The following is a 144,179-nucleotide window of genomic DNA, read 5'->3' on the forward strand; positions in this document are numbered from 1 at the left end:
CAGGGGGACATGAAAAATAATGACCAGGAGTATTCGGGTAGGTAACAGAAAAACAAGGATTCTGGGAGTTGTGGTTTTTGAGTGTAACGGTGTGGTTGGATTTTATTAAGGGAGCTTCTTTGGGTGGAAGGGAGGTGGATATGGAATGCCCAAAAAAAGCATAACCCTTGGCTCCCTTACCTAAGTAATCCACCCTTCACTCTTCTGCCCCCAGGTTTGGGTTCTGAGAGCGCCAGCCCTTCCCTGGCCACCTGAATAAGGGATTCTTGAGGCCTACTTGTAAGAATACCCTCTGTTTTCTTACAGTGCACAGGAGAGTGCTTGAGGGATAGAGGGAGAGAGCCAGTGGCGAAGGAATGGCTACAGAAGTCGGCAAGGGGAGAGGAGATGTGTTGTTAATGGTTCTAGAACATCTGGGGAGCACCTGTTTGGAAGAGACCTTAATAGAGCAGACAACTTTAGAGACCTCATCAGGTGTTAGGGGCAATGGGGAGGAGAGTGCAAGGGGTGGAGGGAGGGGAGCCAATGGAGTCAGGAGAGCAGGAGGGGGAGTGGAGGTGGGGCTGATAGAGAGTGAGGACAGGGTGTCCTGAGTTTTAGATGTGAAATGGGAGGCCAAAGGAGTGCAGGGAGCTCCAGAGAAAAGATGTTAAAATCCTTTCTTTGAACATGGTTAGAGACCGGAGAAGAAAACGTCTGGAGGAAATTGGAGAGAGATGATGAAGTGTGAAGGAGGAAATTGGAGAGTAGAGGGTGAGACAAATCCCAAGGTGATAGAAGGGAACCCTCAGGAGGTCTGAAGAGAGATTTGGAGGGAGCAATAGAAGACGATCAGGAGGAGAGAGAGATCCTAGCCATTTAGATAGGCAATGGTTGAGAGGACAAGGTTGGCACAAGGCAAGGAGTAAGGGTGAGACCTTGATATGAAAAGGTCAAGCACACAGAGGGAGGAAGAAGAGAATGGTGAGGATGAGGAGCAGTATACGAGTAGAAGTAGTGCAGTGGGCAAGAGTCAGGACCCTAAGAGAGGGAGTTGACCAATTCCAGCTTGAAGCTTGAAGAAGCCAGGGCAAGAGACCCCCCAAAACCAAGGCTAAGAGCCAAACCAGAACAAATGCCCAACAGGACCTTCAAAAGAAGGGGGCAGGAAACCTGTAAACCTGTGAATGGGGATCGTGGAGAAACTATAAGTACCGCCTGGAGTTGATTATAGAGATCCAATAACAACGGCTAGTGGGGACAGGCTTATGTTGAGGCTAAACGTTCAGGTAGAAACTGAACATGTACCCCTTCAAGACTCATTTTATAACTTCACCAGTCACGAATTTCCTATTGGGGATTCGGGGACTTATTACAAATTTGGCGGTATTCCGGCAGTAAATCCACTGGAATACCGCCAAATGGAATTACCGTTAAGGCTACTTGGTCCAGTGGATTTGCCCTGGGTGTAAATCCCCATTTTCTGGAGTCCATGATGCAGGAGGTGAATCCTCCACTTTCCCCCCAATGATTGGCGGAATTACCATTTAGTCATTTTGCCATTGGTAATTCGGCCAAAATGTTCAATTTGGCGATCTGGGAAAAATTGAGATAAAGGAATTACCTCTCCTTTTATACAGCACCACCAGACTCCTAATGAGTCTGTTTTTATTGTTGTGGTTCACAAGTATATGCACTGAGCCTTTTTTATAATGTGTGGTACACAGGGACTATCGGAGCACAATATAATGCTGGAACACACTGTTCTGCTATGGTATATGTCTATGGGCCTCATTACGACCCAGGCGGTAAGTTACCGCCTGGGCCGTGACTTTACCACCATGGCGTAAACTATGTTTACGCCATGGTGGTTGGCGGACTTACCGCCCCATTCCGACCTTGGCGGGGCGGTAAGTCCCCAATCCCCATTTACCCTTCCCCATTCCCATTTTTGCCCCATAGGGCATAATGGGAGTGGGGAAGGCGTTAATTACGCCACCGTAAATTACGGTGGCGTAATTAACTCCATGGTCCCTTAGCGCCATGGATTTTAACACCTGCTAAAAGCAGGTGTTAAGTCCGCCATGGCGCTAAGGGACCTCGTACTCAGGCGGTAAGGGTCGGCGCTGTTTACGCCGCCGTAAAACCCTTACCGCCTGGGTCGTAATGAGGCCCAATATGTCTTGTGCTTTACTGCAGAGCTGAGACAGGTTCAACAAAAGGGAAATGTTCTCTGTTCATTGGTAAATAGCATGCAAACAAAAACATCCTACAGGTGTAATTGAGTACAAACTGTTCATTGGTCAACATCAGTTGCGTGAGAAGGACCCACAGGGCACTAAATGCCATGTTATTTTGATGACTCAGTGTTGTCTCATTGACTAGAGATGTGTATCCTCCTCCTGATCACAGGGGCCTGGTCTATGGCAAGTAGGATTCCATAACATTGAAAGGGAATACTGTGGGTTACAGATGTAACTCCTTGCCTGATGCTGGGCTTCCACTCCTTCTGGAAAGCACAGCATCCCTGGTAAATGGTCCATCATCTGCCTTCATGGTCATGCTTTCCATGAGGCGCTGATTTGTTTTCTGGGTTGGTGCTTCTTGATCTTCAATTTTCACTTGACTTTTGGGGCCACAGGGTGAGCCCTGTTAGATGGGGGCCCCATGGATTCAGGCCCCAGAGCAGGCATGCACCAAATGATACGCGGGAGCCGCGTTACAATGCAAACCTGCTTTATTAACTTCAAGCGGCAACTGCCGCAACCCCGGAACCGCCCCTCCCTTCCCCCACGTCATGTCTGGCGCGTCTCGCACCTTGGCCGCAACGGCGGCCAACCCACATAACGATGTGGGCATGCTAACATCATCCCCCTTTTTAACATGCGAGTTCATTCTCACGAGTTCTTACCCCATTTCCTCTATGAGGCGAAGTGGTTTCATGCGGCTCCTCTGGGGGTGCCTTGACCTGCCCGGGGTAGCCCTCTCAGACAGTATCGGGATAGAGTTTTCCTCTCTTTCAGACTCTTCCCCATCTCCGTGGTATGACTCTTCGCGAGCTCTGTCATCTTCGCGGTCTCGGCTTACTTCCTTGCGGTCACCTTGGTGGGGTACCACTCGTTTGAATTATGAGCTGTTTCTGGTCACCGACGAACAGTCGTCCCTCTGAGCGGTGACCATTGTACCTTTGGTGTGTGTTATGATGAGGGGGGTGGGTGCGAAAGTGGCTTCCTCTTTCTTACTCTTGGGCTGCTTGAACCAGACTTCGTCGCCCGGTTGCATGATGTTTTCACAGGCACGCCTCTTTCTGTCCGTGGTTTCCTTCGTCTTGGCCTTGCTCACTTCATCGTTGACTCTGGCTTCATGCTCTAGAGCTGTGGGTTCCTTGGGCCGGGGATCTTCCGGTAGTCTTGCGGCAATTGGTCTTCTGAACAACAAGTCCGCGGGGCATATCCCTGTCGTGCTGTGTGGCGTGTGCCGGTAATCCCTGAGCAGTTGGTTGAGGGCTTGCTCAAACGACTTGTTTTGGATGTGAGCAATTTGTAGAGTCCTCTTGATGCTAGCCATGAACCTCTCGACCATCCCATTTGCCTGGGGCCAGCGAAGGGTTATCTTGCGATGTTGGAAGCCCATGTATCTGGCAAAACGTTGAAAGTCATGGCTGACGAATGTGGGACCGTTGTCTGATTTTATGATTTTGGGGATACCATATGCTGATAGCATCCTGTCGAGTGCTGAGATGACGCTTGAGGTTGCGCTGCTTTCAACGATCTGTGCATCTGGGAATCTTGAGTGTTCGTCCATGAGTACAACTACGTGGGCGCCATCGCTCAGCCAGGGCTTTAAGTGGGCCAGGGCCTGCCGGGGCTGGGCCCCGGCAGGCTCCGAAATTTCGTTTTGAGGCGGGGCCCTGCCGGGGCCCACTAATCTCCCCTGGCAGCCCCGGCCACTAAACGAAAAGGCATTTTTTTCTACAGCCTGAAGCTCTCGCTCGTGTGCGAGAGCTTCAGGCTTCAGAAAAAAATGCCTTTCAGCCGTAATGGTGGCGCCACACCTGCGAGGCATCCCTTTAATCAAGGGATGCACGTGGGCCAGCGCCACCATTATGGAGAAAACGTGAGGCCGCTGGAAGCAGAGGCCTTGCTTTCTAAATACTGAAATTCCCGCGGATTCGCAGGAGTTTCAGTCTTTAAGAAAAAGGCCTCTGCTTCCAGTGGCCTCACCCTTTTAGCCTTAATGGTGACGCTGACCCTCCCCAGCTGGCGAGGGGCAGCACCACCATTAAGGCTGAATAGGCGAGGCGCTGTCCCCTGCCAGGCAAGCCTATACAAAATAAATGCAGAGATTAGCACCCTCTCACATAGGGGAGAGGGTGCTAATCTGCAAAAGGCTGCCTGGCAGGGGTTCCAGTAGCCCATTGAGCCGAGGCTCGTCAAGGGGGCGTGGCCTAACGGGCCAGCAGGACCCCTGCTGCTAGGCCACGCCCCCTCGATGAGCCCCGGCTCGATTTGTAGTGCCACTTAAGGCACTGCGCTCAGCGGTCCAAATAAATCCACTGAAAGTTCTTCCCACACTTGTTTTGGGAGCGGTGAAGTCTGTAGTGGGTTTGGGTGTGGTGGTGGAGCCACCTGTGCACATGTACGGCAGCTTCCCACGATGGTTTCTACTATGTGGTCCAATTGTGGGAACCACACCTTCTGTCGCAGGAGACGCTTCGTTGCCACCACTCCCCGATGAGCCTCATGAGCCAGGTCTACTATCCGTTCCAGAGGTTTCGTGGGATGACCACCTTGCATCCCTTCAACAGTATGTGGTCTTCCACCACTGTTAGCTCATCTCGGACCTGGTCCAGCCATCTGACGTCTTCACGCGTCACGTCCATTTCCGTTCTGGCCTGCTGCCTCATGAGGTGTTTCCTGTCAGTCTGTAGGCAGTGTCTCACTTCCGACTGTGCCGTCAGTTCCATCCATTCTACCGGCAGAGGTTGGAGGTGATGGATCACATTGTTAATGTATGCGTCTGCGATGGACGGTCTGGATGTGGTTGAGGCTGTGGGGTGACGGGACAAGTAATCCGCCGGGTTCTCTTCCTTCCCGGGGCGGTGTTTTATCATGAACTTGTAGTCTTGGAGCCTCAGACCCCATCTGGCTATTCTTGGCAGCATTCTGGCTTTGGGGTCACCGAAGATGGTGAGCAGTGCCTGGTGGTCAGTGATTACGGTGAACTTCTTCCCAAACAAGAATAAATTAAAATACTTGCAAGCCCAGACCACCGCCAGACTTTCTTTTTCTGCCTGCGAGTACGCCTGTTCCCTGGCGGTCAGGCTTCTTCTGGCGTAGGCCACTATGTAGATGTTATGTGGCTCCATCGGGTCAATGTGTGTTAATATTGCGCCGAGGCCTACTGGACTAGCATCCACGATTATCTCCCCTTCGGGCATCGAAGTATGCCATGTCTTCTGCCTGGGATATGGCGTTGCGGATCGCCTCAAATGCCTTTTGGCAGTCTTGGGACCATGTGTCTTTACGTGTGAGTAGGCGTAGGGGATTGCTCACCATAGCATAGTCCTTCAGGTATCTCGAGCAGTAACTGGCCAAGCCCAGGAACGAGCGCAGGTCTGTTGTGTTCTCAGGTGGGGTGGCTGCGTTGAGAACTGCTACTTTTTCCGGATCCAGTCTCATCCCTTTGTCGGAAAAGATGTGTCCGAAGAACCTCAGGGATCCTTTTGAGAATTCACACTTGGATTTGTTTAGCATCAATCCCGCTTCCTCTAGTGCCTGACACACCCGGTGGAGTGCCATGTCATGCTCCTCTTGCATCTTGCCATACACTAGTACGTCATCAGAATAATTCAAGCAGTTTGGGACATGCCTGATTACCCTCCGAATTTCCTCTTGAAAGATTTCTGCGGCTGATGAAATGCCGAAGCTCAAGCGTTTATATTGGAACAGGCCAAGGTGGGTCACAAATGTGGTGATGTACCGGGATTCTGGTGCTATTTCAATCTGATGATAACCTTTTGTTAAGTCCAGCTTCCAGAAGATCCTCGTCCCGTGCAATAGATGAATCATGTCCGTGATCCTGGGTGCTTGATGCCGCTCGCTCTCGATGGCCATGTTGGCTCTGCGCATGTCGACACACAGCCGTATCGACCCGTCTGGTGACTTCTTGGGCACGGGGACAATGGGTGATACCCAGGGTGTGGGGCCTGATACTGGTTCGATGACATTCATCTTAATGAGTTTGTCGAACTCCTCCACCTGTCTTTGGATATTGATGGGAATGCCTCGATAGTGTTGGGCTACAGTCTGAACAGCTGGGTTTATATGTAGGTGCACCTTGCGATTTTTGAGTTTGCCGAGGCCAGCGAATAGTTTCGGGAAGGTTGATTCAAATGCCTCCGGTTTGGCAAAGTATTTATGGGCCATCAGCTGGTATAAAATGTGTACGAGACCTACGTCCACCGCGGTTCTGAAACTTAGAATGCACCCGCTGTTGGCCTCCGTTTTTAGAATATGCAGGGGTATTTTCGCTGCGTGCTCCTTGTGGGTGCACCATGCCGTGATTGTGCCTTTACACGGTAGAGGTGTAGTGGCGCCATAGGGATATATGTCCACAACAGCTTTTTTGACTTTAGGTGGGGGTGTGAGCAATTCGTAGGCTTGCTCGCTGATGATGTTGACTGTCGCTCTGGTATCTATCAAAAATTTTAGCGGGGTGTTGTTCACATGTAAAGTGAGTATGGGGCTGTGTTGAGTCGCCGTGGTGTTGCTGTTTAGAGCCCATACATAACCCTTTTTCCTTTGGTCTTCCCCTGACGATGGTGTGTCACTGCTGGTGAGGGAGCGCATTTCAATGTATCTCACAAATCACCTTCTTTGTGACCGTCTGGCCTCGTCCGATGGCCGCCTGTCTTCTCCGGTGTAGAGGTTTTTCCAGTCTCTGTCCTCCCTTCTCGTGCTTTGTCGGTCGCTCTCCCCTCTGAATCTCTGTGGGCTTTGACGGCTGTATCGGCTCCTCCCCTGCATGCGAGGTTTCCCTGGTGTGTGTGTGGGGGCATTTTTGCACATGGCCCTATAGTGGTCCATGCCACCACAGGCGGCGCATTGCTGTCCTATGGCTGGGCATTCCCCTGCATGAGGGTATTCGTACCCACACTTGTAGCACGTGGCCTCTGGGCGTTTGCCTCCTTGGATGGGGATGGCCTGCAACTTGTTGACAGTGTCCGGGTTTTCAGTGTGCTGTTGTATGGAGACCTTACCCAGGTTGTCGAGTTGGGAGTCGACTGCGGCCTCCATGCGGGCTAGCACCAGAATTTCCTCCAGGGACCTCTGCTTCTGCAACAGCTGCTTCCGGAACGGTTGTGAGAGGCAGCCGGCGATCACTTGGGATCTCAGAGCTTCTTCATTAGAATATCTGTGAAATTCACAGTGTTTTAGCTTGATGCAGAGACGCATGACAAAATTGTCTATGGCTTCCCCCTTCTCCTGTCTGGTCATGTGAAAGACATGCCTTTTATAATCCACGTTCGTGTGCGGCGCGAAATATTCAGATAGTTTGGCGTGGAGTTCTCCATATGTCACTGTTTCTACGTTAAGCAACTCACCCGCAATGTCTCTCACTGCCGGTCCCACGGCCATGAACAGCGTGTTTTTTTAGTCTTGCGTCGTCGTTAGACCTATGGCACCTGCATAGAACTTGAAGTCTCGGAGCCATATAGCCCAGCGAGGTCCCAGGTTCGAGGTATCCCTTATTTCAAATAGATTTGGCATGTGCATAACTTGTGACACACCACCTTCATTTTTGATGGGCTGGGTGTGTCCTTGAGAAGCATCTGCCCCTCTTGATGATGGTGCAGCGGTTCCTGCCCCTCCAGATGATGATGCTGTGGAGGCATCTTGGTCCGACATTTCGGCGTGTCCGTGATGGGTTGTGGTGTGGTCCTGGGGGTGCGGTTGTGGTGTGATCCTGGGGGTGGGCTTGGGTGGGTCTTTATGTTAGACTGGTATGTCCTCCTGCTCTTGGAAGTACGCCTGACCCCTCTTTTGTTGCAGGCTCTGCAGTCCCTTGGTCCTCTCAGGCGCGTGATGTGGGGTTTCTCGCAGCCTTCCTGTTAGCTAGCACTTATTTGCACTACCAGCCGAATTCGAGTCACTTGGACCACTGTAGTAGCCGCCGCGTGTGTACGCGCGTTCGGCGTTTAAGAATGTATTTATTTATTTATTGATGGCGCAGCCTGCCACTGCTCTGCGGGCGGCTGCGCGTGTGGCTCCTGACGAGCGCGAAAGCTCCTGCGAGCGTCCGTGCTCGGGTTCCTCCTCTGCTGTGCGGGCGAGCGTGCTGCTCGTTCGAGGCGCGCTGATGCGCTAAACTGCCCGACGGCATACATCGCCGCGGCACGGGTGGGCATCGCGGGCCCTCGTCGCCATTGTTAGATGGGGGCCCCGTGGATTCAGTCCCCAGAGCAGGCATGCATCAAATGATACGCGGGAGCCGGTTTACAACGCAAAAATGCTTTATTAACTTAAAGCGGCAACTGCCGCAACCCCGGACCCGCCCCTCCCTTCCCCCACGTCATGTCCGGCGCGTCTCGCACATAACGATGTGGGCATGCTAACAAGCCCTCTGCCTGCTACAGCACCAGCATCGCGCTGCATGGAAGAACGAGACAGTAGGCAGAAGTCAGTTGGTATCGACTGACGAGCCAGAAACGGCTCGTCCTTTTTATTCACGTGGTCACGTGTCCTAGCCTGGACATCAGCACGCGCCCTGGGAGAGACCATTCTCCCAAAAGGGGTGGCAACCACAGTGAAGACACATGGGTATAGCCATAGCTCTCAACTCACACGCTTTTGGCGGGTGTCACCAGCCTTCTAAACAGCTGACTCACCCGCCAAGCCTCCTGCATGCCCATTCATTTCAATGGGCCTCTCACCCGCCAAAAATAAAATCGGGTGTTTTCACCCGCCTTTGTGACACAAATGGTTGAGAGCTATGGTATAGCAGAGCGGGAGTTACAGAAATAAAGACGTGGGCACTGCATCACCCATAGCTCTCAACCATTTCTGTTGCAAAGGCGGGTGAAATCACCGGATTTTGTTTTTGGCGGGTGAGACGCCCATTGAAATGAATGGGCGTGCAGGAGGCTTGGCGGGTGAGTAAGCCCTTTACAAGGCGGGTGACACCCGCCAAAAGCGTGTGAGTTGAGAGCTATGATCACCAATGCATACATGGCAACCCTGCTGATTTAGGTGGGAGGCTCCTCAGTTTTCAACCAAAAATATTGCTATTTTTTACTTTCTCCCACCGAAAATAATTCTAACCCCAATTCATCCCGATTTTTGCAGGAGCTTCAGAATGTTGGCTTGTGTGCATGCTATTTGCAAGGCCTCTCTGACAGGGCAAGGCCTGGCAGGTGCGAGCCCTTGCACCAGACCCGACTCAGGTTTCCCGCGGGATGACACTTCTGATTACAATGCTGTGTAAAAAGAAGAGAACGGATTTCCGTTAGTAGCCTGAAGAGGGCGCCCTAGACCAGCCTATCACTCTCTAGGCTGAGCATGTTTTCTCTTCCGGGTCATGGGAGGCAGAGGCAGCACAGGCAGTACACCCTGCCAGCCTGTTATCTGTGTTCTGTAACTAGGACCCGTGTTTCCTCTTCCAGGTTACGGGAGGCAGAGGCAGCACATCCTGCCAGGCCGTTACCTGCGTTCTGTAACCGGCACCCGTGGTTCCTCCTCCTTTTCCGGGTCACGGGAGGCAGAGGGAGCACGAGCAGTATAGCCTGCCAGCCTGCAGCAGAGGAAGGGGGGAGCTGCATTTTCTGAACCCTTCCCCCTGAAGACCCAAAATCTGCACCTTTGCCAAACTCAGCGCACAAGAAACAAGAGCCTGGAAGTGCCTGGACTGGCTCAGGTAGGAAATGGTCAGGTTCCTTATTTTTTGATTGTTTTAATTTTATTTGACATTTGTATGTTTCAAGACACCACAATGCAACAGGGCAGGTGGGAGGGTGGGGGGACATGTGATACATAAGAATACAACAACGAAACGGTTCTATTGGCCTTGTCATAAACCTACCAGATTGTAAAAATACTTAGTTGCTAACATAGTGCATTCCAATCTGTATGTGCTTATGCATTCCTAGTTTTTTCTTTGATTTCTGGAACTTGTAGTCTGAGTTTTATAATGGGAATGCAAAGAAAAAAAACTTGATAAGCACCTAGAGAATGGAATGGATCATGTTGGTAACTATGTTTACTAAATGATCCTGGAGGAAATCCCCCCCCCCCAGGAGAGGGAGTGAGCTGGGCTCTTCTATACAGAACCCCCTGCAGGGCTTTCCTTCCAGATTTGGGGCTCTTCTCATCATTTGGGGTCAGGTAGGAAATGCCCAGGACCTTCTCCTGGGTTTATATGAATAGACTGAATAATCCTGGAGGAAATCTCCCCCAAGAGAGGGATCGAGCTGGGCTCTTCTATAAAGCGCCCCCTGCAGGGCTTTCCTCCCAGCTCTGGGGCTCTTATCATCATCTGGGGTCAGGTAGGAAATGCTCAGGACCTTCTCCTGGGTTTATAGGAATAGACTGAATAATCCTGGAGGAAATCTCTCCCAGGAGAGGGATTGAGCTGGGCGCTTCTATACAGCGCCCCCTGCAGGGCTTTCCTCCCAGCTCTGGGGCTCTTATCATCATCTGGGGTCAGGTAGGAAATGCTCAGGACCTTCTCCTGGGTTTATAGGAATAGACTGAATAATCCTGGAGGAAATCTCTCCCAGGAGAGGGATTGAGCTGGGCGCTTCTATACAGCGCCCCCTGCAGGGCTTTCCTCCCAGCTCTGGGGCTCTTATCATCATCTGGGGTCAGGTAGGAAATGCCCAGGACCTTCTCCTGGGTTTATATGAATAGACTGAATAATCCTGGAGGAAATCTCCCCCAAGAGAGGGATTGAGCTGGGCTCGTCTATACAGCGCCCCCTGCAGGGCTTTCCTCCCAGCTCTGGGGTTCTTATCATCATTTGGGGTCAGGTAGGAAATGCTCAGGACCTGCTCCTGGGTTTATAGGAATAGACTGAATAATCCTGGAGGAAATCTCTCCCAGGAGAGGGATTGAGCTGGGATCTTTTATACAGCGCCCCCTGCAGGGCTTTCCTCCTACCTCTGGGGCTCTTGTCATCATTTGGGGTCAGGTAGGAAATGGGCAGGACCTTCTCTTGGGTTTATAGGAATAGACTGAATAATCCTGGAGGAAATCTCTCCCAGAAGATGGATTGAGCTGGGCTCTTCCATACAGCGCCCCCTGCAGGGCTTTCCTTCCAGATGGGGTCTCTTATCATCATTTGGGGTCAGGTAGGAAATGCTCAGGACCTTCTCCTGGGTTCATAGAAATAGAGTGAATAATCCTGGAGGAAATCTCTCCCAGGAGAGGGATTGAGCTGAGCTCTTCTATACAGCGCCCCCTGCAGGGCTTTCCTCCATCTCTGGGGCTCTTATCATCATTTGGGGTCAGGTACGGAATGCTCAGGACCTTCTCCTGGGTTTATAGAAATAGATTGAATAATCCTGGAGAAAATCTCCCCCAGAAGAGGGATTGAGCTGGACTCTTCTATACAGCGCCCCCTGCAAGGCTTTCCTTCCAGCTCTGGGGCTTTGCTATCATCATTTGTAATGGAACTCCTCCATTACCCTTTCTTCATCTTATTATTATTTTTTATAGGGTAGTTATGGAGGGCAAACCTAGCTTCATGTAGCAGCGGTCCACTTTATCAAAGGGGAAAGAACACAGTGAGGAAAGCAGCTATACAAGGGAGCAGGGCGCTAACAACAGGTGATGCCAATTTGGTAGCAAGGGATCTACAATAGTGGCGTAGCACAACATTTGGGGGCCCTGTTTTGACCCATGATGAGCGCCTTCTCCCTCAAACACCCCCCTCTTCCCAGATCCTCAATGAAACACGGGCCATGCCACAAGGGCCACTCCCCACTTGATATCCTTTCAGGTGTTGCAGCCTGAGTGCCAAGACCAGGAAATTTAGCAGAGATGATATCCCTTACCATGCAGCTTGATTACAGACTACAAGAAAGACATTCAAAGAGGAGAAGAAGTCGCCCTTCTATCCAGCAAACATTCTCCCTCCAACGAAACCATGCAATTAGGGATAGCGCGAGGACCTTTGTCCCCAGAGGAACGCGCCCGTAGGAGGAACCTCAAGCTTTGCATGTATTGTGGTTCGAAGGACCATGTAGTACATTAATGCCCCATTGCTCCCCGTAGGAAATCGGTAAACGCCCCTGTCCGACCGTAAAGGGAACCACAGTTCGGAAATATCACAACAGTTCCCTAACTTCATGCATTGCTTCTCTTTTTTTTTTTGTTTTTAAGAGTAAACAACGTTTATTGAAAACTTATTTTGAACACTTTGCCAGTAAAAAGGAATCTTTGAACGTTGCATTTGTCTTATAACACTTTATGCTAGTTGTCAATTTGTCTGTGGTCCTTGGTATCATGGTGTCAGAATTGATGTGCAAAAAGAAACGGCAAACACCATAGTGTGTTGCCGATGACCGTGGCTCTGATCCTACAGACACTCCCAAATTGGTTCTCCAACTGAGTCTCTCCTGTGGCAATTCCCAGATCATCAACATTGCAGCACTGGTAGATAGTGGAGCCGCAGGCAAGTTCAATGAGGATACGTGGCCAGCTCAACATAACATTCCCTGCGCCTCCAAGGCCATTTTCATCCCAGTTGAGAGTGTGGATGGCAGCACTCTCACCTCAGGGCCCATCGTGGAACACACTGTTCCACTTCTCATGAACATCGTTTCCCATCAAGAAGAAATCATATTTGAGATCATTAAGACTGCTCACTATCCTGTAATCCTGGGTTTGCTGTGGTTAGGGGTCATTATCCCTTTGTGAATTGGGCTGCCGGAACATTCTTCTTAGGGTCAGAGTACTGTCTTGCTCATTGTTTATCTTGAGGTGCTCCGGGTCAACATACGCCTTTGGTTTCCCATTCTGGCACATCCATCCTACTATGCTCAACCATATCTAGGGGCTACCCCCAAATGTTCTCTTCAGTACCAAGAAGTCTTTACTAAGACCGAATATTCCACATTACCACCCCATCATAGAGACGACTGCGAGATCAAGCTCATCCCTGACCATCCCTTGCCATTTGGGCGCAAGTACATTGTGTCGGCACGGGAAAAGGAAGTGTTGAAGGACTATCTCTAAGTGGTCTGATTGGGGAGTCCACTTCCCCTGCAGGGGCGTCTCTTTTTTTTTTTTAACCTAAATAAGACTCTCAAGAACTACGGCCCTGTATTGATTTCTGCGGGTTAAACCGCATAACCGTGCCGTACTGGTACCCTGTGCCACTCATACCAGACATTTTGGAGGCTGTGTAGGGGTCCACTATTTACACCAACCTAGACTTAACAGGGGCCTACCATCTCATTAGAATAAAGCAAAATGACGAGTGGAAAACGGCCTTTCGGCACACCATTCGGCCACTATGAGTACGGAGTGATGCCCTTTGGGCTTTCTAAAACACCAGCTGTATTTCAGCGTTTTATGGACCATCTATTCTCAGATATTCTACTCCACTATGTAATTGTCTATCTGGACGATATCCTGGTGTTTTCCTCTTCCCCTTCTGATCATGAAGGCCATGTTCGGGAAGTGCTACGACGACTACAACAAAATCAACCTTCTTTGTAAGATTGAAAAATGTGAGTTACGTAGGTGCAAGGTGGACTATTCGGGTTACATCCTCTCCTCGGAAGGAATTGCTGTGGATCAGCGGAAAGTGGCTGCAATTATGAACTGGCCGTCCCCATCTTCAGTTAAGGAGATCCAGCGATTCATAGGGAATTTCTACAGGTGTTTTATCCCCACCTTTTCGGATTGTATCCGACCTTTGACATCCCTTCTGAAGAAAATCACCCCCTTTCAATGGACAACAGATGCCCAGCACGCCTTTGACGAGCTCAAAACCCGATTCTCCTCAGCTCCAATTCGGATGTCTCCAGACCAGAACAATAAATTCATATTGGAGTCTGACGCTTTCCATCATGCCATTGGATCAGTACAGTTACAGGTTGATGAGAAAGGAGAAGAAAGGCCTATTGCTTATCTGTCCAAGACCCTGACACCAGCTGAGATGAACTACACACTCTTGGAAAGAGAGCTTTTAGAGATCAAGTGATCGTTTGAGGAATGGAGACACCTATTTCTTGGAGCTCAACACCCTATCAAAGTCTGTACTGACCATCATAACCTTTGGGCCCTCCAATATGCTCAAACCCGCAACAGTAGGCAAGCCCGGTGGGCCCATTTCGTTTCCCCTTATCACATTGGTCCTCATTACGAGTCAGCCGGTCCAGAAAGAACGGTGGTGGTAAATCCGCCACCACCGTTCTTTCCGGACCGGCTGATGAAGAGTCCTGCAGGCGGGAGGTGTCACTCCCGCCAGGTCTGACCTGGTGGGTTTAACACCACCCGCCTGCAGGCAGACATGGAAACACCGGCACCATTACAGTATGGTGCCGGTGTATCCACTTCCCCATTCCCATGGAGTCCTACGCTGTCATGATCTCTGCTTCCAAAAGATCAGGACCTGCCCGACTCCCTTGGAAGCAGACCCATAACCCCGGTTCCGAGTGCCAGCCAGTCCCAATTGGGACCTTTTGGACCCTGTCCTGGCGCCAGTGGCACCAGGCTCAAAAAGATGCCCAGTCCCAGCGCTGGAAGCGCCGGGCTCATAATGCTTGGGTGGACTTACCTGCAGCAGACCATGCTGCTTACTTACCTGCCAGTTGAACCCCTGATCCTCTTCTGTTTGGGACTACTTTTCCTGTTGGGTGGGGCAGGAGCCACTCCCTAGGTTCAGAACACTGGAACTCTTCTGGAAAGCAGGAACTCTTTTCTTACCTAGGCGTGGCTGTGGAAGGAGACACCTAAGCACTACAGGAGGCTATTTAAACCACACCCGATGGATGAATCTTGCTTTGTGTTATTCTGCATTCTCTGCATCAGAACGCTCATCGTGTCTTCTGCTTCTGATCCTGGGCCTAAGGGAACAAAGGCTTACCATCCTGGAATCCAGTCTTCAGCAGCACCTGTAAAGACAAAGAAAGAACAGGTTAGCACTACGGTCTTCAGTGGCAGTGCATCTCTTACCTGGTCCATCGGCTGTCACCAACGCCTCGCGCTGCATTCCGGCATCTGAAGACAAAGGCTTACCTACTCTTCGCATGCTCCGGAGGTCTTCGCACTGCATTCCGGCATCTGAAAGACAAAAGCTTACCAGCTCTTCGCACGCTCCGGAGGCCTTCGGCGCTGCATCCCACATCTGAAAGACAAAAGAAGGTGCGTTTAAAGACATTGGGCAACTTTATTACTCACGTGCCATTACTCCTTCCCACGCCGAATCCAGTGGGTATTCCAGTACCCTTCAGCTTCTCTAAAGCTCTGAACTTGTACCTGCAAGATAAAAGGGAAAGTTAGTGGCATCGTGAAGCAGGCTACAAGCGCTTACTTACGTGCTTCCAGGCGCTTCTATTCCTCACGCGGGTTCGATCCTCAACTCTCATCAGCCCGCCATCCGCCATCGCCGGAAACCTGCAAAACAAGAGATATCATACAAAAGACTTTTAAGACATTTGAAGTGCCCAGAACTTACCGTTCGTGCAGTTAACGACGGACAGCAGTCCTCTGAGGTCAAGAGGCCTGCACCCTTATCCAGTGAAGAAACTGGTTACGGCACCCTGCCCCGAGGCAGATGGAGAGCTCGGCGTTCACTTACCTAAGGTGAGGGCGTTAACCTTTGGGGTTCTACAGGAGAAGAGAAAGGGAAGAGGAGAGAGGCACCCAATAACCCCAGTTCATTAATCCCATATTTTCTATCTGCAGACATCTTACTCTTCGAGTCAGACATACAGTGCACAGAGGTCCAGCCCAAAGAGCCAACCGTGTGTTACACATCACCTTTGAAGATACGGCATTCACCCAGTCAAGACCGGCGCCTCTGCGGGAATCAGGTGAGCGTTACATACAGGACTCCATGGGAATGGGGATTAACAGAATTCCGCCTCCGGAATTACCGGGTCACCGGGGTTGTAATGCCCTGGTGATTCCGGCAATCACGGAGGCGGAACGGTAATACGAGTCCGGCGGTAGCCTGCCGCAATTTCCGGCATGGATAACCGCCGGACTCGTAATGAGGCCCATTGAGTTGATGTTCATTCAAGGCTGTGTCAACCTTCGAGCAGATGCACTCTCCCGGAAGGACCCTGTGCGGAATTCTCAATTTCACTCTGAACCCATCTTTCCGAAAAAGTTCATTCATGTCATCATGGATTTCTTACAACAGATCGCAGTTAAGTCTCAAAACCTTGAAACACAAGAACCTCAAGTGATTGCATAATATCAGCTCACAAAGGACCCAGGGTGTTATGTTTTGGAGAACAAGACCTACTTACCCTCCGAGATGCTTCGTTGAGAGGCACTACGACTATGCCATGACTCAGTAGCAGCAGGTCACTGAGGAGCGACCAACACCCTGCAATACATCCAAAGACACTTTTGGTGGCCCTCTCTGCAGGTAGATGTTCAGGAAAATGTCTCTTCCTGTACTGTGTGTTTACAGAACAAGACACCCTGTACTCCCCCGGTCGGGAATCTGGTCTGCGTGCCCTTGCCAGACAGACCTTGGCAGAGAATATCAACAGATTTCATAGTAGAACTACCGCCATCTCATGGTTGTACCACTGTTATGGTCACTGTTGACTATTTTACTAAGTTGGCCCACTTTTTGCTGTTGGCTGGAATTCCTTGAGCTGCCCGAATGGCACGTCTTTTCATCGACCACGTCTATTCACTCCATGGTCTTCCCGAAACCATTGTGTCTGATCGTGGTTCACAGTACACCTTCAGGTATTGGAAGCAGATCTGTGCTACGTTGGGTATCAAACGAGCGTTAAGTTCAGGATACCACCCCAATCCAACGGCCAAACAGAGCGAGTGAACCAGACTCTCAAAGGATACCTATGGTGTTACATATCTGCAGCCGGGGATAACTGGAAGGAACTGCTCCCCTTGGCCGAATTTGCTTACAATAATTTGGTTCATTCTTCCATCATAACCAGCCCTTTCTTGTGCACCCACGGCTACCATCCCGCTACCTTTCCATCCCTGCTTCCTCCGGCTACGGTTTTTCCGGATATTGATGGTTTGATCGTACAAATTCAACAAGACCATAAAACAGCCCGTGCAGCCCTGCAGGCTGCTCAGGATCAGATAAAATACTTTGCAGATCGGCACAGGACCCCTGCTCCGTTGATTCAGATTGACAACAATGTGTGGTTGGCCTCTCGATTTCTCCCCCAGCATTTGGTGCCCTTGTATTGCTCTCCCCTGAAAAGTGCACAGAACAACCATAAATCATCAATGCAATTATAGAGCAAATACTTCAACCCATAAACAGACAGACACAATAACTCACAGGCACGCACTCTTTAGAAGATAATTAGCTCTTTACGGCTATTTATTCAAAGATTACAAGTACATAGAAATAACTCATAAAACTACTATGGACATAGATCACAGAAGAAGTAAAGAAGTCAAAAGAAATACATCACCGTGAGCGTAATCCAAGTCCTCATCTCATCCAGAAGCGGCTGGAAGACTCCGGGGGCAGCCAGGCCGAGAGTGCCACAGCTCACAGGAAGGCCAGACGGAGCGTCCTTCTCTGGCTGAAGTCTCACCTGACCCCCTCCGAGTTCCCGCATATATAGGAACTCCACAAAAGGGGAGTTAATTCTCGAACCTTCTGGAATTGCACCTGCGCAGTTGAGGAACAGCCGTCGGTTGCCAGCTGGGTCAATCGAGAGCTCCCCCGAAGGAACGCAGGGCCTCCCTGCTCTAAAAACATGCTCCACGGAGAACAGTAGCAAGTCATAACAACATTAGCTTTTCCCAGCAAAAATGGCCTTGACTGCATACCAAGTTTGAAAAAGCATGTTTGTCTCAGCACTGTGAATCTAACACTTCAGCAAAATGTGTGCAGCCTTTCACTGCGGAGTGAAGTAAATATCCAACATGGATCCGAGCGCTCCCAGAATGCATTGCGTGCCCGCGCCATTTTGAACCAAGCATAAATCAAGGAGAACAGCCCTCCAAATTATCTCCCAGATATTTTGGTCGCTTCGTAGTGCTTGGTCTGTGGGGCCCTGATGCCTTCCATCTTCATCTGCCTCCTTCATGTCACAGGATCCACACAGTGTTCCATGTCTCTCAACTCAAAAAGGATGTCTCTAACCGTTACCAGCAGTCTCGACCGCCTCCTCCTCCTCCGATAGCTACCTCTTCTGGCCCTGAGTACGCAGTGGCTGGTATTTGTGACTCCAGATATCGATGCGGCACCCTCCAGTATCTTGTCGATTGGAAGGGGTATTCACCGGCTGAGCGCACTTGGGAACCTGCATCGGGGGTGCACAGCCCTTGCCTGGTCCGCAATTTTCATCGCTGGCATCTGGGTAAGCCGGGTGGCGTCTCTCTTCGGAGGGGGCATATTGTCATGCCTCGTGCTATCGGATGGTCTCTGTGGGACAGAAGGAAGTGCTTGGCAGTGCGCTGTTGCCTTTCCCCTAACATGGTGGCGCGATCTCCGAGTACCGTTTCTGTCTTCCCTGCAAGCACTGTGGGTTCGGCTCCTCCCCCGCACGTGGGCGGAAGTTTATCAGCCGTCGGTCAGAACCGCCTCGCATTGCTGCTCCGTATGAAGCCACGCTCCATAAGTTTGCATACGTTTTCCTAAACCGCATGTTCTATTCTACTGACAGCAATTACTACTTTTTCATTCTCCTTCCTGCTCTTTCCAGACTCCTTTTTCCATGTTCCGTTGTTCTCTCAGCGGTTTTTCAAGAACCGAACCTCGCATCAGAACTTCGGAGACTCTGCCCAGCATTGGTACGCTACTTCCCATTCTTTCCTGATTCCTAATTTAGGCTCTTATCTTCTTCCCATTCCTTGACTTACTGTGTATACTTTCCCCTCTGTTAATACAGAACATCTTCCCGTTCTTCCGGTGCATCTCCGTCCCTCCAGGCATACTCGCGGTGAGCCCGTATCCAGGCAACAGCTGCCATTCCCGGTAGGTGTAGATCCTCCTGTCTCATTCCACGGTACTCGTCTGTGCTCTCTCTCTCTCTCTGTCTCACTCTTACCTTATACATACAGAGAGACAAGACTACATACTGGAACCCTGCAACCGACCCAGTGCTGTTCTTATTGAATCAAGGAGTCTCAGGTACACCCTCGCCCTCCATAGGGAACCACTTGTACCTGCCTTTTCAATTCCCTAATACCTCTCCTTGCCTTCACAGCTCCAGCAATCCACTACTGAGCATCTCATCAGGATCACTTCCATTCACCTCATCAGGAAATGTGCATCCATCCACGGCGCTACACAGGGTTTTCTCCCCCAGAGGGTTTCCCAGGAAACTCACCCTTCCCCTGACTTAGTCTCAGACAAAGGGAGAGTGACCAAGTGGATTCTCACTACAGCTTCCTGGCGACATCTTATACAGGTTGGTGATTCTTTTTGTACAACAAGTGTTTACCAAAGGGACGCTTTGTTCAAGGCTTGTCACAATTGTCACACCCAGGCCCACAAAGCCTGCGACAAAGGAAATACAAAACCAGGAATCGCAGCTGGCGTAATGTTGCGAAAGATGTCAGCTGTTCATGGAACCCTCCCACACTGATGGCCAGGGCAGGGTGATGCGGTTGCCATTGTGGTACCTAACTCCAGCGGAAAAAGAAACGCCAACGAGTTCAGCACCACCGGTGAGTCGGAAGAACCTGATAGGGGACCGTACTGTGTTAGGCTCACGGTTGCACTGTCAACATTAAAAGATTAACAGACAGAGGTCTTTGTTATGAACGAACGTGGTACCAGTGATAGAGTGGTCCGGTGCCACGTGGGCGCTCATCTGACAGTCTCTAGCTGCCACCCATCTTTTGAACAAAGAGAATATGGAATTAGTATGGAAACAACAACTAAGAAGCCCGAGGGAAGGCTGGTGCGAAGTGTCAAGGTGGTCTTACAAGGGTCCATCCAAAACCCCTTGGACAATCGACAGTCCTTGACACGTTACAGATGTTTTGACGATTGTAAAATTGTGAAACAGGCTATTGCGTCCGGCTGAGGGGGACGCTGTGCGAACTGTGTTTTTGTGAAGCCAGCACTTACCATAGGCTAACAGAGTGACCAAGCGAGAGGTGATCACCCTTCGGAAGTTGGTAAGTGCTTTGGGAAGTCTGAGCCCAGAGGAGGGGGACCTAACTTAAAAATTGTGAGGCTGTGTAAAAGGACATTGAGACTTTTTGAATATTACAAATGAGATTGTAATTGAAAGGCGATAGTGAACCCGACCGAGGGACGCCAAGAGAAAAGCAAAGGGAAGTGAGTCCCAGTCTATGAAGAAGCTAAGTGAACTAAATTGTGACGACAAGTATGAACCCGACTAGGGATGTCCACAGTGAGTGGCCAGTCTAAGCCCGACTGAGGGAGGCTGACGACTGAGAGAAAGATCGGAGCCCGGCTGAGGGGGATCCGAGGGTGAAAGGTAATCACCCAACGTGAAGATTAACAGGAGGAACGTTTATTTTGTTGTTTTAGCATATCAGGCCCTCTGAAGTATTTGGCCCTTTGCATGAGAACAGACTTGGGCACAGAAGGCCCTGATATAGAGAAAAAGAACTGTAAGCTTGTGCCGGAGAAGTCCAATAGTGTGCTGTGCTCAAGAGTCCCGCCCTGTTCCGTGCTAAAAAATGTGGGGAAGACTTATCATTTTGTGAACACTTTTCTTTTCTTGTGAACATTATCCCACACTATTTTGTAGCATAGCAGTAAGGTTTTGCAATAGTTTTTTTTTTTTTATAGTTTAGGCCCTTTTTATTTGACTAGACTCTACTAGGACTGGAATCTTATTATTTGATGGTCATAGTGTGCTCCCTTCTTAGATTTAGGTTTAGATTAGGTGTTTATCACACCGATTTTACAGTTTAATAAACACTTTTGAACTGTGATCACTTCTGTTGGTCTTACTTTGAAACCATAGCTTCCTTAAAATAAGCAAGAGGCGCCGAGAGTAATTAGCCCCACTACTCCAAAGTGTTGAAGTGCCCTTGCAGGCCTTCTTGGTTCGATACAAAATAGGGGTCGGACGGGACAACAGCAGGCTCAGGGTGCCATCCCTTACAACACGTGTCCGGCGGTTCCACAGGTCTGCTCTTTCATTTCAGGATACTTGGCTCCTTCTGCAGTTTTGTGTGAACTTCAGTTGATCTACCTGGAATTAATGCAGAGCCCCTTCTCTTATCCAAGATCTGTTTTGCGCTCAAATCTTAGATAGCCAATGGAAGATCTGCTCTCATGCATTCATGCCAGGCGTGGGCCAATCATGGTCCACAGTGGTTCCAGTCATTCAGGCATAGCAGATATACTGGCACCAGTTTGGATTGGGACCAGGCAGTCCCAACCCTCTTCCTGGGCACTAGCACACATGACATGCAGGAGCCCGCAAAAGATGCAGTATTCGTGGGAGGCTACATGCCCAAATAAAGAATATCCAGGTCTCTCGACCTGGGGGAAGGCAAAGGGACAAAAAGGCCAAAGGACAGAACAAAAGACTTCATGGCACAGCCATTTTCAGCACTGACCACAGTCTTGGGCCAAACGCGGTAAACGCGATATGGTCCATCAAAAAGAAGTAAAAATACTTTAAAAGTAAACTGCTGTCACCAGTTCGCTCTAGGCACACTTGTATAATCACCCAAAAAATCCTTATAGTGTGGCTAGGGGCTTAAAACAAAAGGACCCCTATGCGCAGTACTGTAAGGTATTTGACACATAGATGAAAAGGTACCAAGAAATGGCAATAAAGTCGAATAGTAGGGGAAACATAGTTTCCCAATACTGACGGCCTGAAGGACGTGTCAGTTTCCCCATAACAAATGAGCAGAAGACCAGAGGAGTTCAGCTGAAGGCTGTGCTCCACTGGAAAATGTCAGGATAGGATAGCCAAAAAAAAGCAAGAAGTTTGTGGTGGTGGGAGGGCATAAATAGAGGGAAAATTGCACCTAAGGGAAATCTTTCCCAACAGCTGACATTCTACATGGCCACATGGGGATCAATGGGACTGTCCACATCTGGTTCAAATCTGATCTTTCTAACTGCCACCAAGTCATCCAAATGTATTCCTCCAGAACCCCAACTCTACTCATCACCTGTAGAGTCCCGCAATGATCCATCTGCTCCCCCTTGATCTTCACCCTTTACATGTAACCACTCAGAAGCCCTCCTGACGACACACAACATCGACATCCACCGATAAGCAGATCACACGCAGCCCTACCTCAAACACAACAGCCACATCCCCTGATAAGCAGATGACACACAGCCCTACCTCAACCACAACATCCACATCCACCGATAAGTAGATGACATGCAGCCCTACCTCAAACACAACATCCACATCCACTGATAAGCAGATAACGTGCAGCCCTACCTGAAGATCTCCTCCATTGAAGACATTAATAGGCCCAAGCCTGTCTCTTTGATACCATACCTTCCTTTCAGCGGAGTGGTGGCAGAGTGGCAGTCTGTGCAGTGAATCCGGTGAATGGTCTGTCTTTGGTGGCTACTACAGGCGAGGCAGAGTCTATCCCTCAAAAACTCCTTGAATTCTGCATAGCCGCCCGGAGTGGTAGCAGAGTGGCAGTCTGTGCAGACCGCTGGACTGAGTGGCCTCCTATACAGATCTCTCCACACCTACTTGATTGGACTGCCCACAGCTTTCGAGGCATCAAGTATTGAGGATTTCATATGCATCACGCGACAATGTAAGAAGCGCGATTGCTAAGAAGAAAGTTACTGATGACGTCTGTGGTCCGACGGCCTTTGAGTCAACCATTGTTTTGACTACTAACCCAGTAGATGCACCATATCCCAAGGGGCACTCAGGTCACGTGCCGTTCACCACTTGGAGAATGTAACAATTGCGGTCTCCAATGCTTGCACTCAGCAGAGCCACGATTAGTCCTCACATGGGGATTCTACAGGACGGCTCTCTGTGGAGCCACAATCAGTCTTCATATGAGGATTCTGCAGGACGGCTCTCTGTGGAGCCACGATCAGTCCTCACATGAGGATTCTACAGGTCGTCTCTCTGTGGAGCCACGATCATTCCTCACATGAGGATTCTACAGGATGGCTCTCTGTGGCAGTGACTAAAAAGGGAAATTAATGCCATGTACAATTCCCTTTGGGGTGCGGGGTGACGCCTCCCTCTCATGAGAATCTACCAAATGAAGCAGAATATTGTAAGGAAGGCATGGTATCAAGAATGGACAAACACAAGTAATCACAGTTCAAGGGTGTTTATTAAACAGTATAATGGGTGAGAAAAATGCCTAATCTGAACCTAAAACTAAGATCGGAGCAAGCTAGGACCATCAAATAATAATAATACAGTCCCAGTGGCGTCTTGTCAAATAAAAAGGCCTATACTAAGAAAAACCTATTGCCAATCCTTAGAATAAATTACAAAAAGAGTGTTGAATAATGTTCACCAGAAAGAGTGTTCACAAATGGTACGTGGGGATGGGGTAGCCAAGGGGTTTCCCTTCCCCATGTTTTGAGCATGGGACAATGTGAGACTCCTGAGGTACTAATCTGATTAGGAGTTATATAATCTGTGAAAATAGGAATACTACATATGTCTTACCACTGGTTAGGTCAGGGATGTCAGGGATAGGTCAGGGATACTTGGTAGGTAAAGGTTAGTGAGGAAGCTATACCTGGGTGGCACGAGGGGCGCACTGGGTCCGGGATGGTGCACGAGCAGCAGAGTGTCCCTGGCCCTCATTACAATCCAGGCGTTAAGGGGTTAACGGCGCCGTAAAAAGTGGCAGCGCCGTTAAACCCTTAACGTCTGATTACGAGGTCCCTTTGTGGGTGGCACTTTAACGCTTGCTTTTAGCAGGCGTTAAAAAACCAACCCGCAAAGGGACCTTGGTGCTAAGTACGGTGCCGCAATTTGCGGCATCGTACTTAGCGCCTTCCCCATTCCGATTGAACCCTGTGGGGCAAAAATGGGAATGGGGAAGGGCCATGGCGGCATGGGGAATTACCACCCCGCCAACCTCGGAATGGGGCGGTAATTCCCCATTCCGCCATGGTGGAGTCAGTAAGTTACCGGCATGGACCATGGTGCTATTAGCACCATGGTCCAACGCCTGGGTCGTAATGAGGGCCCCTGAGTGCACTTGTAGATATGGGCCCTCATTACGACCCTAGCGGTGGACCATGGTGCTAATAGCACCATGGTCCATGCCGGTAACTCACCGACTCCGCCATGGTGGATGGCGGAATTAGCGCCCCATTCCAAGGTTGGCGGGGCGGTAATTCCCCATTCACCATGGCCCCTTCCCCATTCCCATGTTTGCCCCCATAGGGCATAATGGGAATGGGGAAGGCGCTAATTACGGCACCGTAAATTACGGTGCCGTAATTAGCTCCAAAGTCCCTTTGCGGGTTGGATTTTTAACGCCTGCTAAAAGCAGGCGTTAAACACCAACCTGCAAAGGGACACTTGTAATCAGGCGTTAAGGGTTTAACAGCGCCGATGCTTTTTACGGCGCCATTAACCCCTTACCGCCTGACTTGTAATGAGGGCCATGGTCCGTAATTCAGATGTTGGCAATAATAGCAAACCATCTCACCAGTGTTTTAGGATCCAAAATGGAGAACGGCATCAGAAAATGGGTGGCACACAAGTAATGTAGTAACATCAAAACACAGCATACCTTAAGCTGGATGTGAGGTCCGGCGGGCATCAGACAATGCAAAAGCAGTAATACAGCAATCCTTAAGCAGGCTGAATGATCTGGTACACGGGCAGGCAGTGATAAAGGAAGGCATCAGCAAGAAGTCTGTTAGGCAAAGCAGGGTCGGTACACGGTACAATAGAAATAAGCAAGAGTGGCATGGAAGACGTAACTTCAAATATGCCTGTTATAACTGTAAACAGAAGCAGCGTTCTGCAAGACGCTGCGGGTTAAATTCACAAGAAGGTGGAACCATATGAAAGTGAGACTCCGATGCTACTGCCTCTGAACTAAAGTATGCAATTAGGTTTTCTGGGTAACGTAGTTCAGGCCCGCTGCAATGGATACTGCTGCAGCTATTTTCCAGGGCAGCTTCCATTGAGAATAGAAAGGTGCTGTATAGCGCTGCACCCCCTTATGGAGAGCTATGACTCTCTTGGAAGTCCTTTTTAGTGTGTTTGGGGAGTCCCAACTGCCCCGACGAGAAAGGATGGCCCCGGGAGCATGATGCGGACGTCGAGGCGGGCACTGAGGTGTAACAGTAGGTCTAGAAACCATTGCATGACCCGAGGTTTGGAGTCTTTGTGTAGGCTAATCCAAGCTACGGGTGAGTGATCTGTAACGAGTGTGAACTTTCATCCTAATAGGTAGTATCTAAAATGGATGATGGCCCACTTGATGAACAGGGATTCTAGTTCCAACACAGAGTAAAGAGTAATTTCACGTGGGAATAGCCTGCGAGAAGCAAACAATATGGGGTGTTCCAATCCGTCGCAAACCTGGGAGAGGGCTGCTCATAGCCCTGTAAGGAAGGCATCAGTCTGTAATACAGACTCTTTAGAGAAGTCGACTACCTTCAGGATTATGTTCTGACACAGTCTGTTTCAAGGTGTTATAACATATATCATCCTCGTCATTCCAATTAAGGTTCTGGGGTTCGGCATTCTTAAGTTTATCTGTCAGCCGGGCTGTTTTGTCTGAAAAGTTTGGGATAAACCCACAGTAATATCCTATTAACCCGAGAAAAGCTCTAAGATCTCTTTTGGTCTTGGGTATTTATTTATTTGTGTTTATAGAGCACTACAGCCCATGGGCATCAGGGCGCTAACAAAAAGACATAGGACAACATCAGATGAGAGGACAAGCGGGACATATCGGTCAAATAACTGGTTGGAGGTGGGTCAGGGTGTTTACTTAAACAGAACCGCTTTCAGTTTTTTTCTGAATATCAAATAGTTGGGCTCAAGTCGAAGATTGAGTGGGAGTCTGTTCCATTTAGTCGTGGCTAGACTGGTGAAGGCTCGGCCCAGGCCGTTTGCTTGTCCAGTTTGGATCAACCCTTTGTTTCCTGATCTTAATGTTCGGTTGGGTACGTAAGGTCTAATTTGTTTTTTGAGATAGTCAGGGGCGGAACCATAGAGACAATGGTGTAGAAGAGACTTAGGGCCTCATTACGAGGCTGGCGGTAAGGGGTTTAACAGCGCCGGTAAGGATGCAGGTGCCATTAACCCCTTACCGCATTACGAGGTCCCTTAGCGGGTCACACTAAGGCCGGCTGGTAAAACCAGCCGTCCTTAGCGGGAGCCGCTAAAGGACCAGGGAGCTAATAACGGACCTGTTATTTCCGGGCCCGTTATTAGCTCCCTCCCCATTCCCATTGAGCCCTATGGGGGTTCGAATGGGGATAGGTATTTTGAATGGGGACTTACCGGTCCTCCAAGGTTGGAATGACCCGGTAAGTCCCTATTCAAGGAACCCGGACCCAGACACGACTTTGGACGAGCCATGGTGCTAATAGCACCATGGCTACCTCCAAACTCGTAATGACCTCCATAGACTTGAAAGAGATAGGGCCTCATTACGACCTTGGCGGTAGCCATGCCGCTATTGGCCGCATGGCTGTCGCTGAAATTGCATCCGGGTCCTCAGAATGAGGAATTACCGGGCCATTCCGAGTTCGGAGGTCCCGGTAATTCCTCCCTACAAGGACCCGGACCCGGTCCTTCCCCATTCCCATTTCAGCCCCCATAGGGCTGAATGGGAAAGGGAGCAAACAACGGGCCGTTACGAGTTGGCCCGTTGTTTGCTCCCACTTCCCCTCGCGGGACCCGGTAAGCACACCTGGTTTGACCAGGTGTTGCTTCCTGGGTCCCGCGAGGGTACCTCGTAATGAGGCGGTACGGGGTAAACGGCGCCGGCACCTTTTACGGCGCCGTTTACCACGTACCGCCAGGGTCGTAATAAGGCCCATACAGTCCTCAATGGAGAGCCAGTGGAAAGTTTTTCTTACTTCAGAGATGGATCTCTATTGGATTTGCCCGTGATTGTTCTTATTGCATTATTTTGGATGACTTGGCATTGCATGAGGCATTTTTTGGTGGCACCTAGCATTAAGGAGTTTCCATAATCTAGTCTGGATAATATGATGGCTCTAGCAATATTGGAGCTGTTTTGTTGACTCAGGTGGGGGTTTATTTGTTTTAGCAGTCTTTGATGGTATTGATAGGTCATTTTAAGTTATGCCACCTGTGCTTCTGCTCCCAGTGAGGCCTGCAGGTAAATGCCTAGAGTCTTCACTTTTTCTGAGACCGCTACTGGTGAGTCTTTAATGTAAAAGGTTGCATAAACTGGATCTAGTTTTGCTCTTGCTTGAGGGGATCCGAAAAACCATAAGTTCAGTTTTCCCTCCTTTGAGGCACATCCAGTTAGATTTCATCCGGGCCTCAATGGAGCTGTAGACTGAGTTGAGTCTATCATTGTCCGTGGTGTGGCAGCCAGTTAGTTCTAATACCAATTGCGTATCAATTGCGAAGTTCGTGAAGAATATGCCCAGGCTGGTCAGGAGGGTGCAGAGACAGCGCATATAGATGTTAAATAGCAGTGGTGAAAAACTGGCTCCTTGGGGGACTCCACAGTCTGGCTGCTGAGAGGCCGATGAGTGATTGCCCCATTGGATCCTGGAGCTCCTAGTTCCCAGGAAGGAAGATATCCATTCAATGGCATCTGGGGGAATAGTTGCCTGACTTCTCCAGGGTCTCTCGGAGCTTCTGGTGATCTAGCAGATCAAAAGCTGGCGAGAGGTCCAGCAGGATTAGTAGTCCTTATTTGCCTTTGTCCATTACTCCCAGCATTTTGGTCTGGAGGTCCAGTAGAGCCGATTCTGTGCCACGGGCCTCTCTGAAACCTGACTGTTGGGTATGTAGTAAATTGTTCTGATCGATATATTTTTGCAGCTGGCCTATTGCTACCTTATCTAGAATCTTGAGGAGAAAGTTGCAATTCGTGATGGGCCGAAGATTGACTAGTGGTGTCACTGTTACTGTTTTGATGGATGTGGGTACCTTGCGGTCTCTAACGGAGGAGTTAACCATTCTGCACAGGAATGGGGCAAAAAGCTCGGGATTGTCGAGAATCATTTTGGGAGGAATAATGTTTTCGGCACAGGAGGTGCACTTAGTGGATGCAAGGACTTTGGTTATTTCTTTTACTGTGGTTTGAGTGAATTGGAACTTGCTCAGTTCTGAGTGAGTAGTCTTGGTTTCGTGGTTGGGTTGAAGTGAAGATAGGTTAGATGTGGAACATGTTTGAATTTTCTCTCGGGCTTTCATGACTTTGTTGTGAAACGCTGTTTGTACCATTTCCCAGTCTCCTTGTGACGGCTGGAATGGAGGAGACAAGGTGGCAGGTTTGTCAACTGATTTGAGGATTTGGAAAGGTTTGCCTGTTGAGTTAGCTGCTGAGTTGATTTGGTCATTGTAATAGCTTTTTTTGCTAACGTCAGTTTTTCTCTGTATGTCTGATCTAGCTTTTTCCAATTTTCTTTGTTACTAGCCGAAGGGTCTTTAGCCCATTTCCTTTCGGCTTTTCTCTTTGCCTTTTTCAAGCCATTGGTTTCAGTATTGAACCAATGCTGATGGTTTTTATTGGGCCTTACTAGTTTTTGTTTGATGGGGGCGTATTGGTGGAGAATTCTTGTGAAATGATCATTGTCGGAGGCTATCAGTTTTTCACATGAATCTTCTTCCTTCGTGTTATTCAGTATGTGAGTGATGCCTTGCTCAAGATGGAGTGGTGTAATCTTTTTATGATTTCTACTTAGAGTAGTGATTGGCGTGTTATTCAATTTTTTTATATTTTCTTTGGGGTTGGTGTATCCAAGACAGCTTTTACCTTTTATTGTTGGGGTTGTCCATTTCCATTCCCTACAAAGAATCCGAGGTACTTTACGGCTGACTGGGCTTATCTGCATTTAGCTGGATTAGCAGTTAGGCCAGCGCTTCTGAGGACTTTCATGATGGTATAAAGATGGAAGAGACGGTCCTCGCAAGTCGTACTATAAATGACGATATCGTTAATATAAGCTCAACAGAAATCAGAATATTTATACATTTTTTTTATTTTGTCATTTATATAGCACACAAAGCCCAGAGCCATCTAGGCGCTTTGGTTGTAGGATTTGATCCATTAGGTGTTGGAAAGTGTATGGCACACTGTGTAAGCCAAAAGGAAGGACTTTGAATTGGAACAGTCCTAGAAGCGTTGAAAACGCAGTCTTTTCCTTATCTGGCCCATACACGGGAACTTGCCAGTACCCTTTGGTTACATCTAGGCTAGATAGAAAGGTGAGAAAAAAGGGGGTTTCCTATGTGAGCCGGCAGTCCTCACAGATTCCCAATACTGTAATGATTGTGAGGTACACACTTGTTGGTGTTTTTATATAATGCTACGTTTTAATTCAATTAATTCCACATTCAACATAGCAAAGCAAAATTCTTCACTTTGCGTTATTCATTATTGAATTTGTGCTCGTTGTGACTTTTTAGGTGAAATTGTGTCATTCTTAAATGCATTTGTGTCTACATTTCGCCACACGTGCTATTGTTTCGCCCTTCCATGGGCTCTGTCAAGGCACTTGATACTTGTTTGGTGTGTCAATTTGATTCAAATGTACATTTTATGCATACATTTCTTTGATATAACACACATATAGATTTTGTTGGTTTCAGAAATGAGGTGTTTGCGTTTCTTGTCGTTCCTGAATGAACAGTCTTCCGTGGCTCGGAGGAGGAGGGTTGGAGAGGTTTGGTTAGTCTTAGCTGCTGGTGCACAGGAAAGAAGCTCCATGCAGTTCATGTATCAGCTGATTGCTCAGTCACTGAGTTGGAAGCAAGAGGCTCACCTTTGGTATCGAGTGATAAGTCACTATTCTGGGGTCCTTATTAAAGATCAGATGGCTGCACCTGCATGCAATCTATCTTCTGGCATTTGCCACTCTTGTCTGTAGCTGCTTATATCAATCCCTGTGGTTTAAGAGAATGAACTTGGATTATTGTAACTTTTTAGTTAGGATCCGTTATTCATATAAGCCATGTTAGGCATTTGAGTTTTATCGATTTTATTTGCCATTTATTTAGTTGCTGTGTGTTCCTCCTCAGTTCTATATCCCTCTCATTTTGTTCCAGATCTTGGAACCTGGCTTCACAGTTCATCACTGCCAGATCACCCAACAGCTGGTTGTTTTCTACTGCCTCAATCCGATCTTCCGCTTTCACCATCCTCGCCTGCAAGTCTGAGACTGTTTCTGTGAGGCTGGACTTTATTGAACGGATTTCTCCAAGCAGGAGACGAATGTCAGACTTGGTGGCACTATCTCTGTCGTTCCCCGGTATTTCTGTAGAGCTTTGCACTTCGTCCTGCTCCATGTCTCTTGGGGTATGGCTGAATTTCCTCAACTTTGAGAATGTACTTGGGTCCAGGGCTCGGATGCGTGTGGGGTTCAGTGAGCATTTTTGCTGCAGACACCTCACTTGGTTGTTCTTCAAAACTAACCCAAAGCAAGTTTCTTCCTCGGAGGTGGGGGGCAATAATGTCTTCTACCAGCAAGTATGATTTTGTTCTCCCGGTGTCTTCTTGCGTTGCCTTTTGTACAAGCGAACCCAGGTGCGCCTCTTGCTCTATTTAACAGATAATGGGCCTCATTACGACCCAGGCGGTAAGTTACCGCCTGGGTCGTACCCTTACCACCATGGTGTAAAATATGTTTACACCATGGTGGATGGCGGATTTACCGCCCCATTCCAAGGTGAGTGGGGCGGTAAATCCCCATTTCCCATTTACCCTTCCCCATTCCCATTTGTGCCCCATAGGGCTTAATGGGAGTGGGGAAGGCGCTAATTACGCCACCGTAAATTATGGTGGCGTAATTAGCACCATGGTCCCTTAGCACCATGGATTTTAACGCCTGCAAAAAGCAGGCGTAAACTCACCATGGCGCAAAGGGACCTCGGAATCAGGCGTTAAGGGTCGGCGCCGTTTACGGCACCGTTAACCCCTTAACGCCTGAGTCGTAATGAGGCCCAATGTCCCTTGCGAGGGGCTTTTCATGTGTCTGGGAATGCTGTTTTCACTTCACATGCTCCTTCTATTTGTTCTAGGCCAGCGCCACATGGCTTTAAGGATTAATTTTCACGGGGAGGAAGTGGAGTTTGTAGGGCTTCAGGGCTCTGGTGTGAATGCACTATTACAAGTAAGCCAATCCATTTAAAATGGAATACGCATACAGTTGTCCACAACTCTCCCTCACTTCATGTTGTTCTCAATATAATTGTTCACTACACGGTCCTCTGTGATGCTTCCACGCGACCCACGGTCTCTTATGTGTTCCTCCACACTCCCTGGAGACTGGGAGGGGGATGTTGTGCTGCTGCTTGTGTATGGGGCAGCTAGAATGGGCCGGTGCTTCCACGTAGATTTGCTCGCTTCATTCAATGAAGGGTGACCTTCTTTAGCTCCATACCCTCTGTCGGTGCATGCGAGGGGTTATGCGGCCTGGAATGCAGCCCCGATCAGACGCCATCCATAAAATAAATTGCTCCCTGCTTACCGAGCGTCTTACGGGCTTGTCGTCCCTCACGAGTCTCTCCGCTTGTGGCGCTGCTTTGACCGGAGGAGGACTTCAACTCCGCAGGAGGGTTGAGGAGTCTTTACGTCTCTCCGTGTTGTTTGATACTGGTGCAGAGGATTCTGCTTCTCTAAGCTCACTGCGTCCTCTATCCAGCGCCTGTCATCTTGGTCCCACCGTATCGTGGCTGCTCACGCAACTTTCTTTGTTGTGTTTACTGAAAAGGCAGCCACGGTTCTGTTCCATTCTTCACTGCATTGCGCTCCACCTCATTAGCTTTTGAGATATGCGGTTAGAGTTTTATAGGGATTCCGTTAAGCGGGATGTTTCACCATTTTCCTGTGCTTGAAGAGGGAGATGACGGCTCGGGCAGCCATAACGTCTGCACCCCCTGGTGGTCTCTGTCCATCTTGATTCTTGAAAAGGGGACTTCTATGATCGGCAACGGGTTCAGAGGGGCAGGTAATGGAATGTGCGTGCTGGTCTTTTGACATATTTTGCACGTCTGGATGAAGGTCTTAATATCACCGTGGATACCTGGGCAGTAAAACTTCCCACTAATATGTGCCTAGGTTTTAGATTATCCCAAATGCACCCCGGTAAAATGGGAATGCGCGATCTCCAGCACAACCTTTCGGTGGCTCTTGGGTATTATCAAGTATTCATTTGTTGCTGTGTAGATCGTGCTAGGGTCTCTACTCCTTGATTACTGCTATTTCTGTCTTGACAACTGATTGTAGTCTGCGTTTGTTGTGGGAACTACACTTCCCACCCATGTTGTAGTTCCCTCTCCCTCATATTCCGCAATCAGGTGTGTGAGCGCTGGCGTGTCGGGGAGGCCAGTCTGTGCCGGTCCGTGTTTGGTCCGTTTCCCGCTTGCCGGGATTCCTGCTCTTGGACTTTCCTCCCTGCTGCTGTTCTTACCTCGGTGGAGGCAGCTTCCTGCAGAATTCTGATTTCTTACTGGCTCTCCCTCCTACGATCTTCTAACGCCACATAGGTTAGTTGGGCTAACCCTCTTCCCAACGTGCTCGCTCCCCAGCCCGCTGCTACCAATTGACTAGCTATGACTCCTCCTGCAGAGAAGCACTTTCCCAATTCTCACCTGCGTGTCAGACCTTTGAACACACGCTCCCTCGTCAAACATGCTGACGAGGTTGCTTATACGATTGGTACTCAAACACTTGATTTACTCTGTATCACTGAGACTTGGCTCTCCAACGTCACCAATCATGCAGCCTTGACTGCGACCCCCGCCGGGCTACCAACTGTTTCTTACAGACCGGGACTCCGGCAGGGGGGGTGGTACTGCCGTTATTATTAAGAACTCTTTTATTGCCATCATATTCCTTACTACCCCTATTGATGACTGTGAACATACAGTTGTAAAACTTGCTATTGATGCTAATACTACTTTCTGTATTATCGGCCTCCCGCGGCTATGCCTCTCTTTGAGGAACAGTTCCTCATGCTCCTCGGCGACCTACGTTGTGGTCCTTGGTGACTTCAATCTCTGGGCTTCTCATATCGATGACCATCAATCTACCGATCTAGCCCATTCTTTAGAAGCCAATGGCCTTCATGAATATATGAAGACTCCCACCCACAAAGATGGTCATATTCTGGATTGGGTTCTCTCTCATCGTCGAACTCTGAACAATTTTGACATCACAACCTTTCGTTCTTTTTGGACCTGCCATGAGAACTTGCTCGGCTTAACACTAACCCGCGTGTTAAAATGTCTTTAAGGAACTTTTGCAAAATTACCTCTTTTGCTGTGTCTGAACTAGCCTCTCCTCTGCTTGCTAATCTTTCACACTCTAACTGTACTGACACCCTTGTTGACCAATATAACGAGTTTATGTCTACCATTACTAACACCCGGTCTCTTCCAGTCAAAACAGTCAAATCTGAAACTCTGGGTAAAACTGGTTCTCCAAGGAGGTTCTTACTCTAAGAACACTCTAGAGACAAAAAGAACAGGCAGAAAAACACTAACGACTGTACCCTTGCTTTGTATCATAAGTGGCAGCTAATTATAAGTCTGCTATTTTTGTGGCCAAATGAGACTTCTACGAAGAACGCATCAAATCTGCAAATTCCTCCCATAAAGAGCTTTTCTGTATCCTTAGGGACTTTCAAGGTGTGATGCTGGAAATGCATCAGAGGGACAGGGCCTCCGTATCCTTATCCTTTACTGCTTTTTATCATGTGTTCTGTCGTGTTTTTCACACAGGAGTTCATGTGAGACTCTTGGTGGTGCAGCTCTCTTTTGGTTTGGTGAACAGACCCATGGGATACCCTTATGGCACCCATGGGTGGGGGTACAACCCTGTGCCCCCAGTGTATGTTTTTGGGAACCTGTGTGTGGCCCACAGAGCAGGGTACGGGCTGGTGGCAGCTCCGTGCTGAAATGACTGGTGACCTGAGCGTCCTCCATTTTGGGATGCCCAGGCCCTGTCATTGGAATCGGTAGATTCCTGATGGAGACAATGGCCCCCATGGCCTCTTGCCTTCCATCACCTGTTACCTTGATCTTCCCGAAGTCCCGGGAAGCCCTGCCTCTGTCCCTTCCCCCTGACTGGCTGTTGGGTGGAAGTTCCATATATGGTAGTGTGGGGGAAGTGCAAGATCCAGACTGCACAGCACTTGCTTATTGCAGCCTTTGCAAATCCGATTTAAAAGCTCACTTAATAGCCGCAGGCCCTAAAATGGTATAACGGTATAAACAACGTGACGGTTATTATAGTTCAGTTAAGTTGTTGACGGTATCTATAATGGTATACCATATGCCGTTACACCCCTACATCCAACAGGGCTTTAGTTATCAATTAAACTCACATCGTAGTAAGATTGCGTCCCTGATTATGTTCACACACTTTCTGCTCCTCCCACGCTCATCTTCAACTTTAAAGTAATCAGTGGAGCTGATCCCTCAGACACTATCGCTCGCCTCAAACCGTCTTCATATCCGGATGATATTTGCCCTCCAACCAAAATGAAAGAATCATTTGCCTGCCTGACCCCTCTTAACTCATCTTTTACTACTTCTACTGTTCCTGAATCTCGGAAAAAGGTATGGATTTCTCCTGTGATTTAAAAAGGCCTCCCTTGATCCTTCCTTAGTCGCTAACTATCGTCCTATCACCAATACTATTTTCCTTTTGAAGATTCTTGATAGGGTTGCTTACTCTCAAATTCAGCAACATATAGAATACAATAACCTTCTTGGCTCTCTCCTGTCTGGCTTTTGAGCCCTTCATGGCACAGAGACTGCCCTGATTGACCTAAAGGCTAATCTGTGTCACATTGCAGACTCGGGTCAGGTTGCACTTCTCATGCTCCTCGACCTCTCAGCAGAGTTTGATCTTGTGGATCATTCTTTGCTGCTTGAGAGGCTGGGGAGCATTGCCAACTGTTCTAGCAGCGCGTTACAATGGCCGCCTCCTTTTGATTGATTGATGGATTGATTGTTTATTTATTATGCACTTATACACAAGTCTTTCAAAGCGCAATCATGCATGGGGGAGGGGAAGACATAAGGAAGACAAGATTAACGATCTTACTAGGCGTGGTACATTCAGAACATGCAGGTGCACAGAACAGGAAGTGCGTGTGGGGGCGGCGGGAATAGGAACCAAGTGCGCCCAGTCCCATCAGAGCATGGGTTAAGTGCAGGCAGATACCACTCTCATGGGTCGTAATCTAAGTGCAGTAGTGCTGCGGCATGTGCAAGCCCCGGGGTCAAGTGCAGGATACTGTCGAGGAAGCTTGGGACATGTGAGGTTCTGAAGGTACACCAGGCAGCCAGTCAGCAAAAATGAGCTGAAGTAGAAGAGAGAGAGCGACAGAGCAGAAAGAGGTGGTTAGCAGGAGAGAGAGAGAGAGAGAAGGAGGAGACGAAGAGGAAAGTCTTGAGGAGTTTCCAGAAATTAAGGCGATCTGGCTCAAGACGGAGAGAGGCAGGGAGGCTGTTCCAGAGGGAGGCACCTGCAGTGGATAAAGATCCCCCCCACCCCAGTCTGTGTTTGGAAAAGCAGCTCACCCGCAGAGAGTTGGAGGAAGACCAGCAGAGGACTCAGGGGCAGGGGGAGAGTATTTGGGAAGAAAGCGTTGCAGATAGAGTGGGCCCAGGGCTCTGAAGAAGGTGAGCCTCTGGGTGAAAGTGAGAAAAGGTAGAATACCTCTGAGAAGCTGCAGTGGGTAGTGTGACCTTTTAGAGATGTCTGTGATGTGAGACGAGAAGGAAAGAGTGGAGTCGAAGGTGACCCCCACATGTTTTGCCTCATTGGTAGGTGGAGGTGCAACAAAAAGGGAGGCCCAGCACTTCCACCTACCAACTGCCCAAGATCTGCCCGGATGGCATCTGCCGGTTTTAAGCCCTCCACGGAACGTATCACTTGTGATGTCCCAGAGGGAGCCTGTCTTTCTCCTACTCTTTTCAACTTGTATATTTCTCCTTTTTCCAACTCCTTGACAGTCTCGGGATAGATTACTCCATCTACAACGATGATACTCAGGTCATCTTTAAACTTTCTGGCAATTATGAGAAAGACCTTCAGAAAATTACCCACATATATGCCATGATGGGAAACTGGTTGATAAACAACTCCCTGGCCCGCAATGGCAACAAAACTGAGCTTATGCTTGTTGGTACTACTCAGCGTCTGCAAAAGCTGGACCCTCGATACTCTTAATTTGCTATTGCGGGATCCTCTGTCAAAACTATACCTTGGGTTAAGACCCTGGGTGTTATTTAGACTCATCATTAAATATGAAGAAACATGCCAGTCAAGTGAGAGCATCATGTGCCTAACCGACTCGTCTCATCAAGCAGATGAAACCTTTTCTATCTGATGCTAATACTGCTTCCCTCGCAGTTGCCCTGGTCAATTCCAAACTTCGCTTCAGGAACTGCCTGCTGGCAGGCACCTCAGAATCCAACATGAAAATGCTTCAGGTTGCCCAGAACAATGTGGTGTGTGCTGTAAGTGCTGTCTCCAGAAGACTGCATGTCACCGAGGCCCGCAACGCCTTGCGCTGGCATCCAGTCAAACACTGCATGACGTACAAGGTCCTACTACTCCCTCACTAATCTCTTCATGAGAAAGCGCCAGTTTATTTTAAGAATCGGATTAGGCATTCTCGTTCACTTCGGTCCAACCTCACTATGGAACTTGTTCCACCTAGATATAAGCTAGAGTGCTATGGTGGCATTAGCTTCGACTCCATTGCTCCGCACCTGTGGAATCTCCTTCCTGTTTCTCTCTGTCTCTGTGAAGAACTATCTTCTTTTAAAAAAAAGCTCTCTAAACGTTCCTCTTTGATTCTGATGACTAGCTTTCCTTCCTCTCTATGCTTTCCTGGTTCCTGATCTACCCTTCCTTCTGACCTGCTGCGCACTGAGGCCTTTGGGCGAGTTGTGCCATACAAAAGTTATATAACAATAATAATACCAACTGTGTTTTTACTAAACCTTCCAGAGATATGTCTCTTCTCAATCCCTGTTTTAAGAAGAAAAAGGGACTTCCCTTCTCTAAGCCTTCTCCTTCTGGAATTGCTTGTAGAAAAGCTTCAGCGAGAGCTGGATCATTTCGTTGGGTGAAGGCTAAATCGGGATAGATGGTGGACTCTTCTCCCTTCCTTTCTTCGATGTTAAGAGATTTATCAGCTTACCCAAAGCCTAAGTTACCTCTTTCTGTTTTATCTGGTTCACTTTCATTAAACTGAGGAAATTGAGCTCTTTCCCAAATTCCCTGGGCAATCTTATCTCCTCAACGTACCTTTGCATCTCCCCAGAAGTCGGGATCAATAACGCCTGCTAATACGTCTATCCCGAACTTCCACGCTAGCCCAGATTTTGGGGCCAATCTTATGCAGCACTTTGGAGGGTGTATCAAAACCAAGTTTGTAGGAATCATTCCTCTTTTCCCAGGGGGATAATAGCTTCACTACTGCTACAGATTTCAAACCCTATTAATTCCTTGGTGGAGATGGAAGGGCTAGAAGCTCTCTGACTACGATTTCGAAATTGTAGGATTCCCCAATTAGTTTCAATTGAGTCACATCCCACTGCTGACACCATATGTAAGGAACTCATGGTGGCAACAGCAAAGACAGACACACGTGATCACAGTTCAAGGGTGTTTATTAAGCTGTATAAATGGGTTAGGAAAATGCCTATTCTAAACCTAACTCTAAGATGGGAGCAAGCTACGACCATCAAATAATAATAAGGCAGTTCTTGTGGGGTATTGTCAAATAAAAGGGCCTATACTAAACAAAAAAAACTATTGCCAATCCTCACAGCTAAGTACAAATCAAGTGTGGGATAGTATTCACAAGAAAAGAAAGAGGTGTTCACAAATGATAAATCAGGATGTTATAGCCGGGGGTCTCCCTTCCCGCGTTTTGAGCACGGGACAAGGCGGGATTCCTGAGCACAGCACGTCCTCAGGCTTTCCCAGCACGAGACAACAGTTCCGCTCTCTTGTATCAGGATCTTCGGTGGTTAAGACTCTTTTCTACAAAAAGTCTGTTGCCTCTGAGGACCTGATGCGTTCAAAATAACAAACAAAAGTTACTTTAAGATTGCAAGTTGGGTGATGATTCTTCACCCCGGGATCTCCCTCTTCCAGGCTCAGACCCTTCTTGATTGGCTGCCTTTCTCCGTCGGGTTCACTGTGGCTTTTATGAAAAGATTTCAACTGTTGCCTTCACAAGTCTCAATGGGCCTCATTACACGGACGGCGGTAAGGGTTAACGGTCACCGTTAATGGCAACGGTGACCGTTAATCCTTACCGCCGTACTACGAGGTCCCTTAGCGGGTTGGTGCTCTAACGCCTGCTTTTTGCAGGCGTTAAAAACCAACCCGCTAAGGGACCTCGGAGCTAATTACGGCACCGCAAAATTGCGGTGCCGTAATTAGCGCCTTCCCCATTCCCATAGAGCCCTATGGGGCAGAAATGGGAATGGGGAAGGGCAATGGCGGAAAGGGGATTTACCCCCCCACCGACCTTGGGATGGGGCGGTAAATCCCCTTACCGCCAAGGCGGTGCCGGTAATTTACCGGCATGGTCTAGGGTGCTAATAGCACCCTGGAACACCGCCTTCCGTGTAATGAGGCCCACTGGGCCTCATTACACGTTGTGCGGTAAAAATCGGAATTTTACGGCATGGCGCTATTAGCATGTCCGCCCTCGCTAAAGACCGCTAATAGCGGCCCATTACGAGTTCGCGGACACGAGCATAGCGCCATGCCGTAAATGTCATTACCGCCATGCCGCAAAAGTCCACAAAATGCCCATTACCGGCCTCGACCACAGTGCTGATAGCACCTCCTCCCTCACGCAACATGCTAATAGCGGTCACCGCTATTAGCGGACACCGTCAAAAAGCGGAACCGGAAATAGCGTCATCGCACAGGAACGGGAAAGAGAACGGCGGCCATCTTTAAAAACACAATCCAGTGCCATCCTCTGCATCCAGGACATCTTACCGGAGAACTCTGACCAAAAACCATCCAGGACTGCCTGAAGATGTCAAAGGCCCCGAAAAAATCCTCTGACCGACAGCGGAAAGAGAAATTCACACCAGAGGAGCTCATTATGCTGACTAGCACACTTGCAGCCAATGCGGAGGTGGTATTCGCCAATGATATGCGCCGGGCGGCTATCATCAAGAAAAAGGACATCTGGGACGAAGTAGCCCGCAAAGTAAGTGCAGTGGGCACTACCACCCGCAGCGTGAAGGACTGCCGCAAGAGGTGGGACGACCTTCGGCTACGTGTGCGGAATATCCTTTCAGTCAACCGCAACCTTGCAATGGCCACAGGAGGAGGCGCAGAATCACCTCTGAAGATGAAGGAGTGGGAGGAGACATGTGCCTCCACCATCGGAGTGGAAGCCATAGAGGGGGTCGGAGACATGGAGCATGGTGTGGCCATCTCATCTGATGGAGGTGAGTGAATACGTCAAACAATGCACAGTGAAGGGTGAGGGGGTACCCCAAACACGTGTCGATGACCAGGCCATTGGTCCTGCCACACACATACATGCATGCATCACCATATACACGTGCAATACTGACCCATCTATGCATGACCAACCCGACATCCCCATGACAAGAATCACTGATGAATAGGCCCCAATGCATAGAGCAGCATGACGTGAACATTCTGCATGAGGCACCTAGACCCATTAACGATGATGTACCCTATTCATGTCCTCCACAGGATCACCGACGGACACTGGAGAGACAAGCACCGCAGCACGTACTCCCCCAGCAGCCAAAAAAGCCAGGATGCATGAGAGGGGTGACACCGCCACCACCTCCAGTGGAAGTGGGAGGACAGTCCATCTGCAGAGGGCCAAGGGCAGCAGGTGCACCATTGCATCACAGCCTGAGGGCACGGCTCCTGTTGTAGCCGAACCCACGCAAGTGTGCCCCATCACTGCTGAGATGAGCACGGAGGGCACGCACTCCCCAGCCACCAGCTCCACTGGGGAGGCAGCAGCCACCGCACCGGCCAGTGACGAGGAGGACGCAATCGACGTCCTACAACTCATCCATGACCCCAGCCCAACATGGTCCATTGAGGGGAGTCCGAGGGCAACGTCCGGATCTGCTACCCAGGGAGCACATGACACCCTCACTGTAGAAGGTGCATGGAGCCCTCAGCTGTCCTCACCGGATGCCGGGTGCATGGACCAGGGCGCGCCGTCCAGCCCAGCGGCATCTACCACCCTGGAAGACCTTGCAACCATCAGCCGGAGGCAGGAAGACATGGCTGCGCTGGTCGGTCAGCATGTGGCCGAGACAGTCCATCTAAGGGAAGACCTCCAAAAATATGCTGGACAAACAAAGGAGGCCATGGAGGCCTGCACTGACAGGATATGCCAGGAGATGGGCCAACTCCGCCAGGCCATTCTACGTATTGGGGACATCATGGAGCAGCATCACCAACCCCCAACACAGGATCGACCGGGAACCTCCTCCTCAGCAAGTTCCCTGCAGACCAGCCCCCTGCGCCGCTCACTGCGCAACCTGAGGCGCCCCGCATCACAGCAACCCGATGTCGGTGGGGGCCCTGATGCTTAGCTCCACCAAGGACCGGGTGGCACATGTGGTGCAGGAAACATTATAGACACCATGAGACTCACCTGGGTGTTTTGGGGGGGAAGGGGGTAAGGGTGCATTTGGCGGTTTGGGGGGGAGGGGGGTAAGGGTGCATTTGGGTGTTTGGGGGTGTTGCATTTATTATCACATTCTGTTCAATACACAGTTGTTCTGAAGTTGAAACCCAAGCGTGGTCTCCATCATTGCGTATGTGTCATTTATCTCGGACAGGGTCCTTTATGGTACTCCAAACATGCACCAGGGCAACAATATCCATCTCCATCCATGCTTTGTCACCGTTGTGCCTGATGGGATTTCTGAATCAGATGCTGACGCACATCGTTGTGCCCTCTTGGCATTGCCTCTTGCATGTCCTGGCGGGGCATTCCACCCGTACTCATCCACATCCCCATCATGCGCTTCTGGTGGTTGCATGTCAATTTCAGGTGGCATTGGCACATTCCGTCATTTGCACATTTCTGGTCCTCTACACATGGCTTGGTTATCTTTGCCACTGTGACACGGCTGTACAGGAGTGCCTCACACAGGCTGCCTAGGCAGCGGAGCACTGTCATTGGAAGTCTGACTGCCAGCTCTATCACGACGCAGGTACGGGGATGTGCAATATTGTTGTCCTCTTCCTGGTGGTTCTGTGGGTTCCGTACAGGGGTTGGGAGCCACCTCCTCAGTGGATCGCTGGCATTGCCTGTATGGTGTGAGGAATGGGTACCTGTTACAGGTCACCTCTGGTGTGGCCTGTTGTTGTTGGTGCTGCACTGCTATCATGTAGTCATGTCATGCTGCTGCTATTGGGGCCATCTTGGTGTGGGAAGGGGTGTGGGTAGGGGTGTGGTGTGCTCTTTTGTGCTGCCTGTCTCCATTGCATGCACCTGTGCTGATTGTGTCCACCTGTAGTTGATGGGTACACTGCTCAGGTCTCTTAACGGGTGCTTTTCGATGCCGTTATTAGCGCCATGCCGGTAAGGGGTTTTTGGGTGTTTTACATGCCGCTAATACCATGTCCGCATGGCTTGTGATGGCCTGGTATTAGCGCCATGGCGCTAATTCCGGCCTGGGGGTCGCGCGCCCGCGCCGCTATTAGTGGCACCGTAATTAACGGGTGCGCAGATAGCGGTGGGTCCGGGTCGTGATTGGCTTAGGGAATTAACGGTGCCGGTAAAACTTTACCGGTACCGGTATTCCATTACTGCACAACGTGTAATGAGGCCCAATGTCTTTTTAAACAATCCACTGTGGACCTCCCTCAGTCGAGTTCACTTGTGTCAACACAATGGCCCTCATTAGGACCCTGGCACTAAGTGTTTAATGGCGCCGTAAAAGGCTGCGGCGCCGTTAAACACTTAGCGCCTTACTACGAGGTCCCTTTGCGGGACCCGACCTGAATGGCTGGTCTAGACCAGCTGTTAAAGTAGGGACCCGCAAAGGGACTCCCGAGGTAAGTACGGTACCGCAATTTGCGGTACCGTACTTACCGCCTTCCCCAGTCCCATTGAGCCCTATGAAGCAAAAATGGGAATGGGGAAGGGCCAATGTTCAATGGGGAATTACCACTCCGCCAACCTTGGAATGGGGTGGTACTTCCCCATTGAACATTGGCGGACTCGTTACGATACCGGCACCAACCATGGTGCTAATAGCGCCATGGTTTAGCGCCAATATCGTAATGAGGGCCAATGTCCGTTGGGGCATCTTGCTTCACCCCGTTCTGCAGGCATCTCTCAGCCAGGTTCACATTTGACATTCACACAGTTACTTCTACTTTCTCACGATACAGGATTTGTTTCCCTCAGCTTTCCAATTACTTGCCGGCCAAAGGGCCTCATTACACGGTAGGCGGAAAAAATCAGAATTTTACGGCATGGCGCCATTAGCGCGTCCGCCCTCGCAAGAGGCCGCTAATAGCGTCCCATCACGAGTACGCGGACACGAGCATAGCGCCATGCCGTAAATGACCGTTCCGCCCTGCCGCTAAATACCCCAAAAAGCCCCTTACCGGCGCCCGCAAAACCGCCGATAGCGCCTCCGCCCTCCCGCTACCCGTAAATAGCGGACACCGCCATTACCGCACACCGTTAAAAAGCGGAACCGGAAATTACGTCGTCGCACAGGAACGGGAAAGAGCACAGCGGCCATCTTCAAAAACACAATCCATTGCCATCCTCTGCATCCAGGACATATATCCAGGCAACTCCGACCAGGAACCATACCGGGTAGCTCGAGGATGCCGAAGGCGCTTAAAAAAACTGCTGATCGCCAGCGCAAAGAAAAGTTCACTAATGAGGAACTAATGATGCTGACCACCACACTTGCTGCAAATGCAGGAGTAGTATTTGTTAACGATATGCGGCGGGAGGCCCTCCTTAAGAAGAAGGCCATCTGGGCCTACGTCGCGCTAAAAGTCAGTGCGGTGGGCACCACCACCCGGAGTGTCAGGGAATGCCGCAAAAGGTGGGACGACCTCCGGGTGCGTGTGCGCAACATTTTATCTGTGAACCGCAACATGGCAATGGCCACAGGAGGTGGCGCAGAGTCCCCCTTGAAGATGAAGGAGTGGGAGGAGATATGTGCCTCCACAATAGGAGTCGAGTCGATAGAGGGGGTCGGCGATATGGAGCATGGCGTGGCCGTTTCATCGGATGGAGGTGAGTGTATGCACCCAAAAATGCGCAGTGAAGGGTGAGGGGTCCCACAATCATGTGTCCATATGAATGCTGTGGATCCAGCCACAAACAGACATGCATGCATCATCACATACCCACCAACACAGGGCCAATCATGCATGAGCCAGCCAACATCCCCATTCCATGCCTCCACAATGATGACCCCAAAATGCATCAAACTGCATGACGTATACATCTGCCATAATGCAGGTAGACCCATAGATGATGATTTACCCTTCTTATCACCCCTGCAGGATCACACAAGGAAAATGAGGAGCCACGCACGTCAGCACCCACTCCCACACCCATGAAAAAAGCCAGGAGGGATGCCACCGGGGACCACGCAACATCCTCTAGGGGACCCAAGAGTAGTGACCGGGACAAAGGCAGCAGGAGCAGCAGTGCCACGCAGCCAGAGGCCATGCCTGCCGCTGTTGTGGTAACCACGGGAGTGTGTCTCCCATCAATTGAAGGCAGCATGGAGGGAGTGCACTCTGCTGCCACCAGCTCTACGGTTGAGGCAGCAGCCACTGGGCCACTTTCCGATGCGGAGGAAGCACCAGTGAATGAGGATCTGAGTCAGAGCCCCATCCCCACGCGCCACTTACTCGCATCCCCAATGTTTTCACCAGGTCCGTTCAGCCAAGGCGGATCGCCCGCCCACACACATGATGTGTCATGGAGCCCCCTGGAACCTACGCCTGATGCCAGTGCTATTGATCCAGGCGCATCAGCCATTCCACCGGCAGACAACGAGGAACTTGACCTATCAGCCATCTACCAGAGGCAGACCGAAATGGCTGGTCTGGTAGGTCAACATGTGGCAGAGACAGGGCACCTGAGGGAGGACATTGGTGCATTCGCACGCCAGACGAGGGAGGCCATGGAGGCATGCACCAACCGCATATGCAATGAGATGGGGCAACTCAGGCAGGCCATGATCCGCATTGCGGAGGCGATTGAGGGCAGATGTCCACTCCCTACCCAGGAGGAAACAGGCCCAGCCTCCTCTGGGAGTTCGCGGCAGACAAGCCCCCTACGCCGCTCTATGCGCAACCTCAGGCGCACACCATCGCAAACGCCCGAAGAAGGAGCGAACAAATAGGGCCAACAAGGAATATCGGCCACATTTGGGGAAGGACATGTTCACGCCTTGGAACTCACGTGGGAGTGTTGTGGGGGGAGGGGGGGAGGGTGTATTCGGGGGTGTTGTGGGGGGATGGGGGAAGGGTGTTTGCACAGTTGGGGTTATGCACTTTCTGTACACGTTATGTTCAAAATACACTCTTCTGCAGTTGAAAAACAGGCATGGTCTCCATCATTGTGTATGTGTGATTTTCTTTGGGAGAGGGCCCTTTGTGGGCCTCAAGACGGCCACAAGGGCAACAATGCACGTCTCTCCATGCATGATATTCCACCTTTGTTCCTGATGCTATTCCTGATTCCGATGCTGACGCGGATCCTGTCCCGCCATGCCATCGCCTCTTGCATGTCCGGGCTGGGCATTTCGACAATACTCATCCACCTCATGCTCATCTGGTGTTTGCATGGTGCCATGGGCACATTCTATCAGATGCACATTTAGTTGTGCCTTACACATACCATGGTCATCTTCGCCTTGATTCCGGGGGTTTGTTGGCTGCCCTTGTGGTGTTTCTGGGTGCCCCGGTGGTGCTTGCTGCGCAAGTCTCGACCTCCTCCTCCTCCTCCTACTCCTACTCCTACGTCTCTTCGGTGCTGCCTGTTGTTGTTGGTGCTGCACTGCAGTCATGTACGCAGGCCCATGTCATGCTGCTGGTGTTGGGACCATCTTGCTGTGGGAAGGGGTGTGGAAAGGGGTGTGGTGTGCTCTTTAGTGCTGGCTGTCTCCATTGACTCCACCTGTGCTGGTTGTGTCCACCTGGGGCAGATGGGAACACTGCTCAGGACTCTTAACGTGTTTGTTTTCGATGCTGTTATTAGCGCCATGCCGGTACATGCTTTTTGGGTCTTTGGGATGCCGGTATTGCCGTGTACGCATGGGTTGTGATTGCGTGCTTTTAGCGCCATGGCGCTATTTACGGTGTGGGGGTCGCGCGCAAGCGGCCACGCCGCTATTGGTGGCGCCGCACTTTACGGGTCCACTAATAGCGGTGGGTCCGGGTCGTGATCGGCTTGGGAAAATACCGTTACCGGTATTTCGTTACGGGTAACGGTATTCCCTTACCGCCTACCGTGTAATGAGGCCCAAAGACTTTCGACTGTGCAGGGGGTTTTACTCAAACCCTGTATGACCACTTTGATCTTTTCCTTGCGGCTCTCCTAGGGCCTTCTGGTATCGGTAGTTTCAGCAACACAGAGGGTGGGGTCCAGCCAGAGTCTTTCGAGTGATCACCCACATTGCGCCGGGCCACTCTGCAGCAGACTTTCCCTTGCAGTATTAACAGTTCTTTGAGTCCCCTTAGGTTGCCATTTGCAACCTTCTCTCATCACAGTTCGGTTTCTTATCGGTTCTCCCTCTGACTCACCGGCTCTGATGAACTGCTTGGCTTTTCTTGTGTGTAGAGTCAAGGCCAGTACCACGGAAGCAACCGTCTCTCCCCGTCCTGGTTATCACTGTAGGTGGGCCCCATGTACTGTGCACATCTGCTACAGCACACACCGGCTATTGTTGCGGTCTTATGATTCCTTTCACAGAGGCTTTGCGGGTCTGGGTCGAAAAGGGCATGGTTGCTTCTCTCCTTGTCTCCGCTTTGGTTCTCACTGCCTTTCTCCTCCTCTTGAACTGCCGTCGTGGAATAGCGGACTCGTAGTGCGGTCTGCCTTTTGCTCATAGTGTGCTTTCGTGCTCTGCCTTTTATCCTTGTGGGGAATGGAAAGGGGCATCAGGTGTGCGTGATTATTATTAGGTGCCTGACTCTGCCTGATCCCTATGTTGGGACATGTCAGGTAAACGGCTCTGGTGTTAGTCTGTTGTCTTTCATGGTGTAAGAAAGTGTTTGTGTCGGAAAAGGGGGTGGGGTAGAGTTTCTGAGTATCCTACGTGGTAGGATGGGGAAAAGGTGTTATAAGACAGGGGATACCGCGTCTCACGCATTTGTGTCCCACTTCCACTCCCCGAGGACCCCCCATCCAGGTGATCCTTCCGCACTGGTCCACCCCCAGGAACTGGATCCAATAGCAATGGCTGTGTCGGGAACTAGTCAGGGAGATACCTTCAGGTTTCTTACACAGGGGAGGGAAGGGAAGGGAAGGGAAGGGGAGGGGAGGGAAGGGAAGGGAAGGGAAGGGAAGGGGAGGGAGATTAGAAGGCGGAATGTATGCATAATGAAAGGCAGAAGAAAGTCAAGTGAAGACGCAGACGAAAGGGTACAGCCCAAAAGAGGGAGAGAAGGTAGGTGGGTGAGCAGAAAGGGAAGGGGTGGATGGTTGGATGAGAAGAAGCAGGGGTAACTTCTGAATTGGGCTCGAACTGCTAAATGACAGATAACAGGCCCAAACCAGCAATGTTCCTTGGCCTAGTGCGGTAATAGAAGCTCTGTGGTGAATGGCTAGCCAATGTCTGGAAGGGTCTCTATGCATGAAAGCAGGGGTCAGGTAATGGGTGAGCCTGGCGAAGTCCTGGCTTGATCAGGGGTTCTGGCCTTAGGCCCATTCCAGCCCCAACAGGGTATTATGTGAAAAAGTATTTTTAATGTTCTCAAAAATTGAAAACACTGATTTAGAAAGACCACTCTGAGATCGCTCCGAGCAGTCTTTCTAAATCTAACTGTCAGGCCCCTGCCATGCACAGGTGTGCCCATAGGCTGACGGGCGCAGCAGAGACGGGCAGAGGAAGATGAAGTCGGCTGTGAGTTTAGTGTTTGCCTGTTTGCGTGTATGTTGTGGGGTCATATTTATGGGGGTGTGTGTGTGTGTGTGTGTGTGTGTGTGTGTGTTTTTGTCGAGTGTCTCTGTGTGAGGGGGTGGGTATTGATGATTATGGTGGGGACAGGGCACAGTATTAAAAGGGAGTTCAGGGGGGGTGAACCCCCCAGATATTAAGGTTGAGGGCTGGCTGGGGATTGGTTGTCAGGGAAGTGAGGGTGAAAATTGATTTATTTGGAATATTACAGGGCTCGCAAAATCGGGTGAAAAACAATCTGTTTTCTTGTGTGCGTTAATATTCGAGAATATCACATAGATCACTCCCACCCCCCTCTGCCCCAACAGACCCAAATAGGGAGCTGCTCTTTTCTCTTACTGGCCCTTGGCTGCAGCCGCCCAGGCTGGATTCCGAGGTAAGACTGAATAAGGGAGGCAGTGTGTCACATGTTTTCTGGAAGCCAATCACAGTGCTCCAGATGGCTTCCACACCTGCAGGCAGAGCGTTGGGTGTTGCAGGCACAAAGAGCTTCGTTTTGCAGGCAGAACACTCTGATTGTGCACAGAGACCTCTGGTAAAGCAGGATATAGCCAAGGAATAAATAAATGATGAAAACGAACCTCCAGACAATGATGTGACTCTGGGAGCCAGTCAGTGTTCCAGATGAGTCCTGGGGGTTGGCGGCGCAGGCAGCTTCTGTTTGCAGGCAAGGTCCTCTGGCTAAACCTTCATGGCTTATAGTGCTGGGCTTATAATGAGCACATCGGGAATACAGTTGTGTCTCCCGATGAATGGAGCATGCTGGTATGTATGTGACTATAATTCTCTGATAAGTCCTTTTCTACTGACAACACGCTAATATCTTGATTTATTTTTTTCTGTCTTGGCCCCACCTCTTGCTATCCAATACTGCCCATCAGAATTTGTACTAGAAGCCCGGGCAGGGGTCAATAGCCTAGAAGATCTGGCAAAGGCAGTTGAACATCCAGATCGCAAAAATACATACAATTACTTGGTTTGTTTTCTCCAAGGCAAGCAATGCTTGTTTGAAGACTCTCAATGTTACCAAATGATTTGCACCTATTGGGTACATGCCCCCTCCTGGTGGCCAATGCTTTTCTGCTTTTATTTTGCCAATGTGTCCAGAGGCTGCTACTGCCCCTCTACCAATACTTTAATAATTGACTCTCCACCCCGGCTGTGGTGGTTCGAGTGTGGATAGCTGCGGCGTGCATTGATTATCGCAGCTGAATCCACACAATCCTTGACTGCAGAGGCACTGATTGCAGCAACCTGATGGATTTAGTGTGGGGGAGGTTCAGAAATGCATTGATACTGTGAGTGTGCAATGGTGGCCATACATAATCACACCCATTTGGCAGGTGGTCACAATGGATTCAAGAAAATAAAAAATAGACAATGAATTGGAGCACTGGTGAAGAGGCTCGAAACCTGCTCCCATGACCACAATGAATGACTTTGTTTTTTTAATCAAACAGTGTTTTTTCATTGTAGGTAATTTAGCAATAAAGTTCATATTTGAAAAAAAAATAAAAGTAGAGCAGTGTCTGTTTCTCTTCACTACCAATGTGCAGCGAATGAATCCCGAACACACTTAAGCAGGGCTGGCTTTAAGTGCCTACGCTGCAGAACAGAACACGGTGTAACGAGGTGGGGGTAGAGCCACGCGTAGCTTTCCTTTAGGTGTAATGACATTGCAGATGAAAGAATACATGTGTGGGTGGTAGTTTGACGAGATGCAGGGTATCTTAGTATGGCAAAGGGCACATGGCATGTTGGCCCCAATCACACATGTCAGTGACCAGCACTGTAGGGCTTGAGTCAATAATTATGCGAACGATGACCTTGTTTGGATAACAGGGGCCACAGCTCCATTGCCTTGACCGGCAAGGCTTGTTAGCGAGTGGCAGTGACTGTGGGTCCAGATTGAAGCAGCTCAGTGTTTCTAGCAGTTCATTTTAGCTCACAGACACTGGAGTGTTTTAGAGAAACATTTGCATCATTAACAAAGCCACAAGTAATTTGAAGATTGTTGATGTTCCCGCAGATTCCCCTTTGATAGTAGATGCTCCTTAGAGAAACCACTCTATGTTGATTTGATGCGTCTGTCCCTTACCCTCGTAATAATTACGCAAGTCCTGTGAGTCTCTAAACAATGTTTCCTCTGGTCTCTTCGGCTTGTATTCATTGCACAGACCTAGTGGGCAAGAGGGCCGCTGAGCAAGCCCGAGGGATCAGTCTGAGGTAAAGCACTGAAGTGGGGCTGCCTGTGTTGCTCTAGGAGAGAAGTTGTTCATGTAAATGTCTCTCTATGCAGACATCCATTGTCATCTGAAATGCATGGTGTATGGTGTACAGTGAAATTGGGTGCCCTTGTAGACCAGATTACCTGCTGCTGCATCTGGCAGCAGACTGATGGCCAGATGAATGAGGGCATGCATTATAAAATGTTGTGTTTATCTCTCTTTCTGAACAGGGTTTTCACCTTTGAACCTTACAATGTAAAGGGATGATTTGAGAGAGAGCAAATCAAAGCAGTAGAGTAACCCTGTCGGGGTACATCAGCCATCCATGCAAGGGGAACGATTGAAGAAGAGGTTGAACCATTAACCAAGGATTGTCAGGAATCCACGGAGCCAGTAAAGAGTGACAAAGGAGGGGCGTCTTCCATGGAGTCTGTGGAGGGTGGCAAAGGGGGGGCATCTTCAATGGAGTCTGTGAAGGGCGGAAAAGGGGAGGAACCATCTGCCAGGGATTGCCAAAGCTCCTTGGAGCAACTGAAGAGTGAAGGAGCGGAGGAACCTTTTCCCAAAACATGTGATATGGACTGGGTGAAGGTTAAAGTAGAAACAGGGACATCCTCTAGTGATTCTCAAGACTCCATGGACTGGGTGAAGGTTAAAGTAGAAACAGCGACATCCTCTAGTGATTCCCAAGACTCCATGGTGCTTGTGAAGGTTGATGAAGACCAGGAACCTTCTGCCAGTGATGGCCAACTTTCCAAGGACTTGGCTAGAATTGCAGATCGAGACGTGGTATCTGGCAAGAATGATAAGTTCTTCAGTGACCTGGTGAAGATTGAAGTGGACAGTCACTCTGTTAAAGTTGAAGAAGAGGAGGTCCCTTCTCATATAAAACATCTTGACTTTATGAAGTGTGTGAAGTTGGAAAATGACGATGAGACATTTGCCAATTACCTACCAGATTGGGAAGGAGGGAGCAGTAAGAGCGCAACCACAGGTAAGGATTAAATACAGGAACCACATTTCTTTAATTATTTTTATTTATCACATTTGTGTAACACACATTCCCAAGGGTATCACAGCGTTTGTACAGGTAAACCGTGCTAGGAGCAGTTAGTCATGTTTGTTGAATAGCCACTGAATGCTACGGAATGCACTGGACCATAAATCAAGATGCAGTAATGATCTTTGTTTCAGGGAATGCTGCTGTGCGATACGAGGAGGTTAAATCGACCAGCTCCACTGTCCACAGGACTCAATGGGGTGATCTCAACATCATGATATTTTCAGTAGCCCATGGATGAATCTATAGGTGTCGATTTCCCAAAAGATCCTCCGTCAAGGGCCCGTGGCTAAGAGACGATTCATAGCTGGTGATAGGTATGGATGTTTATTGCTGCAGGGGGTAAGGAATAAAACGATTGATTCTTCATCAATGGCCATTTCCATTAACCTGAAAATGAAACTCTAGACGGGTCATTGCCTGGTTATATTCCGCTGAGCATAGCGCTGACGAGTCATTGCCTGGTGATATTCCACTGAGCATAGAGCTGACGAGCCATTGCCTGGTGATATTCTGCTGAGCATAGAGCTGCCAACCCATTGCCTGGTGATATTTCACAGAGTATAGAGCTGACGAGTCATTGCCTGGTGATATTCCACTCAGCATAGAGCGGACGAGTCATTGCCTGGTGATATTCTTCTGAGCATAGGGTGATGTTCATGCCTCGTGTCGCTTTGCCCGTAAAGCAACTTGTTTACACAAAACCATGGAAACTGCCCGGATGGCTGTTACATCGCCGCTGTTTACTAGACTATGGGCCTCATTACACGGTAGGCGGTGAGCCATGGCGCTATTAGCGCCATGGCTCATGCCGGTAAAATACCGGCACCGCCTTGGCGGAAAGGGGATTTACCGCCCCATTCCAAGGTTGGAGGGGCGGTAAATCCCCCTTCCGCCAAGGGTCCCCATTCCCATTTCTGCCCCATAGGGCTCTATGGGAATGGGGAAGGCGCTAATTACGGCACCGCAATTTTGCGGTGTCGTAATTAGCTCCGAGGTCCCTTAGCGGGTTGGAATTTAACGCCTGCAAAAAGCAGGCGTTAAATCCCCCAACCCGCAAAGGGACCTCGTAGTAAGGCGGTAGGGATTTACTGGTACCGGTATTTTACCGGTACCGGTAAATCCCTACCGCCATCCGTGTAATGAGGCCCTATATGTCCCGGCATTCTCGGTGCAAGAAAGGCCACGTGATTCACACACGACGTGCTTTTCGTATTCCTGGTATGCTGCGTAGTGTGCGAGAGGTGCGCAACCCTGGTGCTCCTTAACTGTTGTCTTGTACCACGTTGAGTCGCGCCTTGTATCTTGCCTTTGTTATTCTGGTATTCTGGACCAGGACTGCATTCCCGATTACGCTCACGGATTACCCTTTACCTGTTTCCGATGCCTGGTTCCTTCCTGGACTGCTTTCTTGGTTTACCAGACCCTTTGCTTTTCTCATGACCTTGCTTCTGCTCAGCGCAACTTGAATTGTTTGCCCATTCCGAATCCCGAAGCTGCAAGCTGGTATACTCACACGGTTCCTGTTTTGTATACGGCCGCCGCGTATTGTTTTCTTGTGGCTCTTCCTGGGTGCCAAAGTACTTCTCCTTTTCCCCAACCATACTGATCCTGATGGATTCCCCTCGCATTCTATCTCTGAGTGACTTTGGGAAGCTCTGCTGCTGGTCACTTGTCACAGATTGAAGGTTCTCTTTGGGACGCTATGCTTCACAGGTGGATTTCTTTTGGACACATTTAGGTGGATTGCACTTTTGGGACGCATTGCTGCATTATGAGCATTTCCTTGGGACTCATCTTGTGTGGATTGCACAGTTCTTTGGACATTAGTTGCGCCCTCGTTTCGTTTGGGTTAGCTGCACAGGACTTTTCTTCTTGGAATACTCAGACTTGTTCACTGGACTCCAGCACCTATTTCCAGCACTCCAGCAGGTTTCTTGCTTGATCATTTTTCACCGCAGGTAAGAGTGGGGAAAAAGAGGGTGGTGCGGCGGGGTTGCTTGGTGTTGTACCATACATGCAGTGAACCTGTGATCTGTTTTTTCTTCCTTTCGCTCTGTTGCTGCTCCTGACTTTTTACCCAAGCCCATGGCCTGTCAGGTGTTTATTGTCCTGCAAGCCGTGCTCTTGGGGGAAAGGTTTACTGTCTACTGTTCAGCTGACACATTATCACAAGGGTGAACAGTCTTCTAGTGAGGATACTTGTAGTTTGCCACCATTGTATCACGACAAATTAAGAAGCCTTACATTGCCTATCAGTATGGATCCAGGTGCGGATCCTATGGCTGCGCTTATGCAGGCTTTTGCTGCCTTGCGCACCGATATAGCTTCTGTCCATGCACCGCTTAATCAGTGCATGGATGTGTTACAGAGCTTTGTGCAGCCTCTACGACATGACGAAGAGTTTGGTGATGCTGTGGCCGCACCCCCTCCTGTTGTGCAACCTCCTGCTCCTGCACTGGTTGTTCTCCCAGGGCCTTTTCCATTGCCCCTCCAGAGCTTTTTTCAGGAGATCCTAAGACCTACCGGACCTTTATTAATCAATGCCGTCTTCACTTTCTTTGCCGCCCGTTGGCTTTTCCTGATGCCACTACAAACGCGACTTTTTCCTGTCCCATCTAGGAGGGACAGCAGCTGCCTGGGCCAATCCCTTGTTGGAAGCCGATGATCCAGCCTTGTGCGATTTTGATACACTGATCAGAGCTATGAATTCTGTTTTTGATGCCCGGTATAAGGCCCAGACTTCCGACTTGGAGTTCCTAGCCATATCTCAAGGCAAACAGGAACTCCTGCCGTATCTTGCCCGTTTTAACCAATTGGCAGCCGAGACAACCTGGCCTGAACATAAAAAGGCTGCACTCTTCTATAAGGGATTGTCTGAAGAACTAAAGGATGCCATGTCAGTCGTGCCTTCCATCCCTTCAGTGTTTCCTGAGTTGATGGAACTGATGCTCCAGGTGGATGCCCGGCTACGGCAACAACGAGGTGAACATTGAGTACCTGACTTGCGTTCTTCCTGGCCTGAGCCACCCTCTTCTTCTCCGTCAGGAGATTCTGAGCCAATGCATATTGGGGCCATGCAAGGTCCATTAACCAAGGCAGAAAGGGAGAGGCGATTGACCAACAACTTATGTGTTTATTGTAATGACTTAGGTCATTACATTCGGGTATGCCCCAAGAGACCTGCTAAACCAGCGGGAAAGGACAAGACTCGTCCTTGAACCGAACCGAGGGGATGAGTCTGTCTATGGATGGTTCGGAGGGATCCTTCATGTCTTCACATATGTATTTGTTCATGTGTTTTCCTGTTTTGGCCAATGTGTCCTTTTCCTGTCCAGTCATGCTAAATCCTGGTGCTAGCGGTAATTACATGGACATACAGTTGGCCAAACACCACAGGCTACCTACGTTTCCGAAAGCCATGCCTGAAGAGGTCCAGGCAGTGGATGGATCAAGCCTTGTATCAGGACAATTTACAGAACATACTGGTCCTGTTCTTATGTCCACAGCGGAAGGACATACCGAATGGATCACTTTTGATCTCATTTCGACCCCTCAATGTGGGATCATACTAGGCTTGTCCTGATTGAGACTCCATAACCCTGTCATTTATTGGGTGAATCAAACTGTCCGGTTCTCTTCGGAGCATTGTGCCAAGCAGTGTCTACCAAAGTATCTTGCCACGACTTCTTTACCCTGTTTAGCTATGGTATCTAGTGTTTCTTCAATCAACGCTACACTACAAACTCTTGTTTCGGAATTACCTTCGGTATATGCAGAATATGCCAACGTCTTTGATGTTGGTCTGTCTGAAAAGCTCCCTCCTCATCGGAGTTATGATTGCCCTATCGATCTGGTGCCTGGGGCGACCATTCCACATGGTCGCATCTACTCCCTTACACAAAAAGGTGGAGGAATATTTACGCAAGTATGTGGAGAAGGCATTACGTATTGGTCATATTCGGCCTTCTAAATCAACTGCATCCTCTCCAATATTTTTTGTGCCAAAGAAGGAGGGGGATCTGCGCCCCTGCGTGGATTACAAGGCCCTTAACAACATTACGGTTAAGAACCTATACCCGCTGCCTCTCATATCTGAGCTTTTGGATAAATTGGCTTCCTCTACCATTTTTACCAAGCTCGATTTGAGGGGTGCATATAACCTTGTGCGGGTTCGGCTGGGTGATGAGTGGAAAACAGCTTTTAAGACCAAGTTTGGTCTTTACGAGTATTGTGTCATGCCCTTTGGGCTTTGCAATGCCCCAGCTACTTTCCAACATTTCGTTAATGACATTTTTCGAGATATGTTGGTTGTTCTGTGGTGATATACCTGTTAGGAAAGATTTCTTAATTGTGGGTAATTTTCCTTCCATGTGGCAACCCCTAAACTTTTTGCTGTTGTTTTCACCATGATCTAGACTTTGCCAGAGAAGTGCAGCCTACTGCCGCACTCCTCTGGGCTTTCGCCCCATTCTTACGGGGAAACTGACATGACCTTAAGACAGTCAGTACCGGGAAACACTGTTTTCCGTAGTTTCTTTATCATGTTGCAGCTTTCGTGCAACATGACACAAGAGGGCACTGTAAACTAAGTTACTGCTCTCTTGGGTCTCTAGCCGTCTACAGGCCCTAGATACTCTTTTTGGATTTTAACTGATCGGTGCAAGTGAATCGCGGACGGGAATGGTGGCAGCGATCGTTTCTTGTGTTTTTGAGCTCCTTTTGGCATTTTAAGCGCATTTCTCGTGCTTAGCCCAAAATGGTGGCCTGGCTCCCAAAATGGCTGGACCATGAGGCTCCTTTGTCCTGTCCGCTGACCGTCTTGCCCCCTTTACCTTCCCCAGGTCGAGCCGACCCGGGGCCTTCCTTATTTGGGCATGTACTTTCCCGCGAAACACAGATGCTTTCGTGGGCTTCTACAGGCCTTGTGTGTGCCTCCAGGATGTGGGCTGGGATGTCTGGTCCCAATACACATCCTGGGTGCCAGAGAGTCTAGTGTGGTATGAATGCCTGGGACCACCGTGGTCCGTGATAGGTCCACGTATGGTGTGAGTGTTTGATGAGCGGATCTCCCATTGGGTCCCCTCCGTTTTGGCGCGAAGGGAACCGTGGATAAGAGGGGGCTGGAAATGCCACTACCATGTCGATCTCCTGAGTTCTCACGAACAAAGGAATACAGGAGCCAAGTATCCTGCAACCACGAGGCTGAACCGAGGAATCGCTGGTGACCGGCTGAAGGACTGCTCCTCTGCACTGCTGTCGCTTTGTGAAATCCTTTCTACCTCTGATCGAACCACCTTGGAATAGCGGGGACAGCTATTCTCGGCATCTTCACCATCTCCTGCACGTAAGCCTTCGGAAGTGTCTCTGGGCCATCCAGCAGACTGACCAGTCTACCCAGGAGTCTTGCTCTGTAACCGCCGCCAGGTTGTGTTGTATTTCGAGTCCTTGTCACTCTGACACGATTCGTACACTTGGCATTCCCAGGTCTGAAGTGAGTAGTGTACATTTGGCTGAGATACACACGGCCGCTCCGTTGCCCTGCTGTGGTAACAAACTGTGCGGGTTCACTTTGTTTGAGACATCTTTAACTCAACTCTGCTGCTGAAGAATCTACACAACAACGAGACGTCCCCTGCTTTCCTGAACCTGCCAGCACTGAAACTGACGCGGAGAAGCCTGGGTCTGCTTGCATCGGGGACCGGTGAGTAGCATAGCTAGGAACTGGTCGCCCTCCTGCAGGAGCCCATAGCTTTTCCCCGCTGTGTCAAACAGCACGCCTTTCTGTACTCGCGCTCTGCTTCTGCCCACAGTTGTGGCTGTGCTTGAGTCACGGAACTCTGTTCTTCTTCATTTGTGCACCAAACTGAACTGCCTGACTCCCTTGAAGAGACTCCCCTTTTTGCCCGTTGGCACCAGCGTGTGCAGGTACTTTTGAGCACAAGGCTCCACTCTTCGTAGGGCTTGGACTTCCTTTTAGTTAGGTGCCTCTGAAGGCGGACTGGGTCTAATCATTATTTCGCACTGCCTGTTTTCCTCCCCTTCTAGGTGGACTACACATTTCGTGCATCTAACGCTTTAGACTTGTTTGTATTTGTATATATATTGTATTGGTTTGGTATGTGTTGGTTTACTAGAGTTTTATCGTGATTTCTCGCTACGGTCATTGTTGCAAAGGCCTTGGAATAAATGTGTATATATTTTTAATATAACACCTGTTTGGAGTAATTTGTAAGTGTCCTTGCTTTCTGTGCTCATTGCAGGCTTTCAGTCACCCTCACCCCTCTTGAGACCTAGTCTTGACCGCCGCGATCGCTATCCTGATTGGTCTGGCTTGTCCAGAGGTTACCCTGTTCCAAGTAATTAGGTTGTCCTTCTGAACCTCTGCGCCTCCAGGACAGAGTTCAGAAATCCGTCTTAACAATACCTGGAGGATATTTTGATATTCTTGGATACATTACACACCCATATGCAACATGTTGGATCTGTCTTGAAACGCCTTCGGGAACACTCCTTGTTCGCCAAATTAGAGAAATGCGTTTTTTACGCTTCCTCAGTTGAATTTCTGGGGTTTTACATTTCTGCTGATGGGGTGCATATGTGTTCTTCCAAAGTTCAAGCGATATTGGATTGGCCCGTTATAACTTCTGTAAAGGCACTCCAATCATTATTGGGCTTCTCGAATTTCTACAGGCGATTCATTGCCTCTTTTTCTAGTATTGTAGCCCCCCCCTTACTCGCCTTACTAGCCCTTCTGTCCCATTTCATTGGGATCACCATACACAGGCAGCTTTTCGGGCATTAAAGGAGGCCTTCACCTCTGCTTCTGTTCTACAGCAACCTAACCCTACTCTGCCATTCATCGTGGAAACTGATGCTTCGGCTATTGCTGTTGGAGCTATTCTCTTTCAAATATGCCCTACCACACAATCGGCATCATGAGTTTGGCGGTAACCCTTAAATGCGGCGGTAGCGCTATTACCGCCGCATTTAAGGGTCCGCCAAATCACGGTTCGGCAGATTTCCCCCCAGCTCTGAGCTGGGGGGAAATCCGCCGAAATTTTGTGCTCTTACCGCCGGCGGGAAATCCACCGGCGGTAAGAGCGCGAAAATTCCCCATTAAGCCCAATGGGGAATGGGGGATTCCCGAACGGGCTCAGTGGGGAATGGGCAATACCCGTTCCGCCAAACCCGTGATCCGGCGCTATTAGCGCCGGGGTTTTGGCGGTAGGGCTATTAACACTGGCGCTAATAGCGCCGGCGTTACCGCCCAATTCGTGATGAGGCCCAATGTCTGCACCCCGTGGCATACTACTCCCGGTCGCTATTGCCGGCTGAACGTAATTACACAATCATGGAGAGAGAGTTGTTGGCCATCAGAGCCTCCTTTAAAGAATGGAGGCATCATCTTCTGGGCGCCCGGCATCCGGTTGGGGTCTACACAGACCATCGTAATCTACAGGCACTGTCTCATGCCAAGTGCACCAACGCCCAGCAGATACGATGGCACTTGTTTTTTACGTTGTTCGATTTCAAAGTCACCTATGTGCAGGGTTTATTGTACTTACCTGATACTCTTTCTACGAATATGGCTCTGGAATGGTCCCATGATTTACACCTAGCTGCACATCCCGGTCAAGCCAAAACCTATGATCTCTTGCACTGGTGGTGCTGGTGAATGGGCATGAAAAATGACGTTAATCAATACCTCTCTAGATGCGCTACCTGCGTGCAATGTAAATGACAGTCAGGCAAACCAGTGGGCCTCTTGATGAAAATGCCTTTACCTCCACGTCCATGGCACACGGTTACCCTTGATTTTGTGGTGGAGTTACCTGTGATAAAAAATATGTCAGCCATTCTTGTAGTGATGGATGTATTCACAAAGACGGCGTGTTTTATTCCGTGTCCCGGCGTTCCATCTGCCACCAAGTTAGCAGCATTGTTTTTTTACACATAGTTCGGTTTTTTGGTCTTCACGCAGTGATGATTTCGGACCACGGTTCGCAATTCACTTCACGCTGTTGGCGAGCTTTGACCACTTCTCTGGGTATTGATGCACGCCTTTCTTCAGTTTACCATCCCCAGACCGACGGACAAACTGAACACACCAATGCAACCATGGAGCAGTTTCTCCGTTGTTTGTGTCTGCAACATTAGGCAAACTTGCTGTCCGACCTAGGGGCTGCGGAATTTGCATATAAAAATTCTAAACATTCCTCAGTGGGATGTTCACCTTCCTATGCTTTGTACGGCCATCATCCCCGGATTCTTCCGCCTGTCCTTCCTTCGTTGGATCAGGTCCCTACCCCCAAATCTATTCGGGATTCCCTGGTGTCTGTTTGCCTGTCCGTTACACAGCATCTGCTGGATGCCCAGCCTCGGGCCAAGCATCAGGCAGACAAGCATAGGTCTCTGGCCCCCTCTTACCAGTGTGGTGATCCTGTTTGGCTTTCCACAAAGCATTTGTCTATCCATGGGAAACGGAAGCTCCTGCCTTGTTATGTGGGTCACTACCGTATTGGCCAATGTCTTCATCCCGTTGCTGTCCGGTTGGACATTCCGGTCCGGTGGCGGGTTCACACGGTTTTCCATGTTTCCTTGCTTCGCCCCTGTGTACCTGTCTTCCCCACTGCCCCTCCCCCGATCTCGGTGTGGGGTGAGGACGAGTATGAGGTTAATGCTATCCTCGATACTCGCCTTCGCCGGGGCAGGCGTTTCTATCTGGTGGATTGGAAAGGATACGGTCCAGAGGAGAGGACTTGGGGACCCAACTCGAATTTGCATGCTCCTCTTTGTCTTCTTTGTCTGTTCTGGTCAGGACGCCTCAGTGGTAGCCAGGGTGGGCTTTCTTTGCGCAGGGGTACTTTCATGCCCTGTGTTGCTTTGCCTGTAAAGCAACTTGTTTACATGAAACTATGGAAACTGCCGTGGCAGCTGTTACATTGCCGCCATATACTACACTACATGTCCCGGCATTCTCGGAGCAAGAAAGGTCACGTGATTCACACACGACGTGCTTTTCGTATTCCTGGTATGCCGTGTAGTGTACCTAGAAGTGTGAGAGAGGTGCGCGACCCTGGTGCTCCTTACCTGTTGTCTTGTACCACGTTGAGTCGCGCCTTGTATCTTGCCTTTGTTATTCTGGCATTCTGGGCCCGGACCGCATTCCCGATTTACGCTCACGGATTATCCTTTACCTGTTTCCGATGCCTGGTTCCTTCCTGGACTGCTTTCTTGGTTTACCAGACCCTTCGCTTTTCTCATGACCTTGCTTCTGCTCAGCGCAACTTGAATAGTTTACCCATTCCTAAACCCAACGCTGCAGGCTGGTATACTCGCATGGTTTCTGTTTTGTATACGGCCGCCACGTATTGTTTTCTTTTGGCTCTTCCTGGGTGCCAAAGTACTTCTCCTTTTCCCCAACCATACTGATCCTGATGGATTCCCCTCGCATTCTATCTCTGAGTGACTTCGGGACGCTCTGCTGCTGGTCACTTGTCACAGATTGAAGGTTCTCTTTGGGACGCTATGCTGCACAGGTGGATTTCTTTTGGACACATTTAGGTGGATTGCACTTTTGGGACGCATTGCTGCATTATGAGCATTTCCTTGGGACTCATCTTGTGTGGATTGCACAGTTCTTTGGACATTAGTTGCGCCCTCTTTTTTTTTTGGGTTAGCTGTACGGGACTTTGCTTCTTGGAATACTCAGACTTGTTCACTGGACTCCAGCACCTATTTCCAGCACTCCAGCAGGTTTCTCGCTTGATCATTTTTCACTGCAGGTAAGAGTGGGAAAAAGAGGGCGGGGTTGCTTGGTGTTGTACCATACGTGCAGTGAACCTGTGATCTTTGTTTTTTCTTCCTTTTTTGGCTATGTTGCTGCTCCTGAATTTTAACCCAAGCCCCTGGCTTGTCAGGTGTTTATTGTCCTGCAAGCCATGCTCTTGGGGTAAAGGTTTACTGTCTACGGTCTACTGTTCAGCTGACACATTATCACAAGGGTGAACAGTCTTCTAGCGAGAATACTTGTTGTTAGCCTGCATTGGATAACAACACTGACGAGTCATTGCCTGGGGATATTCCGCTGAGCATAGAGCTGATGAGTCATTGCCTGGTGATATTCTGCTGAGCATAGAGCTAACAAGCCATTGCCTGGTAATATTCCTCTGAGTATAGAGCTGACGAGTCATTGCCAGGTGATATTCCGCTGAGCATAGAGCTGACAAGTCATTGCCTGGTGATTTTCCTTTGAGCCTAGAGTGGACGAGTCATTGCCTGGTGATATTCCGCTGAGCCTAGAGCTAACAAGTCATTGCCTGGTGATATTCCTCTGAGCATAGCGCTGACGAGTTGTATGCCTGGTGATATTCCGCTGAGCATAGAGCTGATGAGTCATTGCCTGGTGATATTCCACTGAGCATAGAGCTAACGAGCCAATGGCTGATGATATTCCGCTGAGCATAGAGCTGACGAGTCATTGCCTGGTGAAATTCCTTCAGAGCATTGAGCTGACGAGTCCTTGCCTGGTGATATTCCACTGAGCATAGGGCTGACGAGTCATTGCCTGGTGAAATTCCTTCAGAGCATTGAGCTGACGAGTCCTTGCCTGGTGATATTCCACTGAGCATAGGGCTGACGAGTCATTGCCTGGTGAAATTCCTTCAGAGCATTGAGCTGACGAGTCCTTGCCTGGTGATATTCCACTGAGCATAGGGCTGACGAGTCATTGCCTGGTGAAATTCCTTCAGAGCATTGAGCTGACGAGTCATTTCCTGGTGATATTCCACTGAGCATAGCGCTGACGAGTTATTGCCTAGTGATATTACCCTGAGCATAGAGCTGACGAGTCATTGCCTGGTGATATTCCGCTGAGCATAGCGCTAATGAGTCATTGCCTGGTGATATTCCGCTGAGCATAGCGCTAATGAGTCATTGCCTGGTGATATTCCGCTGACCATAGAGCTAATGAGTTATTGCCTAGTGATATTACCCGGAGCATAGAGCTGACGAGTCATTGCCTGGTGATATTCCGCTGAGCATAGGGCTGACGAGTCATTGCCTGGTGAAATTCCTTCAGAGCATTGAGCTGACGAGTCCTTGCCTGGTGATATTCCTCAGAACGTACAGCTGACAAGTCATTTCCTGGTGATATTCCACTGAGCATAGCACTGACGAGTTATTGCCTAGTGATATTACCCTGAGCATAGAGCTGACGAGCCAATGGCTGATGATATTCCGCTGAGCATAGAGCTGACGAGTCATTGACTAGTGATATTCCGCTGAGCATAGGGCTGACGAGTCATTGCCTGGTGAAATTCCTTCAGAGCATTGAGCTGACGAGTCCTTGCCTGGTGATATTCCTCAGAACGTACAGCTGAAAAGTGTTTTCCTGGTGATATTCCACTGAGCATAGCGCTGACGAGTTATTGCCTAGTGATATTACCCTGAGCATAGAGCTGACGAGTCATGGCCTGGTGATATTCCTCTGATCATAGAGCTGACGAGTCATTGCCTGGTGATAGTCCACTGAGCATAGAGTTAACAAGCCATTGGCTGGCGATATTCCTCTGAGCATAGAGCTGACGAGTCATTGCCTGGTGATATTCTGCTGAGCATAGAGCTGATGAGTCATTGCCTTGTGATATTCCACTGAGCATAGAGCTAACGAGCCAATGGCTGATGATATTCCGCTGAGCATAGAGCTGACGAGCCATTACCTGGTGATATTCTGCTGAGCATACAACTGACGAGTCGTTGCCTGGTGATATTCCGCTGAGCATACAGCTGACGAGCCATTACCTGGTGATATTCTGCTGAGCATACAACTGACGAGTCGTTGCCTGGTGATATTCCGCTGAGCATACAACTGACGAGTCATTGCCTGGTGATATTCCGCTGAGCATACAGCTGACGAGCCATTGCCTGGTGATATTCTGCTGAGCATAGAACTGAAGAGCCTTTTCCTGGTGATATTCCGCTGAGCATAGCGCTGAGGAGTCATTGCCTGGTGACATACTGCTGAGCGTAGAGCTGACGAGTCATTGCCTGGTGATATTCTGCTGAGCATAGCGCTGACAAGTTATTTCCTGGTGATATTCTACTGAGCATCGAGCTGACGAGTCATTGCCTGGTGATATTACCCTGGGCATAGAGCTAACAAGCCATTGGCTGGCGATATTCCTCTGAGCATAGAGCTGACCAGTCATTGCCTGCTGTTATTCCTCTGACCATAGAGCTGACGCGTCATTGCCTGGTTATATTCCGCTTAGCATAGAGCTAATGAGCCAATGGCTGGTGATATTCCTCTGAGCATAGAGCTGATGAGTAATTTCCAGGTGATATTCCACTGAGCATAGCGATGATGAGTTATTTCCTGGTGATATTCTGCTAAGCATAGAGCTGACGAGTCATTGCCTGGTGATATTCCTCAGAGCATGTAGCCAACGAGCCATTGCCTAGTGATATTCTACTGAGCATACAACTGACGAGTCATTGCCTGGTGATATTCTGCTGAGCATACAGCTGATGAGCCGTTGCCTGGTGATATTCCCCTGAGCATAGAGTTGACGAGTCATTGCCTGGTGATATTCCGCTGGGTTTATAGACAAAAAGTCGAAAACATAATGTCGAATAGCAAAAATGTCGAAAAAAAATGTCGAATGTAAAAAAGTCGAAAAAACATACATATAATAGGAAAAGTCATAATTTCGAAAAAAAAATGTCGAAAAAAAAATAGAAAACCCAAAACACTCTTTTTTTTTTTTTTTTACCCAGATAGTAACATTTATTATGGGGGGGGTCCCCCCCCATCCCAAACCCCTACCCCAACCCCCCCCATCCCAAACCCCTACCCCTACCCCCCCCCTCCTCCCCATCCCCCCCACCCACCATAGATATACCTTTAATTATTTTAAACAAATCTTTAATATAATATTAAATAATTAATTAATTATTTAAAAACCATCCCAAACCCCTATCCCCAACCCCCCCCATCCTCCCCATCACCCCCACCCCCCATGGAAATACCTTTAATTATTTTTAAAAAAAAGTTTAATAAAATATTTATTATTAACACATAAAATCGAAAAAAGTCGAAAAAAAGACATTTTTGTTTTTCGACATTTTTGTTTTTCGACTAAATATTTTCGACATTTTTACTTTCGAATATATTGTATTCGAAATTATGACTGGATACCATTCCGCTGGGCATAGAGCTGACGAGTCATTTGGCTTCATTACGACCCTGGCGTTAAGGGGTTAACGGCGCTGCAAAAGGTGGCGGCGCCGTTAACCCCTTAACGCCTGATTATGAGGTCCCTTTGCGGGTTGGCGATTTTAACGCCTGCTTTTTGCAGCCGTTAAAATCCAACCCGCAAAGGGACCTTGGTGCTAAGTACGGCGCCGCAATTTGCAGCACCGTACTTAGCGCCTTCCCCATTCCCATTGAGCCCTATGGGGCAAAAATAGGAATGGGGAGGGGCCCATGGTGAATGGGGAATTACCGCCCCTCCAACCTTGGAATGGGGTGGTAATTCCGCCATTCACCATGGCGGACCCCGGCATGGACCATGGTGCTAAGAGCACCATGGTTTAGCGCCAGGGCCGTAATGAGGCCCATTGTCTGGTGATATTCCCCTGAGCATAGAGCTGACGAGTCATTGCCTGGTGATATTCCTCTGAGCATAGCGCTGACGAGTCATTGCCTGGTGATATTCTGCTGAGCATAGAGCTGACGATTCATTGCCTGGTGATATTACCCTGAGCATAGAGCTTGATATAGCTGTGGTAACGAAACCCAGAGAAAGGTGATGAGCCAACTTACAAATAACGTCTGGGATATGACGTCTTTTGGAGATGTTGATTTGAACTCCTAGGTGTCCCACATTAGAAGGGCTTTACCACGAGCCCTTTTGAATTTGTGTACACATGCATCGTTGCTTCCCACTCTACACTTCTGTCCTTGGAGAATACATAGAAACAAAAAAGACTTACTATAAGCCATTGGCAAGCAGTCAGGTGGTGTGAGTAATAGCCAAGAGACATTGCTAGACATGTGCCCTCTACTGCAGTCAGCAAACACTGCAAAAGCCCACCACTAACACATTGGAAAGGGTGACATTCAAGGTCTCAATTCTGAGACCAAGGAGACACTGCTAGCCTGGTGCCTAACATTAGAAGGCAGTGACATTGGTAGCCTTTTACCGAACACTAAAAGGTGATACTTCTATCCTTGTGTCTACTGCTACCAGCCAGAATGTGTTGCTAGGCCAGCAGACACGGCTGTACTTGCGTCTACTCCTAACAGTCAAGGGACAGTACTAGCCACAAGCCCACCTCTGCCAGGTAGGAGACACTATCGGCTAAAAGCCACCCACTAAAAACGAGGAAACACTTCTAGCTTTGAGCCCACCGCTAACATCCCCAGAGGAATGCAGCAGTTTGCTCCTTCGCGGAGGTGGAACGCTTTTGTGTGATTTGCAGAAAATGGGGCACATTTTATATGGGGCACAATTGTAAAAAAGGCATCATGCTTTTATGTCTTCATTGGCCTCTCTGCCCCATTTTCATTAATGGCGAGAATGAGCCCTAGTTTTTATCATCTTGGAAGTAATTTATTTTTATGCCTTCATGAGATTTGAATGCAGGCATAAAACGAATAGTCACTTAAGTAGTCCCCTGGTGCTCTGGCACATCTGAAAAGTAAGAGGGTAAGATGTGCAGTGGGGGTACGTGAGTAGGACTGAGCGGGAAAAAAGTACAAGGGCGATGTGATGTGCCGTTGGCAGCTTCAGTTCGGTTTCCACCGTTTGCTGGGCACAGGTGTGAATTTTCAGTCGTTAGTTGTCATGTGTTGCTGTGCAAGGCTATGGGCCTCATTACAACTCAGGCGTTAAGGGTTAACGCCACCGTTAACCCTTAACGCCTGATTCTGATTTTAACACCTGCTTTTAGCAGGCGTTAAAATCCATGGCGCTAACCTGCCATGGTGCTAATTACGCCGCCGTAATTTACGGCGGCGTAATTAGCGCCTTCCCCACTCCCATTATGCCCTATGGGGCAAAAATGGGAATGGGGAAGGGTAAATGGGAAATGGGGATTTACCGCCCCACTCACCTTGGAATGGGGCGGTAAATCCGCCATCCACCATGGTGTAAACGGAGTTTACACCATGGTGGTAAAGTTGGTGCACTTAGCACCAAGGTTGTAATGAGGCCCAATGTGTGGTTTGTTTTGCTGTTGCGGTGTAGTGTGGCGTGTGCTGTAGAGGTTAGGGTAGTGTTTAGTTTAGAGTTTGAGAGGTGTAAGCAGGGGATGAGTTTTTTAGGGGGTTGGTTACTGGGGATACTTTATCGTACCCCCTCAGTTTGGCCCCCTGTGGCACATATGTTTTTATTTTATTTATTGGATATTTGTTTGGCGCCTGTGCACAAGTGTTTCCAGTTGCAGCAAAACAGAAAAAGTGTGTGTGTACAGAGGGAAAAAAACAACAGTAACTATCATACTACGCCTTGTGACATTCTAACCATGCAGTGACAAAAGTGCAAGGGGAGGGTGAAAGGACAGCAGGGAAGTGCAGGAGGCAGGGGCCCAAGGGGTTGGACAAGTACTATGGGGAGCCACATAGGGCAAGTGCAGGGGAAAAGAAGGGGAGAGGGAGAACTAGTGCCATGGACCGGGTGGACCACATGGTGCCTGAAGGCAGGTGCTGGTTAGGGGTGCTGGGGTAGACTTGTCAAGGAGGGCCTGGCCCCTGTAAGACTCATAAGGGACCAGTCACAACGGCAGGGGGACATTAACGGGGGAGGGGGGAGGGGAGGAGAAAAGGAAAGTCTTCAGAGGTTCCTGAGCCTAAGAAGATCCAGCTGAAGTCTGAGGGGGGCAGGGAGGCCATTCCAGAGAGAGACTCCTGTCGAAGAAAGAGATCTACCTCCCACATTCTGCTTGGATAAACATCTGATCTGCAGAGAGTTGGAGCTAGAGAACCGAAGAGCTCTAGCAAGGAGGTATTTAGGGAGAGAAAGCGGGATGTAGCAAGGACCCAAGGCCCCAGACAACCTTGTGGATGACACAAAGGGTCTTGAATTTCATCCTTGAGGTCACCGGGAGCCAGTGGAGAGATTCTAGGGCTGGAGAGATGCAGTCCCTGGACGTGATTCCAAGGATAAGTCTTGCAGCCCTATTCTGGATTAGTTGAGGGCGAAGGGAGGAAAGAGGCAGATTGAGTAAGATGATGTTACAGTAGTCCATCCCGGAGAGAAACAGCGCTCTGGAGCCATTAAGCTTCTGGGAAAAGGTGAGGAAAGGGATAATATTTCTGAGGAGGTGGAGCTGAAAGTTGGACTTCTTGGCAGGGTCCATGATGTGTGGAGAGAAAGAGAGAGAGGAGTCAAAGATGACCCCAAGGTATTTTACCTCACAAGAGGGGAAGGGGAGGCCCAAGGAGGGTGGCAGAGATTGGGAAGGAAATAGGAAGCAGGGGTCCCAATGAGAAGGATCTCTGTCTTACTGGCATTAAGACAGAGATCTTTAGCAGAGCACCAGGCCTGAATAGCAGCCAGGCAGTCTGGTATGAGAGAAGAAGTGGAGGAGGTAGAGGATGGAAGCTTAAAGGAGAGCTGTGGTCACCAGCTTAGCACTGGAAGTGGGGAGAAAAGGTGGAGATTATGTGGGCCAGAGGGGAAAGGTAGATATTGAAGAGCAGTGTCGATAGGATAGAGCCCTGATGGATGCCACAGGTAGAGAGTCAGGTGGAGGAGAGGAATGGGCCCAGTTTCACTTGGGAGGGTCGGTTAAAAAGGAAGGTAGTCAGCCCTGCCAGTGCCTGGTATGTTATGCCTAGGGTATCACGGAGATGATTTATGAGGATGGCATGATTGACCAAAGTCAGAGGAAAGATCGAGAAGGATCAGAACAGAGGGAGAGTTGGAATCCAGATTCGAGAGTAGGTCTTTACGGGTTCTCAAGAGAGCAGTTTCCATGCCTCTGGATGCTCTGCAGCCAGACTGGTGGTCGTGGAGGCAGCCAGCCGAATCGGTGTGGTGGGTCACTTGGGGGATTGGCAATTTCTCCATGAGTTGGCCCAAGAAAGGGGTGCTAGAGCTAGGGCGATAGTTTGCTGGGCAGGTAGGGTCAGCAGATGGCTTTTTGGGAGAGGGTGCACAAGTGCTTGAGGGGTTGTGGGAAAGAGCCAGTGGCAAAGGAATGGTTGCAGATGTCAGCAAGGGCAGGCGCGAGAAAAGGGATGTTGTCCTTGATAGTTTTGCAGGGGACCACCTGTTTGGAAGAGACTTTCATAGAGCAGACTACTCTAGAGACCTCATCCGATGCATTGGGAGAGAAGGGGGAGAGTATGTTTGGGGCAGAGGGGGGGCCAAGGGAGGCAAAAGAGTAGTGGTGTGGGGAGAGGAGTAGATGAAAGTACGTACAGGATTTCCTGAGTTTTGGTGGAGAAGTGGGAAGCCAGTGAAGTGCAGAGGGCCTGGGAGGGAAGAGGAGAAGAGTGAACTGCAGTAGGATTGGCAAGTTTCTTGCAGATTTTGAAAAGTGTAGTCGTGTTATTGGTGGCCCCTGTGATGCGGGCTAGGATATGAACCCTCTTCTTAGAGCGGATGGAGATCGATATTGCCCTTGGAGCAGGGGGCAGGCCAGTCTGTCAGAGCCAGTGTCACCCATTGTGGTGTGCTAGGGGTCTCACTTCTATTTTCTGTGCAGAGGTGTGAGTTGGTGGCAGAGCTATTTAGTGGTGAGCTATTAGGGGCTTCTCCAACCCCCTCCCCCCGTGTTCAGACTAATGGATGTCTACATTCCTTTGTCCCCTGGCACATCCTGGTGTGGTGCCACCATCACCTCCCTGGGCCCAGTGAGGGCGGGGGGGCCTGCTCCCTGTGCCCTTGAGGTCCCTGGGCCCTGTGGTCTATCTGTTCCGTCGCCACTCTTTCCCCTTTAATCCTAATGCCCTCTGTCTGTGGTTCAACTTAGGTCGGTCCCATCTCTCTCCTGGCCGGCCCGCTATGGGAATGGGTGCATCTGGGTATTGCACCCATTCAGAGGTCTCTCTACTTCCCTGCACTTAGTTGTGGTCTGCCCGAGCCTCCTGTTTTGCCATATGTGTGTTCCTTCCGTGGGGTGTGGATGTTGTTAATTCGTTTTCATCCAGTTCTAAGTTGAAGAGCCAGGTTTTTAGATGTTTTATGAATTTTAGATGGTCCTTCATGGTTCGTATTTCTCTCAGGAGGGAATTCCAAAGTTTAGCGGCTAGGCAAGAGAATTCTGATACACCAAGTATTTTCCTTGTGTATGGTAGGTTTCAGGCGGATGTCGTTGCTGGATCTGAGTGTTCTGGTACAGGCGGATGTTGTTGCTGGATCGGAGTGTTCTGGTCGGCTGGTAAATGCTGATTTTCTCTTGTAGGAATTCTGCTCCTTGGCCGTGGATTACTCTGTGTGTTATGCACATTGTTTTGAATGTAATTCGTTTTTTGACTGGCAGCCAGTCTAGCATCATTAGCGTGGAAGTGATATGATCTCTCTGCGAGATTTTTAGGAACAGTCTAGCTGCTGCATTCTGTATACGTTGCAGTTTCTTCAGTAGATAATCCAGCTTTTCGAGGCATAGTCGTAGTTGGTGTAGTGCAGGAAAGGAATGGTAGAATCGTGTTGATCGTGTGCAGGTGGAAGAAGCATTTTTTGATTATTGCATTTACTTGTGGTTCTTGGGTAAGCGCGTTGTCCATTAGGATTCCAAGGTTTTTTTACAATTTTGGATGGCACTAGCAGCTGTTCGTAGTTCTGTGAACCATTGGATGTACTGGTTGCTTCCTTGGTTTTTGGGATATAATCATGATTTCTGTCTTTCCCGGGTTGACTTTGAGGCTGTTAGTGTTCATCCATTGGTAGAGTTCTTTGAGACAGTCTATTTGCGTAGTGTTCTCATCTTGTAGTACATCTTCGATTTTGTAGGTGATTCGGTCTCATCTGAGCAGTTGTAGCAGGTGCAGCCGTGTCTTTTGATGAGGTTGATTAGTGAAGTCATGTAGATGTTAAAGAGGAGTTGGGATAGGGAGGATCCTTGTGGTACTCCACGGGTGGTGTCCCGCAGCATGGATTTGAATGGTTTTATCCAACTGTTTCTGTTCTTTCAGATAGGAAAGATTTAATCCAGCGCAGCGCCATGTCGATGATCCCTATTTCTTGCAGTCTCTTGTTGAGGATGGTTGTGGCCGACTGTGTCGAATGATGAAGAGAGGTCAACTAGTGTCAGTGCAGAGTTTGGGCATCATCACGAGTCTGGCGGTAACCCTTAAATGCGGCGGTAGCGCTATTACCGCTGCATTTAAGGGTCCGCCAGATCATGGGCTTGGCGGATTTGCCCTGAGCTGGGGGCAAATCTGCCGTGATTTTCACCGATTTTCGGTGCTATTAATGCCAGCGCTACTACCGCCGGTGCTAATAGCGCAAAAATTCCCCATTGGGCCCAATGGAGAATGGGAAATTCCCGAATGGGCCCAATGGGGAATGGGACTTGCCGTTCCGCCAAACCCGTGATTCGGCACTAATAGCGCTGGGGGGTTTGGCGGTAGGGCTAATAGCCCCGGCAGTAATACCACCGGGGTTAGCGCCCAACTCGTGATGAGGCCCTTTGTGTTAGAACCTGCGTCGCTCTTCAGGTGGTCCCAGATAGAGAGAAGTGCCGTCTCTGTCCCTCTCGTGGGTCTGAAGTCAACTTGTGCCTGGTCCAATAATTGGTGGTTTTCTACATGTTCCAGTGTTTGTTCGTAAACATAGGTCTCTAGTAGTTTTGCTGGATAGGGAATGTTTGATATTAGTCTGTAGTTGGAGAGGTCTTGCACATCGGCCGTTGTATCCTTGAGGAGTAGTTTGATGTATGCAGATTTGAAAACCTGCTATACTCTCCCTGTTGAGAGTGATTGGTTTAAGAGGTTTCTGTGGCATTCCAATGGTGTGCCCTATGCAAGGATTAATTTTTAGATGTCTGGGGGGCTGGCAGGGGTCCATTGGGGAAACGGCTTTGTTGCTTTGTTTCAGCAGCTTCAGGAATTTCTCTCCTGATATTTGGGTGAAGCTTTGAGGCTTGTTCTGTGGGTCCAGGATAAGTGGGGCGTGGTGCATAGTCTGATTGATTGGTCTGCTTTATATGATCCGATGTATGTCAGTGACTTTATGATTAAGGGGGTCTGCAAGGTTGTTGCATTGTTTTTGTAAGGTACCAGTGTGGGTTTGCTTCCAGGTGGGTTTCTCATCTCATTTACGATGTTGAATAGTTCTTTCTGGGTGTTGGTGGCTTCTGTGATCACAGACCTTTTCTAGAGTTTGTTGGGCATTACTCAGTGCCCCCATTGAGCGTTCTGTGGTTAGAATTTGAAAGGTGTTCCATCGAAATGTCTCTGCTTAGAATATATCTGAACATTGCTGCTGGCAGCAGACCATGCCCCCCTCTTTTAGCACTTCACTCAGAACCACTCGGCTAACCTATTGCACCTTGTCTGGGCACCTTTTACTCTTGAGCTTTCCTCTCTCTATTCTCCAGTATCCTCCTTTCCTACCCCCTCAATCCTCCTCAATGCTCTGCTCTCCCGCCTTCCTCTCCTGGCTAGACCATGCCCCAACTCTGCTTTCCATCACCACTGGTTCTTCTCCTCTTCCCCCTTAGGTCCGTTTCCACCAACTTCTTGCTGTTCCCTGTACCCCCCTCCGACTCATTTACCACTGTCTCAAGCTTGTGTCTACTCCATCTTTTCCTTCTCAGTCATTTTCGCCTCCTCCTCAAACTTCTTTGCTTCCTTCACCTCCTTTCCACTCCCCTCAGATTCCAACACTTCTTTCCTACTCCTTATAGCTGCACACTCTCCTGCTCTCTACAATCCAACTCCTGACTTCCACACCTTGCCAGCGCTCCTAGGCCGCTTTATAGTCCAGTGGGTCAGCTGCATTACCGCAAAGCACTGCGCTGATTTTATTTTCCAGCGGTGTGATGTTTCAGTATATAGGGACATCATCTTGGATTAATTGTCTGCTGTCTGTAGTTCATACGTCTATGTTGCTGCTTGTAGTAGACATGTTTCCTTATGCCAGGTGAGTGTTCACAGTTCAGCGTGGGTCTTTTTTGTGTATGCATCCACAGACTGACCTTGTGTACGGCTACTCAGGGAAGCACACCTAACTCTGTCCATCTTTTCTCAAACCAAGTCTGATATAGTAAGTAGTGTCTGAACTGCCGAGCCCTGCTGCATCCATCCAGTGAGCAAAGGCAGCTTTTACATGTCTTCTTTGTCCAGCGCTCATCTTCTCCCTGTTAAAGCCATTCTTACCCGGAATTAACTTGTCGCTGGCCTTTTAGGGAGGGCTGACCTTACATTTCAACCGACAAGACTTCCAGTGAGGATGACGAGAGGCCCATTTTCACGTCAGTGGATCTTCCTCTGAATGAACTACCGGAGCCTCTTGCTTCTCCATGGTCTCGTGGTCTGTGTACTTTCCTTTACCTTTCTATGGGACCCAGCAGCATAGTGTGATTTTCACTACCTTCTCCCAGGTCAATCAGGGTTTTGTGAAGGTGTGAGGGGGTATTAAGTTGGCCAATTATGGGTATAGAGGTGCTGTTTTCTATTAAGTCTGGTGAGGGTCTGATTCCGTCACTTCTCCCCATGGGGCAGCCTTTCCCTATGAGGCTAGAGAGGTGGGCCTGCTATGCAATACTCTCCCTTGGGGACCTCATCGGGAGACATTTCCCCTCTGAGGACTGTGAAGGCATCATGACTCATGACATAGACACACATACTATTACCGCCGGATATAAGGGTCTGAGCTGTGGGGAAATCCGCTGAAAATGTGCGCTATTACCGCCGGCAGGAAATCCGCTGGCGGTAAGAGCGCTAAAAATCCCCATTGAGCCCAATGGGGAAAGGGGCATTCCCGAATGGGTTCAGTGGGGAATGGGGAATTCCATTACCGCCAAACCCGTGAGCTGGCGCTAATAGCACCGGGGGGTTTGGCGGTAGGGCTAATACCGCTGGCGGTAATACCGCCGGCATTACCGCCTAACTCGTGATGAGGCCCTGTGTCAAAGAGTTCAACCTAAAAGTCTGTCTGTGTCCAAAACCTATTCTTTCCCTCAACTAAAGCTAACCAGTGTGTAGGGATGCCAATAATACAAGAAATGGTGCTTAACTCAAAGTTTCAAGCTTCTTCCAGCTCCCAGCTTTCTTTCAGCTTTCCTTCCCTAAGTGCAAGAAAGTTGCACAAACAGTCTCAAGATTACCTTTCTCATGTTCAAGGCAATAGTTACAAACAATGTTTGGGGTTTCCTTCCCAAGTTCCAAGCAACACCGTTCAAAAGCAAAGCGGTCTTGACGCTTCGTTCTCATGACATGTGCAGTTCCTCAAGTCTCCGGGTAGCCCTTCGCCAAGACTTTAACTCCGCCACTTATACTTGTTTAAAAAATGTAACATAACTCGAGGGGGCGCTGCTGAGCAGCAACGGTAATGGCTGCTTGAGCTGATAGCACTACGTCCAGCAAAATATGTCACAACAAATATCCTATAATTTTGGCATAATTCACGGATCCAACAGCAAAATCCTGCCCCTGACTGTGGCGGTGGAAAAGTGACCAAGTCTCTGGTCGATCAGAACAGCGGAGCGCTGGTGACGAGCTCTATCTCCGATTTGGCTTCACTGGAGTTGCGGTGTTGGCAGACCATCATACGCTGAGATAGAGGCTGACGAGAAGATCTCGTGAGCGCAGAGGTGGCCTGGAGGGGACTGAGCCCCTTCTGTGCCACGAGACCCGAGGACTGGATCTCCAGCTGTGTGCAACAGGACTGTGCTGCAACTTCGTTCCGTGCAGGGCAGTGCTGCTGGTGTGAGCTCTATCACTTCAGGAGGCATCAAACAGAAGTCTGTCTGATCTTCCCGCTTTGGCCTGACGCAGGGATCGAGACCAGTGATTCCACGCGGCACTGTGTTTTGGATACAGCGAGTGCCTCTTTAGTATGGAGGCTGTTGAGCGGACCTCCCCTTGTGCCATTGCTGGCATATGAAATTAAACTGGTCCTTGAGCTGAGAATGGGAGAGCCAAGCCCGGTGGTGATGAGAATCTGACACTGCAGCCCTGGTTGACGCTGGGAGAGTGCACTCTGGGACTGGAAGTGAGATTGGAGCAGTGACTGACTGGTGGGGGAGACCACAGGGAATTGGTGGCCCAGTGCGAATTGTGAGGTGAGGCACCCTCATATTGCCATTTGTCCCCTCTTGGATGACCCTAGGTCCCTGCTAGCATGACACCCCTCATATTGAGGCAGGGATGTGTGATGCTGCCTCAGCTGTGCCGGATGGGGTCCCATCATGCGCTCCCAATATGGACCCATATATGATGGCCATGCAAACCGGATTCGCAATGGTGAACACTAAGCTTGATGCTATTGTTTTTACTGTTGGATACGGAAAGCTGCAGAATTACTGTGGTGGAGAGAAGAGTAAGGGACCTTGAAGATACAACAGGGTAACATGGCCAGGAACTGCAAATCATCAAGTAGAAACTAATGGCGGTATGTTTGAAGTGCAACAATCTTGAATCCCGTTCCTGCGGGAACAACATTAGAATTGTCAGGCTCCCTGAGAAATCAGTCCAGGGCCCCATACAACACTTAGTTGAGACCCTACTGCACTCCATCTTTGGGGAGACTCAATTTTCCTTGCAGTACCAGGTGAAGAGGGCACACCGCTCGCTCGACCTGAATCCGAATCCTGGGGCCCCTCCTCACACCATCATTGCCAGGCTCCTAAATTATTGGGACCGAGATCTTGTATTTAATCTAGCGAGAGAGGGGGGAACACTCCAGTACAAGTCAGCAAGGGTGCACTTCTATCTGGAATTCTCAGCAGGTGTACAGGCGGCAGGAGGACTTATTATCACGTCAAGCGGCTTCTTCACGAATGGTAAGTGTGGTACAACATGAAGTTCCCAGCTATGCTCTGTATCCAACATGGAGGGCAGGCACATTTTCTTTGAGACCCTGGAGTAGGCCATCGCATATATCTAGAGTTCCATCCCTGTACCGGTGAGATGGGGCCCGGGCGTCGACTCGGGAGATGGTGCATCGGGACGGGCCACATCAGGTGACTGATTTATTTCCATATACTGAGGCTAGGGATAACCCAGCCGCTATCTGGTAGTGCTGTTGAGGTGTGCCTTATTGCACACTATGCTGTTTGTTTTTATGATATCAAGGAAAAGTTGAGGTTTGCATTGCGCTCCCTGTTGTTGGGGAATGCACTGTCGAGTTGGGGTGAATGGTGAGATAGGTCTGTGGGGAGTGTGGCGGGGGTTCAAAAGTTGAAATGTTTGATGAGCATGCAGAAAGCGGCAACATGCCGGACACTGTGTGATGTTTTCTATTTGATAAGAAAGACAGCTAAATATGCCAGGTGACGGAACAAACGGTGGAGTGTTCCGGATGCAACCCCTAACATGGAATGTGCAGGGCGTGAATAACCCTGTTAAGGCTGGGAAGAGCCTCTCGTACATTGATCGACACAGACCAAGGTCCTAATGTTACAAGAAACACATGCAGTGGGGAGAGTGCGTGAGGCATTTGGGCTCATCTGGCGCCCATTACAGTACTATACTGACTACTCCTCACAGCCGCGGGGTGTCCTTACACTGATACACCATTCACTGGGCCGCTATGTCATAGTGCGAGGTGCTTTGGCAGGTAATCTATTCGTCTTGGTGAATACCTATGGGCCAAATATAGATGGCCCTGAGTTTTATCACCAAGTGGTAAATGATTTGAATACAATCCTGGATCATGACAGAATGGTGCTTATCCCCGGGCTATTGTCAGGAACTGCCCAGACATTGTGTCAGTTATTATTATACTAACCACGTGTGGATGCTTGGCGAGTACTGCACCCGCAGGAGAAGGAATTTACTTTCTAATCTTGAGTCGATGACTCTGGGTCACATATTGATTTTTGGTTGAACCCCCCCCAGAGTTGCCTTTGATGTCCCAGAAATGTGACTTTCACCCCCGAACACTCTCGGATCACTCCCCAGTGACCTTATCCTTAGAGTTTGAGCAGTGCCCTAGACCGCGCCCACTTGGGAGGATGCCCCCGGCGCTGTTGAAGGACTCGTGTGTAGCTGTAGGGCTGCACAAGGACATGGCTGAGTTTCTTAAGCTAAACGAGGGGTCAGTAGCATTACATACTACACTCTGGGAGTCCTTTAAGGTGTGTACAGGGGAATATTCTATCAATCTCTAACGGGCCCTTAGAGCTATCAGGAATGAATTAAACATGGTAGAGTGTAGAATGAGAATCCTTGGGAACGAGCGGGGCAGAACTCAAGATGGAGCAGTCTGACATGGTCAGATTCGGGGACTGCTCGTGCCATTCCATGAGCTGGCAGCTCAAGAAGTCCTGCACATGTCCTTCCATGTTAGGGCTAGGTAGTTTGGTAAAGGAAACAAGACAGGCAGGCTACTGGCCCGGATGTCTAGAACGGAAAGCCCTCAGCAGCCTATCGCCAATATAGTGGGGCCGGAGGGCTTGGTAGCTCTGAAGGAGGAAGATATTAATGACACATTTGCACATTTTTATTCGAAATGATATTCTTAATTGCAATAGTGTGTCGGAGGCTATCACCAGATACCTGTCGGGCATTTCCATGCCTGTATTACCGGTGGAGGGAGCCATGGGCTTGGAACAGCCTATCACAATTGAGCGGGTGGTGGAGGAAACAAAATCGCTAGCGTCAGGTAAAGCTCCTGGTGTAGATGGGTTGGGGATCGAGTTTTACAATGAATTTCTACAGGACCTTACCCCCGGTAGCTAAAGGTTTAGCAGGAGACTCAGACGATGGGTGCCCTTCCTTGATCTATGCGCAAGGCCATTACTGCTGTATTATTGAAACCCAATAGACCTGCCCAGGATGTGGCTTCATACAGGCCTGATGTCCTTGATTAACTCTGATGCAAAAATATTTGCTAATATTTTGCCCACCCGATTGCTTCCACATATGCCTTTTTAGTACACCCGGACCAGTCTGGTTTCACCCCTACAAGAACCACTGTCTACAATCTGAGACGACTATTCAGCATAATGGCGCAGATCAGCCCCCAGGCTACAGCTGGGGCAGCATCCTTGTACTGTAAGAAATCTGAAGGTGTCTCACCCGTTAGTGCCCCGGGAATCTGTCATCCAGGTGGCCAGGACACGGCCATCTCCTGGGATGGACCGGTGCGGGAGGATCACCAGGATGAGGGGTCTTCGGGGAGTGGAAGTGGACAATGAGACATGGTATCCCCTTCCCTTTAACACCTTTTCCCCATCCTACCAGGTAGGATACTTAGGAACTCAACCCCCCGCCCCTTTCCTGACACAAACCTTTTCTCACAGACCGCACACTGTGAGAGAAAACGGACTAACACCCGAGCCGTATACCTGACATGTCCCAATACAATGGTCAGGCAAAGTCAGACAGTTACTGATCATTACACACACCTGACTCCGTCATACTTCCCCACACAGATAAAAGGCAGAGCACGAAAGCACACGCTGCAAGGCAAAGCAAACGAGGAAGCAGCAGCTCCAAGATGGCAGTTTAATACGAGGAGAAAGACGGCAAGACCAGAAAGGGTTGCAAGGAGGGAAGTGCCCTTGACCTTTTTAGAGAAAGGCTGTTGCTTTCATGAGCCTTCGAGACTAACAAACATAAGACCTGGAATTAAAGCTGAAACCTGCATTTTGTGTCAGAGGTACCCGGGGCTCTCCTGCGCCGATAGCCAAGCCGGGTAGGTGCGTTTGCCGCTGTGGTACTGTGCTCGGCTCCTACAACAACGCAAGGCCAGTAAAGTCAGCACAGCTGGTGAGTCGGGCAGACTGATGCAAACCGTTCTGTGTTAGCGCCAAGGTTGCAAGCAGCAACATTGTATGGCGAAATCTGAAGAGAACAGAGTGTGAAGCAAATGTGACGAGCAACGCAAATATAATTGAACAGTAGATGAGTGACTGAACCTTTGAAGCCAAGACAGATACCGTAAACAGAGTGGTCTGGCGTCACGTGGGTGCTCATTCGAAGGTCTCTTAGGGGTCCAGCTGAGAGGTGGCTAATGTAAAAAGGAATTGTGAAATGAAAGTGGTCCTGCAACGGGTCATGAAGGTGGTCATTCCCCAGAATAAAAAAAATATACTCATAGTAAAAGAACACACCCCAGTAGGGAATGATACCAAGAGAAAGGTTGTGAGGGAAACAAAGATTTATAAAGATATTGCATGCAGAGGACGCTGCTGCCTCGAGAGCGCTCTGCTAAACAATACAAGAACAGTACTTTATAAGCTTTGGAAATGTCACTAGTGACGTGTCCCTGTAGGTACAACAAGTTGTAGTGGGATTGGTAGACGACATAGGTACATTATGGCAGTATATGGGCCGGCTCCACATGATTGGCTGGTGCAGGGCGCTTGCTCCGAGCGGCACGTGGTCACCTGGGCTCATCTGGGTGGCGTAAAGGTCAGGTCTTTTCCACAAGGAGAGGTCACTCTTAATCTAAGCTACATACTATCTCGTGACATGCAATGAATCATGCAGACTATAAACCATGTGCTAGAATGTGGGGGCACCTAGACATTGTAGACTCTTATTTACACATTCCCGCCTCCGGCCTTTGTAGAAGTGAGAGATATGAGGGTCTTGCCCGCCAGGTGCTTTATCAGTGTGCTTGATCTAGGATTTATTTGCCATGGCGCTCCAGTGCCTGCGTGAGTGGATTGATAGGTGTTGGTTAGAGATGGGATATATGAGAACATGAGCCCAGTTATATTGGGGGCACTCTAGGGCGGTCAGTTGGGGAGGGTCACACTTCTGTTACATCAAAGAAACCATGGAGAGGCAAAAGGTTATACCAGCAATAACTTCCAATGGTGGGGGTGAGAGGAGCAGGAGCGGATTTATGAGGACGGTTGGGTCACAAGTTGAAATTCACCCCCGGTCACACACAGGGCAATGAGCTCAGGGGAAGGATAAAAGAATACAGTTTCTGTTTGCAACAATTCATGCCAGAGCATCTGTGAGAAATTAGCCTGGACGGCACAGACACTGGAGGAGGAGGTGGGGGCTGTCAGTGTGCGCGGCGCTGCAAAGGGAAGAGAAGGCTTCTCAGTGCTCAGGATGCGGCCTAGTCCAAAAATGGAGTCTGGAGGCACACAAAATGGAGTCCTAATGTGTCTTACAGTAGCCCCTCTTCCGCTGTAGCCAGAGAAGGGCAAGGAGGATGTCTCCCCACTATTGCATGAGTATTAAGTATCTTTTGTGTCGAATGTACAGGGGGGGGGCAAAACAACCCTTCCTCCCTTACAGTCAAGCTAAATCATGTGCACATTCGAAAGTCTTCAATAGTTCATACGAACTGAAATTGGAACAAACCCGGCTGAGGGAGACTAATTGTATAAGAGGAAAGATCTGAGCCCGGCTAATGGGGATCCGGGGTGAACCGTGAGTCAACCGACAAAGAATATTCTCTGAAATTTGTAAAAGCGGATCTGAGCCCGGAAGAGGGGGATCCAAAGTAACGATAGTTGTATAAAAACTCTACTTGCACTACGTTTATCCATCGTATGAAACGTCCCTATATTTACGAGTAAGGCTAGATATTCCTGCAGTGCCCGCCTTCACGCAATCATGAAATACTGCAAATGTAGATCAGTGTCCAACGTGTGGGCTGGCAAGAGAGACTATGGGCCTCATTATGACCCTGCAGGAAATCTGCCACCACCGTTGTTTCCGGACCGGCTGATTCTGAGTTCTGCAGGCGGGAGGTGTCACTCCCGCCAGGTCTGACCTTGCGGGAGTAACGGCACCCGCCTGCAGGTGGAAATGGAAACACCGGCTATGGGTCTCCATGGGAATAGGGATTTACGGAATTTCGCCTCTGGAATTACTGGGACACTGGGGTTGTAATGCCCCGGTGATTCCGGCAATCAGGGAGGCCGAATGGTCTTTCGGGTCTGGCAGCAGCCTGCCGGTTTTTCCGGCATGGCTACCGCCGGACTCGTAATGAGGCCCTATGTTACATTTCATGCTGATTTCCAGCACATCAAAGTCCCTGAGGTGCATGTATCTGAGACTACCAATGAGGGCGGCTGGGGTTAGGGATACAGAATCAGCAATGGTATTTTTGAGACGGAGCACAGATCCAAGGTTGGTGTTTGTGACTGCTGTGAGAAACCTGAAAATTAATCTTCATACAAGACTGCAGCCGCGCGCTACAAACAAGCCATCATTCTGGCTAAATAGTCACATTGCCAAGTCCAGTTCAAAGGAACTGATCTCTATTTTAAAGAAGCTAGAATGGAAAAGGGTGCCAAAGTTGGGGACTGTCCAGAGTGATCTAGTGTTTGTGAAGGCACCATGAAGTAAGACACAGACTACGGATTTAATCTTTTACATAAAATTATTTATTTTCTTAAATGTCAGGATGGTTGAAGGCCTACCTTGCCCTAAACTGAGGTGGAATGTCCCTACCTAAAGGACCTAAGGATAGGCTGTGTCAGCAAGTTCAACTTAAAAGTCTGTCTGTGTCCAAAACCTGCACTTGCCCTCACAACTAAAGCTAACCAATGTGTAGGGATGCCAATAACAAAAGAAACAGTGTTCAAAATAAAGTTCAGAGCTTCTTCCAGCTCGCCTACCTTGAACCTCTCTGCTTGCTGTAGGTAGCACTGCTCTTCTCTCAACGTTGCTACCGGCAGCCTGTAGTGCTTGGGAGCCTTCAGTGTGCTATGGACACAAGCCAAAGGAGCCTACAGGCATCTCGACCCTCTCAAGGCCCATTCGGGCCCCGGCTTCATATTCAGTCTTCTGCAGCACCGGGCGTCCTTCCCGACAGACCTTCTCCAGCCACTCTACCGTCAGCCGTGTCCTGTCCTCCATGCAGGTTTCTCTCCTTTCCCTGCTGGCGGTCCCTCCTTTTATGCACCTGTAGCCTATTAACTGGTTGCAGGTGCAAGTCCTTGTCTGCAATTGCCTGACCATAATTAGTCCTATTAGCGGGACATGCCTGACTCTTGCAATGGAACTCCTCTACAGTCCTCTTCCTCGTATCAGTACCAATATGGTGTAAATGAACAGGAGTATGCACAACTCCTAGTCGCCTCTTCATTGCAATGGAACTCCTCTGCAGTCCTCTTCCTCGTCTCAGTACCAATGTGGTGTAAATGAACGGGAGTATGCACAACTCCTAGTCGCCTCTTCCTTGCAAAGGAACTCCTCTACAGTCCTCTTCCTCGTCTCAGTACCAATGTGGTGTAAATGAACGGGAATATGCACACCTCCTAGTTGCCTCTTCCTTGTCTCAGTACCAATGTGCTTTAAATGAACAGGAGTATGCACAACTCCTAGTCGCCTCTTTCTTGTCTCAGTACCAATGTGGTTTAAATGAACAGGAGTGTGCACAACTCCTAGTTGCCTCTTCCTTGTCTTAGTTTTAAAGGGAAATGGTGTGTGTAAGAAAGAGGCAATAACTGACAGTAACCTATGAAGGTAGAGGGAGGGCAGAGTTTATTCTGACAAGGGAAAGGGGGATACTATGTTTCACCCAAATACATCCTCTCCCCACTTCCTGGGGTCCCTCCACCCAGGTTATCCTCCCTTGCATCTCCACCCCAGGGTCGGGATCCAAGACCGATGGCATTTCCCTGACCACCTGAGAAGAGGATCCACGGGGAGTAGAAGTGAGGATGCCCTCGGGTTCCAAGATATACAAGACAAGCTTATGAGGAAAATCAAAAATCACCAGCTGGCCATCAAAAAGTGGGGGCAATGTCTGGTTGCTCAAGCACTGCAGTCTGAGACGGGCCATGTTGTCACCAATAATGGCCGACCTAAGTTCTCTTTTAGAACAAGTCTCTGATGCTGAGGTTTTTAACATCGTTAAGAACATGAAGCCAACGTCTTGCAAAGGGGATAGTTATCCTGCAAACATCATTAAGGATTCACCTGACATCTTAACCGCTTAGATTACTAAAGTTGTGAACTCTTCCTTCTCAGCCTCCATTATACCTGTGGGCTTGAAAGAAGCTTGGATCACACCATTACTAAAAAAGGACTCCCTGGCCAGAAACTATCGTCCAATCACAAACTTTCCTTTTTTTTGCTGAAGAGTCTGGACAGAATAGCTTATATTCAGCTTCTGACGTTTATTGAAGTTAATTGCCTACTTTGCCAGTGCAGGACTGACTTTCGGGGCCAAACATGGTTTTTAGACCGCGCTTTTAGATCTTAAGTCCAATATCTCTGGTATCATCGAGTATGGCCATGCTACACTGCTGATGTCATTGGATCTCTCAGCTGGTAGCTCACTCTGTGAGTCAGCAAGCTGGATGAGATTGCTAATGTATCAAATGGCGATGCAGCCTAGATTGAGTCTTTCTCTGGCATCTTAGAGTCTCGTCTTTGTGGGTGACTTCAGAGCATGGCCAGTTCCGCTGCCACGTTATTCCACAGGGCTTGGGTCGTTCACCGACACTATATAACATCTATCCCCACCTTCTGTTCAATCTATTGGACGGTCTGGGTGTCAGGTACACCACTTATGCTGACGATACCCAGATCATCCTTGAACTGACAGGTGACTTTGGTGGGGACTCAGAGGCGTTTAATCACATTTATAAGACAATACATTCATGGACGGCTGTTAACTCAGAAGAAAATTGCCCTTACTTTGCCATGTAAATGTATGTCTGGTAAAGCACCCCACTATCTGAGTGACCGCCTGAAGGTTGCGCCCCACAGCAAGCTCCTTCTGGGGGTACGAGATTTGGTGCATGGGCTCTGCGGGTTTGGAACAGTTTGCATCCTCAATATGTGCCATCCTTCGCTTGACAGACTTTAAGAGAGCTGTTAAAACATATTTGTTCGACAAGAAGGATTTGTTTGGTGCCCTCTTCATTGGCAGCCTTACGTATTGTGATTCTCTGTAATTGGGCGTTTAGTCTCTTTGTGCACCCTGAGGCCTAAGGGCGGGTGACACGTTATAAGAACTAGATAATAATAATAACACGTGTCACAGATACATTCTCATTGAAAGTTAAGGGTTTTTGTTCATCATAACATCATAGGGTAGGCCAATTGCTCTTATGGTCAGCTTCAGAACTAAGACAGACAGATTGTTCATTTGTCCTAGAAGTAGACTTTGGGAAAGCGGCGCTAGGGCTGCCCCTCTCTCGCCCACCTCCCGTGGTATTGCTGCCGTAGCACAGGCGTTACGGTAATCCCAACTTGGTCAATCACACCACCCTGATCATCCGTCTCACTGCGAACATTGGCATCACTGGTCAGGCTCTGGCATGGCTGACCTCCTTCCTCTTGGACCAATGCATCCAAGTTCCACCTTGGGTCCTTTATCCCCGCCACCTCTCTGTCTCCATGTGGTGCTCCCCAGGGCTCTATCCTCTCACCCTGTCTCTTCGATGTTTATCTGGCCCACAGGCCTCTACTTTCTCCCCTACCGTTCAGTGTTATGCAGAGGCTACCCTCAGCCTCCTCTCCTTCCTCGCTCATTCCAGACTATCAGATTTTCAGGGATGGTGCACCTCTAAAGATCTCTGCCTTGATGCCAGTAAGACAGAGATTCTTCTCATTGGGACCCCTGCTCCTGCTTTTCCTCTTTCCCTCTGGCTGCCCTCTTTGGGCCCCCTCCACCCACCCTCCCTCCTGTGAGGCAAAAAACCTTTGTGTCATCTTCGACTCCTCTCTCTCCTTCTCTCCACACATCACAAACCTTGCCAAGAAGGCCCATACCAGCTGCATCGCCTCAGAGGTATCCTGCCTTTTCTCACCTTCCCACAGAATGTTCACTGTCTGCAGAGCTCTGGTTCTCTTCAGGCTGGGCTACTGCAACAGCCTCTTTCTCAATCTTGCTAACTCTACTCTTTGTCCTCTTCAACTAATTTAGAACAGGATTGTGAGACTTTTCCTTGGCCTCAAGCCCAGGGACCTCATCTCTCCAGCTCTGAAATTGCTCCACTGTCTCCCGGTGGCCACGAGGATCAAGTTCAAGACCCTCTGCATCATCCTCAAGGCTTTTTGGGGCCATGGTCCTCTCTATGGTCTTGGGAGGATAGCTCAGGGGCAACGTGCTCACCTTGGAAGCAAGACGTCACGGAGCAGCGCGGGTTCGATCCTCTGGTTCACACTTAGAAACCTCTGGGTATTAAGCGCATTATATATAACCTATCATATCATTATATCCAACACTCTCTTCCTAAATACCTTCCTTCTAGAGCCCTCCACTCAGCTTACTCAAACTCTCTGCCGGTCAGAGGCTTCTCCAAACAGAGACTGGGGGTAGATCTCTCTCCTCTGCAGGTGCCGCTCTATAGAATAGCCTTCCTGCCCCTTTCACACTTGAGCCTGAACACCAGAAGTTCTGGAAACTGCTGAAGACCTTCCTCTTCTCTTCTTCCTTCTCTCTTCCTCGCCCCTGCTAATCTGCCTGTCTGCTCGTCCTGACTGGTGGCGTGGTTGCCCTCAGATCACACAGGGTACCATACCTCCATCCCCTTTAGCCAGTCACCCTGCACTGCCTTCTGGCCTACCCAGCACTTTCAGTCTGGAACTGCACCCATGTAGTCCTCTGCCATCCTCGAACTTACTCATAGCCCTGCTGTCTTAACTGCACTTCTCCCCACACCCTCTCCCCTGCACTTCTCGTTGCACTTGCACAATCTGAACAACACAAGGACTAGTCCGATGGTCTTTCTTGTCTTCCCTCTGTCTCCCTTCCTTGTCTTGTGGCTCCTAGAAACACTTGCTTAAAGGTGCATTATAAATACCCAATCAAAGCATATCTCACTGTCTAAACACTGATCTGTTCCCTAAAGCCATGCTCGCAGATACTGTTAGGAGGGAAGGGTCTTTTAGACCACCTGACATTCCAGCGTGAAATGGATCTTGTGTTTACTTGATGGTGGGAGACGTCCCCTTGTTTGTTTATTTGTTTTTATAATTCGGCCTTAATGCTAACCCCAAAAAAGAGACTATAAAATACTAATGTACATTTTAAAATGAGTTAAGTGAAGTGCCTGGAATTTCTAAAAGACAGATTACATATTTCATGAAATGTGAGTATTAAATTGTAAGCCAATTTCCCTTAAACCATGTAGTTTTCCTATGTCCCAATATCAATTAATTTAAATATATACAGTTTAAAAATGATCTCAAAAGATAAAAATTCTCTAACACAATTGTACCTATAAATAAAAAGTGATGCTTGTTTCAAAAGGATGACAATGCAGGATTATAAAATGGCGGATTCTCCTGTTCTGAGAAAATCCGAATTCAGGCTACTTAAAATTTAGAGCATCAGAACTTAATATCAAATTAAACAAGTTAGATCATATCATTAGTTGATCTTCAGGACGCATAAACTTGTTTCTAATCTCTCATTTTATAGTTCCTCAACCACCATGATTGTCTGATATACGGAAGGAGAGCCTGTGCAACCACGGGGGTCTCAGCATTTAGTAGATGAGATAATGCCGGGCGATATTATAAGAACCCTAGACCCCTAAGGACAGGTCGTACATTTCTTGCTCTAATATGTGCATACGTAGGACAAGAAAATAAAAAAAGAGCTAAATCTTCTTTGTCCCTGTTGCTCAATGTACAACCTCCCCCACCTGTAGGCATTTAAAGCGAGCTCTAATAATCGGGTTTTTGTCAACCCTTTCGTTTGCTCCAGAGGAGAGAATCTTCAGATTTCATTTGTGTGATTATCAAACGTCTGCAAATTCAGTTCAGAGGATTCTCTGTTATCAAATACATTTCAGCTGTGCTGTTAAATCTTTGCGCAGCTCTAACGCTATGAGATTCGGACAATTAAATTATGCATCAGCATTAATGTTTTGTAGAAGATGTTTGGCATGTTTGAACCATGGTATATTCTCAGCCCCTATTTTACGCAACAGATTTGTGATAAAAGATTGGATTAAAAGAGCTAGAGAATGTTCTCATATGCACGCCACTTAGGCCGCGGGCATCTAGGCACAGCCACAGGTTCCAACATCAGTTCATCTCGTAGATTATTTAGACCTACTTCCTGGGTGCTACGGAATATGGGGCTGCTTTCGATAGACTCAAGATCCTTTTCAGAAGAGTGTTTTCAACTGTCTGGGTCTCTTGTGCATTTGCAAAGCCCCAGAGTGTGGCGCACACTTTGCCATCACCTTTTTCATCACTTTATAAATCTTTAGAATTATATCAATCGGGTGGATTTTACACTTTGTTCCATAATAACGTACATAGATCCTTTTCATCTCCTAATATTTGATTCTTGATTCCGCTCATATTTAAGTTATTGAAGAAAGTACACAGTGTGCACATATTATATGTCATACTTTTTTTTTATTTCTGCTCATTGCATTTGTTTATTTCACATTTATAATAATTGAAGGGTTTTCGTGCCCTGCTTTTCTGTTGAAATGTCCAAGTAATGGAGAGATCAAGTGATGTGCCCATGATCACACAATGTATCACATTACGTTTTAAGTTGTTTGATGTATTGAAAAATAATTTGACCCTTTGCTTTTTCTTTACAGATAATGCAGCCAAGAGTATGCCCATGCTTCCGAGGAACCAGACTGAAAGGAAACTGCACCAGTGCACAGAGTGCGTGAAAAGCTTCCTTAACAATTCACAGCTGAAGCGGCATCTACTGATCCACACCGGGGTGAAGCCGTACCAGTGCACGGAGTGCGAGAAGCGATTCAATAACCGCTCCTCTTTGTGCATGCATCAAAGGATCCACACTGAGGAGCGACCGTATGACTGCAGAGAGTGTGGGGAGCACTTTAAGTTTCTATCAAACCTTAGGCGGCATCAGAAAACTCACATGGGGGAAAGACCTTACCAGTGTATGGAGTGCGAGAAAAGCTTCACTTTCAACTCCTATCTGAGAATGCATCTGAGGACGCACACTGGGGAGCGGCCATACAGGTGCCCACATTGTGATAAGCGCTTCTCTCATGCACGAAACCTGAGGCAGCATCAGAGCTGCCACACGGGGTACAGACCATTCCAGTGCACAGACTGTGAGAAACACTTTAGTCGCTCTGCTGATCTGAGTAGGCATCAGAGGATCCATACTGGAGGGAAACCCTATGAGTGCACAGTGTGTACAAAACGATTCAGCAACTCTTCAGATCTGGGAAAGCATCAGAGACTCCTTGTTGAGCAGGGGGAAGGTTTCCAGTGCATCAAGTGCAAAAAAAGTTTATGTGACTCCTCCATTCTGAGAAAGCATCTCAGGATCCATGCTGAGCAGAAGCTTCATGAGTGCACAGAGTGTGGTAAGCGCTTTAACCTGGTGGCCCACCTGAGGACACATCTGACCTCCCACACTGGGGAGAGACTGTACCAGTGCACTGAATGTAACAAAAGCTTCAGTCAGAAACCCTGTCTGAGAAAGCATCTGCGGATCCACACTGGGGAGAAGCCCTACGCGTGCACAGAGTGTGGTAAGCACTTTAACCAGGCGGCCCACCTGAAGATACATCAGACCTCCCACACTGGGGAGAGACCTTACCAGTGCGCCGAATGTAACAAAAGCTTCAGTCAGAAATCCTCTCTGAGAAAGCATCTGCGGATCCATACTGGGGAGAAGCCCTACGCGTGCACAGAGTGTGGTAAGCGCTTTAACCAGGCGGCCCACCTGAAGATACATCAGACCTCCCACACTGGTGAGAGACCTTACCAGTGCATTGAATGTAACAAAAGCTTCAGTCAGAAATCCTCTCTGAGAAAGCATCTGCGGATCCACACTGGGGAGAAGCCCTACGAGTGCACAGAGTGTGGTAAGCGCTTTAACCAGGCGGCCCACCTGAGGATACATCAGACATCCCACACTGGGGAGAGACCGCACCAGTGCACCGAATGTAAAAAAAGCTTCAGTCAGAAATCCTCTCTGAGAAAGCATCTCCGGCGAGTGTGTTGCTGTGTTGTTGGTATCGGCATTTCAGCAGTCGGCAGTCTTTCCACACTGGCCATTGAATGCGGAGGAGGAGTGGAAAATCTTTAAAACCCCCATCTGGGAGCAAGTGCGGCGAGTGTGTTGCCGTGTTGTTGGTATCGGCATTTCAGCAGTCAGCAGTCTTTCCACACTGACCATTGAATGTGCAGGCAGAGTTGAAAATATTTCAACCCCACCATCTGTGAGCGAGAGCAGAGTGAGTGCGGCGAGTGTGTTGCCTTGTTCCGGCTGGACCCATGAAACCCGAGAGATTCGAAGTGAAAGGAATCTCGGGCGCAAGGTAGGAACAGAAGGAACTGCTGACCTTTGATTCCGGTAAGCAGCTCCGTTGGAGAGCCGGACGGAGAGCCGCGCTGTGATCATACTAGCCCGTGATGGCTTCATAAATGATTTAGGGTGGAAGTGTGATGCTGATTATATGCCGCTAAGTTTGGAAATTGACACTGATATTGGTTACGTGCTTTTTTCTTTGAAGAAACCGAGCAGGTGGGGTGAGGGGGTTTGTAGCACATGTTGCCGAATTTGGATATTGACACTGGTTACGTACTCTTCTGAAGGTACCAAGCAGGGGGGGTGTCTACAGCATAAAGTAGTGCACACTTGTATAAGTGGCCCATCGGAATATAAGCACCAGTATTAGGAGCCCTATGAATACAGTATCATTTTGACACACTGATATATTGATACATTAACTCTATGACAGAGAACAAAAGTCGCTGAGCGAATTTAGTGAAATCCATTCGGGCGGGCCGTCAAGACAATATTTAACAGAAAGGTTGGTTGCAAATGTGCTACAATTTAAGAAGTGGTAGTGGTGGACCTAGTGTCAGCCAGAAGGACGACCTGAGGGCACCAGAAATTCACGACATGCCAGGGCCGGGTCGTCAGGAATCCAGTCTAACGATATACTACCTCCAAGTCCACCATGCTCAGAATGATGGGCCAGCAGTTTTCGAAGCTTGTCAAACTCTGGCAATTTTAACATCAAGTCCCGGTCCTCTGAGGAATGTTATGACAAATTCTTTATGGAACAATTTGGATTACACATTATCAACTTCATCTATTAAAAAGACAATTCTGAGGGGGGTGATTACAAAGAGAGCACTGAGTGACAGTGTGATTGCTGTTAGACTGGGGTGGGGGCCCAGGACCTCAAACATAGTAAGTGGGGTTGTAGTGGGGTCGCAGAAATGGTTACAATTGAATGCTCCTGTGAGTTGAGAAATTAAATGGAGGTTCCAGGACTCATGGGTATCCGAACGGCGTCTCAAGTATCTACTCCTCCAAGATGTAAACCAAAGGAGACAGGGGAGACCATAATCAAAACACCTCTGAGAGGTGCAAGAGTCCATCCGAGTCCACACTTTCAGCATTGAGTTTTGTATTAAACTCTTTAGTTAGTGGCCCTCATCGGAAGGTTGGCGGAATGGGTGTACCGGCACCAGTAAAGGTGCCGGTGCTGGTAAACCCATTCCGCGCTACCACGAGGTCTCCTCGCGGGACCCGCAATGGGCGCCTGGAAAAACCAGGCGTCCATACTGGGTCCCGCAAGGACACTAGGGAGCCAACAACGGGCCCGCCATTAACGGGCCCGTTGTTAGCTCCATCCCCATTGCCATTGAGCCCTATGGGGGCTCAAATGGGAATGGGAATGGACCGGATCCGGGTTCCTCGGACAGGGAATTACTGGGTCCGCCAAGGTTGCGATGGCCCGGTAAGTCCTCATTCGAGGAACCCGGGCCCGGATTGCGGTAAGGAGGCAACCATGCCACTAAAAGCGGCATGGTTAACTCCAACCTCCTGATGAGGGCCAGTGTGTTTGAACTCCTCAAGTCAGAAGTACAATCCCACTCAGGGATGTTACTTGAATTAACAAAGGAAGTGGGTGCCTGTGAGTCAGCAATGATAGGTCTTAATGGACTTATCAATGCCTCCATCGGTAAAGATCTATTACTCTTGAAGCATGTGAGTAAGCAACAAATATTGATGGGGGAAGGAAATTAAGGCACATTTGACTAAAGTTGACTGGGATTTAGACTCACAAAAATCTGAAATTGGGCAATGCTTTGATGGAATTGAAAGGAGCTCAACAGGAAGCGCCTATGGCATTAATTCCTTTAGATGATACTCTGCCCTCACAATCAACGCTAGAGGAGTTTATAAGACTGGCACAATTGGGGGATGCTCTGGTACCTGAATCTCAGTCAAGAATAGGTTAAATGTCTGAATCTAGAAAGACTTCCAAAGAGGCACAGGATTCTAATAATGTTAGTGAACATTGGATAGGAGAAGATCATCAGGTGATAGGGGAGGAGGACATAATGGCTGAAGAAGTAGTCCAGCAGTTAATTCCACAAAAAGAGCCTCCTGTAAAGAGGAAAAACACTAAGAAACAGAGGAAAAAGAAGGATAAAATAAATGAGGAAATGCAAAGGAATGCACCTGATACAGATACATAGAGCTTGCTGATCCAGCCACAGAAATCAAGAGCTTGCTGATCCAGCCACAGAAATCAAAGAACAAGAAACGAGGAAAACAAAAGGCTGCTGGAAAAAGGAAATTATTCAAGGCTCTGAATACAATTACAGATAATACATCCATTGAGATCAGAAAGCAAAACCGGAAAAAAGGAAAAGGAAAGAAACCAACAAAAGAATTGGAGGCAGCTACTGGAAGTCAGAGTCTAGGTTTGGAATTACCAAAGACTGCTCAAGTGACCATGAAGGTCAGTGTGGGTCTACAAACAGATGACCTGAAAGGGGAGCCCAAGAAACCTCTCAGAGTAGCCCCCACATTCTTGAAAAGTCAAACTAAACAGCTTGGTACTTCAAAAGGACAGATGAGAAACCAAGCAGGGTTACAAACTGAAACAATGGCTATGATACCTGATCAAGATGGGCCCATGCAAGCTCCTGACCCAAATCAAGGGTCACATCAATGCAATCTCCTGATCCAAATCAAGGGTCACATCAATGCAAGCTCCTGACCCAAATCAAGGGTCACATCTTCCATCTGTTAATCCACAAATCATTTCTACGAATCCTATAGGAACCACAAAGGAAGGGAGTGATTTACTACAAGAAACACAAGTTAATGAGGGTAAAACCTTGAATCCATTTGCAATACCAAGACTATGGGCCTCATTATAAGATGTGCGGAATGGGTTTAACGGCGTCAGTAATGGTGCCGGCACCATTAAACCCACTCCGCACTATTACGAGGTCCCCTCGCGGGACCCGCTCTGGACGTCTGGTTTTACCATAGCGGGTCCCGCGAGGGGACCAGGGAGCTAACAGTGGGCCCGTTCGTAATGGGCCCGTTGTTAGCTCCCTCCCCATTTCCATTGAGCCCTATGAGGGCTCGAATGGGAATGGGGAAGGACCGGGCCCGGGTTCCTGGAAGGAGGAAATACCGGGCCCTCCATACTCGGAATGACCCAGTATTTCCCCATTCAGGTAACCGGGACCCGGACACGATTTTGGAGGCAGCCATGCCCTTATTAAGGGCATGGCTACCTCCAAAGTCGTAATGAGGCCCTATGGCTTAAAAGGATATATCCCACCAAAGGCCAGGGAAGCCTCAATAGAGGCACTATCCTGTCCAAAACTAAATTAATACCAGATCCTTACCTTCTCTCATCAAAGGATATTGATCGGATTAGATTTCCTTACAATAAAGTTACATCGGGGGTAGAAGTGATAATGAAGACTCAATTGGGCCGCAGTCAATGCAGCAGCGGCTCTAATTAAAGTAGGCCTAGGAGTATGCCCTAATATGCCGATGATGAATGGTGAGCTGGTACCATCTCATCTCAATCAGGTGATCAATCGAGGGGCAGAAATGCTTTAAATGTAGGGGTTTAAGGGAAGAGGGATTGAACTAAAAGTTCTGGGATCGTCTACCAGGTATCATTGCAGAAGTCTTTTAGAAGCTATCCCTGGCTGATGATTTCCTTTAGTAAAGAAATATCTACGTGTGGTCAGTTGGAGTATGAGGGGCTCAAGTTCATTTAGGGAAAAGAATATGATGAACTACATCTTTGGGGAGCATAACCTAATTGTATTACAATAGACATGGCTCTTCACATCATTGCAATTGGATGGCTTTACGTCAGTGTTTCAGGGGGTGCAATAATTGCCTGTGGATAGACAGTCAGGAGGATTGTTGATAATGCTACGCAACTCGTGTATCACCTTGATAGAAGTGCCATCAAGAAGGCAAGGCATTTTAGCAGTAAGGGTGAAATTTGAACCATAGCTGAATCCCTTGATTAAGACCCCATGGATGATAATAGGCATATATACTGGAGCCCCTCCCATTCCAACTTGATCGATTTCATGGAGGACTTATCCAATGTCGTGTTAGATGTCTCCTTAAAACATCCAGGGGGCAACAAAGAGCTAATCCAGTAAGAAATGGCTGTATTTGGTCAGATTTATTTGATGACTGGAACCTTTATATAACAAACGGTTCTATTGAGGGAGATTTTACTGCTGCAAAAACATGGAGATCGGGGGAAAGTCATCCACTATAGAGTACATCATAATGATCGGAAAGAGATATGCAAAGTACAACGAGAAGGGGGTCTCATATGGTAAAGATTTAAAAAATAAAATCACTCTGAAATGAGTATCATCATTGGTCGAGACTTCGAAAAGTGGTTAGACTCGATGCAGACGGCAAAGACATGTTGAAGGCAGTTATCGGGTCAAATTCCAGAAATGTTTGGAATTTAATAAATACACCAATCCCAAATGTATCCAGTATTTCAGTCCAATTGGACTGGGCAAAAAAAAATTTAAGCTTAAATTTGAGGAATCAAATCCCACTATGTGTTGGTTGGGATTAAATCAGAAGTGGGATCTGGCGATGGATGGAAAGCAGATAGAGGATTTCATCTGCAGTTCCTCTAAATCAAGAGCAGCAGGGCCACGTGGCCTGACAAATGATATGCAGCGTAAATCATCCAATCTATGGTCCTCAATTTTGCTAGATCTCTTTAATAATATTCTAAGTGCCCGTGACATCCCACCATCTTGGAGCAATGCATTAATAATCCCTATTTTTAAAAAGGGGGAGAGATCGAGTCTGCCAATTATAGACCAATAGCGCTGATGGATGTGGAAAGCAAAATATTTGAGGCTAGTCCTAAAAGATCTTGAGGACTGTGCAGAGAAAGCCAATATAATACCAACATTTCAAACATGCTTCCTCAAGGGTCTTTCCACATCTTTGAACGGCAATTATATTGAAGATCCGTTTGGCTGATAATTTAAAACATCAAAGTCTATACGTGGCATGGATCGATCTCTCCTGTGCATTTGATACCATTAATAGGGGAACATTGTGGTGCAAACTGAAGAATTGGGGTATACCGCATAGGGATGTAACGGTATAACGGTATACCGTTAAAGATACCGTGAACCACTTAATTGAACAATAATAACCGTCACATTATTTATACCGTTCATACCGTTAAGTGTGCTTTTCAATCTGATTTGGAAAAGCTGCAGTAAGCAATTGCTGCACAGTCTTGGTTTTGCACTGTTGGATGTGCTGTCTGCCAAGTAGTTTCAGTTGGAGCAGTTTTTAATGCCATTCCATAAATCACACGTGCCTTACACAAAATCAAGATGTTAGCAATAGGAAGAATAGATACAGTGCCAAGAAGGAAAAGGGTTTACTTTGGGGTGGCGGCTTTGGGGTTTATATATTTATAATGGATAATGTTCTCTAAACATATGGCAACGGGGGATTTCCCTGGTTCTATAATTGAATTTACATATAATAAGTCGCACTGCGAAATTCACTCATCTCTGGGAGTATTCCCTGCTGCCATACAAAAGGGTAACATGTCAGTGATTACTGAACACCTTTTAGCCCGCAAGTAAACTAAAGGCTGTAACGTAAGAAGAAAGTGGGTGTGTGTGTGTGTGTATATGTGCACAAGCGTATACTACCATCAGCCTCCATTGATCTGTGGCATGCAGGTTATCAAGATGGCAACATGTTCATCTTCACCAGTAGCCAGTGGGGAGCTAAAAGCCTAAATGACCATTTAAGAAAAGCTTTTCAGTTTGCTTTGCCAGTTGCAGCAGGCCTCCACCCTACCCCCTCCTCTCCACACGTGTGTTTGTGTTTGGTGGAAGCAAGGCATTTCAGTGGAAAGTATGTTGAAAAGCCCAATTCTGGCCCTGGGTGCCTGGTTTTGTTTGTGATGATAAATCTGTCAATTTATGACCTTTTAGAAAATATTTGTTAAGATCAGTTAACTCCACCTGCTATACCGCGATAACCATGATATACCGTCATTTGGCAAGAAGGTTATCGTACCGTCATAAAACGAATACCGTGACACCCCTAATACCGCATGGATTATTAGCCGTACTTATTCATCTCCATGAGGCATCCTCTATTCAAGTGCTTTTAAATATAGAGGGAGACTTATAAATAAATTTCCATCTAAGAAGGGAGTAAGACAGGGGTGCATAGTAGCACCCTGTCTTTTTATTTTGTTTATGGCAGACATATGGAATCACCTGATGGGGGTGTCTTTTGTGCCGTCTTCTATGGATGATCAAAGGATCAGCTATTTGGGTTATGCGATTGATGTCGTCTTGGTTGACTGCACGACAATTGGTCTGTAGAGATTGATCATTGCATTTGCCAACTATGCAAAAAAATGACGATCTTTTGTTCAATCCAACCAAAACAGCAGTGATGGCCGTAAAACCAACAGAAGAAGACGGTTTAAGTAAGTTTAGGTGGAGCCTTGACGACATCAAGCTTCCGATAGTGATGGAAACTAAATATCTGGGTTTCCAAATTAGAGCTGAAACAACTATCCTAACAATTGAGACCTATCTTTCTGGGAAAATTATGATTTCCCAAATGAAATTGATAATGAATACATATTGTAAATTCACCCTTGCTCTCCTGCTTAAATTCTACTGTGGCAAGGTAGTCCCAATGGTAATGTATGTGATCGAACTGGAAACCTTGTCGGTTAAAATGAACTGGACTAGAGGTTGGATTGTGGAAAAAGGTTCTTACCCTGCCACCCTCCCTGCCGATGTCGAGGCTGCGATATGAGTTGGGCATTCAACCCTTGGGTTCTCGTGTAGTGTGCAAAATAATTGATCTATGTCGGTTAATTATGATGCCAAAGAAAACCTCCCTATATGCGGATGTCTATACTCAGATGAAATCTAATACGAACTCTTCTCTTAAAGAGTTAAAGCAGGAGGCTTCGACATACTTAATAGCCTGCAATTCATCAGAAAGGGAATTGATAGAAAACCCTGTAAAAGTAAAAAAGAAACTGGCAGAGTATGATTGGATTGCTACGAGGGCGTCCTTTGTTGATAAGAAATGTTTTGATGGTATGATATGGCATTTATAACGCGCCTATACACATGTGTTTCAAGGTGCCATGAGGCACGGGAGGGGGAACAAAGGGAGGACAGACAACGATCCTATTAGGCCAGGTATCATTCAGATCGTGCAAGTGCATGGGATGGGGGAAGGGGGAAAATGCGAGGGGGGAGGGGAAGGGACAGTGCAGTACATGAGAATAGAAAAATAACAATAAGTAAAAGTAACGGCCAGCAGGTGTCAAGTGCAAAGGTAAGTGCAGGCATCAGGTGTCAAGTGCTGGTGGTGGGGCTGTAGGGAGGCAGACAAAGGGCCTCATTACGACTTTGGAGGCAGCCATGGTGCTAATAGCTTAGCACCATGGCTGCCTCCAAAGTCGTGTCCGGGTACTCGGAATGGGCACTTACCGGGTCATTCCAACCTTGGAGGACCCAGTAAGTCCCCATTCTGAAAACCATTCCCCATTCCCATTCGAGCCCCTATAGGGCTCAATGGGGAAGGAGCTAATAACGGGCCCGCAAATAGCGGGCCTGTTATTAGCTCCCTGGTCCCTTAGTGGCTTCCGCTAATGGCGGCTGGTAAAACCAGCCGGCCTTAGTGGGACCCGCTAAGGGACCTCAGAATGCGCTGTAAGGGGTTAAAGGCACCAGCATCCTTACCGGTGCAGTTAACCCCTTACCGCCGGCCTCGTAATGAGGCCCAAAGTCTCCAAGTGTGAGGGTTGCCAGGCAGGCAGTGCAGGTGTGTGTGACTGGCGGGGGAGGGACCTGGGCCCGTGATCAGAGGGTAGCCAGGTAACCAGTGCAGTTTCAGATTCAGCCAGGGGGTCAGTAGGGGAGAGGAGGTGAAAAGGCAGAAGCAAAGAGAGAGGTTTTGAGGTGCTTCTGGAACGGGAGATGGTTCTCCTCAAGTTTCAGGGAGGCAGGGAGGGTGTTCCAGAGGGAGGCCCAGCCGAAGTAAAGAGATCTACCACCATCTCGTTGCTCGTTGCTTGGAGAAGCGACTGATCCCGAGGGAGTTGGAGGTGGATGAGCGAAGAACTCAAGAAGGAAGATAGTTAGGAAGGGTTGAAGGTATTTAGGCCCCATGCCCCAGAAGGCCTTGTGGACAATGCAAAGGGTTTTGAACTTAATCCTCCCAGCCACTGGGAGCCAGCGCAGAGATTTCAGTCCTGGAGAGATACGATCCCTGGCTTGAGGCCAAGGACAAGTCTTGCAGTCCTGTTCTGGATGAGTTGCAGAGGGTGGAGAGTAGAGGCAGGCAGATTTAAAAAGAGGCTGTTGCAGTAGTCCAGCCTAGAGAGAACCAGGGCTCTGGAGACAGTGAGTTTCTGGGGGAAGGAGAGGAAAGGAAGAATACCTCTGAGGAGGTGCAGCTGGTAGTGTGACTTCTTAGAGATGTCAGAGATTTGAGGAGAGAAGGAGAGTGTGGAGTCGAAGATGACCCCAAGGTTTTTAGCCTCGCAGGTGGGAGCACTTGATAAACCATTGGGTCATCTTCCAGAGTACTTGGTAAAATTCCCAAACCAACATTGGCGAGCCAATTTTCTGTGATTCAGAATGAACTTGATAGTGACCAACCTATGCTTAAGGATTAGAAATAACGATTTGAAAAGTGAGGGTATCTGTGATTGGCGTGATCTTTTGCAAAAGCAAATTGTAAAACATTTGCTGATGGACTGCCCAGGTACTAGCAACTCGAGAATGAGTTACTTCTCTTGATTCGTCCTAAACACTTTCTGGTTGTCATCTGAGGAATTTTGGTTACGTCTGTGGGAAGGGAAGGAGACATTCGTATCACGTTAAGTGCTGAGATTCCTCAAAGAAATGGAACGATCTATTAAGAGCTGAATGTTCATAATATTTCCGCATTTGATGTATGAACTGATGATGGGCCATGGTCACTTGCTTATCAATGAAATGAGGAGCAGTTTAAATGAATAATTTTAGAAATTGAAGAAATTTAATGGAGAAGAAATGTATTTTGATATTTTCGTTTTGTTTTTTTCTTTTTTAAAATGGTGTAATGTAAATTGTTGTAACTTGTGTTTTGTTTGTGAAAAGTGACATTTTGACTAACCACAATAAAAAAAATAAAAAAATAAAAATTCAAAAAGCATCTGCGGCTCCACACTGGGCAGTAGCCCTACGCGGGCACAGTCTGGTAAGTGCTTTGGTCAGGCACCAACCCAGAGGAGGAATCTTAGACCTCATACGGGGGAAAGGCTGTACCAGTGCACAGTGTCAGAAAAGCTTCATTCACAGTGAATCCCTCTCATGGCATAAGAGACTGCATTCTGGAGCGAGCCCTATGGGCGCACCAAGTGTGATAAGTGCTTCATTCAGAGGTGGGATTATTTGAGGCCTCGGCGGGTCCACACTGGGGAGAGGCCTTTCGAGTGCACAGTGTGGGGTAGGCGGTTAAGTCAGCCACCAACCCTGAGGAGGCATCAGAGATTACACAGGTTTTCTGCTCCGATCCAAGAAGTATGCAAGGACTTGCACTCAAATCCCACAAAACAATTCCCGCACAGCATGTAGCAAAGCTGCACTCATGAATGCAATGACGCAAGATGCACAGCAAATGCCACAGATGGGTCCATGTAGACCAGGGTTATAATTGTACATTTTATCTGTTTAAAATGTTTATTTGATTTGATTGCTTATAGCATGGACCTAGCTCGAGAGCAGTGGAGCTCTTTAATGCAGAAGGGGGCCGCGAGCACGGCGCTTGACATTTTATACAGTATTGAAGTAGTTTGGTAGGGAGACATTTCTATTTATCTGGCAGGTTTTAAGAAACAAAATTGCAGATAATCAGTAATTGTCTGACGACTTGATAAGAACTCATGTGCCAGTTCCCTGTGTGCTGAGAAGATGGTAGAGTCTAGAGTTTACTCTATGCTTTCAAGTATAGTATGTTAGGCGTGTGATGGCCTAGAGTAACAATGGGGGCCTAGTGGCACCACATGCTCCCCGATATAGGGTTCCAAGGGGGTAAATGGCAGATCTCCCTGTCGCCCATCACCCCCCTTAGCAAAAGTATCCATTGCTAAACCTTAGGGGAGTAAGAGAGCGGGGAAACCAGGACTGCACATGGGAACCACTGCGGGCCAGATTATAGAAACTTTGCACTGGTGCAAGTGCAACGTTGCACAGTATTCGCACCAGAGCAACGTGTGCCCTGGTGCCACAAACATTGGAGCCATGTTTGGAAACCTTTGCAGCATGGCAAGTGTAATACTAGGCGACAATTCCCCTAGTGCAGAAAATATGCTCTTTTCATATATTTTTGCATCAGGACAACGTTTGCCCTGATGCAAAAATGCATTGGGCCTCATTATAAGAGTGGCGGCCACGGTATGAATGGTGCCGGTAAGGCACCGGCAGCGTTCATACCGGGCCTCCACATTACGAGTTCTGCTCGCGGGTTCCTGACAGCCTTACCTGGCGGGCTGTGCGGCACCCGTGAGCAGAACTCGTGATTGCACCGGCACCGTTCATACCGGGCCTCCACATTACGAGTTCTGCTCGCGGGTTCCTGACAGCCTTACCTGGCGAGCTGTGCGGCACCCGTGAGCAGAACTCGTGATTGCACCGGCACCGTGCCCTATGGGGCAGAATGGGGATCGGGAGCCCAGCATTACCACCACCCGCGAATGGGCAATTACTGGACCACTCCTCTCATAATGGGCCGGTTATTACCCAATCGCGGGAGGCGGTGCCGGTAGCGAGCAGGGCAGTAGCCGTGCCTGGAATACAGGCACGGCTACCGCCATGCTCGTAATGAGGCCCATTGAAAGAATAGTTTTCTCCCCCAGGTTAAACTTTACCCTATTGCTAACTGTTATATGCTGCTTTCTGTGAGGGGTCAGAAATGCAAGGCAGACAAGTAGAGAGCTTTTTCACAAGTAGCGCTGTAAAAAAAATATTTTTTAAATTAATAAGGATGTGATAAACGCCTCGCCTTCTCTGACTTAATGAGGATTTCCCTACCTGTCAAACGAAGCCTAAAGGAAAACACTCTCATATCAAAAGGTATCTGTCCCTCACACTTATACATATAACAGAATTATTCAGTTATCATATGGCCGTTCAAACTCAACAAAATAAGTTATATTTAAATGTGATCTTTGTAACCAAGGTCGGATCTCCTTCCCAGGGATTAATGCAGGATTTTCCAACCAAATGTTCCAATCAAGAAAGTTCTTTTCAATAGCCAAGTTATGCTCCAAAAGCAACACAAAGTTCTTTCACTCCGTAAGTCTTTCACTTGGCACTTGATTGTCATATGTTTAAACACGATTTATCACTCTTCAAAATGATTGTCCAAAGTTTCCACAAGCTCTTGCTTAATAAACCAAAAAGACTTTGGGCCTCATTACGAGCATGGAGGTAATGAAAAAAAGGAAGGCGGAATGGTAATACCGGCATAGAGTACCGGTCGGGCCATTACGAGCCTCAAAACCCGGCATTACCGCCACCGCCTGTACCTTGCCCCTACTTACCGGCATGCGCGCGTCCACGCGCCCTTGCAGGCGACAATACCGGGATGCCGCTAACAGTAGGACATCACAAGTAAGGCTGGCATGCACCTACCGGCATCCCGAAGGTGTTAAATAGGGTCTGGACGATGATGCTACTACAGGCATCGCGGACCACCCGTAAATAGCAACCTGCTGTGTACCCAACTGCCACAGGTGCGCTCAATCACCACAGGTGGAGCCAATGGAGCCTGACCAAGCACAAAAGGAGCACACCCACACACCACACCCCTTCCAACACCAAAATTATCCCACTTGCTGTAGCAATCCTGGGGCTGGAAGACATGCCTGCACTGCTACACCAGCAACAACAACAACAACAGGCAGCACGGAGGAGACAGGCCCAGCAAGTCACACCAGTGCAGCCAGTGCTACCACGTAGGGAGCCACCAATCCCTCGCATCAGAACCAGTCCATTCAGCCTAACCCCTGAGCAGATCCACACTCTGTACCGTCTGGACCGGGACACCATCACCACCATAGTGGACACGATACACAACGACATTGCCAGCCTGATGGAAATACGCACCGCCATCCCCCCTCTTCTGAAGGTAGTGTCTGCGCTCCACTTCCTGGCCACAGGCACCTACCAGCACACAGTGGGCCAGCTGCATGGCATATCACAACCACTCTTTTCACGCATGCTGACCCAAGTGCTGGATGCCCTCCTGAAGCATGCAAGCATCCACATATCCCTACCACGGACTGGCCAGGAGCTCCCTGACACTAAAGTAGGCTTCCATGCACTGGCAGGCATGCCCAATTGCGTCAATGCGCTCGACTGCACCCTTGTAGAATTGGTGGTCCCTCATGCCAATGAGGTGGTGTACCGCAATCGCAACCAATACCACTCCATCAGATGGTATGTGACTCCACCAAGATGATCACACATTGTTGTGCCCGATGTCCCGGATCCACACATGATGCCATGGTGCTGCATAACTCCTTGCTACCCCGCTACATGGAGCGACATGCTGGATGACGTGCCTGGCTGCCTGGTAAGTTGCCTGACAGGCCCATGGCAGTGCAGTGGGGGGTTGAGACCAGGGGGATGCATACTCCACCTGGGTGAGATTGGGGGGGTGCACACTCCACCTGGGTGAGATTGGGGGGGTGCATACTCCACCTGGGTGAGATTGGGGGGATGCATACTCCACCTTGGTGAGATTGGGTGGTGAGTAGACAATGCACATACAGCGAAACACTGTAGCCCTGAACATCCCAACCTGAACATGACACATCAATGCCATACATAAGACCAATGCTGCACAGCAATGACAATATGCCAGACCCACAAGCTGGTCACCATGGGAATGTCAAGCGATGGATGACAAAACATGATTAAACCTGTGGCAATGCCGCTAGTGGGAATACATACAGATTACTATACATCGCTAATATGGGTGGCAAGACATTGTTCCGTATCCACAGTACATCTACATCAGCATGCAAGTGAACGCCCTGCATCATCTGGACAATGCAATCCACGCCAGCAGACCATAGTACAGTACACATGGCGTCAAATGAACCTGCATGCATGCATCCGGGGACATGTGCATGTCAACACTGAATAGCTGCAGTGATTACTAAAGGTGTCAGGTCAGATATCGACTAACACATACCTCATTGTGCCCCCATGCAGGTGATGGTGGCTATCCCTTGAAGCCGTGGCTACTTAGCCCTGTACGGAACCCGCAGAACAGGCACGAAGAGGCGTACAATCAGGTTCGTACCCGTGTTGTGATTGAGCAGACCTTTGGCCTGTTGAAGGCACGGTTCCGCTGTCTCAGCAGGTCTGGTGGAGCACTCCTTTACGGGCCTGAGAAGGTGGGAAAGATCACCATGGCCTGTGCCATGCTGCACAACATGTGCATCCGTAGAAACGTACCACTACCACCTGACATTGACCTGCATGCACCAGGTGAGGATGATGATGATGATGATGATGAAGGAGCAGCAACACCCCTGCCAGTTCGCGATGCTCAGGATGGCCGTGCTGTGCGCCAATCACTGATTGACGATTTCTTCTGAACCACAGGGATGCTGATGGTTCTGTGTTAGTACTACACTGGGCACTGGGATCGTGTGGTTATGGACAGAGGGTGTGTGGGGAGTTGGGCACTGTGCGCTGTCATGAATCAAATAAACACACACGAAATGAATAATGTCCAGTCATGATATGATTTTGAACACAATGGGTGTATTTGAAAATTAACAATATTGTGCTTGAACCCTCCACCTCACACACAGCCTCCCCCCACCCCCAACACCTCTAAACACCCAATACCCCCAATACCCCATACCCCCCGCAACATCCCATACCCCCCCAACAACTCCAACAACACCTGAACCCCCCCTCACCCATTGTCATCCCACACACGATGTGCCATTCGTGAGTTTAGCAAGGTGGCAGTTAGCACATGCAGGGTGGTCCTGCTATTTCCGGCCTCTCTTCGGGTCTGGGGGCAGCATGTCCGTGTGGCGTGCGCTGTGCGCTGTGCCTGGTCATGCGCACAGAACTTGAGGGAGTTGAGCTGGCATGTGTGGTGGATGGCTGTGCGACCGCCAGCGCAGGTTGTTGCTGCTGCATATGCTCTAGAGTCCTGCCAAGGACTTGTGTAACCACAGCTAAACTGTCTCTGATGACAATGGTGTTAGAGTTCATGGCCATTATGGAAGCCGCATTTGCCTCCCGTATCTCATGGCAGGTCTGTTCTCCCTCCGCCACATACTGCCGGACCAGTTCAATCATACTGTCCTGGCGGGCCTCGACTCTCGTCAGGCGGGCCTCCATGTTAGTGGGGGCTGTTGAGGTGGATGGTGCAGTGGCAGGGTGGCCCATTGCTGGACTGCCCTCTGATGTGGTCGACCGATGCGGACTCCCCGGTTCAACGGCATGTTCCTGCATGGGCCATACTGGTGTGCCCTCTTTGGAGGGCAGGGGGTGGGCTGGGGGCTCGGTGTATGGGGACATTCTACATGGATGTTGTCTTCCATGTCTAGGAATTCCTCACCTTGGCCCTCCACGTTGCTGAGTGTGCAATAGCTGCTACCTCCCCTATGGAACTTGCGGCAGTTGACTTCGTTCCATCACCCTGACGACTCCATTGTGGCTGTGTCGTCGGCTAGTGTTGTCTCGTTCTGTGCTGGCGTGGCCTATACTGCTGGCCTGTGTTGCACTCTGGGCGTTGTAGATGTGACGCTCAGGGTACTTGCAATGTGGGGGGGCCATATTGGCATATGCCATGAACTCTATTGCGGTTTGCGTGATGTGTGACATGTGATTGATCCCTGTGTATTGGGTGTCTGTTGGTAATTGAATTGGCATGCAGCATGCATTTCATTGTGCCAGGGTTTGGGCCACCATCTGGACATGGATCTGAATATGTGTGTATGATGGGCCATACATTGGCTTGGTTCACTTTCACATCTGTTGTGCTACGCCATGCTTTGGTTCTCTGGGGTTTGTGGGGACACTCACCTCCATCTCCCGATGTCGGCACTCCCGTCTCCATTTCTCCAAAGCCCTCGATCGATTCCATGTTGATCATGGTGCTGCACCTCTCCTCCCATCTTATCAATTTGGTGGGTGAGTGGTCCCCGCCGCCTGTAGCCATGGCCTCCCTGCGGTTGGCTGAAAGTATGTTGCGCACCAGGAGACGTAGATCGTCCCACCTTTTTTTGCAGTCCTTCACCGTGCGGGTGGTGGTGCCAACCGCAGTCACCTTCCGTGCCACCTCCTCCCATATTTGCTTTTTGCGCAGTTGTGCTTTGCGTTTGAGGTTATTGGCAAACACCTCATTGGCATGGCCTGCCAGCGTGTCCGCCAGCATATTAAGCTCCTCGTCCGAGAAGCGCTTCTTGCGCAGGCAGGGGGTGAACTTACGAGTAGCCTTGGACATGATGGGTTGATTGGGCCTGCTCGCTACTCTGTACCAGTGCTGTGTTAAGAGGATTGCAATGGATTGTGTTTTTTAAGATGGCCGCCGGCGCATTTCCCGTTCCGGCGCAATGATGTTACTTCCGGGTCCGGTATTACGAACCCGGTATTTGCATGATGGTATTGCCAGGTCCGTTATTAAGGGGTTGCTCCTGGGCGGAGGCGGTATCGGCGGGTCCTGTGATGGCGCTATCAGGGGTTTGGGGTCTTTAGCGGCATGGCGGTGCAGCCTTTACCGGCATGGGCGTTCGCGCGTGCTCGCGCTCTCGTAATCAGCCGCTATTTGCGGTGTCGAGGGTACACAGACACGGTAATTACACCATGGCGGTAATGACTGCATTTTTCCTGTGATTCTCGTAATGAGGCCCTTTGTCTTCACACTTCTAGTCAGAATTCCATATTAACTTTTCTTGCAGAACAACCACTTTCACATTTCTTCTATATTAACAATAATGGATTGTCAGGATAGTTTTACCACAGTTAATCATAACACATTAGTGGACATTCCACCACACTGTAGTACTTTAATTATCTTCTTCCTGATCCACTAACCTGCCAGGACTAAACACTATTAGTCCCTTTCCTGGTATACTCGCCTGCCGGGTTAAAACTGCTACCACTACTACAAGTACTCTGTGGTGAGGCTTGCACTGATTCAGACTGTCCACACTTAAATCCTCAATGTAGAAAGTTAATCAAAGAAAATTGCTTCTTGAAAAAAATCATGGGGGTTAACAACTTCTTCCATAAAGGTACAATATACATTGATGCTACTTGTTTCACTCATTTGTTGGCCACAAGCAATGCAATGCAGGTTATATTCCTCTCCCCCTTGATGATTTCTACAAGGAGGGTTTCTCTCCTGCCACACTTGGGTTCCTTCTACAACAGTTAGCTGCTGGTAATGTCACTTGCTCTGGTTTATCCCTTTAAGAAAGCTGTAGCCCTTTTTATTTATAATTGCCCCTCTCAGGCTTAGGCAATGCTGGTTGTCGTCTTCCCTTTCAAGTAATCTCCCTTTTTATAAACTACTAGGGAAACGATATCCTCTTTTGTTTGTAGTCTCCTTTCTTTGGCTTATGGCTCAATATGGGTGGTGCACCAAAGATCGTTTAATTCATTTGTTCGGTATTCAAAAGGATTACTGGCAGCCAGTGGTCTATTGGGGAGTGCCCCGGGGTTACCTAATGAATCCCAACTCACTGGTCTTTCCCTGCACTTCTGTTCAACCTGCTGCTGCTGGTACTTGTTCTCCCATTGTTTCCTGGACGTCTGACAGCTCTGGTCACACTCCCATGGCCCGTGCCTTCTACAGAGGGAGCATGCCTTGCTCCTCGCATACTCTGGTGAACACCAACCACTGGAGAAAAACGCCAGACCAGGAGAGCTTCTCTCCCCTACAGGACAGCCAGTAACCACATTGCTTCCCGCTGCGCATCCCCTGCAGTTCAGAATCTCAACTTCTACAACGCTCTCTGCACCACGTCCCACTTCAAACACAGCAGGCGTTGTTTTCTCTCTGCTTCTGCTGCTTGCAGTACTGCTGTCTACTTCCAATGGCCTGCACCTGAAGGGGCTTTAAATATTTAAAAGTCCCACTCAGGTGTGGGTCATTAGAACCACTAGACTGCAGACTACAGTTCTGCACCTCTGAGCTCCTCTTCCTCGTCCCAGTGCCTAGCACATTATGGGATTAAAAGTCCCTAATGTTCTGAGTCATTGTATCCTTCTCTAGTTCACTCTGTTTAAATGTTTTATAGAGTGTAGCGTTAGGGGAGATTTCTAAAGGAATTAATGACTAGTTCTTGGTTTTATACTTAAGGGGGAATCATAGCTATGATAAGTAGTGATATTGATTCTCTAATCATTACATATATCATTCCCCTGGGAGTGTTAAAGGAAGAGCAGTGTATTACATGCTGCCCTCCTGGATGTGTGGTGTGCATGAGACCAGGAGTATGAGGTGCGTTAATGTCCTCTTTGTGAGGACAAGGAAGGGAGGTGTGTTATATGCTGCCCTCCTGGATGTATGGTGTGCATGAAACCGAAGTATGAAGTATGTTTGTGTCCTCTATGTGAGTGTTATAGGAAGAGCTGTGGGTTATATGCTGCCCTCATGGATGTGTGGTGTGCACGAGACCAGGAGTATGAGGTGCCTTTGTGAGTGTTAAAGAAAGAGCGGTGTATTATATGCTGCCCTCCTGGATGTGGGGTGAGCATGAGACCTGGAGTATGAGGTTGATTTGTGTCCTCTTTGTGAGTGTTAAAGGAAGGGAGGTGTATTAGATGCTGCCCTCCTGGATGTATCTGGATGTGTGGTGTGCATGAGACCTGCTGCCCTCCTGGATGTATCTGGATGTGTGGTGTGCATGAGACCTGGTTTATTAAGTGCGTTTGTGTCCTCTTTGTGAGTGTTAAAGGAAGAGCGGTGTATTATATGCTGCCCTCGCTGATGTGTGTTGTGCAGAAGACCTGGAGTATGAGGTGCATTTGTGTCCTCTTTGTGAGTGTTAAAGGAAGGGAGCTGTTATATTCTGCCCTCCTGGACGCGTGGTGTGCATGAGACCTGGAGTAGGAGGTACATTTGTTTCCTCTATGTGAGTGTTAAAGGAAGAGCTGTGGGTTGCATGCTGCCCTCCTGGATGTGTACTGGGCATGAGACCTGGAGTATGAGGTGCCCTTGTGAGTGTTAAAGGAAGAGCGGTGTATTATATGCTGCCCTCCTGGATGTGGGGTGAGCATGAGACCTGGAGTATGAGGTTGATTTGTGTCCTCTTTGTGAGTGTTAAAGGAAGGGAGGTGTATTAGATGCTGCCCTCCTGGATGTATCTGGATGTGTGGTGTGCATGAGACCTGCTGCCCTCCTGGATGTATCTGGATGTGTGGTGTGCATGAGACCTGGTTTATGAGGTGCGTTTGTGTCCTCTTTGTGAGTGTTAAAGGAATGCTTCGGTCAGAAATATTATTGTCCCTATGGTTCGGCCTATGGTTCGGCCATGTGTTTTTAACCTTAATTCGATGTGTTTTTAACCATAATTCAATCGATCGTACAAATATTTCCTATGCGCCCTGGGTGACCTGCGTTTGCGGCACTAAATCATATCCCCCGCCCCTGAGCCTGACATCACTAGATGCGTACAGCCCATTTCACAACGCCAAAGCACGTCCCGTGTCAACAATCTCTGCGCCTCAGCTAATGACGTGTCACCTTTCCTCGAAAAGTATAAACAGAGCGTTTCACAACACACAAACGCAGATTTTCTTTTCCATTCCTCTCGCTGTATTTCTTTGAGTATTCTGTGACTCATTTATGTGCTCTGGTCGGCTACCTTGGTTGCTTGTAGCCCGGGTGAACAGATACCAGTACGACCGCTATAAATTATTTTCGTTTCTTTACCACACAATGGCAACAATAATGCCCTACCTGTACGAGCCCGAGTATTCTGAGGAGGAATTACTGGAAAGAGCAAGCTCTGTAAACGATGGGGATTTGGACAACAGTTGGGCGGACGTTTCAACAGATGAAGAGCCTGGGCCTAGTCGCATGGACGGTGTTTCCACCTGGTGTACCTGCAATCGGTGCGTGCTAATGCCAACCGAGGAGGAGAACTGCTGCTGCCGAGAAAACTCTGGATACTTATCCTACATATCGCAAGGCGATCCACAGCCGCAATGCGTTACCGAGCTGCCAGACTTCACGGCAGTCTGTCTCACACGGTCCGTGTTGAGGATTTTGATGGTGCTTATGCACGAACTTTGCGCAACAGTTCGCCCTCGAAATCCAAGTAACGAGTAAGTATAGTCTGGTTGTGATGTCAGTTAGGCCCTACTATTTCACGGTTGTCCCCTATATTCTTGTAACTTCCAGATATCATTGTCATATCCGTTTAGTCTTGCAATTCTTTGTTAATAGTCGCATAAAAGTCGTTCAATATTGTGCAGTGTCTAGTTAGCATTTGTCCTGCCAAAAATGCCATTGCATACAAGAATTGTCATTGACAACTAAGCTTTAATACACTTATCTTGGTCATTTAAAAACAGATTGTATCTTTCTCTTTCATAGGTGGTACCGGCTGGTGGCCTATCATTCGTACACATGGTGGCTTCATGGGAGGCTTGGACACCGCATTCGACGAGTAATACCCGCCTGTGTCGTTGGCGCCATTAGACAAACTTTCCCCAGTGACAGCGGTCAGTACAGGGGATTTTCCCTCGCTGAGCTGCAACCAGACCTTTACAATGTCTAGTATTTTTGTGCCATCAAAATAAGAAACCAAATGAAACACGACATATTTTTATCAATGGTTGTTTCAGTTTTTAAGTGAATCAAGTGTGTCTCCATTCAGCAGCGTTCCGGTGCCTTGTCTGCACTCCCCAGGCCCATCCATACCCCCTCCATTATCAAAGGCAGTTGGCACCAGTGGAGGTGCGCTGCCAAGGGGTGTTGTCCGGGGCGTGAACGGCCAAGGTGCCAAACACCATGTACACTTCAAAGGTATCTTACGCGCAGGGGTCATTGTTCACATGCCCTCCTCAGACCCTGTGTCTCCAGGCAGGTTCCCCTCAAGCAGGCCTCGCCGCTGCAATCCACACAAGTGTGTCTCCATTCAACAGTGTTTTCCGGTGCCTTTTCTGCACGCCTCCCAGCCCATTATCAAAGGCAGTTGGCACCAGCGGATGTTCGCTTCCAAGGGGTGCTGTCAGGGATGCGAACGGCCAAGATGCCAAACAACATGTACACTTCAAAAGGTATCCTACGCCCAGGGGCCATTGTTCACATGGCCTCCCCACACCCTGTGTCTCCAGGCAAGCCTCCCCTGAAGCGGACCGTGCCCCTGCAATCTACATAAGTGTGTCTCCATTCCTCAGTGTTCCGGTGTCTTGTCTGCACGCCTCCCGGCCCATCCATCCCACCCCCCACTATCAAAGGCAGTTCGCACCGGTGGATGTGCGCTGCCATGGGGTGCTGTCAGGGGTGCGAACGGCCAAGGTGCCGAAAACCATGTACACTTCAAAAGGTATCCTACGCCCAGGGGCCATTGTTCACATGGCCTCCCCAGACCCTGTGTCTCCAGGCAGGGCTCCCATGAAGCAGGGCGCTCCCCTGCAATGTACATAATACCACAACATATACACGTCATTCATTCACAAATGCACCCCTTTTTGTTATTCTTTATAAACCACTGGATATTTACCATGAGAACATCTTTGAGCACTGAAAGTCAACTCGTGAACGTGCTACTCTGTGACCGCTTCGAGTGAACTTGTCAGTGTGCTACCTGTGAACATCTCCCTGTTCTCCTGCCACTAATTACTCTGCTTGCTGAATCCAACTGTTTGTTGGTCAAGGTAAGGGCATGTATCCTAATCATATCTCCTTCATTTGTAAATGTATATCCATTCTGAAGTATCGAACTCCGTAGTGCATTGCTATTGACTTGAGTTTCTTTTGTTATGTTATCGATATATCAATTTTTATCAGTGTCAATTGGCATCGTATTGCATCCTTCGCGGACTGTGTCTATAATATAAGCATGTTTCCTTTTCATGCACGATAGTACATTCAAGGGACGACTAACATGTTCTGATTTTCAACACATCAATGAATTGTTTCTGAAATGTATCCTATAATACAGCTGTACACGCTACACTGGTTTTGCTGTGGTGCCCAAAAGAAAGCGTGCAATGAACAATGTATGGTCCAATTCATTCTATCTCACATGTTTATGCAAAATAATTTTCTAATAATGTTGTCCTTTATTTTGCAGAATTTACAACAATGCCTGCATGGTCTATTTTCGGTTGCCCTTCGGAGACCCATGACAAATCCAAAGGCATTACAATGCATGTATTCCCTAAGAATGTTGATCGAATAAGAGAATGGGTCAGACATTGCGGATATCCACCGGAAGAGCTTGAAAGTAGAGTCCAACATGTCTTGGAGGACAAGAGGGGTCATCGATACCGCATCTGCAGCCTGCACTTCGACCCGGATATGTACAACACATCCTTGTACACAAAGAAGAATCAACTGAGAACAACTCGAAAATTGCTCCCAAACGCTATTCTGACTTTATTCGTGAAAATGCCACCACAGGTGAGTCACGCTTCCGGATTTAGCTTTACGCCTGTATTTTAGGTGTAAATGTCACTTATAGTACTTTCCATACTTATGTGATTGAATAGCTGTTGAAATAATGCCTATTTTGCTAAACATCAGTCCTTGTTTTGTAGAACCCACATAGAAAAATGATTTATGGGGACGGATAACTATGCTACATTATGCATTTCAATAAGTGTAATTTTCTCATATTCAGTCTCCTTACATGCCACTTTTTAATGTTGGAATTTCTAAATCGTATAATACTTCCCTTTACCACTCCATGACTATCCACCGAATATGAAGCAACAAGATTCAACATCCATGTCTTGGCTGAAGTCATCAACCACTTTGAGCGCGTATCAGGTAATTGAACCTAACTATTCTGTTCCAGACTGTTTTTATGCACAGAATTCTAGATAATGTGATCATATTTTTGCAATTTATCATTGTTTTACACAATGTTTAATTCCTACTTTACTATTGATATGTACCTTTGTCGACTTTCCAAATTGTGTGTCCAGTTTCCAATCTTTTCGACCTTACTAATGCAAGTACTGTGTTTCAGGGAGATGCTGAAGCATCCACTACAATTACAACATCCCTCTTAGTCGATCCGGTGCCAGTGTTATGGGTCTTCATAGCTCAATAGGACGAGATAATCTGATCATATTTTCATATCTTGTAATTGTTTTACACAATGTTTCATTCCTACTTTACTACTGATATGTACCTTTGTCGACTTTCCAAATTGTGTGTCCAGTTTCCAATCTTTTCGACCTTACTAATGCAAGTACTGTGTTTCAGGGAGATGCTGAAGAGTCCACTGCAATTACATTATCCATTGTGGTTGTTCCGGAACCAGACCATACAGTTGCTCCGGAGCCAGAGGTATGCGCACTGACAGTGCCATCTAATGAAAGAAAGTCGGTCTAATTATATGTGTTATGCAAATGACTTATTTTAAATGGATACTATTTTTTGTAGGGATGTAAATAAGATCTGTATATTGAACCGGAGGAACGTGGATCTGAGTCTGTGCGCCAGTTTGCTGATGTTGGAGTAAAGAAGGTTTCAAAGAAAAGAAATAAAAATAATGTTAGTTCTAAACACTTTATATTGTTGGCAATAGTTTTGTGCTAAGGCCTTCATTATATGCTTTTTTTTAATGTAAATTGTACAACACTGTATGTTGGATTTACACTGAACATCCCTTTTCCTATCTGTCCTGTAGTTGCCCGATGGAGTACGGACTATGCAGACACAGACAGCGATACAAATGACAGATGCTGCTTGCCAAACTGTTTTCACCATGGAGGAACTATTCATTGAGGCACGGCGTGTTCGCACTCGAGATGCCTATGTCCAATGGCCAGAAAATTAATTTAATATGACCGGCGATTCCAGCAAAGTGTTTTTGGACCATTGCTTCAATGCCCCTGCTCCGCCAGAGGAAGGTGAAATGGAATTTATAGATGATAGTTTAACATTACTAGATGAGCACTTGACACAATCGACACCTGCCAAAAAAATGCCCCCCAAAAAACAGTCCACATTGATGTTTTCTCCTATCCATGTTGAAGTAACACATGTTGAAATGACAGAAACTGAAGCATCAACACTATTGACCGACGAAACTGACAAAGATATCGACTATAGTATGGCCGGTTTGGGTGATATGTCCACAACGGTTTAGTCCGAAACAACAGTGTTGCCAGATGACAGTATAATAAAAGAGGCCAAATACATAGTATTCGACAGCAGCATGATGGAGATTATAAAGATGCTGAAATGTGTGCATTCAGTGGGAGGGGAAGTATGTGGAAAGCCATTGGTGAGCATGACTCGTCTAACACAAGGTAGTAACCTCAAAATACATACCACCTGTGAAAAGTCACATAAAGTATTTTCATGGTCTGCTCAACCGATGCTGGGGAAACTGCCAGCTGGCAATCTACTGTGTGCAGCAACTTTACTTTTTAGTGGCTCTAGTTTCACAAAGTTATCCAGTTTCTTTCAGTTTGTGGGACTCCATTTCATTTCTAAAACGCAATACTACAAATACCAACGTGATTATCTATTCCCTACCATTAGTGATGCTTGGAAAATTGAAGAATTGGCTATTCAAAGTACATTCCCCGACAAAGGGTTCAGGCTAGCCGGCGATGGACAGTGTGACAGCCCGGATTTTCTGCTAAGTACTGCACCTACCATCTTCAGGACATGGAAAGTAAGAAAACTGTGAGTTCAGTGGTCGTGCAGGTGTCCCAATGTAAATCCTCATGGAGAAAGTTTGTTTTATAAAATCACTGGAAGATCTACAATCGAGGGGAATGCAAATCGACCCCATAGCCACGGACAGACACGTTTCTTTAGCCAAGACAATGAGAGAGCAGTATCCAAATATTAAACATCAATTTGATGTATGGCATGTTGCCAAATCAATCAATAAAAAATCTCGGCTTCAGGGAAAAAAAAAAGGTTTGGAAAGTATTTCGCAATGGTCTCAGTCTTTCAGCAACCATCTTTGGTGGAGCTCAAAAACATGTGATGTGTCTGTGGAAATTCTACTGGAAAAATGGTGGTCACTAATGCACCACCGTTCCAACGTTCACCACTGGACAGAAAACCAACATTTCCACCAATGTGATCATGGCCCTTTGTCCCCAGAGCAGGCACGGAAGAAGAAGTGGTTGATCCCATCTTCACCTCCACACAAACCCCTTGAGAAGATTGTGTTTGATAAAACTCTATCAAGAGATCTTAAGGGACTCACAGAATTCTGTCCCACAGGAGATTTGGAGGTGTTTGTCACGACCCTGACCCAAAAGCCCCTCTGGCAAACCCATTGGCCAGGTGGAGTCAGGACTCGGGCCTCTAGAGCCTGGCATCCTCTTCAAAAGCCCTCATGGGGCCAGTCCTGGCCTCTATGGCGCCAGGCTCATACACCATGAAAAACAATGTGCTTGGGAACTACTTTATTGTATTGTCAGTCAACATGGAGGCATCCACATAGCTAGGTCCCTAAGAACCAAGCTATGCGGTCTAGTGTTTTGGGTGTGGTAGGTTAGGGACTACTTTACCTGGACTATTTTGTTGGGGCTATTTAAACCACACCTGAGCAAGACAACACGCTTCGAGTTACTTTGCAGCTTGCAACGTGACGCTCACCGTGTCCAGCTATTCCCTCGAACCTCGGAGAAGCAGAACCTGCAAGGAGACAAAAGGAACATCATTAGAAGCAGCATCGTACCTGCAGTCTTCATCGTTAAATACTCGCAGCTACTGAGAACAGCTTCCTCGAATCTGCACGCCTCCCGGACAGAACGACCTGAAAGAGGAAGATGGAGGCAACATTAAAGAAAGCTGTAGAGACATTTACAAATTACAAACTGCTCAAAAGGCTTACCTGGCTGGTTGCCTCTCGGCTGGCACCACTCCGGACATTCCACTCATGCTGAGGAACACCGTGACCTACAAGGAAGGAAAACACAGGTTAGCAAAGGCAAGACTTCGCAGCGCTGCGCATAGCGCTTACTTAACGCATCATAGCGCTCTTAATGCGCCATCATTTACCAGTGGGGCTCAACCAAGCCAGTTCGCTGCGCTGAAGCTCTGCATACCTAAGGGAGAAAAAAGAGACATTTTAAACAATGAAAGGCATGCAGGATAGCAACAAAACTAAAGAACAGCAATAAGACCTACCTGAACAATATCAAACGGGCCGGCGTCAGTGAAGTAACTGGACCGCACTCGCCCATGAAAGACATCGCGCCCCTGCAAAGAAGGCAGGACGGAGAGCACGCCTAATTCTACCACAAAGCAGAACCTTCGCCGCAGACCACATCAGGGCAAAGCTGAGAAGCATATCAGCGAGTAACCCAGCTGGGTGGCGTCCCTGTGGATACCAGGTGAACGTAACAGAGCACAAAGCCTACCATAACAAATCCACCTGGGCGCCATGGAAACATCAGAAATGGACCAATTGGCCCAATTACTAAGAGAGCTTCGTGCTGAGGTTCATTCTGCCCGACACGAGACTAATGCCCTCCGGAGAGACCTAATAGTGACCAAAGAACGCACTGAAGAGATTAGCAGGCAATACTTGCAATCACAGGCAGGACAGACTCCTCTACCCGGAAGCAATCCAACGATGCAAAACCCCGCCATATCACCCACTCTGGTACAGATCACGTTACCTGGAACAGTGCCCCTGGCACCGCCAGAAAGGTTCTCAGGCGACCCACGGAAGTATGCGGCATTCATCAATCAGTGCCACCTTCATTTTCTTTGTAGGTCTGCCGCATTTCCAAATGACCAAGATCGGGTAGCTTTTGTTTTATACCTGAGTGGTAGTGCAGCAGATTGGTCGGTGCTGTTGGTAACCCATGACGATCCTCTATTACATGACTTTGGGGGGTTCCAGAGAGAAATGTAAAAACTTTTTGCTCGCCATACCCAGGAACAAGCAGTAGACAATGAACTCTTGTCCCTCCGACAGGGAAATCAGGACTTGTTAACGTACATTGCTACCTTCAACAGACTGCTTGCCGAAGCTAGGTGGCCAGAAAACAAAAGAACCACGTTATTCCATTGAGGCTTACGAGGCGAATTAAAGGACGTCTTAGCTCAGGTGGTTGATCCATCCAGAGACTGTGCAGAATTCATAAATCTGGTCGTGCAGCTAGACCACCGGTTGCAAGACCGAAAGGCAGACCGATCTAAGACGGACCCTCAGACCGTGTATGTTCAACCAAGGGAAAACACACCCCGTGTACATGAAAATGCTGTAGAATCCATGCAGATTGGAGGGATACGGCCTCCATTAACAAAACAAGAGCTGGACAAAAGAAGACAACAACAGATTTGTTTGTATTGTGGGAAACCAGGACATTTCCTGAAGGGCTGTCCAGTAAAACCCCCAAGAAGAACAGTCGGGGCCACAGAGAAATTTGAAGCTAAGGAATCGGGAAACTACCAAGCTCGACAAACGTAGAGGTCAGTTTGTCGAGTGAGAAGAAAGAGTTGCTGACCTCGCACTTTGCAATACCAGTGATCTTAATTAACCACCAACAGTCGTCAAGAATGCATTCCGTTGAAGTATACATCGATAGCGGAGCAGTTGGAAATTATATTGATCAAGAACTGGCAGCAGAGATGGGGCTTCCTTTGTGTTCTAAGCCAACTATGGACAAGGTAACCACCGTGGATGGGATAGAAATCACTTCCGGACCAGTAACCAAGTGCACAGCCAGGGTAACCTTGCTGTGTCAGGACGGACATCGGGAGTCTATTTCATTCGATCTCATCAAGGCACCTCAGTTCAGGCTAATACAAGGGATGCCATGGTTGGTTGTTCACAACCCTTTGATAGACTGGCGGGCACGAAAATTAACCTTCCTCAGTGACTGCTCCCCTGCCTGCTATTACCAAGAGGAGAAACCCGACGTCTGTATCCCCATGACTCCCGGAGTGACAGTATCAACCCTGGGAGCAACTAATACCTCGCCAAGTGAATACCATGATTTCCAGGATGTTTTCCGAAAGGACCAAGCCAATACATTGCCGCCGCACAGGCCCTATGACTTTCAGATCGACCTTGTTCCTGGTGCACAAATCCCTTGTGGCAGGATCTACGCTCTCACAGAACCAGAAAACCCTCATTTGAAATCCTATTTAGACTAGTACCTTACAAACTGATTTATCTGTCCTTCAAAGTCCCCCGGAGCCAGTCGTTTGTTCTTCGTACCGAAAAAGGAAGGAGACTTGAGAACCTGTATTGACTACCATGCATTGAACCAGATCACTGTGAAGAACCGCTACCCCTTGCCACTTATCCCTGAGATGCTAGACCAAGTTAAAGAGGCCCCGATTTATACCAAATTGGACCTTCGAGGAGAGTCCCACCTGGTCCGAGTCAGAAAAGGAGATGAATGGAAAACCGCCTTCCGTACTAAGTACGGCTTGTTTGAATATCAAGTCATGCCCTTCGGGTTATGCAACGCTCCTGCGGCATTCCAATATTTCAAGAATGACGTCTTAAGGGAGTTAATTGATGTGTGCGCCTTAGTGTACATAGATGACTTCCTAGTATACTCAGCATCGAAACAAGATCATGTCAGGCACGTTCGTTCAGTCCTCACCAAGCTCTGCCAACATCGCTTGTTTGCCAAGCTTGAAAAATGCTTTTTTCACGTCTCCGAAGTAGAGTTTCTTGGTTTTATCCTTACTCCAGGAGGCATCAGAATGGTAGATGCCATTCTGAAATGTCCTTCACCGACGTCTCTGAAAGGGGTACAATGCATGCTGGGCTTTGCGAACTTCTACCGCCGTTTCATCCCAGACTTCTCTCAGGTTGTACACCCAATCACAGTACTATTACGAAAAAACAATAAAAAGTTAGATTGGACCGAAGAAGCAGAAGAAGCCTTTCTGGAACTTAAACGAAGATTTACATCCGCTCCAATCCTGCGACATCCTCAACCAGACCTCACTTATGTTGTCGAAACTGATGCGTCCAGTCTCGCAATGGGGGCTGTCCTTTCACAGAGAGACCCGGAAACCAGCCAACTACATCCTGTGGCCTTCTGGTCGAAAAAGTTCTCACCTCCAGAGATTAATTATGCCATCACGGACAAGGAACTCCTGGCTATCAAATCCGCCTTTAAAGCCTGGAGGCACTACCTTCTGGGGGCCAGACACACCATTACAGTCATCACAGACCACCGAAACCTGCAATATCTCAAAACAGCCAAGGCCCAGTCCTCTTGGCAATTATGGTGGGCCCTTTTCTTCTCCGAATATGATTATGTAATCACATTTCGACCAGGAGTCAGAAACGGAAAGGCGGATCCCTTATCTCGCATGGGCATAGATGAAATAGTATATACATTTCCAGACCCAGTACCTATTATACCTAAAGACAAACTCTTGGGTATCATGACAGCCTTAACACAAGCAGAACTACGAAAAGAAATCCAACGAAAAATGAATCCTGATGCCTACCTCGCATGGCAAACTCATGGAGAACAATATACCACCAAGGACCACCTACCCTTTTTTGGGGATCGCCTATATGCACCCAAGAAGGAATTACAACCGCATATTATTTCAAACTATCACGATTCACTGATCGAAGGGCATCCTGGGATCGCCAAAACCCTAGCTAAGGTGAAAGAACTTTTGGTGGCCTACCTGGCGTAAGGACATCATTCAGTATATTCAGTCCTGCAGTGTCTACGCACAAAATAAATCACAGAAACAAAAACCATCTGGTCTTCTACAACCAGTGGACATTCTTCCAGTTCTATGGCACACTCTTTCCCTTGACTTCATCACTGATCTACCTCCAAGCCAAGGGTTCAACACCATCCTTGGAGTTGTGGACTTATTCTCGAAGATGGCCCATTTATTCCTCTCAAAGGCCTCCCAGATGCAGCCACTTTAGCAAAAGTGTTACTGGAGGGCGTGGCTAAGCTACATGGCTTCCCTTCGGTTCTGGTCTCTGATCGAGGCAGCCAGTTTGTTTCAAACTTCTGGAAAAAATGCTGTGCAATGGCACAGATCGACGTTCAGCTATCTACCAGTCACCATCACCAAACGGACGGCCAAACCGAAAGAACCAATCAGACACTCAAGCAATATTTACGGTGCATGCTGCACCACAAACAAAGGAATTGGAAAGACCTTCTATGGATAGCAGAATATGCATGTAACAATTCTTTGCATTCAAGCACGGGACAAACGCCCTTCTATACCCTTCATGGCAGACATCCACGTACCTCTGAACTAGACCTTCCAGCCAGCTTGGAAATGCCAGCGGTAAAGACTCTACATACAACCTAGTGTTTTGGGTGTGGCAGGCCTGGAACTACTTTCCCTGGTACTACTTTACCTGGGCTATATAAACCACACCCTGACTGCAGAACATGCTTCGTGTTACTTTGCAGCTTGCAATGTGACGCTCACCGTGTCCAGCTATTCCCTCGAACCTCGGAGAAGCAGAACCTGCAAGGAGACAAAAGGAACATCATTAGCAGCAACATCTCACCTGCAGGCTTCATCTTTAAACACTTTAAGCTACTGAGAACAGCTTCCTCGAATCTGCACGCCTCCCGGACAGAACAACCTGAAAGAGGAAGATAGAGGCAACATTAAAGAAAGCTGTAGAGACATTTACAAATTACGAACTGCTCAAAAGGCTTACCTGGCTGGTCGCCTCTCGGCTGGCACCACTCCGGACATTCCACTCGCGCTGAAGAACACTGTGACCTACAAGGAAGGAAAACACAGGTTAGCAAAGGCAAGACTGCACAGCGCTGCGCATAGTGCTTACTTAACGCATCATAGCGCTCTTAATGCGCCATCATTTACCAGCGGGGCTCCACCAAGCCAGTTCGCCGCGCTGAAGCTCTGCATACCTAAGGGAGAAAAAAGAGACATTTTAAACAAAGAAAGGCATGCAGGATAGAAACAAAACTAAAGAACAGCAATAAGATCTACCTGAAAAATATCAAACGGGCCAACGTCAGTGAAGTAACTGGACTACACTCGCCCATGAAAGACAACGCGCCCCTGCAAAGAAGGCAGGACGGAGAGCACGTCTAATTCTACCACAAGGCAGAACCTTCCCGCAGACCACATCAGGGCAAAGCTGAGAAGCATACCAGCGAGTAGCTCAGCTGGGTGGCGTCCCTGTGGATACCAGGTGAGCGTAACAGTGTTCCACAATATGTGCCTAATGTACAGGCCAAAGAGATTGCATTTTGGCATCCAAGGGTTGAAATGTAGGACTTTACTTGCGGTATTAGCGCATAATGATAATGTGGGCAGGGAACAATCTAGGACTGCAGGAAACTTAGGGATGCTTCGCTTGTTACGGCTGTCCATTGGGGTCTCGCTACATCACTTTCCCGTGTGCCAATGCCTGCGGTTTTGCCCAGAATCGGGAATCGCAACATGGAGGAGCCCGAAACACTATGGCCTTTATGAAAAGAAGCAAAAAATGGTTTGTCAAACCAGTATATGAGAAAATGAAATTCGATTTTGTGAAAGATCTTATTGTTAATGTCATTGAGATGCATAATCATGGAATTGCGCACAAATCTGTTCAGAGTACACATACATTGCCACAAAACAGCGCGCCATGTCCACCCAAAGCAGAGCTTGTTAAATCATTCAAATCCCGGTTGAAATGATTACCGTCTGTTTTTATTTTTGCAAAATATGTTTCTATAAACTGTACAAGTATGCAATTTCTCTTTTGAAATCTATCCTCTGTCCTTTTCTTAAAAATATATTACAATTATTAGGATTGATTTCACATTTCACAGTTTAGTCGAGATACTGTGGGACCTTAATTTTTCATGTTAATTACCAATGGGTAACAGTGTGTAAGAATATTTGGGTTTTGGCAATTGACTTGCAATAAAGTTCCTCAAAAAGATGAATATCTGCTCGTCCTACAAAAGGGATTAGACCTAGGCCACAAAACATTCTAGGTACGCAAGAAGTACTGACTATGAAAACCTGCCATGGGGTAGGAGGCCATGAGATAAGCAGAGGTGGGCCCATCACTAGACACACTTTGACTCAGTTTTTGTGTTACGTCGACTATAATTTTGGAATAGGGGGCATTCTGTCATTGGCAAGTTTCCCCTACCCCTCAGCAGCAACACGAACAATGAGCAGTGGCAGCACCCAATATTTCCTCCAGGGAGTGTGCTTTAAATTTCATGTTCTCCTGGATGAGTTGACACGGGATGTTGTGAAGTAAGAATGTATGTTCATTTTGAGTGAAGGTCACCAGCTTTGAATTTTTGCTTGGGAGCTGGGAGGCCCTCGCGTCACGCGCACAGTATAAGGTTCTTTTGTTTTTTGACCTTGAGAGGCAGGGACCATTCCAAAATGGATTGAATTGAAGGGGGGGTGTAATAACGTATGATATGATAAGGTTGCCCATTCCGAAACTGCACCTAGTTGCATATAAGTTCAGTTCATGAGAAATCATTGACATGAACCGAGGAGTCTGCATTACGGTCTGCCGGGCACATGGGCAGGCTAGCATCGAGACACATGTAGACCACCACTCGTTTCTCCCTGGCTCTACGCTAATAAATCATTACATTGTTTTTGCACCTCAAATTCTTGCCCCAGTTTACGCATTACGTTTAGAGCTCATGTTAGGCAGAATCCTGTGCAGTTCCCTTGGGGACCACTGCAAAAAGATTAAGACTACAGGAGTAAGCAGTAAACCCAATTGGTAGCAGTCTGTACCACCCAGATTTACCTGGTAGCTGTGGCTGAGCAGTCAGCCTTCTCTCAAGAAGAGTAGGGCAGTATACAGAGGATACACAATAGGGCTAAAAACACAGTAGAGCAAACAAACACTGACCAGAGCTTTGTATCAAAAGTATATAATTATTTATTTAACACACACTTTAGGAAATACACTAAGCACTATACATCAAAGCAAGTTCAAACACAATCAGGAAAGTATACACACCTCCCTTAAGAATTATTAGACAAGTCTAAATCAAAACACCACTATTTGTCAAAACAGATGCGAGCGCGTAACTTAGATGGCACTCCAATAATGAAGTTAAAGGGAGAGAAAAAGGCAGGTCATGAAAATAAAACAGTTCCCAACACTTTTCTAAGATCAAACCAAGTTAGTGAAGGCAGAGTCTACTGTAGAACCAAAGTTCATAGGCCAGGTCCACTTTAAATGGAGCAAGGTGAAATGTGACCAAGATCACACAGTTTAGAAATGCATTCAAGTCTTTATAAAAAATGTTCAAAAGAGGTTGGGTTGATTGAGAAGGTAAAGTTAGAAGGTCTGGGGGCCAACCCAGTTAGAAATCCAAGGATTTAGGGGTCCCCTTTAGCAAACCGTAGAAAGGGAGGCCAGGTGGAACACAGTACCTTTAAAGTTGAGGAAGCTCCAGCGGTGGCAGTTGTTCCTGGCAGCGGGTGCAGTTCGTGGTTTCGACCAGGGGAAGAGAAGATCTCGTCGAGGAGGAAACTTGGAGTTGTTGCACTGCCCAGGGAAGAGACCAGCCGCGGAGTTCGTCGGTTAAAAGGTGCGTTCCTTTTATTCGCAATCACAGTGGTGAAGCTTGGCTATCTGGCCGCCGGGGTGCTTGGCACAGACGATTCGACCAAGAGACATCCTGGAAGGCGAAATGGCGATCTGGTTGATCCCACCAGCTCAGAGGAAGAAGACTCTTTTAGCAGAAGATCTTCTCTTGTCGTCGGTCAAGTGGTGAGGTCGTTGCAGCAGGGCTCTTACCGGTGGTGTCGTCGTTGCAGATGGCTCAGCTTCTCCCCTCTTCGGATTTCTTAGGTCCTGTTGCGATTTCTGAAGTTCCAGTCCCAAAAGCCCTGCTTTTATGCAGAAAACCCCCCATTCAACAGCCTAGCTGTCACTCATACATGCTAAGTGGTGAGCCGGGCAGCTCACCACTGGGCCAATCAGAACAGAGTGCAACTTGAGTTGCTAAGGCAATGCAGTCCAGGGTGCCCATTCCCCCACCCACACATCCTGTGGAACCCAGACAGAGTGGCACCAGTTGGAGGGCTTCTGTGGAGAAGCCTGCCAAAAAGTGGAACAAAGGGCCCGACCTTGGTTGGAGTTACAGAGACGGACACGAACGCCATTTTATAAAAGAGTTCTGGTGAAAAGACCCAACTGGTGATTTTTTATTAAATAAAACCACTGCCACCAGCCAGAAACTCGACAAGGGGGGACTGGACAGTGCCCCCTTGGAAACAGACCCAGGGGCAATTGAATTAACCCCTTCCAGTACTTCCACAATATGATGATTTGTACTGGTTCTGTTCACAATTTTGGACTAGTAAAGTCAATGGTACTTTACATGCCCTGGGAGACAGTAGTCAGTCCCAGGGTATGGAGTCTATGTTTGGGGGTCATTCTGGCACCCCTGCGTTACTGCACTGAGGGTGCTATGTAACACATACACAAAAACAGATGATACCCTATGGAGTAAAAGATCCCATTGCCAATAAGCACACAATGGCCCTCATCACAAGGTTGGCGGAATGAGTTTACCGGCACCGGTAAAGGTGCCGGTGCCAGTAAACCCATTCCGCCATACAGCGAGGCCTCCTCGCGGGACCTGCAATGGGCACCTGGTAAAACCAGGGGTCCATTCCGGGTCCCGCGAGGACACCAGGGAGCTAACAACGGGCCCGTTATTAACAGGCCCGTTGTTAGCTCCATCCCCATTCCCATTGAGCCCTATGGGGGCTCGAATGGGAATGGGGAATGGACCGGGTTCCTCGGACGGGGAATTACCAGGTCCGCCAAGGTTGCGATGGCCCGGTAAGTCCTCATTTGAGGAACCTGGGCCCAGAATGTGGTAAGGAGGCAACCATGCCGCTAAAAGCGGCATGGTTACCTCCAACCTCCTGATGAGGGCCAATAAGTCAAAGACATACCTCAAATCATGCCTAAGAGTGGGAGGAAAAGAGTCTCACTCTTAGCAGGAGAAAAAAACAAACCCCAAAAATCCAGCAAAGCTGCTGGGGGACTCACTAGGTTTGGGAAATTAGCCTTATAAGAGAATTCTCCCAAACAGGTCAACATTCTCAATCGCACTAGCCTCGGAAGCAAATAGCAGAGTACTTTGATATTCCACGTTGTATTCTCTCGGTTCACATTGTGTCACCTCTGCGCTAATAAAGAAAATGATTAATTGTAATAAAGATCGGCTACTGAGACACATTTCGATTTGTATCTTTTGCAAACAGGTACATCAAGCCGTTCTGCGATTGTCATCTATTCCAGACCCCGACCGATGGCTTCTTCAACCGCCAGCTGCAGCTACATGTCAATCAATGGATCTTCTTAACCGTCTTTTGGGACGACATACAAGGTCCAATATGTCCGTACGCGGTACCGGCGATTAGGAGCAACCTAGCAACCTTTACGGTGGTCTAGTGCCAAGTTGATGCACCAGCCTTGCAATTCACTGAGGGACCGAAGTACTTCATTTAGACAAAACGAACACCCTGTGTTCCCAAAAGGAACAGCACGTGACTCACGATAAACAGTTGCGAATTTATGGAACGAGAGCAAAGAAAAAAATGTCCATATTCTTTGATTATGTCAGACGCCTAATGTTATCGAAACATTTAATGTGAAATAAATGTACTTTACCAATTGTACAGTCTTGCTGTTTCCTTTTAAAGTACAGTTTCATATTCCTAATTGTGACGTGCTGTGCTGTGAGACGATGTGTGTTGTTTTCCGGGTTCTGCGTCTAGTCGCGTAGGTGACGACTGGGCGCGTTTTGGCTACGCTGCCCAGCAACGTCACGGAGAGAGGCGGAGAATATAAATGATTTGGTGATATCAGGCTCAGGGGAAGGGGATATGATTTAGTGCCACAAACACAGGTCACCCAGGGCGATGCGGCAAGTGATAAGATTATCACAAGATGGCCGCGCCCTGCTGCCTGATTTTGCTTGTGTTCAAGAGACGAAAACTTGGGTAAGGTGCATAGGAAATGTTTCTACGATCGATCGAATTATGGTTAAAAGCACATGGCCGACCCATATGGACAATAATATTTTCTGACCGCACCATTCCTTTAAAGGAAGGGAGGTGTGTTATATGCTGCCCTCGCTGATGTGTGGTGTGCATAAGACCTGCAGTATGAGGTTGGTTTGTGTCCTCTTTGTGAGTGTTGAAGGAAGGGAGGTGTGTTAGCTGCTGCCCTCCTGGTTGTAGGGTGTGTATGAGGCCTGGGGTATGAGGTGCATCTGTGTCCTCGTTGTGAGTGTTAAAGAAGGTGTGTTATATGCTGCCCTCCCGGATGTGGGGTGCACATGAGACCTGGAGTATGAGGTGTGTTTGTGTCCTCTTTATGAGTGTTAAAGGAAGGGAGGTGTGTTATATGCTGCCCTCCTGGATGTGGGGTGTGCATGAGACCTTGTGTATGAGGTACGTTTGTGTCCTCTTTGTGAGTGTTAAACGAAGGGGGGTGTTACATGCTGCCCTCCTGGATGTATGGTGTGCATGAGGCCTGGGGTATGAGGTGCATCTGTGTCCTCTTTGTGACTGTTAAAGGAAGGAAAGTGTGTTATATGCTGCCCTCCAGGATGTGTGGTGTGCATGAGACCTTGTGTATGAGGTGCGTTTGTGTCCTCTTTGTGAGTGTTTAAGGAAGGGAGGTGTGTTATATGCTGCCTTCCTAGATCTGTGGTGTACGTGAGACCTGCATTATGAGGTGCATTAGCGTAGGGAGGTGTGTTATATGCTGCCCTCCTGGATGTGTACTGTGCATGAGACCTGGAGTATGAGGTGCCTTTGTGAGTGTTAAAGGAAGGGAGGTGTGTTATATGCTGCCCTCGCTGATGACTGGTGTGCATGAGACCTTGTGTATGAGGTGCGACAGTGTCCTCTTTGTGAGTGTTAAAGGAAGGGAAGTGTGTTATATGCTGCCCTCCTGGATGTATGGTCAGCATGAGACCTGGAGTATGAGGTGCGACAGTGTCCTCTTTGTGAGTGTTGAAGGAAGGGAGGTGTGTTACATGCTGCCCTCCTGGATGTGTGCTGTGCATGAGACCTGGACTATGAGGTGCCTTTGTGAGTGTTAAAGGAAGGGAGGTGTGTTATATGCTGCCCTCGCTGATGACTGGTGTGCATGAGACCTTGTGTATGAGGTGCGACTGTGTCCTCTTTGTGAGTGTTAAAGGAAGGGAGGTGTGTTACATGCTGCCCTCCTGGATGTGGGGTGAGCATGAGACCTGGAGTATGAGGTTGGTTTGTTTATTCTTTGTGAGTGTTAAAGGAAGGGAGGTGTGTTATATGCTGCCCTCCTGGATTTGTGGTGAGTATGAGACCTGCAGTATGAGGTTTGTTTGTGTCCTCTTTGTGAGTGTTTGTGGAAGAGCGGTGTATTATATTCTGCCCTCGCTGATGTGTGGTGTGCAGAAGACCTACAGTATGAGGTTTGTTTGTGACCTCTTTATGAGTGTTGAAGGAAGGGAGGTGTGTTACATGCTGCCCTCCGGATGTAGGGTGTGCATGAGACCTGGGGTATGAGGTGTCTGTGTCCTCCTTGTGAGTGTTACAGGAAGGGAGGTGTGTTATATGCTGCCCTCCTGGATGTACAGTGAGCATGAGACTTGGAGTATGAGGTGTGTTTGTGTCTTCTTTGTGAGTGTTAAGGAAGGGAGGTGTGTTACGTGCTGCCCTCCTGGATGTATGGTGAGCATGAGACCTGGAGTATGAGGTGTGTTTGTGCCCTCTCTCTGAGTGTTAAAGGAAGGGCGGTGTGTTATATGCGGCCCTCGCTGATGACTGGTGTGCATGAGACCTTGTGTATGAGGTGCGTCTGTGTCCTCTTTGTGAGTGTTGAAGGAAGGGAGGTGTGTTACATGCTGCCCTCCTGGATGTGGGGTGTGCATGAGACCTGGAGTATGAGGTGCCTTTGTGAGTGTTAAAGGAAGGGAGGTGTGTTATATGCTGCCCTCGCTGATGACTGGTGTGCATGAGACCTGGAGTATGAGGTGCGTCTGTGTCCTCTTTGTGAGTGTTAAAAGAAGGGAGGTGTGTTATATGCTGCCTTCCTGGATGTATGGTGAGCATGAGAACTGGAGTATGAGGTGTATTTGTGTCCTCTTTGTGAGTGTTAAAAGACGGGAGGTGTGTTATATGCTGCCTTCCTGGATGTATGGTGAGCATGAGACCTGGAGTATGAGGTGTGTTTGTGTCCTCTCTGTGAGTGTTAAAGGAAGGGAGGTGTGTTACATGCTGCCCTCCTGGATGTGTGGTGTGCATGAGACCAGGAGTATGAGGTGTGTTTGTGTCCTCTTTGTGAGTGTTAAAGGAAGGGAGGTGTGTTATATGCTGCCCTCCTGGATGTACAGTGAGCATGTGACCTGGAGTATGAGGTTGGTTTGTATCCTCTTTGTGAGTGTTAAAGGAAGGGAGGTGTGTTACATGCTGCCCTCCTGGATGTGGGGTGTGCATGAGACCTGGAGTATGAGGTGCCTTTGTGAGTGTTAAAGGAAGGGAGGTGTGTTATATGCTGCCCTCCTGGATGTACAGTAAGCATGAGACATGGAGTATGAGGTTAGTTTGTGTCCTCTTTGTGAGTGTTAAAGGAAGGGAGGTGTGTTATATGCTGCCCTCGCTGATGTGTGGTGTGCATAAGACCTGCAGTATGAGGTTTGTTTGTGTCCTCTTTATGAGTGTTGAAGGAAGGGAGGTGCGGTAGCTGCTGCCCTCCGGATGTAGGGTGTGCATGAGACCTGGGGTATGAGGTGCATCTGTGTCTTCTTTGTGAGTGTTAAGGAAGGGAGGTGTGTTATATGCTGCCCTCCTGGATGTATAGTAAGCCTTGGACCTGGAGTATGGGGTTGGTTTGTGTCCTCTTTGTGAGTGTTAAAGGAAGTGAGGTGTGTTATATGCTGCCCTCCTGGATGTGTGGTGTGCTTAAGACCTGGAGTATGAGGTGTGTTTGTGTCCTCGAGGTGTGTTATATGCTGCCCTCCTGGATGTGGGGTGAGCATGAGACCTGGAGTATGAGGTTGGTTTGTGCCCTCTTTGTGAATGTTAAAGGAAGGGAGGTGTGTTATATGCTGCCCTCCTGGATGTGGGGTGAGCATGAGACCTGGAGTATGAGGTTTGTTTGTGTCCTCTTTGTGAGTGTTAAAGGAAGGGAGGTGTGTTATATGCTGCCCTCGCTGATGTGTGGTGTGCATAAGACCTGCAGTATGAGGTTTGTTTGTGTCCTCTTTATGAGTGTTGAAGGAAGGGAGGTGCGGTAGCTGCTGCCCTCCGGATGTAGGGTGTGCATGAGACCTGGGGTATGAGGTGCATCTGTGTCTTCTTTGTGAGTGTTAAGGAAGGGAGGTGTGTTATATGCTGCCCTCCTGGATGTATAGTAAGCCTTGGACCTGGAGTATGAGGTTGGTTTGTGTCCTCTTTGTGAGTGTTAAAGGAAGTGAGGTGTGTTATATGCTGCCCTCCTGGATGTATAGTAAGCCTTGGACCTGGAGTATGAGGTTGGTTTGTGTCCTCTTTGTGAGTGTTAAAGGAAGGGAGGTGTATTAGATGCTGCCCTCGCTGATGACTGGTGTGCATGAGACCTTGTGTATGAGGTGCGCCCGTGTCCTCTTTGTGAGTGTTAAAAGAAGGGAGGTGTGTTATATGCTGCCTTCCTGGATGTGGGGTGTGCATGAGACCTGGAGTATGAGGTGCCTTTGTGAGTGTTAAAGGAAGGGGGGTGTGTTATATGCTGCCCTCGCTGATGACTGGTGTGCATGAGACCTGGAGTATGAGGTGCGTCTGTGTCCTCTTTGTGAGTGTTAAAAGAAGGGAGGTGTGTTATATGCTGCCTTCCTGGATGTACGGTGAGCATGAGACCTGGAGTATGAGGTGTGTTTGTGTCCTCTCTGTGAGTGTTAAAGGAAGGGAGGTGTGTTACATGCTGCCCTCCTGGATGTGGGGTGTGCATGAGACCTGGAGTATGAGGTGCCTTTGTGAGTGTTAAAGGAAGGGGGGTGTGTTATATGCTGCCCTCGCTGATGACTGGTGTGCATGAGACCTGGAGTATGAGGTGCGTCTGTGTCCTCTTTGTGAGTGTTAAAAGAAGGGAGGTGTGTTATATGCTGCCTTCCTGGATGTATGGTGAGCATGAGACCTGGAGTATGAGGTGTATTTGTGTCCTCTTTGTGAGTGTTAAAAGAAGGGAGGTGTGTTATATGCTGCCTTCCTGGATGTACGGTGAGCATGAGACCTGGAGTATGAGGTGTGTTTGTGTCCTCTCTGTGAGTGTTAAAGGAAGGGAGGTGTGTTACATGCTGCCCTCCTGGATGTGTGGTGTGCATGAGACCAGGAGTATGAGGTGTGTTTGTGTCCTCTTTGTGAGTGTTAAAGGAAGGGAGGTGTGTTATATGCTGCCCTCTTGGATGTGTGGTGTGCATGAGACCAGGAGTATGAGGTGTGTTTGTGTCCTCGAGGTGTGTTACATGCTGCCCTCCTGGATTTGTGGTGTGCATGAGACCTGGAGTATGAGGTTGGTTTGTGTCCTCTTTGTGAGTGTTAAAGGAAGGAAGGGGCGTTATATGCTGCCTTCCTGGATGTATGATGAGCATTAGACCTGGAGTATGAGGTGTGTTTGTGTCCTCTTTGTGAGTGTTAAAGGAAGGGAAGTGTGTTATTGTGTTATATGCTGCCCTCCTGGATGTATGGAGTGCATGAGACCTGGAGTATGAGGTGTGTTTGTGTCCTCTTTGTGAGTGTTAAAAGAAGGGGGGGTGTTATATGATGCCTTCCTGGATGTGGGGTGTGCATGAGACCTGGGGTATGAGGTGTGTTTGTGTCCTCTCTGTGAGTGTTAAAGGAAGGCAGGTGTGTTACATGCTGCCCTCCTGGATGTGTGGTGTGCATGAGACCAGGAGTATGAGGTGTGTTCGTGTCCTCTTTTTGAGTGTTAAAGGAAGGGAGGTGTGTTATATGCTGCCTCCTGGATGTACAGTGAGCAGAAGACCTGGAGTATGAGGTTGGTTTGTGTCCTCTTTGTGAGTGTTAAAGGAAGGGAGGTGTGCTATATGCTGCCCTCCTGGATGTGGGGTGAGCATGAGACCTGGAGTATGAGGTTGGTTTGTGTCCTCTCTTTGAGTGTTAAAGGAAGGGAGGTGTGTTACATGCTGCCCTCCTGGATGTGTGGTGTGCATGAGACCAGGAGTATGAGGTGTGTTTGTGTCCTCGTTGTGAGTGTTAAAGGAAGGGAGGTGTGTTACATGCTGCCCTCCTGGATGTGTGGTGTGCATGAGACCAGGAGTATGAGGTGTGTTTGTGTCCTCTTTGTGAGTGTTAAAGGAAGGGAGGTGTGCTATATGCTGCCCTCCTGGATGTGGGGTGAGCATGAGACCTGGAGTATGAGGTTGGTTTGTGTCCTCTCTTTGAGTGTTAAAGGAAGGGAGGTGTGTTACATGCTGCCCTCCTGGATGTGTGGTGTGCATGAGACCAGGAGTATGAGGTGTGTTTGTGTCCTCGTTGTGAGTGTTAAAGGAAGGGAGGTGTGTTACATGCTGCCCTCCTGGATGTGTGGTGTGCATGAGACCTGGAGTATGAGGTTGGTTTGTGTCCTCTCTTTGAGTGTTAAAGGAAGGGAGGTGTGTTACATGCTGCCCTCCTGGATGTGTGGTGTGCATGAGACCAGGAGTATGAGGTGTGTTTGTGTCCTCGTTGTGAGTGTTAAAGGAAGGGAGGTGTATTACATGCTGCCCTCCTGGATGTGTGGTGTGCATGAGACCAGGAGTATGAGGTGTGTTTGTGTCCTCTTTGTGATTGTTAAAGGAAGGGAGGTGTGTTATAAGCTGCCCTCCTGGATGTACAGTGAGCAGAAGACCTGGAGTATGAGGTTGGTTTGTGTCCTCGTTAAAGGAAGGGAGGTGTACTATATGCTGCCCTCCTGGATGTGGGGTGAGCATGAGACCTGGAGTATGAGGTTGGTTTGTGTCCTCTTTGTGAGTGTTAAAGGAAGGGAGGTGTGCTATATGCTGCCCTCCTGGATGTATGGTGAGCATGAGACCTGGAGTATGAGGTGTGTATGTGTCCTCTTTTTGAGTGTTAAAGGAAGGAAGGTGTGTTACATGCTGCCCTCCTGGATGTGTGGTGTGCATTAGACATTGTGTATGGGGTGCGTTTGTGTCTTCTTTGTGAGTGCTAAAGGAAGGGAGGTGTGTTATATGCTGCCCTCCTGGATGTATGGTGAGCATGAGACCTGGAGTATGAGGTGTGTATGTGTCCTCTTTTTGAGTGTTAAAGGAAGGGAGGTGTGTTACATGCTGCCCTTCTGGATGTGTGGTGTGTATGAGACCAGGAGTATGAGGTTGGTTTGTGTCCTCTTTGTGAGTGTTAAAGGAAGGGAGGTGTGTTACATGCTGCCCTCGCTGATGACTGGTGTGCATGAGACCTTGTGTATGAGGTGTGTTTGTGTCTTGTTTGTGAGTGTTAAAGGAAGGAAGATGTGTTACATGCTGCCCTCCTGGATGTGTGGTGTGTATGAGACCTTTTGTATGAGGTGTGTTTGTGTCCTCTTTGTGAGTGCTAAAGGAAGGGAGGTGTGTTATATGCTGCCTTGCTGGATGTGTGGTGTGCATGAGACCTTTTGTATGAGGTGTGTTTGTGTCCTCTTTGTGAGTCCTAAAGGAAGGGAGGTGTGTTATATGCTGCCCTCCTGGATGTGTGGTGTGCATTAGACATTGTGTATGGGGTGCGTTTGTGTCTTCTTTGTGAATGTTAAAGGAAGGGAGGTGTGTTATATGCTGCCCTCCTGGATGTACAGTGAGCATGAGACCTGGAGTATGATGTTGGTTTGTATCCTCTTTGTGAGTGTTAAAGGAAGGGAGGTGTGTTATATGCTGCCCTCCTGGATGTGTGGTGTGCATTAGACATTGTGTATGGGGTGCGTTTGTGTCTTCTTTGTGAATGTTAAAGGAAGGGAGGTGTGTTATATGCTGCCCTCCTGGATGTACAGTGAGCATGAGACCTGGAGTATGATGTTGGTTTGTATCCTCTTTGTGAGTGTTAAAGGAAGGGAGGTGTGTTATATGCTGCCCTCCTGGATGTGTGGTGTGCATGAGACCTTTTGTATGAGGTGTGTTTGTGTCCTCTTTGTGAGTGCTAAAGGAAGGGAGGTGTGTTATATGCTGCCTTACTGGATGCATGGTGTAGTTTATCTCAAGGTTTTGTGCAATATATCCTGGTTGCAGGAAATATCTTCTGATTGGGCACTGCGGTCTGGTGGTACAGAGAAGGATCCTTACAATGATACACATGAAGCTGATGCTGAGAGTGATAAGGGAGATGAATAGGGCAGCAGAAATGTGACACTCCACTGCATCGCTCAGAGAAAGGGCTGGCTGCTTAGCTTTGATAATCCCCTTGGATTTTGAATTCCGGAAACTGCATGCTGCCGCCTGTTTGCTACTTTGGGTGCTGGCTTCTGACTACGAATAATTTTGGAGATCAAAATAAAATACTTTGGGCTTCATTACATGGTCGGTGGTGCAGGAAAAAAGTGGTGGTTCCTTTACTGCCACATTTCTTGGCAGTAACAGAATTACTGCCTTTTTCTCAGAATGGCAAATTCTCAAATTGGAGGTACTGTACTTTTCAATTACTTTACTTACAGCAACAAGCTTCTTTACCTACAAAAATCGGTGGATTTACCGTACAGTAAATCCACTGGTGGTGAATCTGCCAAGAATCGCCATGGAATCCTGTGGACTCCGAAAATGGGGTAATACCACCACTTGTAACCCCTTGATAAAGCCACGGGACCAAGTGGCAGTGATGGAAATCCAAGAATCGCCATGGAATCCAGCGGACTCCGAAAATGGGGAATTAACACTACTTGTAACCCCTTGATAAAGCCACGGGACCAAGTGGCAGTGATGGAAATCCAAGAATCGCCATGGAATCTAGCGGACTCCAAAATGGGGTATTACCACCACTTGTAACCCCTTGATAAAGCCACGGGACCAAGTGGCAGTGATGGAAATCCAAGAATCGCCATGGAATCCTGCGGACTCCGAAAAATGGGGAATTACCACCACTTGTGACCCCTTGATAAAGCCACGGGACCAAGTGGCAGTGATGGAAATCCAAGAATCGCCCTGGAATCCTGTGGACTCGGAAAATGGGGAATTACCACCACTTGTAACCCCTTGATAAAGCCTTGGGACCAAGTGGCAGTGATGGAAATCCATTACCTCCACGTCCACTCTTCCTCGTCCCAGTACTTACTTCATGAGGCCCCTGCCTCCGACACAGGACCTTCTTCTATTTCTTTAAATTCCTATAACTCCTCCCCCACATCCACGTCACTCAGTTTAATTTTTCCTGCCTCCGGCAGGTTGGACTTTTTCTTCCCGGTGCGGGGCACTGGGGAGCACCGATTGCTGGCCCCCTGGGGGGGGGCTGTGTGGCGGGGCCCTCGGCTCCCTCAGGTGCGGCGCTGCTCCTGGGCCACCTGCGGGGCTTGGGGTCACAGTTGAGCGGGATTGCCTCGCTCGGTTCTTTGCTGGGCTCCGGACCGCAGCGTGAGCATTGTGTCCCGGGTCCTGCATGGCCCAGGGGAAGGTAAGGAGAGGGGAGGACTGGGCTTGATGTTTTTCCCCTCTCCTCCTGTTTTGGCCATCTTGATTCGACAGGCCTTTTCCTCGTGCTCTGTGTACACATCTTTATTGGAAATGATGGCAAGCACTTGGCAGTATGGGCTAGCCTTCCCTTTTGTTGTGTGGCCTCTCTGCTTCTTGTCGTGGGGTGACAGTGGCAGAGAGTCTTTGAAAGTGCGGGGGCTCTGTTCTGTCGCAGGCATGTCACATACCACCCGCTCCTCAGACACACACAGCACAGGATGCACCGGATGTTAGCTGCATTCTCTGGGGGAAGGTAAGGAGAGGGGAGGACTGTGCTTGATATTTTTCCCCTCTCCTGCTGGTATGGCCATCTTGACTCCTTCAACATGCCGTTTCCTCGTGCTCTGTATACACATCTTTATTGGAAATGATGGCAAGCACTTGGCAGTATGGCCTAGCCTTCCCTTTTTGTTGTGAGGCCTCTCTGCTTCTTGTCGTGGGGTGACAGTGGCAGAGAGTTTTTGAAAGTGCTGGGGCTCTGTTCTGTCACAGGCATGTCACATACTACCCGCTCCTCAGACACACGCAGCCCAGGATGCACCGGATGTTGGCTGCATTCTTTGCGTGCAGCCTGTGAAACTGCGCAGATTTGGACGCGTCTGCAACCGGCCTGAAGGGTACCGGCCTGGCATAGTCTACACTTTGGGTTCGAGTCTCTGCGGTGCTGACTCGGCATTTCATCCTTCCTAGACGGATGCATTGGAGCGATTTAGAGCTTGGGGCTACCAGCTACTGGATACAGGGCTCAAGCCACCTCTCAGTAATGTGGCGAGTTACTGGTGTGTTTGGGTCTGTGCTAGCTATGGACGCAGACTCCTTGTCCTGTCCTCTTCCTCTGAACTGCACGAGGGAAGGTCAAAGGAGATGATTTTCTTTTCCCTTGTCCGGCATGGAATTATACAAAATGCATCATGGAAGCAATGGCCATTCAGACGGTTCCCAGTGTCTCTTCTTTTAGGGCCTAGGTCCTCCGGTGCTGACGTGTTGCTTTCACGCCTCCTCTCAGACTTGTGGGAAGTGATATGGCACATGGTGGCACATGTCTGTGCTTAGAGGGGTTCTCAGAGCCCCTGGTGCCGGTGGAGGGGGATGTCACTTCAGTGGGTTTTTCCAGTGTAGGAATACCACAGGTGGGGGGTTGCCTTTGATGTCTGCTATCCGGGATGGATTGCTTTGCCCTGCTTTGTGACAGTACTCTGCCCTTTTGACACCAGCCTGGTGGCTCCTCTGTCGGCTGGGGGGGCCCTGGTCTGCTGGACTTCTGGGCTGTCCTGTATCTTCCTTTTGATAAGTCGGATCTTTTTGTGGGCTGACAAGCATGCTGTTATATTGTGGCGCAGGCATGCTTCAACGTCCTGTGATTTTCCTCTGGTGCAAGTGCAGTGACTGGCGGTTTTCCCTGGCTCCTCGTCTCTATCTTCTCTGAGGTGTATGGGACCGGTGGGGTTCAGCTTCCTGGGTAATGGGCTCCTTCCGGAGGGGGGTATCGGTTGCAGTTCTTGTCTCCTCCTGTCCAGGTTTGCATGGTTAGGACTTTGGTACCCAGCTCACGGTCCAAGTAGTTACCGTCTTGCCCGTTCCTCTCCCTGTTCAGGGTCACGTTTTCTACTTGCGGGTGTTCCTGGTCCCTATGCCTTCTAGGATGTGTCAACTGCTTATGGGTCTCAAGACCCTGCACTGCTTGTCCGGACGTCTGGGGAGAGTGTACTCTGGATGTTGTGCAGGGGGGGCGCTTGCTGGCTGGTCTGCGCTGGGTTCTCAGAAGGCAGTGTGTCTCGGCTCGCCTGTTGCTGAAGTTACGGGGCACGTGGCGTCTTGCGTTTTTCGGTTCCTTGAGCCTGTCTTCGGTTATGTCCCCTGGTGTCTTATACTCTCTCCCACTGGTTTCCGACGTCTCGGCTTTCGTAGTTGTGTTTTCGATGTCCCCAGCGCTGCGAGAGTCCCCGCTGTGGTAGCGGGGGGTTTCAGGTCTACAGGCTGAGGTGTGCATGGTCCATCCTCCTGTGGCCTCTCTTACTACCAACGCCAGCAGAAAGGGTCTACATTGGGGGTCCTCTCAGCTCAAGGGTTGTGAGATCTGGGGAGAGCCGGCGATCATCCAATTGGCAAGAGTTGTGCCATTGTCCAAGCTCTGGTGTACTACAAGGAGTTGCTGAACGGTCGGCGTTTTGATCTGATCGGACAATACGACGGCCTTGGCATATGTCAACTGCAAAAGGGGTTCCAGCTGTTCCTTGCATGCTCTGGAAGCGCTGATAGGCACCTGGGAGAAATCTCATCTGGTGTCTCTGGTGGCCTCACGTATCAGAAGGGTGGACAATGTTCAAGCGGATCTTCTCAGATGCTGGTTTTCACTCCTCAGCGGAACTGGTCCTGTTGGCCCAGGTCTTTGCAGTGACTTGTGTCAGATTAGGGTCCCCGGTTCTAGACCTGTTTGCATCCCCGGCCTCAGCAGAAGTTCGCCTCTTCTGCTCTCGGTTTCAGGCCGGGGGGATTGGGGAATGGACGCCCTCTCTGTACAGTGGCCTTGGAGTTTTCCTTTATGCCTTTCCACCTATTCCCCTTCTGCCCCGCATGGTTTGGCGCATCAGAGTGTCCAGGGTGACTGTTGTCGTTAGCTCAGTTCTGGTCCCACCGGAGTTGGCTCCCCTCTCTGTTGGAGCTTCGGTCCTAGGAACCTTGGCTGATTCTGAGGTGGCCGTGTCCCCTTCAAGGGGATCTGCGGTTGGAATTCCACTGGATGCAATGGGCAGTGTGGCTATTGCTCAGTCTAGGTTGATATCTCAGGGGTTCTCAGATCCTGTAATTGAGTACATAATGGATGCTCTTAGACCCTCCACTCTGAAGGTGTTCTGATAAAGGGCTTCCCCCTTGGGATCTCCCTCTTGTATTACGGTTCATTCAAGGGCCTCCTTTTGAGCCCTTTTCCGAGATTGATATCAAACATCTTACACTGAAATCTGCTTTTCTTATTGGCTTTGCTTCTGCCCGTAGGCTTGGGGAGATTGGGGCTCTCTTATGTCACCCTCCTTTCCTGAGGGTGCTGCCAGACTCGGTGCTGCTGAGTTGTGGCCCGAAGTTCCTCCCTTAAGTTGTATCTCGGTTTTCATACCTCTCAGGATCTGGTTCTCCCTGACTTCTTTCATGATCCGAGAATGCATGAGGAGGTGGCTTGGCTTAACATTATGTCCGGCGGGACGTGTTGGAGTATTTGGTTCCTTCGTGGTTGGAGTTTTATCTGTGGGGATGCGAATTAAGAGTTATTGTGGGTGTGTTTGCTGCACTGTTTTTAGCTCTGTTTCTCATTGGGACCTTTTCCCCGTTGCTGCTTTGGTATACCTCATGAAGTAAGTACTGGGACGAGGAAGAGTGGACGTGGAGGTAATGCTCTGATTACTTACCGGTAATCTTCATTACTCCTAGTCCTACTCTTCCTCGTCACAGTACTGACGACCCTCCTCACCCTCCCTGCGGGGAAGGTCCCATGCTCTTGCTTGGTAATATGAAACTGAGTGACGTGGATGTGGGGGAGGAGTTATAGGAATTTAAAGAAATAGAAGAAGGTCCTGTGTCGGAGGCAGGGGCCTCATGAAGTAAGTACTGTGACGAGGAAGAGTAGGACTAGGAGTAATGAAGATTACCGGTAAGTAATCAGAGCAAGAATCGCCATGGAATCCAGCTGACTCCGAAAATGGGGAATTACTACCCCTTGATAAAGCATAGGGACCAAGTGCCAGTGATGGAAATCGAGTTTGGTGGTAATTGCAGGCCCTCTGCTTTAACTGCTTGGATGTTCTTTGCTTCTTTGTTTGCTAATGAGTAGCATTAGCTGCTGCAGAAACAAAGAAACATTTTGTTAACACTCATTTTGGAATTTTTAAAGGGATTTTGTTGAATTAGCAATTTGCATGATTTGCATTTTATTTAAGAACACTCCTTTGGATACGAATTCAAGAAACATTTTTTTTTGAAGAACTATGGATTTTGCCAATGTACTCAAGATGAAGGCTTGAAGAAAGGTGGAATGTTTATTTTTGATATATCAGCAAAGTCAGTGAGAAGGTTGCAATTTGCTGTCGTTAAAAATACTGTGACAAAGTCCCCTGCCTGGCATTGTTGACAGACAGACAGTGGGGTGGTTCACAGGGTGGGGAATGCCTCCAGCTAGCAGATGCCATACCCAGGCAAGGTGTACAGGGGTTCATCTGAGCTCCCCTTGCCCCACTGGGATCTCGCACTAAGGCATGGGGCTGTCAAAGGAGCGCACTCACCAAAACAGAGAGCCCATCCAACTTGCATCCATGACAAAGTTATCAGTTCTTTGCGAAAGAAATGGTACATTTGCACCAAACATCTTCCCTGGGTTACGAAAGCCTTTTCTTCTGACTTTTCATTTACACGCTAGTAATAGAGGTACACAATACACAGCAGGGCCGCAAAGGGAGGGGGAGGGACCGCTCACATGCCTAGGGCTAATTTAAAATCAAGGAAGGCAGCAGGCCTCCATATAAGCTCGGTCAGACTCCCTTTCAGCCCACCTGATATGGGGAAAATGGCCCAGTCATAGGTGCAACCCACACCCCTAAGCAGCACCCAAAGACAGGAGTGATCAGGCTGTGAACAGGAGGGTTGTTATGTCCGCTGTGATGCAAGGTGTCCAATAAAGGACCCGCCCCCCGCTCCGCGGAGGCAGTTCCGGGGCAGTGAAGCAAGCGAAGCGTGTCCGTGTATCATTTAGCTCCCACTGGAGCTGTGCCAGTGAGGCCTACCTCCGTGGGCCTCACCCTCCCTGTCTCCGGCCGCTACATGGGCCAGGACAGGATATCACAAGGGTGTGAGCTGTCAAAGAAGCAGCCAGAGGAAGATGCTTCAAAGAGACTGGCAAACTAGGAGTCTTCAGGGGAAAGCTGGGAGAATGGAGGGAGGGATGTAGCATTGCTGGAGCATAGCATTGCTACTACCTGGAGCGGGAATCATGGGGCCGTTCAGTAGGCTGGAGGGACAATTGTTACCATCAGAGAGAGAGTTTTTGAGGAAGCTGGAGGTGGAGTATTTTCTGGAGAGAACATTACCGTCTCTAGAGGATGACGGAGAGAAGCTACAGTGGGACACAGAGGAGGAGAGAGGATAGCGGGTTCCCTTACTAGCCAGAGACTGTACATTCTCACTGGGGAAGAGGGAAGCTATGGCGGGGGAAGCAAGGAGGGAATTTCCCGGGAATAAGTCACTAGAACAGAGAGCTAGTTAGCTAACTGCAGACTCCCCAAGCCCATCCCGGAAACCGTGCAAGAGTGGAGCGATATCGGGAAAGGTCCCCCTCTGTCTAGCTATGACAGGTTGCCTCCAGAGGGTCCTTCTAGGAACACTAAAAACCCACAACCAGAGGATAAAGAGCAGGGGGGTCCATTCGACACATTGCAGAGGGACCAGGTAAGCTCAAACCAGCAACTTTTCAAGAGACATGTTTGTTGCTCGTGAGCACTTAATCATCTACTGTTTTAATTATGTAAATAAACTTTGGGCCTCGTTCCGAGATTGGAGGTAGCCATGGCGCTGTTTGAGCCATGGCTGCCTCCAATACCGGGTCTGCAACTTGTCTTGTTCAATGGGGACTTACCGGTCTATTCCGACCATGGAGGGACCGGTAAGTCCCCATTGAACAAACCATTCCCCATTCCCATTTGAGCCCCCATAGAGCTCAATGGGAATGGGGAGGGTGCTAATAACGGGCTCGCGAATGGCAAGCCCGTTATTAGCGCCCTGGTCCCTTAGCGGGACCCGTAAAGGACCACACGTCCCTTACGGGTTCCCGCTAAAGGACCTTGGAATTGGGCAGTAGGGGATTACCGGCACCGGTCTCCTTACCGGTGCCGGTAATCCCTTACCGCCCAACTCATAATGACCCCCTTTATCTAATTGAGTTCTACATCCTTGTGTTAGCCTTTCTGTGCTTCCCACTCGTGCTGCCTGTGACAATGCTCATGAAAAGGACACGCTACTGAGTTATTATTCTTTGCTGTGGTCACATGCAAACATAGCTGCTGGAACTATGAAATGTCATCCTCATCATCCACTTTTATTCAGATGACATTCCATGAAGCATTGCACAATATGGCATTATGTATACATGTGGTCATCAGAAAACACAGAGTGAGAAGTTTAAGAGTGAAAAATCTCCTGCAAAAAAGGAGAATTCCCAGATCGAGACGTTAAAAATAAATAATAAGAGACCAAGGGGGTCATTACAGGTTAGGAGGTAGCCATGCCGCTATTAGCGACATGGCTACCCCCTTACTGGGAACCGGTCCGGGTTCCTTGAATGAGGAATTACCGGGCCATTCTGACCTTGGAGGGCCCGGTAATTCTTCATTCGAGGAACCCCTCCCCATTCCCATTCCAGCCCCCATAGGGCTCAATGGGAATGGGGAGGGTGCTAACAACGGGCCCACCGTGGTCTGCTCGCCGGACCCGCTAAGGGCGCCTGGTAAAACCAGCCGTCCTTAGCGGGTTCCCGCGAGCAGACTCGTAATGAGGCGGTAAGGGGTTGACGGCTCCGGCACCATTTCCGGCACCGTTAACCCCTTACCGCCTCACTCGGAATGACGCCCCAAATAAATAAAAATCAAGAATAAGAAAGAAGATAGGGCATTATTTGAAGAGTTGGGCAATGGCAGATACAATGGATATGTATTATTATATATAGAAAAAGGGCTAAAATATAACAAATACTAAATATGTGTATAAAGCTATGTGGTTTTGTTGTACAGTATTCTGGATAACCAACACAACTCAAAAACATCTCCCACCGCCCATTCCCCGTCTCATGTAGCCCCATGCCCCCACCCCTCACTTCACTCCGAAAGTACAACCCTGGTGGACGTGAGAGAGAGTACTAATGTTACAGACCTAGTGGATTTCAAAGAGAGTACTAGTGTTACAGACCTGGTGAATTTGACAGAGAGTACTAGTGTTACAGACCTGGTGAATTTGACAGAGAGTACTAGTGTTACAGACCTGGTGAATTTGACAGAGAGTACGAGTGTTACAGACCTGGTGAATTTCAGAGAGGGTACTAGTTTTACAAACCTGGTGGATTTGACAGAGAGTGCTAATAATACAGACCTGGTGGATTTGAAAGAGGGTACTAATGTTACAGACCTGGTGGATTTGAGAGAGAGTACTAATATTAAAGACCTGGTGGATTTGACAGAAAGTACTAGTGTTACAGACCTGGTGGATTGGACAGAGTACTAGTGTTACAGACCTGGTGGATTTGAGAGAGTACTAATGTTACAGACCTATATTTCCTCTCTACTTTCTTTCGATATCCATCCTCGGCCTCTCCGCTCCACTAACCGGCACCCAAGTTCTGGAACTCCATAACCCTCGATGCAATATCCTCACCATCTTTACACCTCTTCCGTTTCTGTCTCAAAGCTTTTCTCCAGAAGGTAACTCTTAGTGGAATTTTGCCCAGCTAGTTGATCTTCTTATGTGCAGCGCTTTGGCAAAAGCACGTTCTTAATGAATAGGATATAAACACGTTGGTGGGTGAGCCGGCAAGTCTTGAAGGTGGCATTGCTGGTCATCGATGGCTTGGTGGCAGAAGGTGGCTTGGTTTGAAGAGATTTCCTTCACTTTTTAAAAAGGTTTAAATTTGATTCACGATTTTGTGAGCAACAGTGAGGTAAGACAGAAAAAGGGACATCAGCCATCAAATACAACAGACCTGTCAATGCCAGGACAGCCGTGCTGATGAGGAGTAACTAAACTGGGGATGTCAAAGCGGCTATATTAGTGTAGTGGTGGATCTTTCTCTCCAATTGCCTCTGTGTGATTGACAGCCAGGCTGTGTGAATGGGGGAAAACTGCATAAAAAGCAGGTCTCTGGGTCTGGAAAGGCAGAGTCGCCACTGAACGAAAGAACCGTCGAGGAGCTGACGGAAGAGGACCCCTACAACGACTGAACCGCCCGGTGAAGCCCTGCTGCAGGTCTGAGTCCTCGAACTCCAACGACAGAGAAGATCCTCCAGGAATCTTCTTCCCCTGAGCTGGTTGGACCAACCGGTTCACCCAAACCGCAAGCCAGGACTCCCTCCTCTGGTCGAATTCGCTGTACAGAGCTACAATGGGCCGGATAGCCAGGAAGGTCGGATCCTGCTTGGGTTTTAAGGAGCGCACCTTTCATTTGTTGCTTTGCTCTGCTGCTGGTTTCTTTCCTGGGTAGTACAGGACCCTCCAATCTTCCTACTTCGTGTCAGTCCGACAGTCGCTTCAGGACCCGCGAGCCTGCTGGAACTACCCGGAACATTTGCCTCAGATACAACTTCTTCTCCATTTAAAGGTACTGTGCAAATCCGGTTGTGCGTTTCGTTCAGCCGCGGTGAAGGTGTGTGAAACCTTTTGCCAACTCGAGGGCTTATCCTTCTCTTCTCTTTAAACTAACTTTTTGGCAGACCAACTTCGTCCGGAACTCTTAGCAAAGACTTGACCGCGAACTACGCTGAACTGTGTGATCTTGAGCAAAAGACTTTTGTCCTATTGACTTTGGCCCTAAGCCTATTTGATTTGATTCCATCACTGTAGTTCCTCTTTCTAGATTGCCCTGCTTACTTACCTCTTGCTGCTGCTCAATTTCTGCCTAACTTTGTCTTTCCCTCCCTTTTTAATTAACAGAGTGCCATTTTGCTCCCACTTCATTTTGTGAGTTTAACTTGTCTGGAAACTATTGGGAGGGGTGTGGTGTATTAGTAACATGCTTTTTCAACTGCTTTACTTTAGTGAAATGTTAACTGATGTGTAAATAAATGTATATTCTTTTACTCAGAAACCTTGAGTGAGTGTTTGTTTGAACCATAGCAATTACTGTCCTTTGTGTAACTTCTGATACTGCTCACTTGCTCTTGAGATAAGTCTGGCTGCTCAGCCATCGCTACCACTTTACTGTGTAGTACAGGATTGTACCGAAGGTGAAATTGTACTGTCACTTTTAGTCCTAATTGTGTGTGGTGTTCCCAAAGGGTACTGCGTATAATTCTGCCTAACACTCGGGCATCAGGCTGGTCATTGAAAATTGAAGGTAATGTATGCATGATCATATTTTCAAAAGCCACAATTTCAGAAGGGATTTCACTGTCTCCTGGTGTAAATAAAGACTTGCGTCTAAAAGCAGTGAGAGATGTTGATGGCCTTACACTGCAGCAAGTTTAGTTCCAACTCATTGTTGTTCAAAGAAGTGACCTTGGAAGGCAGAAAACTCAAACCTTTCTTGAGCACTTTCTCTTCCAAACCAGTTAACTGGTAGTCTGATAAATTGAATATAGAAAACGCTAACAGCGATGCCCCTGTTGCCGAGTGTTGAAAGTCTGTGGGTGCCCTACCAGGGGACCACTCTCTCTCTGAGGTTGGCGTCTTCCACAGCGCTAGTCCTTACCTAAAGAATTCGGGAGAATACCACGGTTTCACTGTGCATTGTTTGAGTATTCTGCATCATCACCTGAGGAGCTGGTATCGGAAAAGGTAACTCGGCGTTCCAGCGTGGTGGCTGATAGTCCGCTGCCAAGTACAGATACACTGTCTGTTTGCAAAAACTGCTGATAGCAGTTCTTTATTTGTCTTTTTTAATGAAGATTGAAGTTTTTGAAAACTTCCCACTCCTTGATCGCAGCGTTCAATGTTTTTTGTGCATCAGTTATCAAGGGATTAATTAAGAATGAGGCTTCTTGCACATCCAATTCCTGCTTGTAGTTATCTGCCAGCCGTTCTGAGGTGTTAATAGTCAATAACATTAAGTCGCGACTGCATTTCGTTGCTATCTGGCTAAAACAGACTTTGTACCGTTGATCTTCAAAAAATCCAGCTGGGAAAGGTTGGATTTGGAGTCCTAGTGGGATTATATTGGACTTTAAATACTCTTTTACTAGATGCCCATGCAATTCAGTTCTAGAGCCTTTCTTTTTGGAACAGAGTAATTCTTCTGCTGTTACCGGAGTGTCAGCATTGTTAGCAATGGATAAATGATCGAATATAGAAGGTCCGCTGATAGCGGATTGTATCTGAGCTTCAGTATAGCTCCCGGTTTCCAGATCAAGTATTGCTAGAGTTCGGGATACATGCAAAGCAACACAGAGCACGATGAAAATGCAAGCCTAGCATGTGTCAATGGAGGAATGAGTACTTCTATTCAGAACTTTTTTACAATTTTCCCTTTAGAGAGTACAAGGAAGAGTTTGTGTGCAACAACATTAAGCCAGGTGAGATGCAGCTGAAACAGCGTTGCTAAGCTACTCCCTAATGGAGATTCTGTGAAGTGACCAGCGCCGTAAAACATGATACAAGTGGGGACCTCTGATAACTTCACAGAGGTTACAATACTCCGTGTGTTAAGCTAAACAATGCACGAGCGAGGTCAGCAATTCTGAGCCTTCAAACAGTGTGTATAACATGGAACACTTATCTGATGCTCGGGGAGCTTTGCAATACCTCCCTGAGTGTATCAAAGAAAGCTGTGTCTCAATGCACACAAGCGCAAGCAGTCCCGTCTGTGCCCTCCCTCTCCTCCCTCCCTTGCTTGCCTGCTCAATCCCGCGTCCTGCCCGTGCCGAACAGCAATCACCAGCACCTGGCACAGGCAGGTGCAGTGCTTAAATGTCCACCTCAGAGGCAAGGCACGTTGCCTCTGAGGCTCATGGGCAATGTAGTTTGGTCCAGTGCCCCAGACCCACATACCTCCAAGGCTTGTTAGCCCGTTTCTGGTGGCTCCGGAAGCAAAGGCCCCATGTCTCCCTGTTGCCCCACAAATTCTGACAACACCTCTCCTTTCCAAAATTCCATGAAGTTGTTCCAAGATCACGTCATGTTCACTTTCTGTCTCTCCACTTACTAACACATCATCCTGGAAACACAATTCTCCCTTCATTCCCTTAAATAACCTGTCCATGACCTTCTGAAAAATAGATGGCACAGATACCAAAACGAATGGCATTCTATGAAACTGAACAATCCTTTCATGGATTATGAATGCCGTCAACTTCCTTGATTCTTTCTCCAATGCTATCTGATGATATGCAGAGGCCATATCTAACTTCGAAAACACCTTCCATCTGCCTACCATAGCTAACATCTCTGTCACATTAGGTAAAGGGTGTCTCTCCGCACACTTGTTCAACTCACAAAGGTCTACACAAAGGCGAAGTTCTCCAGATGGCTTCTTACTACCACAAGAGGAGATATCCACTGCACACTACCTGCACGCTCAATTAACCCCATTGTACACACTTTTTCAAGCTCTGTCTTCACCCCTTCTCTGAGAACGAGAGGAACGGAGCCCAACCTGAAAGCCACCGGCATACTACCATCTTTAAAAATAACCTGAGAGCTCATCTTACATCCTTGTTGAACACCTTCTCAAACTTTTCACTCATCGTTCCACATCGTTCTACCAACATGGTCCACCATGTTTGGATCCAACTTTTTTGTTTGCCCACCCTAAAATGTTGCACTCTTTTTCATCATGTACAACTACCCCTAAAATCCAATATCCGAGTAATTCTATTTTAACTAGGTTATTCCTACATGACTCACAACCAACTCCAACAGGTTCCTCACATCCCCCTTTAAGTCCAGTGTATAAACTTCTATTGATATGAGAGAAATCTTGGCCTCCCAATCCACCATAATTGACACTGCTTTTCCATTCACAAGAACCGATGCATACGGGCTCATGCACACTTCTTTATCCCCTCCCTGCACCACTTTCACAGTGATCGTTTTGCCATGGCTGTCTTCTTCATCCCCAGATGCATACTGTCAGGTTTCATGGGATTTGGTTGAATGTGGTAGAATGAGGATATGATTAACATAAAGTATGGTTTGGGCCTTAACTTTCTGTGCAGAGTGTGGAGAGCTTCCCAAGTCAAAATGGAGACTTCCAAAAGGATCAGTGATTGGTCAGAAGTAACAGAAAGGCATTGTTGGAACATTCTAAACCGCCTTTCATTGTCAGAAGCCCAGCTGGAAGGTCCTATGTTTGAAGCTCTTAAGATTTAGAAAACTTTAGTTAGGCCCTTGTGCCTAAAATTAGTTATTTTGGTTCTGGAAAGTGTTGGAGATTTAAGAAGAAACTTAGAAAACGTTCCGGTGAAAGAAAGAAGCAAGCTAAGTGAATTCATTATCTTTTATGGATCTTTGTGATTTTCAAGCAGGAGTTAAATATTAATTCCATTAATTAACTTGTTCCTG

General features: G+C 48.4%; 1 protein-coding gene across 1 annotated transcript; it reads left to right on the forward strand.

Annotated features, from left to right (window-relative positions):
- Positions 1-9,738: 9,738 nt before the first annotated feature.
- LOC138564250 (zinc finger protein 271-like) lies at positions 9,739-95,308 on the forward strand. Its single transcript, XM_069642895.1, has 3 exons — positions 9,739-9,894; positions 49,917-50,680; positions 86,369-95,308. The coding sequence occupies exons 2-3, from the start codon at positions 50,110-50,112 to the stop codon at positions 87,844-87,846; spliced, it is 2,049 nt and encodes a 682-aa protein (XP_069498996.1). The 5' UTR covers positions 9,739-9,894; positions 49,917-50,109; the 3' UTR covers positions 87,847-95,308.
- Positions 95,309-144,179: the final 48,871 nt, after the last annotated feature.

This window comes from Ambystoma mexicanum, chromosome 1p (assembly GCF_040938575.1).
Source record: "Ambystoma mexicanum isolate Mex_15411 chromosome 1p, UKY_AmexF1_1, whole genome shotgun sequence".
Lineage (NCBI taxonomy): Eukaryota > Metazoa > Chordata > Amphibia > Caudata > Ambystomatidae > Ambystoma > Ambystoma mexicanum.

Coding starts and splice junctions, on each gene's coding strand:
- LOC138564250 (XM_069642895.1), top strand. CDS start 50,110: ATGGAGTCTGTGGAGGGTGGCAAAGGGGGGGCATCTTCAATGGAGTCT. Junction 50,681..86,368: donor CAGTAAGAGCGCAACCACAG/GTAAGGATTAAA, acceptor TTTTCTTTACAG/ATAATGCAGCCAAGAGTATG.